This window comes from Arctopsyche grandis, chromosome 13, assembly GCF_051622035.1.
Source record: "Arctopsyche grandis isolate Sample6627 chromosome 13, ASM5162203v2, whole genome shotgun sequence".
In the NCBI taxonomy this organism is placed as follows: domain Eukaryota; kingdom Metazoa; phylum Arthropoda; class Insecta; order Trichoptera; family Hydropsychidae; genus Arctopsyche; species Arctopsyche grandis.
Genome location: NC_135367.1, coordinates 19,455,272 through 19,599,450, shown reverse-complemented (window position 1 = coordinate 19,599,450; position 144,179 = coordinate 19,455,272). Strand labels below are relative to the sequence as shown.

Here is a 144,179-nt window from a genome sequence, read left to right as displayed (position 1 = left end):
ATTTGTTCCGTTTTGTCCTCGTTTTTTACAAATCAATCTGTTTCCCAAAAAAGAATACATGATTCATTTTACATGTTTCTGAAAAAAAATCACCTTGTGCTATAATTTCCAACATAATTATTTTTAAATAACTATAAAATACAATATTATATTGTTGTTGTTTTTTTTTTAATTTTTTATCCTGTTTCGTTTTCTTCTTTTAAATAAACGTACGTTCTGATAAAAATTATATTACTTAACAAAATAAGAAATTAATCTTTTGAATTTGAGTCTTGGGAAATATGTTGACCCTACTAAAGGGATCAATCTATGTATTTGATTATTTTTTACTTTTTTGGCTTTGCGGTAAGCTTTTTTTGGCGTTTGCAGTTATATTTTCTAATTTTTAATAAATTATGTAGATAAAATACATACTTTCAATTTTTATTTATCTTAAAATATTACATCATATGAATTTAATTCAAATTTATTCCAAATGATTTTATTTTTCCTTAAGATATTTTTAATGATTCATTTTATAACTTTTTGTTGATACTGCGTAGATTAAGAGGAAAATCTAGACTTGAAATCTCCCTATATAAATTTGAACATTAACTTGACTTTTTTCCACTGGATATAAAGAAAAAATTTGACATCGGTTTGATTAATATGATTACATTTTTAATGTAGAAAATACAACCAGATATGTATATTAAATAATTCGACATTTTAATATTTTGAAGAGGAATGCTCAACATTCTTTTAATTTTTATCTCATTATCTGAATGTTTGGAATGGGTATAACTTTTTACTCGCTACATATATTACACTGCGTACATTTTGTTATTGGTATTATGTTGTTTAATGAATTAGAAACTGTCAACTGATTTTTTTTAGATTGACCATTGTATCAACACAACAGTGGGTATTAGTCGGTCAATAGATGCATGCTTTCCTGAGCAGATAAAAAGGCAATTTAAAAAAAAAATAACAACTCTTTTGAACAAGTCCATTGAACTTTTGTGAATCGCTCGCCTTGTAGGTACATATTATACTTACATACTCCAAACACGGAAAGAAACGAAAACGAAAACAGACAATTCGAAATACATAATTAGTTTTTAATGCGCTCGGGCAACTTCTTTCACATTGTATGTAGGTATGTGTCGCGCTCGGACTTTTTGTCCTACAATAGAAACGACCAAACAAAAATGGTCACTGATGGCTTCTGTCTGCGACATTCAAATATTTGACTTGACTCTTAGCGCTGTGCACTCTGTGTGGGAACGTTGGAGTTTTTTTCTCGATCGGACCAAAACTCGAATATCTCGAAAGCTCCATAAGAACGTGGGAAAGCACTCGAACGCGCTCTTAAAAAGCTCGTAATAAAATATCAAAAGCCGGACGTCGATTTTTCAAATTTAATAAACCAACACACCTACCTACCCAACTTCAATCTCGTGATATCATCTTTCGTATTACTATTCAAACTTCATTCTTCTTATTTGACGTCATTCATATATTATTTGGCTATGTGGTTCTTCCTGTAATTTCTCTTTTTATTTTGGCTAAAGCTCTCCGGTTTGATCTTCTTTTTATTTTATATCATCATTACATTCTATGTAGGTAGGTACATATAGTAGATGTGTATTACGGTCTCCATTCTGTGATTTTTTCCATGGCGTAGTCTCAAAGAAGCTCAGTTTTAAGAGCTTTTCTGGTTAAATAATGAATTTTTAAATTTTCTTTTAGCCATAATATACTATATAACCAGCAGCGTGGTCTAGTGGTGAGTGTTTTATTATTTCGTGCAAGATGTCACGGGTTCGATTCGCACTAGAGTCTCGTTGTTGGCCAGACCTTTGTTTGTCGAGGTCGATCATTTATTATCAGAATTTGCCAATTTTTCTGATTTTTATTGAAACGTTTTCTGTAAAGTTGGCTTTTCCTCTCCAATTTTTTATTGCAAACCTTGAGTTATTGTTATATCTCAGGTTTCGCCAGATTTCTCTCCAGATGTTTATTGAATGTAAAAGTTCGTATTGTTACATGAAAAATGTATTGTAGACAGGTATTGTTTCTATTTACATTCATGTGTATGTATGTAATAATTATGTATTTAATATATGTAATATATAATTTCTCGAGTCGCAATCTGTTTAGCACACTCGCCGCTTTGGAGCAATCTGTTAAGCGAGTGTGCATGATTAATTGAAAAAATAAAAAAATAAAAAATATATATATATAAATGATTATATATACAGGAATAGCCAAATTGTATTTATAAATTTTATTTCTTTTATATTTTTATTTTATTTCATAGAACATGAACACTCGCCTTTACAGATCGCTTCAAAGCGAAGGGTGCACTTAAATTAATACAATACAATCAATATACATAAGCATTTTATACAATTCGAATTCATACAAACATCCACAGTGACATCCATGGAGAAATGTTTGCAACATTTTACAAACAAATTGATGAACCTCAAAACGCTGCATAATTTTAGATTAGCAAGAGAAGTAGGAAAGGAGATGCCAATTGACCTGAAGCGATCGACCTGGAGTCACAAACCAAGGTCTGGCCAGCAGCGGGACTCGAACTCGTGACCACTCCGCTCGAAAGCATAGTCTTGTTGCGTACGGGTGGGTGCGTGGAGGATCCAAATAAAATGCCAAAGTCGCTTCACAGTATTGGGTGATTAAGGAGATCCACGCACTGCCAGTACTCCGTCCAGAATGCCTTGATATGGCCTAAGTACCTGCTTATAAAGGGCAGGTCGCTCAGTACATCTTCCTCGACGCGTTTGTTTATCTATTGTTATAGTCACGTACCAGATATGCAGTCCCACGCTTTCGCGCTATCAGTTCTGAGATCTCTAGCGGGAAGTAACTGGGTGCCGTTACCGACCACTAAGTCCATTCGGGGGTCTCCATTGTTAGCCGACAGCGCTTAAGCCTGGGAATAATCCTCGAAAACCAATTATAACGGCGGCTCCTTTTAGCATATGCTACAGTATGCTAACCACTAGTCCACGTCACTGGTTATACATGTATATATGTACATATAGCGAAAAATTATTTCGTGAATATCTCAAACTCATCCTGTCGCATTATTGCTACTAAGCACTGCTAGAAACATTTAAGTACACTATAGCTACGAAGATTGAATTACGAGATAAAACGCTCTAGTTTTAATCTTCAGTCCATTTCTTCGACTCTGTTTTCATTGTCTGCTGTTATTTCCTGGCTGAGGCGGACGTATTTCTTCGTTTTATATTTTTTGCAGTTTCCTTGCCTTGCCGACTTTTCCAACAGCCTTAGCTTCATATAAATATGGTCCATCATCCATAACCTCTCGGAGCGATCCTCTCATACATATTGTGGGTGGCTCCTCTCCAGATATCCCGAGATCGAACAACGCTTTTCAAGATGTGGGTCCCGGTGTGGACGGCAACTTCCCAAAAACGTTGCGATTTATGACCGATCGAGATATCGGACGTCTGTGCGTACGTTCTCGCAAACATGAAGCACCGGCCATTTCCTATATAAAAGCTTCTTGATATATGTTCTCATTTTGGGCTTCCGCCGTGTTTTGACATAACGTATCGCGCCTATTTATTTATCCGCGGCGATGGTCGAACGTGTGTTGCTATCGTTGAAACGCTATTGAAGAAAAATTCGATCGCAGCTTTTTTTTTTGGTCCGCTGGAGCTGTACTTAATTTAATTTGGCTGTTGATGACAGTTCGGTAACCGAGCTTGATGGATGGTGGAGGTGTTTCCTGCAGCAATTTTATTATCATAATGAAGGAGAAGTTTTCAATGTGGCCGAACGCATGCATATTATGTACGTATTTTGTGGAGTGCAAAAATTGCTCACTTTATGTTTTTTTTTTTTTTGCTTGAATCGATCCTTTAAATTGTAAAATAAATTCACTATTGTATGGCTGTTAGTTTTTTTTTAAATGCAAGACTTGCATAGCGTGCTATGAATATTATTACCATTTGTCATGTACGTATGACAGTTTGCGATATTATAACAACTGTCACATATACTGAAAAATCAAATTCGAATAACTCACAAAACATGATAGATATTTATTTGTTAAAAGATTTTTTTTTCATAAATGTACCTACTTAAATAAATATATGATTATTTTGTCGTAAGGAAATATTAATTAGATAAATTAACGTTCGGTCATTCAAAATATATTTGATCAATATCGTTTGTAGAATATTTCACTAAAATTTATTTAGCATTGTATAGCATTTGAAATGGGATATAATTTTACTTTACTGACAAGTTGGGATTTTTCTTGAAGCACGCAGAAGCCAGATATGTTCCAGAAGATTTTCTGAAATTCCAGAAAATTCTTTCATATTCCATCTTAACTTTTCCTTATTATTTATGACGTCTTTTAATTTATTTGCTAATATTAGATATTACTGCGAATATATACATACATACATACAAATATGCATATTTATTTTAGCCATCTCATTCTCCGTGGGAAAGATCTGTTGATGATTTTTAAGAGTCGAAACGGTTTGTCATTTTTAAGCATAAATCTTGTAAACAATAGATCTTTTTTAAAATTTGAGACTAATTTTTAACTCATCAACCGTGATGATTTCAATGACTTTTGTCGCATTACATACACATATTGTGTATGAAATTTAATAAGATTCTAAATATTTTCTGCCAAATCTGAGTTGGACTTAAATATTTCTATAAATATGTATGTACCATATATTTGATTGAGCTTTTGATTTAAATAATTAATAGTCCTTATTTATTCAGCAAGATCCCATTCCAACGTTCAATCAGATACCAATCAGGTACATAATCCTTCATCATTTCACATTAATATCTGTAATTTATTTTTATACAGATCTTGCTCTTCAATAAACTGTGTATATTCCCCCTCATTGATCCATCTTATTGTTTCTTGTCTTCCTTAAATTTTTATTTTTTGAGTCATATGTACATATTTGAAAGTGGTTCGTTGCGAAAAAAATTTTGAAATAAATTTTATCTAATATTTTGCGTTCAACAATTTTTAAAAAAATACTGGTGGTCTGTAATAAGTTTATTCTATTTTGCCGAGATTCTGGAAGTATTGAATAAAAAAAAGTGGTAACAATTTGTGAATTAAGTCAAACAGAAATATTGTTTTTGGAACTGAAAATTGGACCTCCGCTTTCAAATATAATCATTTAGTCAGTATTCTAAGCAGTGGCGGACTGGGACTGAAATCAGTGCATGCCAGGAGTCAAAGGGGGCCCCCCCAGGGTTTAAAAAATTTGTCCCCCCCCCCCCCCCATATAACAAAAATTTCTTCTTTCCACCACGTCAGGGACGTCATTTCAGCTTTTTTTTGGGGGGGGCAAGCAAAGATTGGTCAAATTGAATTTTTTTTCAAAAAATCTTTTTTATATCGGAATACAAATGGAAAATATTCTTTGCATACACCTTATTGAGTTATAAAATATGAAAAAAATAAGCTTATTTTTGAAAAAGTAATTATAAAAAAATATTATGTAAAGAGAAAAAAGCGCCGCAGGCGAAAATTTTTTTCCACAAATATTCACATGGTCAACATTAATCGACCATCAAACTGAGTCATCAAAAAACTATCAATTTAACTTAATTTCTACACACTGTCTTTTCACTTTATCTATGTACATGTATGTAATAACAATAGATAAAGTTTTGTTTTGTTTCTCTTCAAAGCACATAGCAGCGATTATTTTATTAGTTACCCAAAAGTAACATACATAAGAAATACACGTAGCATTCATAGATCCATAGTATCTCATTAATCATTAAATTCATAATATTTTCTAAATTCACACTATTCCTTAGTTTAGGGGGGCGAGTGCCCCCCTATGGCCCCCCCAAATTACGTCCCTGAAAAAAATGCATAATATTTTCAATTAATGTTAATCGAAAATCGGGATTTTGGGGAAAATGCCCCTATCCTATATTTCTATTTACATGGATGTGTCTAAATTAGGAATAGATTTTATATTCGGAAACTGTTTAAAATTGTGTATTTAAATCTTACTATATCATCGAAGTATAATCAAATGTTATTTTGAAGTATAATCAAATGTTATTTGAAAGTAAATTTAAATAGTTGGTTGATGATGAATCGTCCTATCAAAATTGTTTTAAGCAATTCTGTTTATATTATTCACGAAAATTTGTTTATTTCCATTTTTATTTCAGTAGTTAGTTGTTACATAGGTATTGGTATATACATAATATTAACGTTGGAAATGGGCCCGGCAAAAGGGCCCACGCAAATGTTGAAACTTACATTTCGAGCCTAATAAAAACAGTTAACCGATCCTTGGGCTGTTAAAGCAGGTATTAGTTGTTTGTGTATATCGTAAGAAATTTGTTTTGTTGAAATACCCAAACTTTAGGTCCCAAAGTTGCAATATCCTATAAATAGTTAAAAAGTTATTTAATTTTACTGAGGGCCCATATTTTCTAACAGATAGTGGGGCCCACATGCCATCGGGCATGTTCGCATGTATGGCCAGTCCGCCACTGATTCTAAGTATCCCGTATATGTAATATATCCCGTATCAAAAAAAAAGTATCTCTCCACTATTCCAAGCTAAATTTATTTTTAAAATCTTTGGATTAAATACATACGTTCTAAATACTGTTCGAATTAAATAATAATAATCGAATTTTCCTCGATGCGATGGTATAAAATTTATGGCGTCCGTTCGAATCATTATCAACGGTAGATAATCGAGTTGCCATTAAAGCCGCAGTATGAAAACATGTAATAATTTGTCAACTTTTCGACGGAATCAAAAGCGCAAACCGATCGACGTTTTCATAACACATTACGTATTTACGAACCGCAACCACCGCATTTACATTCGATGTTTTATTAATATTTGTCGTATGCAAAATATCAATCGCCGTATCATAATAGGTGTTTATAGCAACAACCCTCACATTGAGTACCGGGCGTTTAATACCGGTAATAGCGTTTCTGTGCTCTGTTTGAGACACTTGAAACTGTGTTAATAACACTTGAAGCCAGGCACATTACACATTGATAATATGTGTGCACATACATATATTGAGTAGAAACCAAATGTTTAATTTTTTTGTTTTATTTTTGGAAGGCGTGAATAATTGGGTCGTTAATTTGTAGCTTTAATCATGTGAAGTGCGTCTGTGGAATTCGACTAGAAACTGACAATAGTCGGTATTCGTAATTAACCTGGCTACTGAATCGGCATCGTTTCGGTATTGCTATCGTGCCGATGCTAATTTAATTGCGATGAAATGTGTAGCTTTGATGCAATCGATACGTATCCACTGTTGTGATCATTCATTACGAATTTTTCAACTTGAATATAGGTTCATAAATTATGTCGAGTTGCCGGATATACCGCGCGAATAATATATTATTTTATAATATGCATCGGAATGTATTGGAAAGATGTGGCGAGATAAAATGTTTAAAATAAATAAATTCCGAAATGAAACCCGTTCGGCGGTTGAAAGTCAATATTGTTGCAATGCGACACTTGCATCGAAAATGCATCGAGGCGTTTAAATTTACGTCTCGTGAGTTTGTTGTCGGTTAATTAGAGAGGCGCGCGCGTTAAAGTCGACACGTTGCAAGGAAGATTGTATATAAATATAATATGCGAGATGATGCAGTTTCCGTTATCAGTTTCCGCTATGAAGAAAATAAATTATTAAAAATTGAAAAAAAATTCTGTTTGTGTCATAAATTTTGTATGCACATACACATTAATGGTGAACTCAAATAAATCTGATGAATTAAATAAGGCATATTACACCATCAATATTGTCACACGATTCACGCTTATCGCGATCCGTATTGATAGTGTAATAGGTTAGTATCGTGGTCATTAATTGTGTATCCGGGCTGTTTTGAAATCTGCGATACTAGAATCACGATCCGTATTGACAGTGTAATACCCCCCAATGCCTGTTAAAAATCATCCAGTCAGCAGTATGGCTCCGTGGTTGCGTTTATGTTTGGCACCAAGAGATTATCGGGTTCGATCTCGGGCTAATATTTAATACTACTGGTTAGACTTGGATATTCGTGACTCCAAGTCGATCGTTTCTTATCAGAGTTTACCAATTTTATCTGATCATTGTTGAAACGATTCCTCAAAATTGGCAAAAAAAAATCATCTTACCTGCTGTCACAAATTTTCTGTATTTAATGTATGTACAATTGGTAAAAAAAATATGTACAAGTCTAAATCCATAGATGTCTCAATGGATTAATTAATTAATTGTTAATTTCGTGTTCTTCGGCCTCTCGAAATACAGTGATTTATGTCATAATTCCGCATTGTTTTTAATTAATTGTCTAGGAAGGTGCATTGGGGTCTTCCTGTCAAGCTTTCCTGGTATATATTTATGTAAAATAAAATAAATAAATTAGAAACTTTAAAAATAAATAATCCAATAAATTGACATACTAAAGTTTTGGGTTATTGTTCTTAGTCGTTCGGCTTGCCAGCTCCGAATGAAGCTTGGAGAAAATCGACCGAATATTTAAACCCATCGAGTACTGTCAGCACAGAGAGATCATTGGTCGATGAGTCGCGAGACCTTATTGGTTGTTGTATACGGCTCGTTTATACGCCGAGGCCTTTTTGGCGCGAACGCGAGATCAGGTGATCAGCGCTAGTAAGCCAATGGTCGGCGAGCACGAATCATGTAATATTACATTTATTTATTTATTTACAAATATACCAGGAAGGCTTAAAAGGTAAACCCCAAATGCGCCTTCCTGATCCACATAATTATTACATAGATATGTACATGTTAATCTAAACAATATCTGACATCTATGGTTCAGATATTACAAACATCGTATTAATACGATAAATAACAATGAATAACTGTCATGTAACAATACGAATTTTTATATTCGATAAACAACCACAGAGACATCTATGGTGAGCAATATGGCGTAACCTAAGATATAACAATAACTAAAAGTTCGCAACAGAAAATTGGGAAGGAAACGCCAATTTTTACAAGAATCGTTTCAATGAAAATCAGAAAAATTGATAAAATTCTGATAAGAAACGATCGACCTTGACAAACCAAAGTCTGGCCAACAGCGATATATACATATAACAATATATACAAATTCAATCAGCGATATATACAAATTCAAATGTATGTATATATGTATGTATTTCAAAACATCACATAAATGACATAAAAAAGTTATCATTTTTTATCATCACACAGAAATACATATGAACTTATATATTTCCGAGGTTCTATTCATTTAAAACATCAAATGATACATCAAAATTAGAATTCCAAGTATAACCAATGTACGTGGTTGATAAAATACACTGTTATTTTTTCCATCGATTTTATTATTACGTTTTATGTTCTGAAGATTAAAAGTCTTTCCGTACAAGTTATTAATACATACATACATACATAAACACATATAGGGCATTATACATACATATGAGCCTTTTAAGTCTAAAACTCTAGAGTGTTCCAAGGATTCTGATTTTTACCAAACAAAGCTTTAAAAGCTTTCAAACTTTAAAAAAACACGTACGTACATATGTATACATTCAAACGATTTTTTTTTTATTATTTAACCTTATATACCAATATATATGTATATACCATATTATCATATATACCGATGTTATATATGACGAAATAATTATTATAATTTAACTACTTTTGATTATAGAGTGTATTCGGATTCCGTAAAATTCCAACACTCAAACGGGATTCTTTCATATCAAGTGGGGGTCATTATACATTTATGTATGTATAATATAATCAATATAGATTTTTCACCGGTAATCAAAGAAACAGTCGAGGAAACTAGTCGGTAGTTGTCGATGTGCGAATTGGTTGAAATTAAAACCGATGGTCGTTAGTCGTGATTGATGTGGGGAGTCGGCTAGCTGGTGACCCGATCGACACATGACTGATGATATAATCTTGCCAGCTTATGATACATTTGTAGCAAGGTTCAATTTCGGAAAGGATCTTCGTTTTTGGTCCACCTACGCATTCGATATGTGTGTGTTCGATTTGATTTTATTATTTGGATGCCTGGATACATCTCGTTTGAGTGACGTTCAATTAATAGTATGTGACGTTTCCGATTTGGATTTTGACAACTCGAGTATGAAATTTGCGTTCGTATATATGTACATATGTATATAGAGTCGTTATGTCTGTACATATGTATCTTTCGGGTGCGATTTCAATTTACTTTGATACAAATGCATTTGAGGCATACATATATGTATGTACATATTTATTTATTTATATATATTTTAGCTATCAAGCTAATTTAAAAATACATCTTAATTATTATACTTAACTCTAAAATTTATAATTAACTTATATGTACTGTCCCTCACAGAGGTGTCTCTTTGCACCTCGCAGGAATGCATCCATGTTTTTAGCAGACCTGACGCACTCAGGGAGGGCATTATACATGAGCACACCCCTGTGAAAAACACCCCCAGCCGTCTTATTCTTTCTTACTCTACTTACAACTAGTTTGTCCTTATTTCTAGTATAAAAACTATGTTTATCTCTATTCCTTATTATATAATCATCAAAATACTTAGGTAATAACTTATGATCTAACTTATAAACAAAAGACAATGTACTAATATTTAGACTAATTCTAATACTCATCCATCCTAATTCATCTAACATACTTCCAATACTCTTAAATCTACTCACATTCAAAATAGCTCTCATAGCTTTATTCTGTATTTTTTGCATTTTTTCTAAATCTTGGCCACTAAACAAATTAAGCACAGTGGCACAATAAACCACATGTGGCAAGACAATTGAATTAAACACTAAAATTTTACTTTTTTTACTTAAAATATTTCTTAATCTACATAATACACCAACTTTTCTAGCCATTTTTTTTATTATATAGTCAGCGTGCATTTTAAAATTTAGTCCTGAATCTATGTATACACCTAAGTATTTTATATTTTCAACTTTTTCAATTAACTTATCATCAATTCTAATTTCATTCAATATATTTTTATTTTTACCATTCAACCACATCATTTTTGTTTTATTCACATTCAACTTTAATTTATTTTCACACAACCAGTCATTCACATAATTTAATTCTATATTTAAAATCTCAGACATTACATCAACATTCTTTCCAATTATATATATCAATGTATCATCTGCAAACAAATGTATTTTACACATCTTAATTACCTTAACAATATCGTTTATATATAATATAAATAATAAGGGTCCCAATTTGGACCCTTGCGGCACTCCATGAGGTGTTACAAATTCAGAGGATAACACCTTATCAATTTTTACTCTTTGCCTTCTATTATTTAAGTATGATTGAAGCCACTTTAATACTATACCATTTATTCCTAACTTATATAATTTTTGTAATAAAATATTCCTATCTACTGTCTCGAACGCTCGCTTAAAATCTAGAAAAACTGCTCCAACAACCATGCTAGATTCATCCATCGTCTCCATCCAATCAGAAACCACCAACTGGATAGCGGTTTCTGTTGAATGTTTCACTCTAAATCCAGACTGTTCCACAACCAAACAATCATTTATACTAATGAACTCTTTCAATTGAATCATAACGATTTCCTCCAGCATCTTCTCAACAATTGGTAACATATTGATGGGCCTCATTTCACTGGCTTTATGTGTGCCAGTAACCTTTGGTACCGGTACAATAGTAGACACCTTCCATGCATCCGGGACGGATCCCACTTCTAACGATTCATTTATTAATTTCAGTAACTGAGGTCCAACCATGTCCCAAGTGTTGATTAAAATATCTAGAGTCAATCCATCCATACTAGAAACTGATTTCATGCCCTTCAATACACCATTTAATCCCCCCATTTCCACTAATTTAAACCTTTCAAACTTATTTAAACCCAAATTAATATCATCATTCACACTATTATGCCTTATTTGTATTGAATTAACTATATCATTCACACTATTGATGTAAAACTCATTCAATCTTTCAACCATATCCTCTTTATCATTATATACTACTCCCTCGACTTCTAATTCATTCAAAGAAACATTTTTTCCCCCGGAAATCAAAGTTTTAATTATTCGCCACATTTTTGTGGGATCTTTTTTTGCACCATCAATATTTCTTTCATGCCAATCCCTCTTCGCATTACGTAAAACATTCACACATTTATTCCTCTTTCTTTTATACTCTAACCAAGCCTTTTCTAATTGGATTCCATCCATAGCCTTAATAATTTTATATCTTTTATAACTAACATTCTTATCAACTAAGCTTTCCTTTACTTCCTTGGTAAACCAAGGTTTCAGCTTATGCTTATGCATGATTCTTGTGGTTTTTACGCATTTACTTTTAGAATATGTTATATTACGATACATTATCTCCCACATTTCATTCACACTATCACCATCCTTTCCCCATACACACTCCTTTAACAATTCATTCATCAATTGATAATCAATGTTTTCTCTTTCAGTCACCTGCATATTTTTAAGTCCTCCGTTACTAAACCGCTGTCCCAAAAACATGTTGACAATAGAATGGTCTCCTATTTTCGGTACATCTTTCACCTCACACCGCAGATCCATTATATTTGTTATAACCAAATCAATGAGAGAGCTTGATAAATTATTCACTCTCGTTGCTTCCGTCACTTTTTGTTTAAAACCCAATTCATTTACCCAATTTCTCAACTTTTTTACATAAAATTCTTCTGTCTGTAACCAATTAAAATTCCAGTCCCCAAACATAATTATATTTTTACTCACATCTATACTTCTTTCACTCAATTCTTCTAAAAATTTAAGAAATCTTCCACTTCTACCATTCGGAGAGCGGTAAATTACTAGCAAAAACACAGTAACTCCATTCACAAGCAGATCCACACCAATTGTCCAAAACTCACCATCAACCTTATTAACTATTACATTACCGTAACTTAAATCATCCCTTAAATACAATAGTACCCCACCCGTATGTCTAGAATTAGAGTCACATCTCAAAACACAATATCCATCTATATTCAGCTCAAAATCTTCAAAATCACTAGTTACATGCGTTTCACTTAAACCTATAAATAATGGTTTTTGACTTACAGTTAAACTCCAAACCTCATCCTTGTGAGCAAAAAAACTTTGTACATTTATACCGATACCTTTTGGTGGTTGCTATATATTATTATACTTAATTCTATTTCTCATTAATTCTATATTTCTTTTATATACACTGCACTTAGTGTCCAACGGTCCGTGATTTGTGTTCAAATTTAATTTTAATTTATTATTACTTTTAAAGCAATTATTACATTTTATTATTTTATTGTTACATCCCTCGCTTTTGTGCCCTTCTTCTCCACATTTCGCACATGTCACCTTGTTTCTACAATCCACCGCTTTGTGATTAAATCCGTAACAATTTAGACATCTTAGAATATTAATTTCTTCAAAAACCCTACATCTATCCCAATTTATATTTACTTTTCCATCTTCAATAAATCTTTTAAATGTATTGCAATCTACTTCCACTATCGCATTATATTTATTATTTTTTCTACTTTTCCATATTTTTAACACCTTCAGTTCACCATCATTTATAACTTCTTGATTTTGATTCATCAAACACTCAGCCAACTGTTCACTTGTAAGTTCCTCCGACATATCTACAATTTTAATTTTGGGATTTTTTAATTCCCCTCTTTTAACATTATAATTCTCCCCTAATTTATTTTCTACTTCTTTTATTAATTTAATACTATCCTGTGCACTGTTACACGTTACAGCAATGCCCCCTTTACCGATTTTTTTAACCCCTTGTATTCCTATTTTTAGTTCCTTTGGTTTTATTAAATTTTTGCACTCATTTTTTGTTTTGTCCGTATCTTGAATTTTTTTCGGAACAATTATTGTTACGTCATTATTATTTTTTTTAAGTGCATTTGCATAACTTAAATTGTTATCATTTTTATTTACACTTTTTAAAATGTTTAATTCACTGTTAGTTTTTAGTATATTTATGTCTTTTTGTATATTGTTTTTCAAATTTTTAAATTCACTTCTTAATTCACATATTACATCCAAAAATTGTTCCTTATCATTATTTTCATTTTCACAAATATATTCAACTAATTTTTTTACTGATGTAATTAAAAATGACTTATTGTCGTTTGATATACTGTTAGTTTTTGTGGTCAAAATGTCCATAATTTTTTTTTCAATTGTTATTACTTCACTTATGCGTTCTGATGCCATTATTATACACTTAGAACGTACACATAATTATATATTACAAATTTATTTTTAATTTTTTAATTGTTACAATTTCGTTGCCCAAATCGCCACACACGTAATCAACGTCTGTACACGATCACGACAAGAACCCAACTGTATGTATATAACAAACTGATTATTTTTTGAACAAAATATGTATTGTAATAACTAATAAGATTATTTTGGTAATTATGAGCTTAGAAAATTTAATGAACATTCAACTTATCACTTTCATACATTTTATTTATGTACGTTTTTACTGTATGTACATATGTACGTAGTAACAATAGATGAAGTTTTGTGATCATGCGAAAATTCGAACTCGTTTTTATTATTTTTTAATCCTTTTTATGTTTATTTTAATGTACAAAAGTGTAGGTATATGTATTTCTCATTAGGAAAAGTGCGTTATTTTTTAAAAGTAGGTACATATGTACATTCAGTCAAACAAAAAGTCATTTTACGATTTGTAGTCATATACTGACAGAGGTGCTAATAAATTCGGCACACACAAACAGATCACCGTTTTGTTGTTTCGAAAACAAAGAGTCGCCAGATAAAAAGTGCGTCATCAAATATACGAAATCGCACTGTTCAAATTTGACTTTGAACGTAATAACGTATGTATATAGTTACACACAAAATTAAGCCATTGTTAATTTATTTCCTAGTATGGTGTTCTTTAGTAAGGGATTCAGGGATTCGAATGAAAGGCCGAAGTCGATAGGTCAAGATTCGTTTACTTCATTATTTAATGCGTTTGCTTTATAAACATCACTGACATTAGTGCTATTTTAGTTTGTTATAATCATTTACGGGAATTTTTGCGCAATTTTATAATCAAATAGGCGAGCCTCGAGACGTTGAATAATTGTAGATTAGCATGAGAGATAGGAAGGAAATGCCAATTTTTACAGGAACCATTTCAATGAATATTAGAAAAATCGGCAAACGGATAAGAAAAATCACAAACCAACAGCAGGTCTGGCCAACAGAGGAACTCTAGTGGAACTCAAATACGTAACTAGATGTTGTGATTTTGATTCTCGAGATTTCTCATTTTCTCGGAATATTTCAATTTCGAGAATTCGAGATTTTCTTTTTTGTGTCTCGAGGATTCTCGAGTATAATTTTTTTTTTTTTTTAATATAGTGAATCGATTTTTTTAGCATATAAAATCGATAACATCATAGAATATATCATATTAGGGGTTAATAAATTTATTAAAGACATGATGAAAGATAGATACAGAGAGATATAATAGAAGTTCTATTATAGAACATTGAATAGAAAAAAATATATACTATAAAAGAAGGCACGAAAATAAAATAAATATATAAAATAGTATTTTAAAATAATAAAAATAACAATATGTAACAAAGAATTTTATAAAATTCCTAGTGTTTTTGTGACAAAAGATAACATACTGATCAAAACATAAAAATACTGAACATACCGGACAAATAATAAAAATACTGAACATCTACGCTTATTAAAATAAAAACCAAACATTGAATACTATGTATGAAACAAATACACAAATATAAAAATACCATAAATAATAAACCAAACATCTTTTTGCCTGTTAGGAAAAACTTTATGCTTCATGCATATATGTACATATTCATACTAAACATTTCACATTATTTACAAGCATAAGTATAAAATCAATCATTTTATTGAACAAAAACATGCAGTGATAAATTTAAAATATTCTCGATATTATCGAGATTCTAAATCGAGATCTAAACTAAACGATTTCCCGAGAAACGAGAATCTCGAATTTTAATGGTAAAATATTCTCGGGAAACGAGAATCTCGAAATTTCACAGAATCAAAATTTCTCGAGTATTCTTGAGAATTCTCGAGACGAGATTTCTCGATCACAACCTCTATCCGTGACCACTCTCCTCGAAAGCATAATACCACTAGACTACGCCACATATACATATATTATTTTAAACTAAAGACTCTTTAACCCTTTGAATGCTGACCAACGCCGATCGAGGTTTTGCCAACAAGTCCATGGGCCTAAAAAACACCCATAGGCGTTGTATTTTGAGCATGTACAAAGTAAACAAGAATACTACCTGCTAACCCTTTGCAGGTAGCATTGAAAAAAAAATGCATTGAATATGGGTGGTGTAATCCGTGTCATTCATTTTTCAACGTTTAAAACGAGTGGTTTATACCGGAATTTCTAAATTTATAACTATAGCAGAATTTTACGATGGAAATCCCTAACTGTCGAGTAATTTAGATTGTGAACATTAGGTTTTAACAACAATGAAATAGATGGAACTAGTTTTGGAAAAATACATTCCTTAATAGACCACTTTCATTTATTTTATATTGTTGCAAGATATATCAGAGAGCCTAAACACACTTTTAAAAAACTCGAAATCCTCGGCGGTAATTATCTAGGGTTTGTTCGGATTAGCTACAATTTTTGTACCTGCTTTCTATTGGATTTCTAAAACATACTAGTTGGAAATGTTGGCGGGCTTTCAACAGAAAATACGTCAGCACTCAAAGGGTTAAAGTCAACGATCCAAAAAGCAACGAGTGTTGTGGAAATTCGCGTTGATAACTGAAGGGTATAGACATTTTGTTGTAATCACTAGAGGTAGGACCGGAAGCGCGCCGTCTATTGTTCCATTATTGTAAATGCTTTGTAAAAAAAGTTCGGCAAACCTTTAACAATGCATTTACAACATGTGAACAATGAACAGCGCGCTCTGGGTCCGCTCTTTACAGTAATCACCGAAACTCTTCACAAGTTTATTACATACATAGTATGGTTGTTAATGATTCTTTCACAGAATTTCCTGGTTAGCTAGTGAGTTACATACATACATATATCTATGTAAAATTAAATGGAATGTTATTTTGATACTGTATAGTCTTTAGTACAAGTGCGTGTGTGTTAAAAATAAATGATCTATATCGATGTAGTTTATGTATGTATGTATGTACGTAAGTATCCGCTTTTCGCCCGAAGTACATTTTTTTTATACACTCTTAAAGGAAAACATTTCCGACTGAGCGTCTGTCCGTCCGTCTCGCAGCCGAAACTTTTTGATTAATCGCCGGGACGCACGGCTGAAACGGGATAGAAATGGAGATGTCCCGGAGCATGAATACGAGAGTGTATTCCATTCCCTCCTCCCATCCGCCGAGACTCCTTCTTCGTCACATCTCGGCAATATCTCACCGAGTTTTCTTTCGTATGTTTTCGCGTGCCGACGGTGCTTCATCCCTGGCCATCGCACTAAGTCTCCCTCTCTCTCTCTCTCTCTCCCGAATTCGCCCACAAGTTCAATTTGAAGTTGGCTAATAGGCAAAATACACAGGCCGGTCGCGTGCCGGCCAAAGTCGTCTTGAGCAGCGACTCGATGGTAAACTCGTTCATTAACGACTCGGTAAATACGGTGTGTGTTTTTCCTATATATTTTTTTAGTTGTTGTTTTACGGAAACGGTCGTGGTCGGTTGAAAAATGTGTATGAATACCGATTTCAGTGAAGGAAAAGTCATCAACGATTATTATAAAAACAAACTTTGAAGTCTCGTTTAAGAAAATCTTGTTTTCATCATGATTATTGTAAATATTTGCTCTCCTCAAACTCTATGTAGGTATTCATTGAACTGAAGAAATACTGATTGATATTTATTTTGTAGGGTTTTATCAACAAATTTTGTATAGTGAGTTAATTACACACTATACATATTTATCGAATCTTACATATATATATATATATATATATATATATATATATATATATATATATATATATATATATATATATATATATATATATATATATATATATATATATATATATATATATATATATATATATATATATATATATATATATATATATATATATATATATATATATATATATATATATATATATATATATATATATATATATATATATATATATATATATATATATATATATATATATATATATATATATATGTAATATATATATATATATATATATATATATATATATATATATATATATATATATATATGTATATATATATATATATATATATATATATATATATATATATATATATATATATATATGTACGGATGCGGTGCATCCGCTCTAAAATCGCCAGACACATTGAACTACAGATTAACGGACGACTGCTTTAAATGCAATTCTAGTCTTCTCGAATGATAGATTGCACATCAGATGACGGGTAATTGCATCTGTGCACATCGAAAGGTTACTTGTTACTTGTGCAATCTATCATTCGAGAAAACGAGAATTACGTTTAAAGCTGCCGTTCTGTTAATCTGGCGATTTTAGAGCGGATGCACCAAACCCATATGTACCTATATAAAACCGAAACGACGTCTATAATTCGTTTCTGATTGGCTGTCGTAAAAGTCGTTTCTGATTGGCTGGATTGGTCTATGATGTTTGTGATTGGTCGGTCGTTAAATTTTTTTTTCTCGATTTAATATAAAAACAGATGATTACTTTTGCTCGTGAATATATTTTAACTTCGATTTTATCCCAATGAAGGAAAATTCTCAAAAAAGAATTTATCATTTTCATATTACAATTTAATCTTTAATAAGTCCAATGTAGTTATTACATTTTTCTTCTTTTAACTCTACCAGAAGGAAAGTGCGTGAAAATCTTTGCTATTAGCTTTTATTGATGCGCGTACATTTGGTCGAATGGACAATTGGCTACGGACATTAGGCCGACAGACTTTTGGCCGAACGGACATTAGACTGAATGAATTTTTTAATTGTTTAAATTAATTTCTAATATAAAATAACAAGAAAATATCGTTGCAGATTAAACAAATAAATTTAAATAATCAAAAACCGCCAGCAGTATATCTCGGTGGTTGCGTTAATGCCAACCGTCGATATAATCCTGGGTTCAAGCCCTAAGTTGACCTCGATTGAAGAAAAATTATTCAGAAGTATTTCTGTAGTTCCTACTGCTGATCAGAGTTTGCCGATTTATCTGATTTGTTGGAACGGTTCCTCAACAAAGTGGCAAAGCCATTCTACTGACTATATCACCAGTCACCATTATTTTAATATTATTTCAAAATTTATAATTTTTTTTATATAGGTATGTACATATGTACATACCTATTAAAAAAAATGTAGGTGTCGCTCATATATATACTGTAGGTGTCGCTCAGGATCAACCCGTAATGGCATCATATACATATGTATTAATGACTATATTTTTCTCGCTATCAACACTATTATTTTCAAAGATCATACCTTTTGTTAAGCTAAAGACATTCTTATCTAGCTTCGAAATGCGAAATTTCATTTTATTAACTTTTTATATACAATATTTTCATTTTCAATCAGGCTTCTTAGTTCCGTTTTTGTTTCTTTTATGTGTATGTAGTATGTATGTATATAGACAAACCTACGGTAAATTATATCAATCACCTTCGGGCGAAACGACTTGACATAAAAGGACGTAAGCCTATACCTATGCATGTATGTAACTACATAAGACACATCGCAAAATTCCAATCAGCAAATATTTTTTTAGAAATACACAATAGCAAAGCCTCACATAATATGCTGTTCAAAATGTCTGGGGGAAAAAATAGTCAACATTTTCATCGAGGTAACAACACAAGTCAATCAATTAACGTTCGTCGAAGCGAATTGCTCCATCACAAAAGGTCTAATCAAAGATCGGCCATTGAACCCGCCTTCTTTCGCTACCTTATCAAGTCAAAGCGAGACACCTCCGAGTAGTAGATGCGACCAGCCTCCCAATGACGATTCTAGAAAATCGGAAGCAAAAAATATAAATAAATAAATGAATACACACGTGGAAACCAGTCCGTTTGTGCGGTGGTGATGGTGTGCGCGGTCAACTCGGGTAATTACTATGCTCCGGGTGGTTCTCTTGTTTAGATAAGAATTCCTGAATAGCCTTATAAGGTGTTCGCATGCACGCCCCTCTCTATCGATTGCACAAGTCGCTACGGTAATTACTTAAGACCATGAGAAAGACAGCCTTCGTTCATTCGAAGCGTTGTCCGACGCGACAAGATCGCCCCAGAAGCGCCTATCTCTCACGAGGAGCACGAACTTTCATGCCCGCGGAAAAATTCCGGTTCCGGCGCATTTTTTGCCATACGAGTTTGCTGAGCAGGGGTGTCTGTGTTTCGCCGATCTTTTTGGTCTATACTATACGAGTATTCTTTGCAGATTTGCAGATATGTATGTAAAGCAGTACTTGTCGCATACTACACATGTAATATGTATATAGAACGGTGAATCTTTAAATAAACTTTGCATGTAGATACATTTATTAATTTAGAGATTTCATTTAGATAGCCTTAGAAGCGAATTCAAATCAAATCCGTCGTACTCTATTCTGAGATTAATCCTATTTCAAACGAGTAGTGATTGTTTTCTCATTTAAACAATGGAAGTATGTATTTATGTACTTAAAACAAAGCGTACAACGAAGCATGCTTATTTAGCAGATTTTTCTTTTTTAAAACAAGTCCTGATTAATTCAGATAAATATTATTTGATTTGTAATGTTTCCATGTTTCTTTCTAAGTCATTAATGTACATATGTATGTATGTGCTATATTTTGTCTCAAAATTGCTCTTATAAATATATTTCAGTACTTAAATTTTACAGGAATAATACGACTTATAGAAATAAACGTATTTAAAAGCTATTACATATTAAGAGCATAAACATAGGCAGTAATTATAACAAAGATATTATATATAGGTATAGATATAGATATTATCATCATCATTTAAAACGTTTGCCATATGTACTTACATACATAGTAGATAAATTTGTTCTAATCTAAATTTCATTCCAAGCTTCTTTCAATGTTTTTCGACGTAATTTATTCGTCTTCAAACATTCTAATATTTATTTTGCCTACACTTGAGATGCATCTCCTGGTCATCTTTTTTACTTTATCTATGTATGTAGTAACAATAGATGAAGTTTTGTGATCAAATATGGATAGATGGACAAATAAAATGCTCGAATGGTACCCGAGAGAGTGTAAAATGGTGTACGAAAGGCTACAGGGGATATGGGTGGATAAAGTAAAAAAAAATGCGTGCGATGAGTTAGATGCATAGATGTAGAATACCTTCTATATCATATTATTCTATATCAATGGTTAGATGAGAGTTGCCCAAAACATAGATAGAGAGGCTTTCATCCAGCTATTGATGGTGAATGACTGTGAATGATGATGATGACATATATGATACTATGGTTATGATTCTCAATCCCATCCACACAGATTACCTAAACACAATCTGCTTTAGGTAATCGACTTTAGAGAGTCTTTAATTAATATTATGTATTAGATGTATTATGAGCATTTAATACTAATGATTACAATAAAATAATACTATGATTAAACAAAATTAAATTAAAATTCTAAAATATAAAATTATCAGTAGATCAGTAGCTATTAAAATAAATATATTGTGAACACAATTTAGTAATAATAAAAAAGCATTTAAAAATCAAATCAATCCCATCCACTTTTAGATCTACTATCGATATTTAAAGCTCATACAATTTATACACGTAATAAATTTGATGCATTTAGCTTTGAAAGCTAAATGCATCGATAAAAATCTTAGCTAGATATTTATTTAAAGTTTGGACCGTTGTAGCATTACAGGAATTCCTAATGCGCCACAATGGTCAAAAATATAACAGAAAAGACAAGAAACAAAATAATAAATTAAACATAACAAAAACAAAACATATATATACACAAACAACTAAAAATAATAATTATTATTATTATATATCGTTTATCGTCTTGAATGTTTACAAGGTTTTTGTATTTCGTAATATTCTTTCTCGATTATGATTTTCAAGTTATGAATTCCATAAGTCCTCACCAGATAGAGTTTCAAAATTTGTCATCCGGACTGACCGAAACCAATCACGACAAGCAAATAATACACCACCACCACGTCGATCTACTCTATCGCGACGATGCAGCCTCCAGGAAGAATCAAAAAGTTCAGCATCAAAAAATGATGAAGTCAACCATGTTTCCGTTAGTGCTACCATATCATCACAAATATGTAGTAGAAACGGCTGAATTAAACGCAGCCAGCTTTGTCCTGAGACCTCGTGCATACTTATTATGCTAGATATGTAGATATAATATCTACATATATAGCAAAAGTTGCTTCCAGAGAAAACTCTCCAACTTATGGCAGTCTATTGTAGAACAAAATCAGCTGATAACTAAAAATAATTATATGTGATGTACATATGTATGTAAGCTTATTGTAAAAAACTAAATGTATGTAAGCTTATTGTAAATCATATTAACAATTAGATACAACATAACTTATTATTGAATACTGATCTCGCAGATAAAACCCAGTGAAGAGATATACTTTTAGCCGTGAAATGTCAAATCTGACATATTTGGCCAAAAATCAATATATATCGTGTATTACCCTACAAGAAGCTACACGCCAAATTTGAAATTTATATATACATATGAGAGCTAAAACTATAAATATTTATATATTAGAGATAACGATAACCATTAGAGCAAATTTCATAAAATATAGAGTGAATTATAGGCGTTTAAACAATTAAAATCTTATATCGCCATATCAAGGCGAACAGGTTGGAAGAAACGGGACGAACGCTTATTAAACGTCAAGAAGATTTACTTTCCGCGTGTTTAAAACGCGTTGTATACGATATTTTATCTCCAACGTAATGGCAGACGATACATTAACGTGTATTGATGACCAAAATGAGCAATATGGCAAAGTATGAAAACGATCGGATAAGAGATAAAAATGACCACTGACACGAAAGCCATGTGAAACGTAAAGGAGGTATGTAAAAATAAAAGTGCTGCTACTTATCAGTGTGCAGAATTTCCATGGACTTAATCAGAGTGAAAAATAGTGAAAAATAAAAATTAACTTGCATAAAATAGTAATATTATCCCCATCGGAAGTGACGGTCGTCGTTCTGGCGAGACGCGTCAAGCGAAAGCTCTCGAGCAGACGTGGAGCTTTTACGGCAGCTATCCGACGGAAAAAGAAGGCGATAGACATTAAGCGAGCGACGTTATTTTCAATCATCGTTTGTTCCCTGTGTGCTATATGTATGTACATACATATGTACGTACGTATGAATACTCGATGCTACGACGTTGCAAGAGCCACTCACTGTCCTGCACTATGTGCATCGTTTCGTTGCCTTTTTGCGGTGCTTTCAATGCGGCGTCCAGGGATTTTGAGAAAAACAAACAGTTTTTAATCTGAGCTGTAGTTTCCGAGTGAGAATGTAAAAATGTATGATGCACACATTGTTGCGATTATCTCCGGAGAAAATTCCTCCTTTGTATTGTGCGACCTAAAATGATATGGAAATTACATATCATAAAATAGTTTATATTATACTTGTATTGTTATTTTATTGTCAGCTGGGTGCTAAAATAAGTTATTTGAATTTTCATGTATCGTTTTGTTGAGCGTCTTCTAATATTAGGTTGTCCCATAATTGGTATCAGTGATTTACACTGCTTTGTTGTTTGCTTCGCAACTTTTATATTTCAAAAGGAAGAATTCTAAAATGCATTTAGTTGTTCAGCAGATGTCCTGCAGCCAACATCTCAGTGAGATCTCTTTCAAAAAAAAGTTCCGTTTAATTTTTTCGCATCCCTCAGCATGAGCAACGAACAAGAGCACATTCGCCACATTATGTTGTATTATTTTCGTAAAGGAAAGGACGCAAAAACAATTGGTGAAAAGATTTGTAAATTATACGGGGATGATGCAGTAAACATTGGCACGTGTTTCTAATAATATCTAGTATATATTATATTATGTACGTATGTAAATTCTCGTCCTATAAAATTAAGCTCTACGTATTCCAATGCCGCGCAAAATAAAAATACAAAATTAGATTAAAATTAATTATTTTTGGTTTTATTCGATTTTGCAGGACTGTCCATCGATAGAAATTTACTAAGGTTTGTTGGTTTTCGAAAACCATGTTTTCCGCTCTATTTCCAAAATTCAAAAACATGTTACTGTACTAGAATTAGTATGCAGTATTTTTTTTTTGTGTAAGGGTGATAAAACTTTATTTTTCATATTTATAAAACGAAAAATTGTAAAATTAATTCCTAGCTGGCAATACTCAGATTTGAAATATGTAGAGCGGAAAAGGTTAAATATTGTTTTAATTTTTTTATAGTATTTCGTTGACGGCTGTCACCAGGCCCGGCCCGAGGGTATATAAAAAAATAAAAAATTAGGGCACTCTAGGCACGTGCCTAGTCTATTAATCCTTTGAGCCGGCCCTGTACATAAGTCACTAAAAATCAATTTTAAATTAAAATCTATATCTAATTATGAGTTTTAATTTTTATTGGATGTGAAATAATACATAGGAATTTATGTACTTATTTATGTAATTTATATATCCTGCGGAACCATGTTATTATATTTAATTTCGAAATAGCTATATATGTTTTAAGAAAATTACAGCCCAATTGGCAATTACAACTTTCTTTATTTATAGGGCTAATATTCAATGTATGATTTCGATCAATATATCTGACTTAATTATAATACTACTTTGGCCTTTCTACAGCTTTATTTAAATATTTCATACTGTCGAGAATTCGTAACCCTATCTGTTCTAATCCTAGTTTAAATTATACACTTTTAAGCCGTTTAAATTCAATTTTAAATCCCTCGACGCTCATTCATACATTTTAATACGTAAGTATGTATATGTACATACATATGTATGTAAGAGTGTTAAATTAAATGGTTTCGAACATTATTTAGTGTTTTAATTTATATTATTTACTCTACGCTATCCTAAACGTAGTTTACTGCGTTATCCTACGGTCTAAAAAGACCGAATCTCCGGTTTAATGGAATTTAATTTGAGCTTAATATACGTACATATGTATGTACTATGTGTATTACTAGGTGCAGGTTTCTCAATTATTCTCATGGCCTCTAGGTAGATAAATACAGAGTAGATTCATCCTTTGATATTATACATATTTATTGCTTAGATATTAATCTATGGAATCGCATTATCCAGTCGATCAGTTCTCGCTTCGAGGATTAGGAAAAGCTGACTTCAGCACTCGATACTATATATAATATGTGTATACAACTGTATTTAAATATGTAAAATTGGATCAATATTGACGCAGAATTATATTTACTTACCTGCATTTTATGTATGAAAAGCAGAACAAACTGCTAACTTAATCGGATTAAATCTTTTTTACATCTAATAGAAATAATAATCTTTATAACCTTATATATTTTTTAAATATTTTTATCTGAACCGGAAGTTTTTTTACTTTTACTCTGGAGAATCGAGATTTTTTATGTTTTTCTCAGAAACCTTTTGGTTTATTAACTAAAATTTCATATCTAGAAGTTTAAGCGTAATACCAAGTTATGTATAAAATTTGGTAAGCATCCCTCCACCGGAAGTGGCAGTTTACTCTTGTTAGATTTTTCTTCCACTGTTTTTTATAATTCAATTTAGTGCAATGTTCAGTAACTTTTACATAAACTATTTTCTCGAAAATTTCTAAAATCATTATTGAGCCCTGAATTAATAACGATGATCTCTAAATATATCCTAAATATTTCTGCTGAAGTGCAATGTTAATCTTATTCTATTTATCAAGTATGAGATTCCACACAGATTAAAAAATTCGAGAAACTTATAATTGTACATTTAAAAGTTTCGCAAGTGAATTTGAATTAGCAAAATTATGATCGTATTTTATATATGTGTCCTCGTATCGTATGTATGTATGTGTGTCCTCATACTGACCGTGAACTGCTCCATTGGTTTCGATTTTGAACACCATCTCGTATCCGAATGTTATTTTTAAATTTATTATTATTTATTAAAAAATATAATAAAATAGGAGTGGGGAGCCTTCGGCGCCCCTCGCATCGAGCGCCCTTGGCACTCGCTCATTTGCCATAGCCTCGCTACGGCACTGAATTCCGTTTGGTATTCATTACACGATTTGTCATTTGTTATAAGTAGAGGTAGGACTGGAAGCGTGCTGTTTGTGTGCTGTGGAAACTGTGTAAGCGTGCTGTAAGCGTGCTGTGGAATTGTTCAATTGTTGTAAATCCTTTGTAAAAAAGGTTCGGCAAACCTTTGACAATGCATTTACAACATTTGAACAATATACAGCCCCCTCAGGGTCCGGGCTTTAGTTATAAGTTATAACAATATTGTTCTAGCAGGTGTATCGATATACATGCATATTTATGTATGTATCGTCATGAGTTTTGACTTGTATTCAAAGGAGTTAAGAAGCTCGCATAATTTGTGAGGGTGGTAGGTGGGTGGGTGGGTGGGTGGGTGGGTCGATAGCGAGCACGTAATTGACTCTTGTCGCTAGTAACCTCTTCTCGCCCAGAGTGTCGCCAACTCTTGTCACCTTATGTCGCCAGGGTCGAGGGTACTCCAGCCCTAATTAGCGTGACCCTGCGCCCCCGCGATCCACCCCCCCCGATGCCTCCCACTTTGTCACAGACGAATGAGCCTTTATTAATATGTACTGACAACGCGTGTCAATTAATTAAATAGGGTAGCTCGCATGTACGTGTAATTTACATATTGTACACATTTGTGTAGTTAGTAGTGGTTGCCCTTCGTCGGATGCTGTGAGTGAAATTCTGTCAAAATTGTTTCAAAAGTCTCGCTGAAGAGGGTGCTTTAGTGGGAAAGAACAGCCCAAGTGTTGTGAAATTGTGCGTTACTAGGTCAACTCTTTTTGGTTTGTTTTTGACGATTGTTCCACAATAGTTGATTTAGTCCATTTTCTGTTGAATTGATTCATCTCGTTCTGTATTGTTTTAAAAGTTGACACCGAAATCCAGCTCAAAGAAATTTGAAGTGCTTTCGTTTAGCAAATAGTTAAATCAGTGGAGTCAATTTTCCAATCTAACGTCAATTTATCAATCAGGCCTGTCCAACTGTCATCTAGACAGATTTGTGAATCTTCAAATTAACCAGTTTCTTTTCTAACTCCTCTAGAAAACTATGATAAAAAGAAAGAACATAACTTAAATCTATTCCTGAAATTTACAACTAAACACGGCCCATGTGCTGTTTCTAGACCATTCTATTGAACTATGAAAGCTCGTTAGCCTTTTTAGGTTAATATAAAAAATTGCTCACATTTCACATCATTTTTGCAACTTTTCCTTCTAACGAATTATGTACATATCATCAGCATCCAACTATATTATATATCATCAAAAGAATTTATAATCCATAAACATATACCTTATATGTATGTACATAATAATAATTAAAAAAAATAGATTTATTTGGAAACGACTTTTACTTAATTAAGTAAAATATTACATATATATATATATATATATATATATATATATATATATATATATATATATATATATATATATATATATATATGACTTTTGATATATTTATTTTCAAATTTCTTGAACTCAATAAGAAATGAAGAAAAGTGAACTTAAGCCACTTTCAAATATAACGGCTCATATCTACAATTTATACATTTTTCTTATAAACTGATTTATAAATAATCTAGAACTTAAATAAATTTCAGAACAGAAATTTGTTGTCCTCATCATGGAGATCTTATAGTATTTTATCACTATATATATTATCACCATCATTTAACATTCAAGATATTTTCATTTATTCAATTATTTACAATCCATTCAATACAATGGATCATACAGTTTATGAATTTTCATTGTATGCCGATATTTATTTATTTATTAAAGTTTAAGTTTGGACCACTGTGACATTACAGGAGTCCCTAATGCGTCACAATGGTCGAAAAAATTCAGAGAGATGAAAAAAATAAAAATATATACGGACAAATAAACATACATCAATCAATACAAAAAATCATAAAAAACTAAAGCGTTATATCGATATATATTTTTTTCAATTTATGTTCACAATAAATCTTATATATATTTTAATCGACTGATCATTTTCTATTTTAAAATTTTTATTTAATTTTGTCAGTAATCGTAGTATTATATTATTCTAATGTTAATGTTCAGCTTAATAGCTCAAAAACCAATATATCGAAGTAGCTAAATATGAACGTATAATAAATTTGATGCGAGTTTATGTATTTCCATATCAAGACAGACATCTGCGTTAAACCCAACGCCTATTGACAAGCATCATTCATGCTCAAATCATTCGAGCGATTACTCACGACACCGATTATCCAAAAATCATGCAACCAAAAGAGTTCGCGTGTGAGTATACAATATTTATTTACAACATATGTATGTATGTACGAACATACGTAGGATAGGAAAAGACGAGACACGTCTAGGAGTACGCCCACGTCCAAGGCGAACCACCTCGGATACAGATAGAGCATTGGGTCTGTGTGTTATCTGGAACCAATTATGTACCATCACCGACAACATCCCACCGATGGCAGCTTCTATTTTTCGCAAAACACAATTAGCCGTCGTCGGTGAATCTGCCTGACCCACGCCGTCTGTCGCCGAGTGCGTTGTACTGGAAACTGAATTAGAAGCAAGACACGCCAGGTGTTACCAACTCGAGAGTGCCGAAATAGAACACCCCCGTGACCGGTCCCTAGACGTTTTCATTCACGCCACACTGTGTGCGTAATATTAATCGTCGTGTCGTATCATATTATATTTGCCGGTCATTGCCGATCTATGTATAATATGTGTTCATCGTGTTTATGCATATTTATTTATTTTTTACAATTTCGCCATAGTGACATTACAGCTCCAGATCGTCACTATGGATAATATATTACAATCAGAGAAATGTAATAATAATAATAGAAGGGCCCTTACGCATAAATAATTGTTGTCAATATTACACGGTACGTCTCTATAAATACGCTACAACGCACGGAATACAATCGGATCAATTTACTTATAAAAATGTATTACGTGTTGTTTATTGTGTCTTTTTTAATGCATTGTGCAATTTTACCATCTTGCGAGTAATGTAAACAAACAGAGAAGTTTTTATCGGATATATACGTCGAGCAACAAGCATCAAATACGACTGATGCTAAAATTATTTAGGATTGTCTGTGGACAATTTTCACTTGACAACAATATGACGCCTAAAGCCACTCTTATTAATATAACATTTCTCTGATTACAAGACATTGAAAACTCATAATTAACGAGACATCTAAATACATAATTATTACATACATACACATGTAAATCGAAACAATACCTGACATCTATGGTCACATATTACAAACGTCGTATAAATACGATGCGAATAACATTTTTCATGTAACGATACGAATTTTTACATTCGATAAACAACCACAGAGACCTCTATGGTGAGAAATCTGGCGAAACCTGAGATATAACAATAAGTCAAGGTTTGCAACAGGAAATTGGGAAGGAAAGGCCAATATTACAGGAAACGTTTCAATGAAAATCAGAAAAATTGGCAAATTCTGTTAAGAAACGATTGACCTCGACAAACCAAGGTCTGGCCAGTAACGAGTCTCTTAGTGGGAATCGAACCCGTGGCATCAAGCACGAAAGAATTCAATACTCACCACTAGACCACGCTGCTGGTTCAATATATGTACATACATTGTTAAATTGCAGACTTCCTTTTGCGCAAAATTGCTTTAATTAATTTTTGATTGAGGCTGTCTCGGCGCATCGTGATTTAAATTCGGGCAAATTGCCGGTTGCATAACAGCATTTTAAGTGTGTGCTCATTATCACCCAGCTCGCGAAATTAATCGAACAATTTCCATAAACGTATTCAATTTGGCGTGACTGATTGAGGGCTTTATTGCCGATGAATTGCCGTGTGTCAATTCTTTGTAATTGTGTGTTGGTATATTTGTCAATTTCAGTTCATTCATCAAATTTGTCATCTCTCTCGTCCCTCATCGGCAATTTGTGCCAGTGGCGGATTAAATCAATGTTCAATAGATGGCGGTAGATTATAAAATAAAAAAATAAAAAATAAAATAAAATATGCCAAGAGGAAACATTGGTAAACATTAGTATATATAGCAGTTTTTTTCTTTTGTTATTGAATTCGTATATAACTTTTGGCAGTGGTTTAGCTCTGACGTACATACATATGTATGTCGAATCAAAACGACTATTATAGTACGGCGAGCGTTATCTCAGACAGACAGGCACACAAACGGAATAGCGATATTTTATGATGATACAAAGGAAATTTTATTTTATTTTAAACCACTAAACCACTGTTTTTAAAACTTTTGTTCTTAACAGAAAACGAACCATTACATATAATGATTTCAACAAACGACTCCAAGGAAATATCTATACAATTTTGTTCCTTGCTGAACTTCACAATCACTTTTTAGTTGATTTTGACCCGCAGCCAAAAAAAGGTTGCCGACGCCTGTTTTAGGGTATTTTTCAGTGAGATTTATCCTTTTATTCATAGGTGATCGATAACGGTGATTCCCATATTTGAAGAAATGTAGAAACTTGTTTAAATAATAAGACGGCAGTATATCTAGGTGGTTGCGTTAATGCTAACCACCGAAAGGTTCCCGGATTCACGCCCTGGGTTGAATTAAGGAGAATTTATTCGGAAGTATTTCTGTAGTACTGCTGGTCAGACATGGATATTTTTTACCCCAAATCAATCTTTTCCTATGAGAGTTTGTCAATTTATCCGATTTCATTGTTGAAACAGTTCCTCGTCAAACTGGCAAAATCATTCTACCCATTATTTGAATATAATTTAAAATTTATATATGTACAAGTTTAATATCATAGGCATTGCTCAGGGGCAACCCGTAATGGCATCGTGGGAAAATATAAGATAAAAGATATGTACATATTTTTGTGTACATCGATGAAAAGTCCATTTGTTTTCATGTTCTAGAATATTGCGCAAGTGATGCAATCTAATTAATACGTATTTATAAACGGAGTAAGTGCTTTTGACAGTTACATTCTGTTAATTTTGAAATCATGTGCATACAAATGTATGTATGTATGTCTATAGATTCGTTATGCAATCTAGTACATAACAGTAATATTACATTGAATAAGAAGAATTCCAATGTCCTTTCCATCACCTGAACATTATTCTCAACAGTATACATAACGGTATCCCATCCACTTGTTTCACGACACCTTTGCCATGAAAAATGAATAGTTCATATTTTTTGTAGTCTCTTTTCGCTATAAAATTTTATCGTACAACTGAGTGGCATTCTGAGAAATGCTGTTACTTTTTTTTCACGCCCTTTTGTTTCCTCTTTACCGTCTATTTATAATCCCAAGCCCCACACGGTGACGGTCCTTGTTTGCGGCATTATTTCTACCTGAAATTCATTGTCTACGTTCAGCCCTTAAAAATTACCTGAGAACTCACCTATCATTCTGCACGCATCACCCTTGATACCTTGCGCAACCTTTTTCTTATTACGACAGACAGATAAATCTTCCGGTATATGTATGTATGTATTTGCGGCTTTGGACAGTACCCAGTTTGAAAGCGCCACTAGTCGGAAGCTGGCATTGTATAATATATCTATATAATCTGCGGTTATTTAGAAAAATGTCAAGCGCATCGTTGGAAATGTCACAAAATCCATTAAAACACACAGCGTGACACTTTTTAATGTCGCCAAAGTTGAGCGAGTCTGCGGGGAAAATTGCAATGTGAAAACTCGCCCGATTTTCATCTCGATAGTGTGTGTCACGAGCACGCAAATTAATTATTATTTCTGATATGCGTCCGCGATCGAAATGCAATGTGTCAATCGTTGGTATAAGTACTTGCAGTTAAAATTTGCGTTAATTCACAAAGTGTAACGGGCGGCAAATATGCATTTGGGAGTGCGCAAATTTAGTAACTGCAATTAGCTCTCGACACAGTGGTTTTCAACAATTACACCGCAAAAACGTCATATTATGTATATGTATATGGGGTTATTACAGCCGCAATTGATCGCGTGTCGTTTTGAATGGACGGATTTTCGCATTTCCTGAACAACATGTATTTTATTTCAACATGTATAAGCCGAAAGGTTTGTGCCTCAGTGGGTTTATTCAATTTTAATTGGTTGAAATTTTAATTTGATTAAAATATTACTCAACCATTCTGGTGCATTAGGAATTACCTGATATGCCATAATGGTTTGAAACTTTAAATAAATAATGATAATTAAATGAATGGCTTTATGGTATGGGTTGGATCGAAGAGGAAATTTCTCATATGGTTGGTTGGTTGATAAATTTTATACTCCAGAAAATCAAGGTTTTTTTATGTTTTTCTCAGAAACATTTTGGTTTATTGAACTAAAAATTTCATATCTAAAAGTTTAAGTTTAATACCAACTTATGTATAAAATTGGGTAAGCATCTGTCAACCGAAAGTAGCAGTTTACTATTGTTCGATTTTTCTTCCTCTATTTTTTTTGACGCCTTGTGTGTGTGTGCTCTTCACGAAAAAATTCACATTCACATGTGAGCTCTTAAAATTTAAGTGTAATAATGTATAATACTGATTGAATTTTTTACTTTATCTATGTTTTAATAAAATCCGACAACCGAAAGTAGAACTTGTCTAGAAGTTTTCATACATTTGCGCTCAATTTGTATCGAAAATGCTGTCATAGCTATTAGTATTTCATAATGCTGCCGGTATGTGTGAATGTGTCTGTACGGTTCAATATCGAATTTTGTTTTGTGACCTTCTTATATTCCTCAAATACGTAATAATAGTCATGAGTTGGTCTCATCCGATTTTTTTTTTGTTTTCTTCTATAAAAATGTTGACTTTATATGTAGGTGGTGTGCTTTTTATTAGCTTTTCTCTATTAGTTCAGTGACATTCCTGCCCGTCAAAAATTTGCGATCTAAATTTGAACCACTTTACGCTTTAGATCGTGTCGATATTTTACCGACATACGGGGGTTAGCTAACATTGAAGTTACTTAATGTCTCCGACATGAAACTAGAGGAGTATCATCATTAACTACCTCATTAAAAATTACATCGGAATCTCATGTCAGATCCAAAGCGGCTTTCTACCGCCCTTTCACAACTCAATTAAATAGTGGTGAAAGTTACTTTTTTCCTCTCATTTTTACTAAGCAATTTCATGAGAAAATAATCGAGCCCAATAAGCTGTAGCTATTTATCTGTACTTGGGTATTTTCATTAGACACAAGAGATGAAATCAACACATATATTACAATATTTAATTTTTTCCTATAATTCGCGGTAATAATAAGTGATAAATATTAATGAAATGTACCTGAATGTGCGCGTCTATCGCATAAATAAATCAAAGTGTGGGGCGCGTCGGGCTACGGGCGCCGCTTGTCATCGCCGATGAATTATTTATTTTCATGATTTACACATGGTCGTGATCACGCGCCAAAGTGAAATATCGTCAAGAGAAATTCGCCACGCATTTTCAACCCCCGTGGAAATTTTCACGAGCACACCTTATAAGCACGGAAAATTCTAATCCAAACAAACTGAAAAAATCATATGTACAGAAATCGGAGGTGCCTATAAAGATAGGCAGAATCTAAAAATGAATGATTAGTGTATGTATTTGTGTAAAAAAAAATGCTCTCCACATCCAAAAGGAGTAAATTTATCACCAAACGTGACTCCATAGTTGTAATGACATAATTAGTAAGCATAATGGCAGATTGTAGTGCATAGAAACGGTTCGATAGTGAACCGTCAATAAAGACGTCAACTCGAACACTTATTCAATTACCTTTATTAGTCACGTTTCGCTCAAAGCAATAAACATTCAACGGTCCAACAAACACACAGAGAGCATTCATTCTGTCGGGCGAATCTCGATAAATAACCGAGTGGAGAGGGAGAAGGGCACGTACATAATATTGCATTGTCTTGTGATTTACCGCATACGTACAACTATGGACAATGTAAATTATTCGCTCAATCAAAATTACTACAGGTGGTTTCGCCCTATTGTTTCACAACTCACCCACACACCCCTCGCACGTCGATAGACTTGTTTGGTAAATCTCTTCAGGTGGGTATCCGTATGAATGTGTAGAGATTTGCCAGAACAGTCTCTTTTGTACGGTCTCTGGCACCAATAATAATTGTCGTAACTATGTATGTATGTATGTACACATGTAGAGACCTCTCAAATACGTTCTGATAGTCAAAGAAAAGTTATGTTTTCAATGCAGTTTTTAGATCATATTGATAAAAGGTTCGTGAAATATCGCACTTCGGAAGAGACGCTCTCAGTCCAAAATCAATCCTAAAAATCGAAATCAGAGAGTTTAAAACAAAGATACATAGATGATATATAAAAGAGAGCCGCCAAACAAGTGGCAAGAACGCCATGGCCAAAGAACGAACACCACATCGGTCATTTCAATTTTATAAAAACATTTCTATCATTCATGATATGTACATATATAAACTATTAGTGAACTACAAATATATATGAGAGATAATGAGAGCCTGCAATGCAAATTTTATAAGATATAGTGTGAAAATGATAAAGTTATAGGTGTTTATACAATTAAAATCTGAAAAAACGAAGGGGGGGGGGATAATAATACGACACGTATAAAAAATAATTCTTTATTTGTGGAAATGTATTTACATAATTATATTTAGAGTCCTTGAAAGACAGCAACGAACAAAGTTTGGATGATCTGATCAGTTGTACATATCTGATCAGTGATTTAGATGTGATGAAATGGTAGACAAGTTGCTGGTATTTGAGAAACAACTACACAATAAAAATTGCTGGAGACTTTTTGGACGATTTGCTTGCAACTAAATCTATAGATCAATTTCCACCCTCTGATATGCATCAAACTAACCTAATATTTCTTAAAACTTTTTGTTAAAAAAGTATTATACTGTCCATTAGTTAGTTAGAGTCCTCGAAGCTTAATTAGGATCATCAACCAGCATTGCGGTTCGGTGGTTGCGTTTATGTTTAGCACCGAGAGATTACGGGTTTGATCCCGTGCTAATCTTTAATACTGCTGGTTAGACTTGTATATTTGTCGATCGATTATTATCAGAGTTTGCCAATTTATCTGATTTTCATTTTTGAAACGGTTCCTCAAATTGGTAAAAACCATCCTACCCGTTTCACAAATATTTGAATTTGATTTATGTACATTATGTAAAAAATTATGTACAACTCTAAATCCATAGATTAATGGATTAATTAATTAATGAATTGTTAATTTCGTGTTGTTCAGCCTCTTGAAATACAGTGATTTATGTAATAAAATTGCTACAATGTTTGTAATTAAATGTCTAGGACAGGGTTTTCCAAATTTTTTCTGCAATGGAACACTTGGCAAACCCGGAAATTTCAACGGAACACTTATTTTTTAGGTTGGGTAATTCCCAGGATCGCCGAGAAGAATAATTTCGGGCCCTATGGAGTAGAAAATATTTAAATGTGTTTCAGTGTATAAAACCTTTCCAAATTGTCGCGGAACACCTATTCAGGGTCAGTGGAACACTGATGTTCCGCGGAACATAGTTTGGGAAACCCTGGTCTCGGAAGACGCATTGGGGTCTAACTGTCAGGCCTTCCTGGTATATATCTACATATGTAAAAGAATTAAATAAAATAAAAAAATCTCTGAAGAACCTCTACAACCGACAAATTGCTAAAGATTTGTCTGTTGATTTACCAGCGAACAAATCTCCACAGTAGAGCTTACGCGTAATAGGTGTATAATATTAATTTAAACAAGTTCTGCCGACCCCCTGAAGCATTTCTAGGTATCCCTAATGTAAGTACGTAGGTTTAGGCGTCGGAATGGCTAAGCACCACTTATTATATGGTGTCCCGAATCGACTATCGACGTTATCCAGTAATCCTGCGGGACTTATTCGGTCGTCGAAGCTCTCAGCGGGTAGTCCTGGGGTCCACAGTCTGTAATTTGCTCAAACCGACCGCTAATTTGCCACACCGTTTAGGGCTCATTTCCCGGACTACATACAACGAAAGCCTTTTACTGGACCGAAGAATGTCGGAACGTTTCTAGACCGGGGCGCCAAAGCCGCTCAACATGTGGTCCGCGAGCACCCTCTCCTCCCCCATCGTTCTCATAATTAAATCTTGCACGGCATGTCTGCACGAGAGAGCCTAATCAACTGTTAACGACGTGCATATGTATTTATGCCGTGTGAATGCATCTTCATTTTGTGCACTTATGCACTCGGGTGAGGTAACTACATACATATGTATACTGGGAGTAATTGCAGGTCTAATTCTCGCACGGATTATTGTATAAGAAAATTTGGTATTTTTACTTTTTATTAGCTCACTCTTAGTTCAGTGACATTTCTGCCCGTCAAAAATTTGTGGTCTGATTTTGAACCACTTCCACTCTTTAGGTCACTTTGATATCTTACCGACATACTCGGGTCAGCTAACACCGAAGTACATAAGTTGTTTTATGCCTTATAGATTATATTGCTAAATTCAATTTTTGTCTTGCGTATGGTTTCAAAACGTCGTGTCTGGAAAGAAGCACTTTAATTTGTCCTTTTATTGCATACATGTATTTGTTTTGTGAAATTATATTTACCATGGTGCTGTTACGGATTTTGCCGCAAGGCAACACTTATGGCCAAATACTTTATATACATTAATTATATTATTTTTATAAATTTGAAATTTTATTCAAATAATGATAACTAATTAGAATGGATTGGTAATTTGTTTGGAAATGTTAAAATAATGAAATCAGATAAAATGGCAAACTCCGATAGGAAACGATCAGCCTGGATTCACATACATATGTATGTATTATGTAATACATATACATATATCCAATACCTGAATGAATACCTAAAAAATTATCTAAATATTTTAAGGCTTTCTATTTGATTTTAGATATTTAAATAGTGTTAAGTATTTGAAGTCATTATTGAGACTCTTACGGAACAAAAATTGAAGATCAAATCACCTTTTTTATATACACAAATACATTGCTAAATATTGAACTTCAAAATGAATTATATTCTGAATTAATTCTAATTGTTTTGTATTATATGTGAATTTAATGATGTACATATTTATAAATTCCTAAAGCTGTGGTGGATCAATGCATATATTTCTACTATTATACATATGTATTAGTCATATAAAATTTGTAAGATTCATCTTTCGCGTATATATTTTGATCATTTTCATTTAATGAATACGTGTATACATATGTACATATATTTTGAATACATGTACGTATGCAAATGGAAAATACGTATGAATATTTATTTGTGTCTACGGAGTTTATTTGAAATTACACCCTTATTCTGGCCACGTCCATTAATTGTGTGCATTTGCATGCATAGTGCATTTCAGTGTATTTTAATTTCTATCTTGTAGTGATATATATGTATAATATCAAAAGACAATTTGCGACTTTGATTATGATGAGTGGTGTGCTTTGATGTGGACTAAGAACCCTTAACGGGCGTTCAAAAGTTAAATCAATTTTCATTTACTGAAACGTCATATTTCAAACTACTAATGACCCAATATAAATTCACGTCGGTTTTTTTCTTTATAAATGAATTGTGTCAAATGCATTTCTCGTGAGTGCGGCGCGTGACTCCCTTGATCTATTTCGAATGTGCTTTCATTTTTAAATAAAGAAAAAACTTGTATCCATTACAAAGTTAACGATTGAAAAATGAGAGCGCTTATGAAAGTGGAAGTGTAAAAGAACTGTGTGTGATATATTAAAGCGTTTAATACGGAGAAATGCATTCACATTTTTCACACCGTAGAAACTTTCTTTTTTTATGCTGAAACTTAAAATTTTCACGATGAAAAATCGTAGTATTAAATTTATTATTCGTTTCTACACACATCTCATGTGATATTTTTTATTGGTGCATATAAAATGATTGCAGGATTCTTACTTCTAAAAGGATTTTAATGTTTTCCACATTCAATCAAGCGCTTCTTGATTTACAATAAAAGCTTTTTATTATTCAGACTGAAAGTTTAGTGGTACTTAGTGTCATCCCTATTGTGATAAAATATCCCATTCCCTTCTTGCAATTAAACGGTTGTAAAATTCCCTTGCATTTATTTTCAATCCGTTTTATCACTCGCGTTCAATACTTACTTAAATTCGTACAAAATTGATACTAAAAATCTCAAGCTTGATTTATGTTTTCGGGTCTTTTATTTTCACTGTAAAAGAATCTTGTGCGAAAAATTTCTCGTATAAAATTTCCCAAGAATTTATCAGCATTGTTTCGCTCTTATTGTCCTTTCGCGATGAATTTATCTCCTTTATGATAAAAAAACGACTGTTGCGCCTCCTTCCATCTCACTCAGGTAACCTCCCCCTGCAAAAAAGTCATCATCATCCATCAACTGGTCTGTCATCGGCGGCTAAAATCCGGTGCTAAAATCGTACACTCCACAAACATACACATACATTCATATTCGATTGTATTTTTAACACTCGAAAATCTTCTTCTCGAGACGCTCTCGGGTCGTAAAGCAACCCCGTCTTTATTTATTTATTTGTATTGTTATTGAGAATATAGACCTTAGAAATGACTTGACAGTTCCATGCTCGGAGCTATTTGTCTTCCGTTAAAATAAAACGTGCATCCCGAAGCATGAAAGAGGTGTAAACAGGCCACGACTTTTTTAAAACACTGATGCTATCCAAAAGGTTACTCGTATGTGTGTATGGGACTTTCGACCCACAATGGGATATGATCTTAACCGATTTCTAAATGAATTATGTTACAGGTACAAATGTGCTCTTTACTCCATTGAATTAGCTAGGGATTGTATAATTTATCTCGCTTTTAATTTATTAAAAAATATTCATTGAAATACATTAAATAAATCATTTAGATGTACCTGCATCTGATGGTTCTGATTATTTTTTAATATTTTGTCTGTTTAAATGTGAATCTTGACACTTGCATATGCACTTTACATCTGTTGAAACCCCTTCTACATACATGTTGGCTCATTATCCAAAATGTATAATTGTCTTCAAAATTCTTTTTAAAATTCAAAACTGGTGCAATGTGGACAATTATTGATAAATTTTCATATGATTAGTCAACCAATTTGCCAATAATAGTCGAAAAGTTTTTGCTGTTGATGGAATTTATGGATGATTTGAAGAAATGATTACAATCTTCAGTGATAATGTAAAATTAAGACATTAAATCTTTTCCTCCGTCAAAATGGTAAGGATTCAAAAACAATCTATTGAAATCAATAAATTTATTACATTCTATGCTCTTATTGTCTTTTTTAGATACATGAAATTTTCATGTATTTCCTTTACCTTTCTCGAACGCACATATCATACGCTGTCATCCCTCTTCGTACCTGTCCATTAATTACGTTTAAGGACGAAGAGTGTCGGAACTATTGCCGTCAGCGTCACATAAAAAATTATATATCGAGCACACGTATCTATCTATTGTTGTCGGTAGTTCTAGGGGGGCGAAGGCCTAAGGGGGCCCCCCGCAGAGGTCCTTAAAAGCCCCATGTCCCGAACTACGGGGGACCAACACCGGGGGCGACGTACTAAAAAGATATTTCGAAAAAAAAACGCTATTTTCTTACTCACTAAGAAATTCAAGATGTTTTTTCATGTCATGTATATTAAGTATCATTTGGAAATGGAATATAATTGTTAATTATATGCTGATTAATTTAAGTGAAATAAAATTGACTGTTATTACGATCGATAATTACTATACATTTCGAATTAAATCCTACGCATTTCCCGATGCGTATCGTATAATTGATTTCGTTCGTATGAATGAACAAATTATCATATTGTTATTGCGTGTCATATAAATCAGCAAATAGTCATTGTTGTATCTAATCGTATGAGATATTTATTGATTTGTATATTGATAAAATTGTATAAAAGTATGTTCATTTTTTTTTCATTCCGTTGAAAATTAACATGCATTTATTCGTAACGATTTTTACATACCCTGAGTTAACCCTTTTGGAGGGCGAACGAGCATTCGATCTAATCTCATCTCCCAAACAGGTGACTCTGTTAACGATTCCGGACAATTTTAAAAGGTATCCGGGCCTATTTATTTCCATCCTTCGGAAAAGGATCCTACATAATCAACACGAAATAATAATAAAAGTAACAAAAAAAGGATCCGAACGTTACAAGATGCCGACAATGTTAACATCACGGGGGATTTTGAAGCCCGCGTTATCTGACGAAAAATTCATGAGATCCTCAAACTTTGTAGGTCCATTCTGAATACTGTGTTCATTTTATTCGATGAAACAATACGTATTTTAATCGTTAAACATATAATGGAAAAGGATCGAAAATATGCGGCCGAAATTAACGTATAGATAAATACCGTTGTAAACTTTATGCTATAATTAAAACAGGATGATATTAGTATTAAGCCGATTGAGAAACATCCCACGCGTTTTATAATCATATACTCTCATTAACGAATCGAAAACCGATTATGATACCCATAGGAGAGACATTCACTCTCGTTAGCGTACCTTCCTGTGTACGTGTGTGTATTTACATTTATATTTAAATTTTTTTTACTCTGACTTACGCTCTAGAATGCTATTTTGTCTAAAAAAAAAAGTGTGCACACCTGAAAAAAATCCGATTTAGGCAAATATTTTCCTCGTTCGCTGTCGCTCCAGTGTGCGATAGCAAAGAAACGCATTAGTTGTGATAATTCTTTGACGTTCTGATAAATGAAACTTCACCGGCAATTACCGTCAACGTCGACCCCATTAGTCCCCAAACAGGTGGAGATAAAGCCCGTTGAAGTTTTAGAAAGGAAAAAAAATACCCCGTCTCACAGTCTAATCGAATCTTCATAATTTTTTTCAGCACGTAGATTCCTCAGCGGTCACACGACAGGAGCCAAAAATGGTACGACCGGTCCTAGTGGTGCTTGGCCTAGTGTTTTCAACTTGGCTACTACGGCACGTATAGAAGCAAATGCCACTTGTGGACGAAACGGACGAGAGGAATACTGCAGAGAGCATAATTCACCAAGGTAACTGTTGCTTCAGATTTAAATTTATTTGTCTATATATGTATATAAAAATCAATGTTTGTCTGTCACCGATTCATCCGATTGCGATGAACCTTACAGGAGTTTTTGTATGTATGCCCGCGATGGTTTCTGTAAAAAAAATCGCCCAAAAACGAGAACGGAAACGGGAAAAACGGGAATGAGTGGCATTGTAACGCAATTTTTTCGCGTCTCCACCTGCGTTGCTATGGTAAAATAAACAATTTAAAATAAACAAATAATTTCAAGTGTGTTCGCTGCCTGTGTTTTTCCGCTGTTAAACGCTGGATAAGTCAAATTACCACGACTTTAACTCGGGAACGGGAATTGCATGCGTTATTGTGGAATTGCAACGCATACCGGGTACAGCTAGTCTTATATATGTACAAATTCCATACTACATACATACATACTTTATCGGTCTCCGTGACCAGACAGAATGTTAAATGACAGAAAACGCAAATATCGGAAGGCAAAGATCGAAAATCGAAAGATCTTAAGTCGAAAGATCAAAAAAAATGGTGCATGGTAAACGGTACATACTCACTTAATTTGCGCGAGCAGGATACAACAGGAACAAGAGGAACAGGCTTTTCCTCCCGTATTAATGTGCGCGCGCAGAATACAGGAGGAAAAGCATGTTCCTCTTGTTCCTGTTGTATCCTGCTCGCGCAAATTAAGTGAGTATGTACCGTTTACCATGCACCATTTTTTTTTTATCTTTCGACTTAAGATCTTTCGATTTTCGATCTTTGCCTTCCGATATTTGCGTTTTCTGTCATTTAACATTCTGTCTCGTCACGTAGACCCATACTTTATATATGTACATACATGTGTCACGGACAACTCCTATATACATAATGGCGTTATGATACGAATAATTATGATTATGATTTCATGATTAGAACAACTTAAAAATAATACCAATAAAAAAAAGTTTTTTGGTTTTTCTATAAAATAAAATATATTTTTGACTTTAAAAATTTGCTAAATAATTAATTATTCGTATTTTAAAGCAATAAAAAAATCACAATCGATAGAAAAAAATTAGTATTTATTCCAATATTCACTTTTGACGCAGCAATATATGTTAAAGATTGCAAAAGTCAAAAACCTGGAAAAATTGTGAATTTTTTTAAACACTCATATCTCATAAGCGATATGAAACCAACAAAAATCATTGTCATATTCGAATTTAATTTGTCAAACTTGGTAAAGATTGGTTAGTTTCCGCTGCGGTAAGTAAAAAACGTGATTTTTTGTTGCTCAGTGTAATTATTTTAATCGTATGTATATATATAGATTGTATATGAGCCATCCTATATATAGAATATATATGTATGTATATAAGTATGTCATAAGACGATTGTACGTTTTTCTTTCGGATTCCCTTTGTGACTTCATCTTCTTCCAAAACAAATAGTGGTGGTTTGTTTGGCCATTTGTCGAAGTAAACAATTACATATTTCTAAATCTCCATATGTAAATAATACATGGGTGGACGTTATGTTTTCAATTTTGCACCAGAATATTTTCAAATTTTATTTTATTTATCGTAGAGGAAGATCTGCACAGTGTGGAGTATGCGACGATCACAGTCCAGATCCCAACAAACGACATCCCATCCAATACGCCATAGACGGAAACAACGATCACTGGTGGCAGAGTCCATCTCTAACAGAAGGTGCCGAGTTCGAGTCCATCTCAGTCACCTTGGATTTGGGACAGGTGAGTGCTGAATTCGAATGATTTACGCTCGGTACGGTAGAACGGGAGTGATTGGTGAAGTTCTTCGACAACTTTAACCCCGATCGATGCTGCTTCGAATCGAATTAACAATAGGTGTCACGAGAGAAGGAGATGTCGACAAAGAAGCGGCGAAGTCGAACGTTCATTAATCAAGAACAAAGAAGGAAATGAAAAAGCATCCCATCCCCATGCCCCCCCCCCCCCCCAAGCATCGGATATACACACCCTAGAGTTTGAAAGTCGTTATTATCGAGTCGCTGAAAATATTCTTCGTCTATAATTTTGTATATGACGTATTCGAACTACATATATAAAGTCGGCGAAGATTATTTTCATCTTGACCACGTCGAGGTATTCCAACGAGGAAATTCATTGCACATGTTCGCCATGATTCACTTCCGTAGGAAACGATAATTCGGTCTGAAAACATTTACAATCTCGTAGGATGTATGTTCATATGTAGAGATTTCGATCTTTTGACCCTCGTCTTTTACAATTCGATTCGTTTGCGTGTTCCGTTCTGCATTTTCCGATATTTTTGTCGCATACATAAATTGACGAAAGTCGACAAACCCGTAAATGGTAATGTTGTTGATAAACATGCGCTGTGTTTACTTGTTTTCAAAAGAGCTTAAAATCACACTTGCTGCTTTATCCATTATGCTTCGTATTTGCTCTGGGTATTATCGTCCCGGGTTCGTTCTATACACCTTTGCGTTGTGTAATGGGTGCTGTTTAAATATTTTAATTTTTACTTTTCTTCTTTATAAGTGTGTTTATGACGTTTTTATTATCTACATATATACGTGGTGATTCATAGATCGGCGTACGTATTTTGAATGATTATAGGTTTTTTGTATTAAATAAACATGTATTAGAAAAATGCAAAGTTAATAATATGATACATATAGTGTCTAGTTGTCGCTTTAATTTACCACTATTACTTTTTTATATTTTAAACCTTTATGCAAAGTAATATATATATATATATACATGTTTTGTTTTTAATTTAATTTTACCGTGGTGTCATTGTAGAATCGATTCAAGGCGACAACTGTGGCCAACTTTTTACATATGTAATATATATAAATTTATAATATTGTTATGAATTTGAAATTAAATTCAAATAATGGTGATAAATGAGGGTAGGTGGCCAATTTGGTAGGAACTGTTTCGACAATGAACGATCGATTTAAGGTGACATAAATATATCTAAGGTCTTCCCAGCAATGTTGGATCAGGACTTGAACCCGTGACTCTTCAGTTGCTAACATTATTCGTTCACCACTGAGCTATGTTGCTGAATAATATGTATTTAGAAATAATGATTACATGTTTTGAAACGAAAAATGTTAATTTTCGATTTCCCACGATAGATGATGTGAAATTCTAGCATTGTATCAAGGTAATGATTTTAAACAATGTCCTCTGACCTCTCCCTCCAACCAATCGAATCATCTTGAAAAAAGTTCCTGTATATATACATACATATGTATGTACATGGAGTTCGGTCTTTCGTGTCATGCGGGGAAGACGTGCTTCTGCGTTCTTCCCGCTATTACTCGCTTAAACCCGGCTATTGCACGAAATTTAAACTAAAAACTTAACCATCTAATCACTTATTCTACTAATTGCATCCTAGTATAATTTAAGTGTAAAAATAAACAGCAAATCGGTCGTAAAAAGCGGTTTTATATCAGTTATTTCGAAAAATTTTGTGCTAATTTTTGTGTCAAATCTGAGCAAAAAAATATACGAACGAGATACATCTCCTTACCTGAATACAAAAAAAGGGTCCTTCAGTCGGTCCCACAGAAGCAATAAATCTTCCACATAATTGCTTCCAGCCAAAAATCTTTAACGAACTTTACTTAATAGAATAATAGCAAACAGAAACGGTGTTTCCCAACTGTCTATCAGTTCTTTTTTATATTTAAATTATATTAAAGTAATTCGTGTAATTTTATATTCTTTACTAAAGTTATTATTAAAATATTAAATTGCAAACCGCACTCACATATATAAATCCGTTGTCTCCAAAGAGGCGTCTCACGATAAAGATCTATAAAAAAGTAGTATAACAATTGCTAATCTATTATTATCATAACTAACTACTTTCACTTACAAAGTAACCCTGTTAAATGGCATGTAATAATTCATAAGTGATCCAAGTGATACCTAGGATGACTATCTGTCAAAGCTGACCACAGAGAAGAGTCTATGGCGGTAAGAACTCACTCCTTGAATGGAAATCTCTCTCAGGTACCGCCTTTTTCTCAACACATCTTGGATAAATGCGAGAAAAATAATATCCAAACCTCCAACAAGGTAAGAGTGACGATGGATGATAGCTTAGCTAATAGAAACCTGTATTTAGCCACGTACAATGTAAGAACGTTATCGAGTGAAGGAAGTGTGCTTGCATTAGAGAATGAATTAGAAAATATCAAATGGGATATAGTAGGACTTAGTGAAGTAAGACGAAAACAGCAAAACCAAATAATCCTAAAAAGTGGTAACTGTCTCTACTGGAGAGGGCTACCAAATGGTAGAATAGGAGGAGTAGGGTTTCTTATCAATAAGAGAATAGAAAGAAATATTATAGAAATAAGCGACATATCGGAACGTATATGCTATATAGTATTAAGAATCTCGAGCAGGTACACTTGTCAAATCTTCCAAGTGTACGCCCCCACATCTAGCCACCCAGACGAGGAAATAGAAGACTTCTACGAAAAAATACAGGACGCATACGATAATAGCCGTCACCACTTTAAAATAATCATGGGCGACTTTAACGCAAAAATAGGACAAAAGGCAAATACAGAAAGAGCAGTAGGCAATTTTGGTACCGGCCAAAGAAACGACAGAGGCGATCGCCTCATAGAATTCGCAGAACACAACAGGCTCTTTATCACTAATTCATTTTTCAGGAAAAACACCAACAATAAGTGGACTTGGGAGAGTCCTAAAGGAGACAGAAACGAGATCGATTTCATCCTAACAAATGCCCTGCACTCCGTTAAAGACGTTAGTGTTTTAAGTAAAGTAGATATAGGTAGCGATCACAGATTAGTCCGTGCCAAGATGGCCATTAATATAAATTGCGAACGTAGGAAATTAATAAAAGGATGCAGTAACTCTCCAGATTTCGCTCAACTAAGGTCTAGGAAAAAGGAATTCGAACTCGAACTTGGAAATCGATACGGGAAATTAAACCCAGAAGCAGACATCGAGGAATTGAACACTGTAATTAGTTCGGTTCTAACCTCAACAGGTAAGAAATTAGGTGGATTCAGGAAACAGATTAAATTAAGCAAAATTTCAGCGGAAACAAAAAACCTAATTAAGCATAAAAGGAATTTAGATAGGGATAATAATAAGCAAGAATACAATCTAGTAAATAAGGAAATTAAAAAGAGAATAGTCAGGGATGTCAGGGATTTTAACAGCAAGCTAATAGAAAATACCATTAAGAATAACCGTAGCCTGAAAAAGTGCAAACAGGATCTTTTCTTAGGCAAAAACCAAATGATCGCAATCAGATCAGAGAGCGGAGTAATAATTAGGAATAGAGAAGAAATCATAGACAGAGTTTACACGTTCTATGCAAAACTATACGAGAACGACAACGGCCAATTCCCCGTTCTGGAATCGACACACGGCCAAAGGGTTCCTGCAGTATTGCCTAGCGAAGTAGAGGCCGCGCTAAAAACTGCAAAGAACGGTAAAACCCCAGGGGAAGATAATATTCCCATTGAATTACTAAAATGTGGCGGCCCCCCCCTAATTAATATCTTAGCTAGGCTTTTCAGCAAATGCATCCAGAACCAAGCTATACCAGAAGGATGGAATAACGCAACTATCATTTTAATACACAAAAAAGGCGACAAAAGCGATATCAAGAACTACCGACCCATTAGTCTACTTTCAGCGGTCTACAAGCTCTTCACGAAGGTTATTACAGAAAGGCTGAAAAATATCCTCGACGAGAACCAACCTATAGAGCAGGCAGGGTTTAGGGCAAATTTCAGCACAATGGACCACCTCCAAGTAGTTGGCGAACTAATCGAGCGCGCCAACGAATATCAACGGCCATTGTGCCTAGGTTTCGTCGATTATGAGAAAGCCTTCGATACAGTTAGTCATAATGCAGTACTTAACGCTCTAAAAACACAGGGAGTGCCGGAACCCTATGTGGGACTGTTAGCTGCAATATATAAGAATGCCACAGCTTCGGTTAAAATTTTTTCAGGTACAGATAGATTTAGCATAGGAAAAGGAGTAAGACAAGGAGATACAATCTCGCCCAAGTTATTCAATGCGGTGCTTGAGGGAGTTTTCAGGAAATTGGATTGGGATACAGCCGGAGTAAACATCAATGGTCGCTTTTTGAGTCACCTTCGGTTCGCAGACGATATAGTTTTAGTAGCTCGTGATTCAGCTGACCTACTTATCAGACTAACACAGCTGGACAGGGAAAGTAGAAAAGTAGGATTAAAAATTAACGTAGATAAGACTAAACTAATGTTCAATAGTTATTGCATGCCTGATAGCATCCCCTTAGATGATAAACCAGTAGAAGTAGTAAATAATTATTTATATTTAGGTCAAATAATTGACATGTCTGGTAGTAAAAATGAAGAGATAAAGAGACGTATGAAATTAGGGTGGAGTGCATTTGGACGGATGAATGCTGTTTTTAAATCAAAAATGCCACTCTGCCTGAAGAAAAGGATCTTTGATCAATGCGTTTTGCCAGTGATGACGTATGGATGTGAAACTTGGACACTGAACGCCAAGATGCAAAATAAAATCCAATGCACTCAAAGAAGTATGGAACGCTGTATGCTTGGCATAACGAGGAAAGACAGGAAGCGGAACACGTGGGTGAGAAATATGACAAGGGTAGTGGACATAGTGGATAGAGTGAAGAGATTGAAATGGCAATGGGCGGGTCACGTAGCTAGGAGGATGGACGAAAGGTGGACAAAAGAAGTGCTTGAATGGTACCCGAGAGAAGGCAAAAGAGTAAAAGGAAGACCGCAAGGAAGATGGGTGAACGAAATTAGGAAAATGTGCGGAATGAGATGGATGAGTGTTGCGCAAAACAGAGACGAGTGGAAGCGTGTTGGAGAGGCCTTCATCCAGCAGTGGATGGCGAATGGCTGTAAATGATGATGATGATGATGATGATGATGATGTATGTACATATATCCTGTTTATAAGAATACTTTTTTTACTATTTAAAAATAAATACATGCTTAACACTCATCCATTGTAGTATAGTATCAATTTTGATATTTTTTGACTGATTAACATGAATCCAAAGTCACTGTTTTGCCAGATTCTTCCCGTGCGTGGGATTAAATAAAAAGAAAATATATTTTTCATATTAGGAATTAATTAAGATAATAAAAAATTTCATTCGGCCAAATGTTCATCAACCGAAACTCCCATACAAAACGCATCACACTCACAACAACCTTTTGTACCGTGGAAGTAGTTTTTTTTTTCTTCATAAAATCATTATTTTGAAAATAAAAGTTGTCGAGTGCTTCCTTGTCTGTATATCTTTATGTTAAACACAAACAAATTAAAGGTTTTTTCAATTTTCAAGCAATGAATATAACAATGAGTAGTTCCAAATCAATTTGAATACTTTTGAAAATCCATTTATATAAACATACATATATGCACATTATAATTAATCGATGCATCAAAAAAGTATTCATCATCATCAAGATACATATACTAATTTTAAAATTTAAAATAAATAATTGAAAACATCGAGTCGACCGCATTTGACATTTTGCATAGTTTGTAATGAGCGGCGAACGATGAGCACTTTTTGATGATGCAGAAAGGTTAATATCGCTCGACAAACTCAGTCGTATAATATAATAGTCGTTTCGTACAACATTCTCATTTAAAATTAAAGAAATCCAGCGAGCGGGTATACAAAACCCCACCCTCTAAATACCTACACACATTTGTGCATTTTGTATCTTGTCGCTCTAATATCCCGGTCAATATTTGCACACTGTCGAGTGACCAACGACAAGTGGAAAAGGAGCACGGCAAATAAGATACATACATATATGTTCATATGTACGTCCTTTGAGCCGGTTATTTGATTTCACGATTCTGTTTCCCCCCAACAACCCCCCGTAGATACTCTAGATTATTTCGTCGGAATTTTCTTTATACGGTATTTGATTAGCCGGGAATTCCGTTCGTTGGTCCAGAGTGTGCGTCTGGAGACCAACATGGCGATGTTTTCGATGCAATTTGGCATGGCCCGTATTTGGAACTGCGACAAAGTTAGCGGGATCATTTGCCCTGACCGCAGGTGAAATTCTCCATCCCACCACGGTCGAGTGAAACTTGGTAATGTAGTGTCCCGCAAAACATTACGACCGCGATACCATAAAGAGAAGTATGGTCCATTCTGCGGTCAAAGCGATACAAGGATCAGGCTCGGTGCCAAGGCGTCCGAGGACTTCGGTGTTTGTATATTAGTAAATTATGTGCCCGCGCTTTGGGGGTTACTCTCATCGAAAGCTCTTTTTCTCGCGTATCGACTCGGTATTTGACAGGTATGATAAATTCAAATATCGCTTCAGATATGATATATGTATATATTTTATTTTACATAGTATACCAGGAAGGCTAAACAGGAAGACCCCAATGCACCTTCCTGGACAATTAATTACAAACAATGCAGCATTTTATTATTACATAAATCACTGTATTTCGAGAAGCTGAAGAACACGAAAAAACAATTAATTAATTAAAGAATCAAACCATTGAGACATCTATGGATTTAGATTTGTACATAATTTTTACAAATTGTATATACAATAAATACAGAAGATTTGTGACAACAGGAAAGATTATTTTTTTCCAATTTGAGGAACCGTTTCAACAACGATCAGATAAAATTGGAAAACTCTGATAAAAAATGATCTCTTTGGAGTCACAAATACCCACAAATCTAACCAGCAGTATAGCGGATCGAACCCACCGATCAGTTGGTGCTAAACATACACGCTACCATTGAGCCATACTGGTGGCTAATATATGTATACTAGTGTAGGGCCCGTTGATTTCAACGGGTGGTTTCGAAAAGAAATTGAAACTCGAATAAAAATAAAGTTAAAGATATGGAATCGACTGGTTTCGGAAAGACAAAGGCACAAAAAAATGAAAATTATGAAAAATATGAAAATAATAGCCAGCAGTATGGCTCGGTGGTTGCTAATACTGAAATTCATACTGCTAATCTAACTGAAATGAGGTATGCCTTGTGTTAAAAAGCCTTTGATATATGTACATACATACATATGTACATATGTACCTAGATATATGAGATGGTAAATGACTTTCCATGTATGTGTATCAAATAAATAGTGTCTAATGTATTTTAATTGATATGCTTTTATGAAATGAAAGCTAAGAAGTAGTTTTTTTTTATGCTGGCAAAAATCATATTAAACCAAAAAATATGTAGCTTTTGTATGGTATGATAAATAAGGGCAATGAGATGTTTTCATTCTGATCTATAGTGCTCTTGCCCTATTTCGTGTTATAAGAATTATAAGATCAAAGTTGTTTTGAACACAGATTTTGCTTACAATCGATTACTTCCATCTATTTATAAGTCTATATTCCTTTCTGTAGGTGTGTTATTAGTTCAGTGTTTGTTTATCTCACTTTTTGTTATTGAACGTTTATAAGTTGATTCAATATCGTACCTTTGAGTTCAAATTTAATTAGAACTATTCTACTTCCTCCATATTTGTTGGATGCATCAATAATAGCAACTAATCTTTGTCATTTTGTAATGCCTAAACCATTTTCTAAATTAAAAGAGGCATAAACACAATTTGTGAGTGTCAACAAAATAAGTTTTATATCTGTATCCAAAATAAGTCTCTTTACCTACAAATCATTATAATAAAATTTTTAAAATACACTCAAAATAGTTTGTATCCGCAACTTTTTCGAGTGCAAAATGTGATAAAAACCTTACATACATATATGCGCATATGTAGTGTACATTAAAATTCATGGTAAGATGCTGATGTAATTTTATGTTAATAAATAAGAAAAATCAATAACGCTGTTGCGACCCAATTTTCACGGCGGATGCTAAAGATTTATTTCGCGTCGCCGAAAGGTTAATAAATTAAACCCTTCTTTAGTTTCCGTCACTTGCGCTTTATATATACATAGTACATATGTATGTACATATATGTATATATGTAGATTGTAATCGACCCAAAATTTATATACAAATTCTAGACGTTACTTCCTAAATCATGTCGTGCATTATAAATTTCTATCGTTATTATTATTATAATTAATCGGAAAACTTAGTGCATAGAATTCCCTTACTATTTGATGTATCGTGCATGTCGATACATGGGAAAATTTCAGCTCGTGAAAATAATTTACAAATACATATATACGTAAATAATTTTGATTGATTTTTTTTTTCTTAATCAAACCCTTCACAATATTTTCCGTGGGATATTATTCGATCTATATACATAATATAAAATATGAAATAAAACATTTTTTGATTTGAATACATCGCTTTCTATACCTGTCAGTTAAATAAACCTTTTCAAATCTCGGCCAATACCCGTGTACATACATATATACTGGGTAGGGTAGAAGCAATAAGACGATTGCTATCTTGAATGTTAACATTTAATTCAAAAGTGAATATTCATTATTATGTATATGTATAAATAAAATCAAAACCCAAAAGATGCCATTATTTTACAATAATTTTTTGAAGATAATTTTAGCATAAAGGTGCAGACTTACAGAATTGTATGCGGCAAGTGTTTTTCTTTTAGATAGTTCTGCACATGCAAAAAAAACGCTAGTTCACCTAATTTACGCCATCACAATACTTGGCAAAACTCACTCCTGGAATGTTCGTGATATTTTAAACTTGTATTGACATAAGTTATTCCTAAATTTGAAGATTTAAATGTAGGAAAAACTTAAGTCTAAATAAAAAAATCGTACAAATTAACTTTTTTTTTATTACATTCATTGCATCATATGTGCCATGACAGGAATTACCGCAAGGTAAGACAATTTTAGTACATATGTAAGGACTAAGAACTTTTAAAGCAAGACAGGCCATAGAATACAATAGAGACATCTATGGACAATTAACAAATTATTTGATACACAGCAAATTTGCCATAAATACATTTTGTAGGTAGCATTTTATAAGATTTAACAAATTCGAGATGCCAATAACTGTAATTTGCGAGCAACTGTGGGGATGATACCAATTCAACTGGAAACCAATTAGCGTAGTTGGGCCGGGATTTAATTCCCCGATCTCTCTACTGGTATGCAATGGCTCTACTAGTGCACTACACACATTACAACTGGAAACTACGAGCATTTTTTAGTGTGTTCTTACAATAATGCAATCCTATCTACTGAGTAGTGGGGAGTTTTATACACTTTTCAATTAAACAATTCATTTTCAAGTTACTAGTGGTCTAATCATACCTACCTCCCCCTTTATGTATATGTAGATGTACGTATATAATATATGGTATTGTTATATATTTCGTCGTTTCCTGAGTACTTACCTATATACATAAGTATGCACCTACATATGTATTATATAAGGATGACCATCGGGATCCGGCTGAATATCTGAAGGGGTCCCGAAAAGGGGGTGATCCTTCCTATACCACCTATACAATATACATACATACATATAAGGTATGCAAGTTGTGGAGAAGGTCCCACTCGTGGTCCTTTGTTCTTGGCCGGGATGTATCGGCAAGGACCTCCCCTCGGCCGCGTTTTCGGCATTCAGCGCCTCTGGTTCGAGTGGTCCTCGACGTCCTGCGTGGCCCAACAGAGATGAATGCATGGGGGATGATGGAGGTGCCCTCCCGTTCTCTCGAGCAGAGCAGACAATGCCAGTCCATTATTTGCCCGGTCGGCACCGTTCATTATATTATGACGATTTAAAACGGGTCGTTCACGCTGAAAATCGAGCTTCAATTATAACCGGATAATTGGGTAACCCGACCCAAAACTTGCCGGTGCACGTTCGAATGTGCATGCGGATGTTTTTACTTATATTTCAATGAGGTAGCTCAAATATGTCAATCTTCATGCCATTCAAGAATCCTTTCATATGTAACTTATCACTAATTGAGGCATAAATACATAGATAACATGAATCCAATAGAAAGTATCCATCCCTGTCATTTATCTGTCAACACGATTGCTAAATATCACGCAAATATGTATATGTAAGAAGAAACGCAGCGTATAGCCATAAATGTATTTGCCATATTTTTTTTCATTTGCAAAACTATCTTAGGGCGAAATCACACAGGGAAGAACGGCACGTCGTGTGCTTGGCTCCCCGCTGTGGGGGTTCTCATACATATCTTCAAATATGGAATACACCGTTATCGATCAATGTCAAGCAAGGATAAATATAAGGATACAATTCTATCGAAAACACTCCAGGGGGTGATTTTGGGACGGTGTGTGCTGAGCGTGTCATGAATATGTGCTGGGCATGCCAGATTTTTTTCGCATGTTTAAAAGTATCTAAAAAAACCATGTACCACGTTCCTCGCTGTGTGTTTTCGTCCTAAAACAATGCATGCTTCGATCCGTGTGTGTTTATCACCTTACCTACATCTTCTCCGAAAGGTGCAAAGTTAAGCTAAAACGACACACTGTAATGGTAAGAACTCACTCAAAAGTGCGGCACAGGACGCGTGCGTGGACTTTTGCGGTGAGAGGCGTATCCTAACACCGCAAAGGCGCAGACACACAAAATGGTAAGTGGCACGTGTTGTTTTTTTAGATAGTTTTGTACATTTATAAAAACGCTAGCACGTCCGATTTTTGCCAGGCCAAAATTCACCCCCTGTAGTATTCTTAGTGTTATACTTTCCTTGTATTGACATAGGTTTAACAGTGATCGATAGCGGTGATTCCTATATTTGAATAAATATTGGAGAAATTTGTCAAAATATTAAGATCATGCGAATTTGCAATGACATGAAGATTCACCCATCACAGCTGGAAACCACGAGCACGTCCTATACCGCACTTTTCATAAATAATTAGCATTAGGCACATACTTACATATACATATATATATATATATAGTTAAATTCAATTATTTGTTTGTGTTTTTTAAGAACGTAATTTAATTCTACTTATAATAAATGTTTATATTTATAATAGATATTTTTTCAGTCGATTTTTATTTCCTAAAAAAATTTACGCATTTTAATTCTTCCATTAAAAAAAATAAAATGAAACCGTTTAGTATGTACATATGTAAGTAGATCGTAATGATACACACGCGTATTTTATTACAATTGTCAATAATATGTAATTTATTTTCTACCTAGCTAAGTGAATTCAAATTTAAAACTGGAAATTATATCGTGACCGAAAACAAACTACATAATTAACTTTCATTGAAATAATAATATCGTGCGAATTAACAATGACATGAAGATAAGACGTTTAAGAAATAATAACAAGATTATTTTCGCTCGTAAGCAGAGAAATTATAATATTTCTCTGGTTGTAAATGCGTATCGTCGTAATTCAAAACATTGTTGTAATTCAAAACATCAACGATGATCTAATTTTAGCTCAATCTCGCTCTTTAGCTTAATTTTGATATTTTAATTTAATTTTTATTTCGATATTTTGTATCCTACTGGTTTAAAAAGTTGGCCTGTGGGCCGTTCGTTGGTTAGGTGCGTACGCAGCAATAGACACGTTTGGTAAAATACTCCATTATCTTTCTCGGTGACGTCTATTGTCCACATTGCCGGATTTATCCACACTATTCCTATTGTTTTTTTTCCCTTTTCGCCAACTTTTTCTTTTTTCACTCTATATTTTTCTAAATGCACCGTTAAATCGTACCCTATTTCAGTCGTCGAATGTTACATGATAAGATTTCAACAGTAAATATCAAGATCAATGGTGTTTCATAGTAGAGTAAACAAAATTAAATAAACCTTTTGATCTGATAGCTTGTTTGTTGATATGGAATCAAGCAATCAATAGTGTGCGCCAGATGATGGATATATGTATAATGCAAATAATTAAATTAAATTGGCGTTTCAGAATCGAACACGCCAATCAGTTAAATTGGACAGTTTAATCTGATCCGTTCGGTTGAGACGCGATGCAAACTTTCCCGGTGACAATCCCATTTATCTTTTCACCGGATCGTTTTATTTTATGTGTTCCATTCTTGAGACTCGATTCGAACATTGGTGTAGGTCAATCCACCCACGATAGTCGAAGCAAAATTAAATAGCCATATTTACGGCCTGTCAATGTATGTATGTATGTACAACGTCAATGATTCCCTCGATTCGATACGTGAGCTTATATTTTTAAACACTAGTAATCGTAGGGTTTGATATGTAATGTCCATATCGAGTTTTTGTGTTTATTTGTTTTGAAAATTGCTTTCACATTAGTGTATCGATTTTCTCATACGAGAACGTTCGCTTTTGAACACTTATGCACAGAATAATTGAGTCGTAAAATGTTTATTTTTGAATCAACGTGTTAATTCACCCATGATCTTGACAATCGGCCGGAGCACATTCGACAGGACGTTTACGACCTTTAAAACACGCCCATGCTTTATTTATAAACGCGAAATGTGTACGCTTTTAGTTAAAAAGCCGTAAACGCCCAACATAGAATTTGCTTAAAATCGCTTTGACGCCATTCGAACCGTTTCCTATTGAAAATACGATATGTGTATGTTTGGATCATTCTCCATACATGTCATCTCCATGCGCCAACTATTACTCGATGACTTCAAACGCTTCCATTATTCCTTATTTTGAGGTACGTTTATTCAGCTGGTACGTGTTTTCTATTTAATTACGCTGAACAACAACAAAATAACCAGAGCGGAGACTAATCAATCTGTACTAAGTTTGACTCACTGAATTCGAATATGATAATGATTTTTGTTGGTTCTCTCTCGTTTATGAGATATAAGCGATTTAAATTTAAATGTAAAAAATCTTCATTTTTTTGCCTTTTGCGGTCAGTAAATGCAAACCTAGTATTTCTGTGTTCAAAATGAGCTTTGGAATCAACAGTCAGATGTTTTTCCTATTGATTGTAATATTTCATTGCTTTAAAATACTTATAATTAATTATCTAGCGAATTTTTTTTTCATGCTACTATGCATTTATTTGGCCGGTTTTTTATTTCACCACCTTTATAAGGATTGGTTTTCTATCTCAATACATTTTTTTTATCTAAATGTACTAAACGTATTAAAAGATTGATTAGTCTCCGCTCTGGTAACTCAAAAACATGATTTATTATTGCTCATTTTTCATTTATTTTTCATATTTTATTTATTGATTTATTCAACTCATTTTCGACCCATGTAGCTTCTGAATTGTCTTGGGCATCGTTTGAATATATCTGTCCATCTACATATATATGTATATATTAGACTTTTGACTCATTAATTCAATCTTCTATCGGTATATTATGTGAATTATATATAGAATATTCATCCTAATCATTATTTACAGCCATTCACCATCCACTGCTGTATGAAAGTCCCTAAACCATATCACAATTTTTTTTAATTTCGTCCTTGCAGCCTTCCTTTCACTCTTTTACATACTCTCGGGTACGTTTCCAGCACTTATTTTGTCCTCCTTTCGTCCATTCTTATAGCTACGTGACCAGTCCAATACCATGAGCACAATATTAAACGAGTTTTCATATCTTTGAATTTTTAGTCAATATGTTATATGTATGCATATGTTTTTTTTTAAAATATTGTTCGTTTAAAATTGAGAAAAAATGCATTTTAAAAGATGGGGAGTTCTGGGCGGGATTGTTAAAGCGATTCGCAATTCATTCCAAAATGGACGCGGGCAAAGTAATATAATATATTATAACAATTACACATAAACACATAGGAAATAAATTTCACCACTTAAAACGTTGGAAATGTTAAAAATTAGAGCGACGATATATTACTGTACGACACCGCCTAGCATAAAATAAATCAAAGGCACTGAAAAATCGTATTAAATTTACGGCGCTATTAAACCTTTAATTTATCGTTTGATACGTGTTAAACATCGCTCGATTACGATTCGAAACTCGTCCAGAATCTTGTACCGCATCTCGCCGCCGAAAATATACATACATAGGAAAATTTGTACGTTTGACGAACGGCATAAATCCAAAGACGTGGTTTAATTAGAGACATAAATCTAACCGGTGAAAATATACATGTAATATGCGTGTGTGTATACATTTCGTCGATGCTAGGTTTTGATCTACGAGTTGCTCCGATTTTTAGGTACTTTTATCTCGCTTCGACAGTTTGTTTGGTGTGTGTCCGAGCTTTTGTTTACGATTTCAGCCACCATTTGGGAAGAGAGGATGTTAAACCCGACGATCAAGGTTAGTGCCACCGTGTTTTATTTATGGTGCACCTATTACGTGTGTCTGCTGTGCTGTGGTCCCTCTCTCGTTGTGTCTGTCCTCCCTTCAGCGGTGAAATCAATGTCTATTTATCGCTTCGACTCTCGTTTCGTATTGTACTGTGTCGTCTGCTCTGGTCTGTGTGCTGAAGTCGCTCTTCTGCGCCTTGGTTCTATTTCTGGGTGCCACACTTGGAAGTTCGTCGCATCAAAAGCTTCCGCTCCAGTGCACGAGTTACTTACCTAGTCTCGGAGTAGTACGTATCTGTGGTGACGCCAAGTTTGTTTTGAATGTGGTTTGTGTGTGTGTGTGTGTGGTGTGCTGTGCGAAATGGGTACGTTTGGTGGAGTTCCGGTCGCTATTGCTTGCTAGAATGTGTGGATGTGTGCCACTCGAAAGTTTAGCTAGTTGGGAAGATGATTCAAAGCTTTCTTGGTATGGAAAGTCTCATTTCGTACAAGTTCGATTGATGGAATGGGATTTCCTTCTTAGAAATTTTACACATGTGAATATATGTACTTCTATATATTCTCGACATGTGAATATATGTACTTCTACATATAAAATCCAACCCATATATTCTACGAATTTGCTTTCAAATTGAACAAACTGGTAGATGTGCTCCAACCAACAATGCTAGTTGATCGTAAAATCTTCATGAATCTACAGATTAATATATGCAGTAAACTATTTATTACATGTTTTTGAGTTGTTGAGTTAGTTTGATCAGTAAAGAATTTTTAAGAATTTTTATGTCATGTTTATTTATTTTTCTCCATTTCCTTTCTTCTATTTATGTATTTTTACTTGTATTTTCATGTACTTTTTTCCACTCTTAATCAGTTTAGTACACTCGTCACTTTGGAACAATCTCTTAGACGAGTGTGCTTGATTAATTGATGTACATATAATGAAATAAAATAAAATAAAAATAAAACATATATTGCATGCCTGATAGCATTTCATAACATGATATATGTACATATGTACATATATATATATATATATATATATATATATATATATATATATATATATATATATATATATATATATATATATATATATATATATATATATATATATATATATATATATACCATTTATCTGGTAGTCTGCGCTCATCATTGTTTTCATGATTGATTGTGATTTATGAGTGAAATTTTGATTAACTCTCTTCCATTTGGGCCTTACAGGGATGTTTTGTATTTGTAGTTGTTTCTTACATATTTATTGAAACTGGCTGTAGGTGCAAGGCATTCCTTATGCTATATTTTATTTGATATTTTTACTTTATCTGTTATTATAAATGCTATTTTTTATGTATGTAGATGTATTTATGTTTATGTTTAATTGTTATTTTGTTTTTTTTCTTTTTTGTGTTATATTTTTTGACCATTGTGGCGCTTTAGGAATTCCTGTTATGCCACAATGGTCTGTTTAAAATAAATAAATAAATAAATAAATATATATATATATATATATATATATATTTATGTGTATATATACTATTGGTTTTACCCGGCTTCGCTCGGTATCTGTAATATAAATAGCTTTAACATGTCTAATCTAATAGTAAACATTTTATTAAATTTATTTGAATAGTTTTATTAGTCAAGTCAAAATTTATTTAGTCAATGCTATTTTTTTCATATTATTTTGTAGTTTTGTCTTTGATAATTGTCTATTGTGGAATCGTCAATACAAGACTCGCTTCATAATAGTATCATCCATACGGGTCTACGTGACGAGACAGAATGTTAAATTACAGAAAACACAAATATCGGAAGGCAAAGATCGAAAATCGAAAGATCTTAAGTCGAAAGATCAAAAAAAATGGTGCATGGTAAACGGTACATACTCACGTATATACTCACTTAATTTGCGCGAGCAGGATACAACAGGACCAAGAGGAACATGCTTTTCCTCCCGTATTCTGCGCGCGCACATTAATACGGGAGGAAAAGCCTGTTCCTCTTGTTCCTGTTGTATCCTGCTCGCGCAAATTAAGTGAGTATGTACCGTTTACCATGCACCTTTTTTTTTTTTGATCTTTCGACTTAAGATCTTTCGATTTTCGATCTTTGCCTTCCGATATTTGCGTTTTCTGTAATTTAACACTCTGTCTCGTCACGGCGACCGCATCCATACATACATACATTCACCTTTATTAAACCACTAGTGGTTTAACCCGACTTCACTCGTTATTTAGAATATAAACAGCTTTAACATGACAAAACAATCATTCTTTCGTTTTTTTTATATTTTATTTATTTAAATCGAAAAAAAATTCAACGATATCTATATCGTCGTCATAGAAACTTTGATTTGTTTTCGATGTTTCCCAACAAACAAACATAGTTACTAAGTCTCTTTCGAAATTATATATTAGAGATATAAATCAGGTTTTGTTTACAATATTTTTCCCAGGATTCGAAATAAAAATTTTCGGGACACGGGACTTGAAAAATTCCGTGATTTCCCGAGAATTTCTGTCCCTGCCCATTACGCAACAATTACATGGTAGTTTTCATATATTTTCAATAATTGTTTTGATATAAGAAACTGATAAAAAAAGCTGCTCTCACATTTTTCGCCTACATTTTTCATACATATACATATATGCATACACTCATATAGCATTTTTTCTATACACTTAAAAAATTCGCCCAATTTTTCCTAAAAATGAATTCACGTCACTTTGGTACAGAACGGTTGTCCCTGCGTGTCGTGGCACACACTCGATTGTAAAGCACGCTTAAAAGCTCGCCCGAGCGTTGACTTTAAAAGCTCTCGAGTTTACATTGAAGCGAATAAAACTGCGGTACTTTGGCGGCGCCACGCTTAAGATTGAATGTTTCCCCATTTCTCCTCGTAAATAAGGAAGAGTGATCGTGCTCGTATACAATGTACATTGTACGTATTCATATGTGCATATGCACACTAATTCACAACCCTCGAAAGTCATCTCTAGACAACGGTGCAATCGGAGCCATTGCAGCTTTCAAGTACGAAATGGTCGGGTGGGGCAAACGTCACTCTCTGGTCTTAAATCTTTTATATATATTTTTTTTTGATACAATTTTAGTACTTGAATATCCGTGTATACGTACAAGCCTTTTGACGACTTTTAACCGTCGATTATATCGCCAATCCCACTATTGTTCCGTGCGTTTCGGTTCGGTTGACGCGATCCCGAATTTTTCGTGATCGCGACTTCCGGTTCCGCGCAACCTTTTAAAATGCAATTAAGATCATGCTGCGGTGTGACTTTTGAGTGACATCCTACTGACGTGAAAATATCACCACGCGTCGTGTCAATGTTTTCTTTTTTTCCACGTTGTGATATTAAAGTGAATGACAATGCGTGTTGTTCGTGAACCTTCGTAACCCTTTTCACCAGAGCGATTTTTTATCACGCTGATGTGAATCACTCGTGTTTGACTAATTTTAAATTCGACTATACATATGCACACGGCCTTGTAATCCTTGGAGGATGTATTATATTTAGGACTGTCTTTCCGAGGAATGTCTCCAAAAGTTGTCCAACCGTGGAATTCTTCATTTTTAACGAACGAACGTTTATTCTGCGAGCACGCCTGGCGTCATAATTCAGGAAACACATGTCTCTACTTTAGCGAGGATATAACTTGGCTCATTTTATTATTTGTCAAAGTGTCGTGTTTTCAGATTCCTTATGGCGTCCTTAAATATTTATATTTTCTTTAAATTATTACCCTTCCCCGTAATCACTTTGCATAGACATTTCAACCGGTTTGGGGTCATGAGTTAAACGGGAAAATTGCGTATTATATGAAGATTTTTTTTTCCATATATGTATTTATAGAATTATGAAGATATCGAATGACTGAAATCGAATGAAAATTTACCTCTTATCCTGTTCCTACATGCATTATAAATCTTTCACGGTCATGATGGGTCATAATATTCAATCGTTAAATCAATCTGTGTTGCTCATGCTTTGATTATCGACGCAGAAACTCAATTTGAGTTTAATTTTAAATGCTTTTTACTGTTCATAAATTATGTTCATAATATATCTTAGGAATCTCTTTTTTATACACCACAATATGTAAAAAACTCAAAATGACGTATCAATTTGTATGTTCCAAAATCACTCATTGAAATGCCAACGTACAAAATACTGCATGAAAATATCTAATTAAAAATTAGCATATTTACAATTCTTAAGTGTCTCAATTAAAATTCATCAATTTTACAAATATTTACAGATACATATGTATGTATGTGTGTACATACATATTATGTTTTTGAATCAGATAACGCGTCGTTTTATCGTGAGTTCTCATCGTTAAAAGGTTGTTAAGTTCAACGTACCGCGTGTTTAATTCGGTTTTGTTTGAAATTGGAGAATCCATCTCACGCTCCTCCTAGGTAAATACTAATAAGCAACCTGAGATATTTAGATAAACTTGCCTAGACACGAGAATGAAGTTATTACGAAAGTGTTTCCTCCACAAACTGACTAGCGTACAACGTAACTGAGAATTAATTATCTAAAAGGAAAATCGTTGTAACCTCGCTCACAGTTCAAACTCACCGATTTCTAAAGCAAATAATAATCTAATTAGAAAATTGATAGCTTAAACTTTAAGCTGTTTACCATTATATTTTTTATTTCACGAATCTTTATAAATTGTTTCAATAAAATTTTTAAAAGCTCATTTTTTTAATAAAAAGTTCTTGGCACGCCTGACATTTAGTAAATAAATATTTAAAAAATTTTGCATGCGACCGTAAAAAGATTCGCACCCCTTGGCTTAAAGTTTTAGTTCTGCTTAAGGTACATAAATGAAAGGTCATAGAGTTGTTAAAAATTCTATTGACTGTAACTCCGATTCCGGCGTTCAAATCGCATTTATTTTTACAAGCTTAGTTTTACTGATTGTGATAAATAGTCCACTATTGTCAATTACTATTGTTCTACAAAGCAAGTTAGCATAAAAAAAAAGGTTGACGATAGTGAACCATTTTTTGTAGGCAATAGAAACTTGTCCACCGATCTATGGTGATACTACTTACACTCTTCTGATTGCTTTGGTATTTTACTGATATACGGGGGTTGGGGGTTGCTCTCAAGTAAGCAAACGTCTTTAAAATGACGCTAGAGAAATTAAAATCATTAAATAAATGATCAGAATCGACTGTCAGATTGACGTGATGACACCTGTCTAATAGTGAATTCATACCACTCATTCGCTACTTCAAAATTTTTTACTTAACAATTCATATGAATATTAAATTATTAACTAAGAGTGACTCACCAATATTCAATGTATGCATATTTTACACCGAATCCGCGAAATTGTCTATTACACGCATTCGGCAAGAGAATTGCCGAATGCGTGAAAAATGCAAGCATGTTGCCCAGTTCACGGATTTGGCAAATTTTTTGGCGAATGAGTGTATTCGGCAAGAATTTGTCTGCTCAAAGCATGGAGTCGGCAAATAGACAGCAGCGCTCCGGTGCTGTTTTTTAGAACTGGACAGCGTGGACAAGTGTCAAAGTGACAGCTGAATGAGGATGTTTAATTTAGTTTAATTTACATATTATTATGTATAATATGACTACATACATATGTTTCGATCATCTCATATGACTTATACATAAATTAATGCCATTTTTATACATTTTGATCAATATTTAAACATTGAAACGTATGTATGTAGTCATATTATACATAATAATATGTAAATTAAACTAAATTAAACATCCTTATTCAGCTGTCACTTTGACACTTGGTTATAATATAACACGCTGTCCAGTTCACGCATTCGGCAAAGAATTTACGGAATCCGTGAACTGGACAACTTGCTTGCATTTTTCACGCATTCAGCAATTCTCTTGCCGAATGCTTGTAATAGACAATTTCATGGATTCGGTGTAACACATACATATCTTAGACACGGTGTTTGTACTTTATCTTTTTCTCGTGTTTAAGTCGAATTGAAGACAGACCTGATATTTGACACGTCCGTTATGCCAAATGAATATATTTTATTATGTAGTTTCATGTACATATGTATTCATAACTGAAAAATGTTTCATCGAAAATGTATAATTTACATTCGGTATTATTAAATGTATTACGAATTACATGTATTATTAATATTAAGGGTATTCGGAAATTTACCCAATGAGGAATATGTCAAAGTCAGAGTCGTATTTTATTAACGACTCCACAGCCCTGCATGTACATAATTTAAATAAAATCATAATGATAAGTCATCAATTCGATTATGCTCGGTCTCTCAGTATATTACGTATATTGCTTTGTAATGAGCTTACCGCCATCTTTGCCCTGACATAATAATTTTTATCGTAAACTTTTAAAAAGCGATAATTTTTTATTAGCTTTAAAAAATAAACGATCCGAGCTAACACGCGTGACAAATCTAATGCTAGATTATGGCAGTCGGTGGCTCTCAAATATCCGTTCGAATCGGTATAAATTAAGAATCTCCTTATATGGTAGGGATTGAAAATACCTATATACGTATGTATAATACATACATATGTGTATGTATGTATGTATGTATATTATACGTCGAAGTTGAGTTTCATGAATGCGTAGAAAAATCGTAAAGCGCTCGCTCTTCTTTCATGTTCTTAATGCTTTCTGAAAATTGATTAGGGTAGTCCCTATTATATATATTATATTATGTTATGGCTCAGCACACTGTGGCCCCCACTTACACGGACGTGTATTCGCTATTAAAATGGATAATATACTACCGAGGAGCATAATAGAATTTCAACAAAGGTAAAGCTATTTTATATAGATATAGATTGTGAGGAACCTTTTCGTATCTTTGTTCTCCTTCAAATTTTCTATGCAAATTGATAATTAATCTATATATGTATATATGACTTTTGTGCAATTCTACCTAGTGTTTTAATTACATACACTGAGAAAGAAATAAAATACCTGAGCGGAGACATCAATTTTTACTAAGTTCGATCCACTAAATTTAAATGTGATTTTTGTAGGCTTGCTCTCGTTTGTAAGATATGAGCGTTTAAAATAATGCGCAATTTTATGGCTATTTTGGTCTCTAACTTAAAATCTAGTATTGCTGTGCTAAAAGTGAGTATTGGAATTAGTGTCAGATGCTTTTTTATATTGATTGTGATTTTTAATTGCTTTAAATAACATATAATTAATTATGTAGCGAATTTTTAAAATCAAATATGTATATTTTTCACGCGTTTATTTTCCGTTGCAAAATATATTGTACTTTATTGACTTAAATATGAGCCGTTTATTTTTATTAATTTCGAGAAATATTTCGCAAAATATTAAATATAATGTTTTGCGTTTAAGAATATTAAAAATACTTGTAATAAGATTATTCTGCTTTTCCGAGATTCTGGACATGTCGAATTAAAATTCTGGACTGTCAATTGTTTTCATAATTGAATCTGGTGTATGAGTCTAATTTCGATCTTCTCTCTTCCATTTGGGCCTCGCAAGGATGTTTTGTGTTTGCTCCTGGTTCTTATAAATTGGTGCTGGCTGTAGATGCAAGATATTCCCTACTCTGTATGTTATTATTTGATATTTTTACTGTATCTGCTATTATTATAATGCTATTGTTCGTTATGATTATGTATAAATTTATGTTTTCTGTGTATATTTAAATACATTTTTATTTTTATCATCTCTCTGTATTTTTTCGACCACTGTGGCGCATTGGAGACTCCTGTATTGCTACAATAGTCCAATCCTAAATAAATAAATAAAAAAAGTGATAACAATATGTGAATTAAGTCAAATAGAAATAGTGTGTTTGAATTGAAAATTGGAATCCCGCCACTTTCAAATATAACGGCTCATATGTCATCTTAAATATCTAAATTTCCTTCTCCGTCAACTACTTTAGTCAAATATTTCACCCATTTGTTTTGTCTCTCTTTGTTAAAACGTTCCATTTTTTTTACTAATGATTCACAAAATAGCAGATGTTTTGTAATAAATTATTAATAAATAAATTAAATAGCAAATATTTTGTGAATCATTAGTAAAAAAAAATGGAACGTTTTAAGAAAGAGAGACAAAACAGATGGGTGAAATATTTGACTAAAGTAGTTGACGGAGAAGGAAATCTAGATATTTAAACGGCAATCGGCAGATGAAAAGTGAACAAGAGAACTGCTTAAATGGTATCCAAAAGACTAAAAAACGATACAAAGAAGATCTCAATTGAATTAGGTGGAAAAATTAAGAAGAATGTGTGGCTCAATATTGCTCATAAGAGATATGATTGGAAACATTCTTTCAGCAATATGTTAAATATTACATTTTATAATTTAAAAATTGTATAGTAATATTTTGTTTAAAAAAATGTATAGAAGTTTTAGCACAAAATTATTAAACGTCATATAAATTATGTTGTTTAAAAAATCAATTTAAAGTCTGGGTGGTTCTCTTTATTTTCTTATGAATGGTGAAGTGTGAAGGCAGATATTAGTTTATGGTTAAAAATACATGTCAAATAAAACTTTCATATTTTGCATTTTAATGTCATCCTTGTCAGTATTATTCATACTTATAATCGTTTTTTTTTTGAATTTTATTATAGTGTAAACCGTGAACCTTTTATCCATATGAAAAAAAAATTAAATGGTGTACCATTTCAGTGTCCTATTTTAGGATTATTACTAGCCCTTTCATCGTAGATAGACACGTTCCCTTACACGGCCTCCATACATTATAATAACATCTTATTATTGTCGTCTTGTACGCCTCCTTCGTGACCATGCTGATTGCACCATTATCCAAAAGAAGCCTCTAATCACGGTCATTATGGATGGCTATGACCGGATGTTTAGGATGAACTTTCACGGATCCGTACCGAGGAAATGAACTGATATAATAGTTGCACAACGAAGCTTTTGTACGTACAACTTTCCAAAGATGCGCACCGTCAGATTTATCCTTTATTATCCGAACAGCATTCACATATGTGTATGTATATTTGACGTATTAAATTTAAAAGCATGACGGTGAATTCGAGATCAAAGAAGGCAGTCGCCCCAGGGCGCACTTGTTAAAGGGCGGCTCGTCACGTATTCCAGAACAAATTATGTTAAGTAGCTGACCTTTATACATCCGTTGGTCCCTTGGCGCATCGGGATTACATGTCGAATAACAACAAACCTTCGATGATTTTCTTTTGACAGTGGTTTTGGAAACATTCGCTCTCTGTATGTGGGTCATCGGGACTTGCTTTAGTTGAATCATTGCCATGATTTAAATTGGGTCGGTTTTATGTACATACATACATACATACATGTAAGGAATAAACTATGTAATTTTATACGTTCTAGTATGATTTTATAGAATACCTTTTTTTATTTCTTGGGTTTTTATCAGTTGATTCTTGCACGTTGGTGTTGGTTTTCGCATCGTAGAAAAAATTCGACCTTTCTGATTTTTCTTCGAAATTATATTATATTTTCCTCGTTTCGTGGGAAAAATATGCCCTCTCTAGTTTGCTTTCGCTCGTTATTTTCCTTTTTTCAAATTTCTCCCGAGGCACCCATCCCTTTCCCGCGCTGACCGAAATGCCTCAAAAATACTCTCTCATAGATAGGCTCTCATAGTTTTTTCCCCTCTCCTCATAGCAGGCCATTAAGCCTCTGATGCATTCGGCAATTTGTTTTTAAGATCTCATACACATTCGCCGTCGATACTTTTATTTTTCGTTTTTGTTCCAAGTGTTGAAATCCCGGCCGAACCCGTCTTTGTATTCGCCGCTTCTTCTACCTTCAGTCTTTTCTTTTATTATTTTTTTTTACATACATACGTAGGTATTTTCTCATTCTTCTTATTGTACCATATTTCCCATAAAACTGAGCACTTTATTGGTTGCATTCAGAAAACGCAATAAAAGACCATCACTTCTTTACCATATTACACACACACTATTCATCTTTTACACAATACTAATTACCAATTTTCTACGCATACACTCTTTTGAAAACTATGATGTTTTAGATTGACACTTTATATTTTATGTTCTGTAAGATAAGTCGGTGCTATATTTTATTATCTATAAACAATTTTGAAAGTCTTATATTTTTTAACACCTCACAGCTGGAGAACAACACGAAAAGATACCCTTTCGCCACGCATGTCTGAACATAACTTTTGACGTTCTTCTCGGGTTATATTACATAATAATGATTACAAATTATTTATAACGGGTATTATATTATAGGATCATTGCTAATCAATTATTTGAAATTGTAAAAAAATAACACGGATTTAGCAAAATAAAAATCACTTATGTTTTCAGCATTATTTATATTTCTTTTACAAATGTTGATACCTTCGAATTCAACATGTTTGATTTGAATATTTAATCGGTGTAATACTGATATATACTACATGTACATAGTCGGAATTTGTAAAAAACGGTTGTAATATAATAATAATAAGTAATAATATACAATTCTTATAATTATTAAGTCTTATCGATAAAAACAAATTACATATACATATTTACATAGATATAAAATTATAAATAAATCTTTGACGTTCACAAATTTTCGCACTATATAACTATATCATAATTGTTCATTGAAGACTTTCGATTAAGTCAATTTCGATGTGATTTAAGCGTATTTTGCTCACAGACCCGCTTTCAAATTACTCTCGATAACTTCTTCATCTGAAATATTAAATATTAAGCTTAATGATATGATGGTTTCAATTTATCTTGAAAACCGTTCATCATTATCTAACAATTATTCTTTTAACCCAAAATAAATTATAATAATTTCACTAACGTGCATTTTTATATAGAATTTAATATAAAAATCCTTTTTTTGTCTACGATTGTTTACGAATCGTATCAAAATCTGGCTTTCTATCTGCTAAAATTCCAACAGTGATGACTAAAACGATGACCATAAATGCCAATATCGATACCATGGAGAGTAGAATCTTCTCAAGTCGTGACCATCTGGCACAATAACAATACTGCTCTCTTACGACTCTGTAACAAATTGAAAAAAATTGTCAACTTCACAAAAAAGAATGATAAAAGAAAATTATTTGATAGTATAGGTATAATAAGATTAGCGTAGTCTCTCTAACACTACATATAATATAATATCTTAAAGGCCTTGATTTTAAGTGTTTTTTTACATTTACGGTCTAATTTTATAAGGCGGTGTAAATTTAGTCAACAAATTCGAGAATGACGTAATTATAATACGAATGATAATTCCTCGCGGACACTAAAAGCGATCTACATACTTGTCGTATCTAATCTGAAAATGCAACCAAAATCTAACATAAATGCACATCTAAATATCAACACTTCAGATTAAAGTTTAAAAAAATTTCTTTGTACGTGAAAACAAACCTTTTGTCAACACGTATGTACGTACATATGTATGTACATGTAAAAATCAATATGAAATTCAATCGATCCATCCGTTGTTTTTTCACTTTATTTCTATATGAAACGGAAACCTGCATATTTAAAGATTAATAAATTCTAGAGTAGAATTTTTTTCGTATATTTATCGTGAAAATTTGAATATACATATTAATAATAACAAAAAAACCCTTTTTTAACCCAACATCGTAATAAAAACAAAAAGCCTCTCCAAATCTTAACGCTTGTTACATTTGGGCACGATAAGATAAAAATGCTATTACCATCATCAAAATATTACTGTGATCTGCAAAAATAAGATTAATGTTTTCGTTTGTTTCGGCATTATCAATTTAGATTGTGAATTTCAACACATTTTAACACATTATGTTGCTATGTATATCAATAACACATTTTTTGCAAACCGATTAATCTTTATCTTTTACAAAATCATTTTAGTGCGTACATACATAGATAATACGTTCGTATTATCAAAGAATGACAAACTAGTTAAGATTATCAGGATGTAACTGTATCTTAATTCGTTTAAAAGGAATGTGACCAATATATGTAGTTAAAAATTATAAACAAACTAACGGCACACTGCTTGAGATACTGGGCGTACTTCCAGTGTATCCATTGTTGATCATTCCACCACCATTTTGTCTGTTGTATTTCCCACCAGCATTTCTGTACTGACTTCCAGCGATGCTGCTGTTTATACTACTATTACTGTTATATCTGCTGCCTCCCCTTTTGGGTCCAACTCTTAAGTCCAACTCTTCGTCTTCGGGAATGACCGGCACTGTAGCCCTAACACTGGCATCGTTGGGCTTCCTTAATTTCCTGTCATTGGTAACTTGAAGAATGATCTCGCTGCTTTTCTGTGGACGTTGATCGGTTGACTTCGGTGCTGTATCACCCTGCTGGGCCGGCTGAGATGAGATGCTGATCTTCTTCGAGCGTGTCTTCGGAGGCACGTCCTGCAGGGTGATGCTGTTGGATCGGGATGCCATCTCTAAGGTCACACCACAAAGCGTCTGTGGGTTTTATGTACGTTTTTTCGGTGACATTTGTCGTTGTTGTGGTACTTTCAACGAACGCCATTCGACGACTGATGTCAGTGCACAGGTGGCAGGTACAACGTTAATCAGCAGGTGCTATCAGCGCCGATCCACTACTAAAACTGATAATATGACAACGGTATTCACACACACACACACACGTTTCCAGCTGTGGACAAAATATTGATTTCGTACAAGACTTTTGACTGTCGAAAAGTAATAAAAATAAAACAATACGTACTGTGGTGCCGTCTGCGACGCGGCTCAATACGCACGCGAACGTATAGTTTTGTTGCAATCGGGCAATGATATTATGACTGTGTTGTTAATTGATGACATTTTGCATTGATGTTTCGTCATTTTTTTACGGCGGAGTTTGTTTTTGATCTTAGAATCAAAAATCTTGTTTTTTTTTCATTAAAACATTGAATTGAAATCGAATCTGAAACACACATTGAGAAAAATGTTCGATGCTTCAGTTGGATTTGTATGAAAATAAATAAGTTTTGTTTTATTTTGTTCTGTAATCTTATTGCGAAAACAGATAGTTATGGGATTGATATTTATTCCGTTACAATAGAACTAATCAATATTTATTTAATTTGACCCACTGAATTTGACAGTGATTTTTGTTAGTTTGTTCTCGTTTGTGAGATATGAGCGTTTAAAAAAATGCATAATTTTTACAGATTTTTGGCTTTTGCAGTCTTTTACTCAAAATCTAGTATTTCTGTGCCAAAACTAAGTATTGTATTCAATAGTTAGGTACTTTTCCTTTTGATTGTGATTTTTTATTGCTTTAAAATACGTGTAATTAATTATATAGCGAATTTTAAAAGCCAAAAATACATATTATATTAAAGTCAAAAGGAGAATGACTCTAAGAATTGTAAATATGTATATAATGTATATTTTTACTTTTCCTCATTTCTGCTTTAAAACAGGGCTGTGGAGTCGGAGTCGGTCTCTTAAAAAATCAACCAACTCTGAATCTTTTATATTATTTTCTTTTTACGGTAAGTGTCCAAATTTATTGAAGTAAATCCATTAATAATTGATAATTTAATAATTTAGTATTTTTATTTTTACTCTCATTTTTTTTATTAAATTGATTTTCTTGTGTATGAAATTCATACGCATATACTATAAATGTACTAAATTTTTATTTATACCTACAAATGTCAATTTTTTTAAATTCTTTTTTACTTTTTTTATATTCCAAAAATCGCTATTATTTACTAACAGTTTTATATGTTGGCAAAAGTCGATCTTTCTAAAATCGTTCAAGTTAGAGTCGGAGTTTGGAGTTTGAACCGACTCCAGAGCCCTGCTTAAAATTACGTTATACATAAATACCAACATGAAAATATATATATATATATATATATATATATATATATATATATATATATATATATATATATACATATATATATATATATATATATATATATATATATATATATATATATATATATATATATATATATATGTATGTATATATATATATAATATATTTTCATGTTGGTGTAATGATCCCTGGACCAGTAATTGTTAAAATAAATAATTTAAAGCATATTATATTCTTAGATACAATATAAGAGACGGTTCATTTACTGTGAACTTTTTCACAAGAAAGTATATCAGTACGTCGGTATTTAGATTTCAATAAAACAAGTAAATTAAATCGAAAAGCGATTCCGTATGAAATTTGATCTCAGATATGGCTAAAATTCATTAACATAGGTATATACCTCAACTTCCTGTTTATGTATTGTTTTATATTATTGATGACATTGCAATTATAATCATTGATTGAATATTTGGTGTTATCTTCGAATTTTTACATAGCATAAATTACGGTCGTTTGAAAGCACATTTTTATCATTCGATCTTTATTTTTTTAATACGTGTTCATAAATATTCGCAAACATGATTACGTACATCAAGTTAGCGGATTTGGCTAAAGCCGTATCAATCGTAAAAATATGCATTATCGGCTTCACTCATACATACATACAGACATACATATGTAGTATATACATATCGATTTACGCGTACTGGTTGATTTCACAATGAATCATTTTTATCATTATCATATACACGAAAACAAAACAATTCTTCGATTCGTTTGTACTTTCAAAAATTTTATATATTTTTTTGGATAATATTTTTGCCACGGCTGTAAAATAAACTACACGACAAATGTCAAAACGACATTTAATATCTCTAAAATAGCTCGCACGACAGAATCGCCGTTCGCCCGACAAATCAAACGTCAAACGGGTTGCCAGTAACAAAATTAAAATTTGACGTTTCAGTGAAATCATAACCAGTTACTTTTTAACTGGGCTATCGTAATATCTCAGCAGCCAACACTTATTTATTTAAGGATTAGGTTAGGTTAGGTTAGGTTAAGTTAGGGTTGGCCCTACTCATGTAAGATTGGGTTGTTAGGGTCGGTATTTATTTTTGTTACTTGCAACCCATTTGACGTTTGATTTGCCGGGCTAAAACTGAATCTGTCATGCAAGCTATTTTAGAGAGGGGCATTCTTTTTATTTGCCGGGCCGATAAATGGAATCCATATATTTTTTAATATACATATTACATACATATGTATGTATACAATTCTGTTACATTTTGTTAGTACCGAATTATATTTAAACTTTAGTGCGATAAAACTTTTCTATCGTTCACGTGTTGAAGATATATATGTACATAAGTATATGAAACATTCTTGTTTATACATATATACCTCGGTAAATATTATAAAATTTTACAACTCTCGATAGACACACACCGGTTACAAATTTTACTATCGCACAATATCAACCGTAATATATACATATGTATGTAGGTATGTACATATGTAGATAATTTTTATTAACTATTTATCAACGATAAATAAAATTTTACTACCCTATATAAAGTATATCGATCCTCAGCTGCATCGATTAACGTTGACCAGCCGAATCAGAAATAAATAATATAATATTTATATATGTATATATGTACATAGATTGTGTAGAATACTATTGTTTTTTTACGTCACTGAATAAACATCGATAACGGTCGTATAATTCAAGAATAATCTCGATAAAACGAACACACAACAGCTGTGTCTCGACGAAAATTATCGCCTTGCTTTAATATTTAGCATTGGATGCTGCGACTATTGCGAAAATTCATTTTATCTGTGTATGTATGGAGTTATCGAATCGGAAAATGAAATGTGCTAATTTTTATCGACGCGATTTTCATAAATGTATGTAAGTGTTTATATACTTTATCGCGTTATTGTTATTACTATCTTATCAATGGATTCTTCGTTTTTGTCATTTATTAAATCGCAAGTAAACGGCATTTTACCACGATAGTAAAAAAAGCATACATACGTCAAAAGTGAGATTTTAAAATGCAAAACGCAAACACTTGACTTGAGATTAATCAGTTTCAACGAGCTTCGTTGAGTTTTATTTATCGCAAGTGTATCTTTGACAGATATGAGTCGATTTATTTTATATATATATTTTTCATTTAAATTTTTTACTATACCCACTATACCCAGGCAAACACAATACAAGATACATTAGAAATCATATCAGATTTGTTCACGAACATACTAGTTTGTTCGTACATGAACTGTTAATCTTAGTTAAAGTGCTAACAGTTAAAATCTTCAAATGGACTCACTAGGTGTCACATGAAACTTTTAACTGTCAAATCTCTTGAGCTCGCAAAGCCTTTGAGATATCAAAACGCCAAGTATTCCTATGGAAACTACATTACAACGTCGCTATAATTCCCGTTTCCGCTAATATTAAAAAATATTGCAACCCAAGCTAAGCATACATACACAGAGAATAGGACGAACGATTGAGAACTCTTATGCATAATATATGTAGGTAGTTTGTGCATAAATAAACTTTTTCATTAGTCAATTTGTTCTAACTGGCCGGATTGGTTCGTGTATGAATAAACTAGTGTATTAATGAAGGAATGAAATGAATAATTGGAACGAGTACACATTAACAAATTCCAATCATATCACAAATATATAATCTTTCCATTTATAAGATTACCCAGCACTGCACGTCAACAGCTCGGCACAACTCTGCACGGAATAGACTAATCCTATTTATACTATACAGCACCGCTCGTTTTCAGCACGTTTATGCTTGTTTTGGCTTAGTGCAAGGCAAAATCGGTTTACATATACATTACAGAACGCAACGATACGGCGCAAAATTGCTTGCATCGTATCGTCGAGGCAATTTTGTCACACTATGACGTTTCCGAAAAAAGTCATATGCGCATGCGCACTTTTGTTACTGTGCTGTTCTATTTGATACTGTTGCGTAGGGGTGGGTTCAGGATCCAAATGAAAGGCCAAAGTCACTTCAATTAAATTATTCAACGATTCAAAAGGTCCACACAGATCTACCGCTCACTCTAGAATAATCTGATCTACCGTGTGTACCTCCTTATAAAGGACAAGTTGCCCACCACAGCTTGCCCGATCCATTTATGTATATATTGCTTAGACACGTAATGGTATACCGTAGTGAGTCTATTATTATGTGAGAACCCCAGCGTATCCTTTGTTCAGGCACTTACTTAGTCCCGCTAACCTAATCCGGGGTCTGTATTGTTCACCCACGAATGCACTTAGACAATGAATACTCTCTCTAATTTTCCCAATACGTTTCGATGACATGTATTGCTCTATAATATGAATATATCGTATCGGTTATTGTTGTTACGTCGCGTATACATTACGGAACATATGAAGGTATCCATATAGAATCTACTAAAGAATATATTTCGTACTGCTGTTTACATGCTGGCAAGAGCTAGACTTGTATAATCGAACCTTTAGCTCTTAATCTAAATGTTCGCTAGGATTTTAACTTGTTAAAAGGCATTGACTAATTCCTAGATCAGATTAATTATTAAGTAAGTTTTTAATCCGACATTTATTTTGATCTATTGTGCGATTACACGTGACGTAAAAAGTTTCTAATTTACATACACATTTCCTCGGTTGACAATTGCTTTGTTTGGAGTTATTCGTGTATTTTACTGTCAAAATCATGATAACCATGGATTCGATTGATTTTCAGTGATTGATGTCATTTTGATTGTCCGTTCTGTTATAAAAGACGATACGATGATAAAATATCGCATTCGATTATGTTTATGAAACAATCATCAATCACATTTGTTCCGTCACATTTAAACACACCTGTAAATAAAATTAATAGGTACATACTCCTCGAACATAATGTAGTTCAGATACACCGAATAGATTATTTGCATGGCGATCTACATAGATATATCAACAACTTATTGTTTCGATTTTCAATTATTAAGTTAATACCTTTTTGTACGACCTTTCGATATTGATCAAATATTTTTTTAATCAAATATAACAATTATAGTTATGCGCATTTGTAATGTACATACGTAAGTTTGTTTGCGTGGCTTTAATTGAATCAATTTGAGCTGATCGAGTATTCCCTTCTTATGAATACGTCAATTTGATTTACGGTGTCATTTATTATTCACGATATCAATAATGGGTTTCTGCTTTTTAATTAATATCGTCGTCTTCTTGTAATCTATGCAAATTCTCGCTCGATGGGTTATAGTGGTGGTTTATATGAATGTCAAATAATTTATTATCGATCGCGAATGCACTTAAATGTAATATTGATCTATTGATCTCTTTACAGGTATTAAATATATACGTATATATACGTATATATATATATATATATATATATATATATATATACATATATTTTTTTAGACCTTATTTTTTTTTATCAATGTAAGTTTTAATCGCCGTGTGTAAAATATAACAGTAATTTTAATTCCTCATTTTCATTATTCAAACAATGATTATTATAATGCAACATCTTATCAACGGAAGCTTAATGTTTTATTACAATATGGATTGATAAGAAAAGCATAACATGAATCTAACTAACAAACATATTCACGGCGTTAAATTTGCACATTTTACATACTAAATTTGTCATACGGAAAATCGTTAACGGAGCTTTTCATCTTAAATTTCGACATGGAATAGCATACATTAAACGTATAATGGGATCGTTACGTATTCAACCAGTTAAACTCATTATGACACAGCAACGTATACCGGAGCCGGCTTCGGCAAATAATTTCACCCTACAATAGTAATAATAATGATATAAAATATACGAATGCACCATTCGGAATGCAATTCGTCGGAATTTATGCACGCGAAACGTGGCACGTATGAATTGCACCGGTTAAAATGGTTCTCCTCCCCTTTCACCCGAATCGCCCGTATCGATTTTGCACAATTCGATAATAAACCGTGCAAAAAGATCAATGGGAGATTATATAATGTATTTCACGTGAGAGCTATATGCATTTTATTTTTTTATCGATCGGAGCTTTAAGCTCTTTTGTAATAACTGTTGTTCTTCCTCTCGTTACTCCTTCGCAGAGGCTGATTTTACTCTTGAGTCTTGGAACACACCTTAAACAGTGCTCGTCGGAACCAGTAGTGCCCTTTAAAGGAAACTCCCTGCCGATTGTGTTCGTATTCCGTAATGACCTCTGATTAAAAATAAAACTTTACGAGATGCCGTCGAACCTTTACAACCCGATAGTCACCGCAATTTTTCTTTATTATGTTTATATTTACGTATGTGGTCGATGATAATCTATGATAATTGAAAACATTGACAAGTATTGGATTCATATCATCGTTATATCTTGTTTATTCAATGTCGAGTGTGTATGCTTTTAATTTAATTTAACTTGTATAGATAGTGAACTTGAAATGTTGGTTTTGAATTTTGTTTGATCGGTCGCATAATATTACAGCACGCCTTATTTACATATGTTGTTTATAATACAGTTTCAATCTTCTATTTTATGATGTTACATATTAAGGTCTGTTCATACTGCCACAGCACAGACCAATCAACAGCAATACGAAAAGCATTATTTCGTACATTATATATGGACACATTCATGTTTTCCGTAATGTGTACGTGGCGTAGATGTTACAGCAGTAGCCGACAAAATACATTCATATTATACATCAGTACATGTCAACGTAAATAACTTACAAAGAAAACCCAATTTTATTTGACCACTGTGGAAATATTTACGCTTACCAACAAAAGTACACATGCGCATATGAATATTTTCGGAAGTGTCATATTGTGACAATATTGACTCGACGAAACGAAGTAAGCAATATTACGCCGTATCGTTGCGTTCTGTAATGTATATGTATGTATATTAGTTGATTTTGAACGTGCGCTGCTGTATAGTATGGATATAAGTAGTCTTTTCCGTGCACTGCTGTGCAGGGAATATGAATACGAATAGTGTGGATAGACATTTATATGTAGTATTTTTATTTTGATTTTATATCGGAAGTGATTCTGAAAAAAATATTCAATGCATTTGAATGATGTTTTTTTGTTCCAATTTTTTTCGTGATTTTATTAAATTGTACATGTTATCAACTTACGTACGTTTTGAGTGGATTGGATCTTTTTTGCGGGACTGTTCATTTGTGAAAGATTAAGTACAATATGCGAAGGTTTTATAGATTAATTTCAGTCATATTTCAATGTAGTAGTGAAATATTACTGCACTTTCAATGAACTCATTCCTAGTTTTCAGTAGTTGAGTAAATCGTATGTTATTACAGTGCAAAAGTTTGACATTTCGTATACGTCAACAAAGTTTCATTAATTATGTCTGAATTTGAAATATGATACCAGAATTTTTCCGATAAATTCTTTTACATCCAATTAATTAATAATTAATTAATTCATATATTAAAATTATTGGAATGTGCTTTTTATATATGTAGTATTTATCAAACGAAATTCAAATGTGTAATATTTTTTCCAAATTTTACATCCAATTAATTAATTTCATATATTAAAATTATAGGAATGTGCTTTTTATATAGTATTTATCAAACGAAATTCAAATGTGTAATATTTTTTTAACGGAAATGACAATACCAGTTAATTACAACACTTTAGCTAATTTGTTAACACTCGCCCCACTGTGATAGATAGCCAGTGATCAGGACTTATATTTTATTTCTCCAAATACACTGAATGCAAGGTCTTCATATTTTATGTATTCCTCATCGAAACCACTATGATTCGAATTATCCCATTTCGAAATAAAAACATTGATCAATATCAACAGAAAAAAATGTTTTCTCGAGAAGCCTTTGTACACGTGGCTCACAGATGCGGGAGCGAGGGGAAATTCAGTACGCGCCGCGCTCAACCGTCAGTGCGAGAATGATGTCCGCTTTAAAATTACAGTTCTGCTTCAGCTGTCATTTTTTTCATTTCTTGCACTTTTATATTATTTGTCTATATGCATTTATAGCTAAGAACTTTCCGAAACAACCGATAGGTGTCGCTACTATGACTCACTGGACTAAAGCGTTTCGTTTCTCACCCGGTCTAAACTTACTCACCTTGTTAAAAAAAAGGTTTAATCCTTAATCAAATATTTTCATATGAATAAAAATAAATATTTAGTGCTTCAATCTGCATTAAAAGTGCCAGTCGAGGCAATGAAGCAATACTATCGCAAACATCATCGTCGTAATTGAGCGCAAGCATTACACCATTGTGCGGGATAGATCCACGTCATCATCCTCATCATCAACGCAACGAGATGATGCATTCGAGATACGATTAAGGAATTAATAGCATCGCTTTAGGGTAATCGAATAAAGCGTGTAAGACGGTATATGCATGCGTACATACGATCGTATACACGTCCTACACACACATACGAACTACAATATAAGTACTGGCGTATGTAATACAGTTGATGATTGTTATCGCGCCGGTCCGAGCACGGCCAACTAACTATCTCGCAATAAAGCATATTTATCTTTCTTTTTTTTATCCTCGACGGTGCTGGACTAATTGAGTGGCCCATAAAGCTGGTAAACTTTCGAGACTCCCACTCGGTGGTCCGGCATTTTGTTCTGGGTAATTTTTCCGGTCACGTTGTCGGGCTTCGCAGGCCAGACGCTTCCGAACTGTGGTTCGTGACCCCCTCCCCTCCTCTTCTTTTCTCTGCTATTTTCCGGAGGACCCCCCCCTGGAAACAAATCCGGAAAAGCCAGTCGTCAGCGCCGCTTAAGCCCAGTGAGGTTTCGCCCCGGTCGTTTTAGCATCGCATGAATCACAATTTGTTTCAAATCTGCATGCGAACAATATTTTCCATCTAGGAATGAAAATAAACGGTACAAATGTTGAATTTATTCAACGCATTCCGCTCGTCATTTTAGTTTTTTTTTTGTTTATACACATACAATATATGTATGGTTAGCTTATGGGATAAAACAGCATACTATACGAATCAACGACTTTGAATATATATTTACATATGTATATCTAATCTAATATATTATTTTGAAAGAGACTTTGTATATATGCATATATGTATGTAACATTGGTTGGTTGGTTGGTTGGGAATTCGTAAACGACACATTCGATTTATTTTCGATTCAAAGGATTCGAAAGCCCCGGGGGCGAAGACCCAGGGGGCGAAGACCCAGGGGCGAAGACCCAGGGGCGAAGACCCAGGGGGCGAAGTCCCCGGAGGCGAAGTCCCCGGAGGCAAAGTCCCAGGAGGCGAAGTCCCGAGGAGCGCCGGGGGCGAAGGCCGCCGGATTCTGGTATAAATATAATTTCGAAAGAGACTTAGTATATGTATGTTTGTTTGTTCGTGACAGTCAATTTAATAAAAAAAACAAATGCGTATTCAAATAAATTTATATAAAATCAAACTATTCAAATAAATTTCATAAAATGTTTACTATTAGATCAATTTAATTAATCAATTATCATGTTTAAGCGGTTTATATTACAAATACCGAGCGAAGCCGGGTAAAACCACTAGTATTTTATAAAGATGACCATAATATGATACCTATTCTAACTTAGACCGTAGATTATTTTCGCGAAGGGTCAGAATCCGACACAATAGCCATACATATGTACATACATATATGCATACATATCCATTATATGAATTCTTTTTGTTTGTTTTTCAGCTATTCAAAAATCGTTTTCAATTACGAAACATCAACTTTGCTCTATTATCTTATGGTAGTCAAACTTAGACCGTAGAATGTTAAAAATATATCAACTTTCAGTCACATAGCAACGCCGGGCAATTATGCTAGTACAATGTAAATTGTAAGGAAACACTGGAACGTCTATAATAACGGTATGTAATATATAAATATAATATTGTAACGTGGAGATTAGATGATTGGCGCTCGAGGTTCACTAGTAAACCGTCATCTGCTTCGACGTATGAAAAACCTGAATACAGCAGCCAATAAGATCTCGCGAACCACCGACCAATGACCTCCCAGTGTGTAAATATTATATTTGGCGGTTGTGTTCCGTGATTCATTTGGAGCTGGCTGGTCGACTGTTCTATCACGTTTTCATTCCGTTCTCGGAAACCCCTCTACATGTTTACGCTACAATATATTTACATAATTTGGAACTTCTTTTGAATCCAGCAAAAAAATATGTATACGACAATACTATCTGAGTACCGCCTCAATCTGAGTTTTTTGTCTTCGATTATACAGATTCTGAAAAACTTACGAACTTTTATGTAAGTAAACAATGGATGATAAAATCTATTTATGAAAATCATACATCCATAAGAAATAAAAGTATGTGTGTATATTATATAGATTTCACTACATCCAAGATTTTTACTCACCTGGGGGTAATTTACTCCAGTTCCGAAACTCTTGCATTACACATTATAATTACGGTGCGTAATATACATTACAAGCTGTAATAACCTGCTACCATATTTATAAAGCAATCGTTAATCCTTACATTGTGTAATGCAGTGATTTCATTGACTCTCGAAGTGCATATATTAAACTTTGTTATACCTTAGTTATTGTTACTTTTAATATGTTTTTAATAAATCACTCATATTCTTGTGTAATAATTTAAAATTATAATTACCAAACATCGGATTTTGATCAGGGAAGTTACCGATTGTATTGCCAATTGTTGCCAAAGTATTGTTATAGTAATACATTATATTAATTAAATAATGTCTAAAAGTAATCGGAAATTTAACAAAAAACATTATTTTCTTCCACTATCAAGCTCAACGTGTTCCTGGTACGTGCACTATTTTTATTTTTTTTAGAAATGAAAGGGAGGATTTTGGTTCTTTCAACACATGTTAGATGTCCATTGATTTAGTTCTAATAATTACAATCCTAATCTCTTCCCCATCTTGTTTTAAAAATAATTTTAATTTAACAAATTATTCCTTGAAAAATATAAAGCAAATGCCGAGTTTGGCGTCTGAAGTGACCATTTTTTCATTCATACCCTAATTGATATTCGATCCTTAGACTTATTACATTAAAGGTATACAATTTGGTAATATATGTACATATACAAAGTGTACTGTTTATATAACAGGCTAAACAACATTGTGTAATTATGACAAATTTAAGTATGTTACTATAATGTAGTGCTTTTTATGATATACTCGTACAAATGTATTAGTCTACATTACAGGCTATGTGTGTGCTTACGTTTTTGGAATATATGAGTCGGAGGGAAAAATTTTATATAGATTGAAAAATTCTATCGAAAGCTGAGCTCTTTACAAAAGAGTGAGTAATACTTTTCGCGTTCATTTTATCCGTTTCCACTTACCGTTCGCGCTGTATTCCAAGCACAGTGCCAACGAAGTGCATTTAAACGAAATCTGAGAAATCCCAAGACGGTGTAGCTTTATTATCATATCAAAAGCTCATCCAAACGCTTATCAAAGACCATGAATAAATTAGAGTGAACTCTCGCTACATAATCCACGGCGCAACTTCCTCAATCTGGTCATGTTTACGCCGTTTATTTTTTATTGTTATTTGCTGAAAATGTGCGTATTTTTACCGACATCGATTGTGTAATTTTTCATGATTGCTGGCAATTTCGCATTAAAGTATTAAAGACCGTGAAACACGTTTACGGTACATGCGATCAAAGCAATGTCAAGTCGCGTGACTCGAATTAAACTACGGGGCCTGTGTGTGTGGGTATTCTCGCTGTACATAATACAACTTGGAATCGTGTATAGTGGAAAAAATTGCTTTTCGAACACAATGCTCGTAGATTTCGGTTTGACATGTGTCGAATTTCAAATTGACGGGATATTATTTTTGTGATATTAGTGCGATTATTTCGAGCGAAAATAAAATTGAACCACTTTTGGTAACATTTCGCTTTTTTGACCCAAAACGTGCTGCATCAATAATGCATCATGTGCGCTCGCTGCTACAGATTGATCAAAAATGTATTACGGCTCTGGTTTATTTTGACATTTATTCGGTAGTTTCGTATATTTATAAATAACTAGCCGGATCCCCCGGCATTTCATGGGCGAGTGAAAGCTCAGGAAAAAATAGTGATAATACGTACATAAGTTTTTAGAAAATTTTTCAATCCACAATCTATCATATGTATATATAAATGTTAGCCATTTTTTTTTTAATTTTAAATTAAAAATAGCATTTAAAGGGTCAGTTACTAATTCATCTTTTCTGTCAGTAAATTAAATAAGCTGTCAGTAAATATCAAAATAGTCAGTTCATTTTATAAATTATCTGTATCCATTGTTCTGTTTGCTTATGTTTAGTTAATAAATTGAATGGTCTGTAATGAATTTAAATGATCATAAATTTATATAAAAGGGTTCATTTTTAAATTAAATAGTCAGTAATTCAAAATAATGACACTCACATGACAGTACGATGATGTCAGAAAAAAAGTGATAATCAGAAAATAAAAAAATATAAAACAATATAAAGTATAATTTGAATATTCATGCCAAAAAAAGCGCATACAATATTTTTTGAAAAAAGCTCCATGCTAAAAAATAAGATGCAAATATCTAATTAATTGACAGAATTGAAAAAAAAATGTATAGAAACGCCAAAATAAGTCTTGGTCAAGTCCAATAGTGGTATTTGGATCATAGTAAAATATCAGAATTAGATAATTAATTCAGCATGTAAGGTGTCTCGCAATGTAAAATATTGTTTTTGCTGACCTTATATTGATATTGACTCACCGTTTAATGTTTATTACTGACCGCTTAATGTTTTTACAGACCTTTTTCAATGGTTTTTACTGACCATTTAATGCTTTTTTCTGATCGTGTAATGGTTTTTATGCTTTCGAATGGTTTTTACTGATCTTTTAACGTTTTTTACTAATCGTTAAATGACCATTTAATATTTTCTAATGAATATTAGTGATCATTTTCAGTTTGGTTACTGACTATTTTTGTATGTAGTAACTTACCAAAATAATTTTTGTCTTCACATGTATAATTTATATGCAATACATTCATATACCTATTGCATGTCATATACCTATTGGAACTTGAATGCGTATTGGAACTTGAATGCGTAGTAACATCTGTATCAAATTTTTCTTACCAGCATCTGAAATTGAGGACACCTAATCTAAATTACCACTAGATTTTCTAATTAATTTATTAAAACGTTGATAGACAATCTTGGCGTTTATCTATTATTATAAGATTACTTGATTTTATTCAATTGCATTTTCGTCGAATCATTGTTATCATGTTCACAATTCGCTTTTGCCTCAACACCTGTCGATAATACTCACAGTCAAATCAGATCACAGTAAATAAAACCGAGCAAGGAATTACTATTTGTGAATCACACTGTATATCGGAATTCTAGAGGCGTGTCGCCGAATATTCCACTAATAATGCAAACCTTCGATGCAATTTCTTGCCGAAATTAGAAAACAACAAAGACTACAAAAGCGTCCAAATTGAAGCATAAATCAACGTCCATGCTTTGATTTAACATAAACACAAAAAAGCAGTTTAATTGCAGCCAAAATGACTCAATAAAGTCAACGGCGAAAACTGCACGCGAAATACTACATCGCTCAAAAAATTATGCTAATAATCAACGAGACGTAACCGTAAATAGTCCTGGATAAATCATACATCCATATATGTATATATTTGTATAAACATACATACAATATACATGTCATAAACCGTCAACACCCGTAATAAGCGAATGCCGAAACCGTAATGTATGCGAGGAATAAATTAACCAGTGAATAATTTACTACACACCCGCGCCGGATAAGCACCGGATATTTATTCAATAAGTATATTTAAGTCAGATCCGCAATTTAACTTTGATAGGATAATAGTCGATAATTAAATACGTATGTAAATGATTGCTAGATGTCGATGCTGTGTGCACATATGTACGTACATATGTGAGCACTTGTGAAAGTACGTATGGATGTCGAAACGCAATGATACATGCGACGTGGGATCGTCGAATTGGAAAACGCCAATTATTTTGAGCTAATGGTATGTGCGTATAGAATTATGATGGTTTTATGAATGATACTTCGTAAATTGTCTTTAATCTAATATTATTTTATGTCTATTGAGTGATATACGTGTGTACAATTCATATGTACGTTTTGATTTACGATTGTGCTATATTTGACGAACTTCATCTATCGGTATTATATTTTATATGGAGTAATAAAGATTAAATGTTGTTAGAAGACTTTTGTATATGATATATACACAGGTAGAATGAAAAGCATTTTTATTTTGTTTTCCTGGTCAACCTAACAATTTTGGAGTGTAAATTCAACTTATTATTATGTGTGCGATTAAAATCTTAATACAATATTCATTGTATTTCAATATTGGTGGATAATGACTTCACTGGAGATTATAATAAAAATAATTCTCGTATATATGTATGTATGTATGTACATATAACAACACGGGTTGTATAATTTCATCAGTTTTATCTGAATGGTCTCATTATGATAAGTAGTCACCGGACCCAGAAGGTGCCGCGTATTGTTCTAAGGTTGTAAATGCATTGTTAAAGGTTTGCCGAACCTTTTTTACAAAGGACTTACAACAATGGAACAATGGATAACACTGTGACTATCCTACCTCTAATGATAAGCTATCGTTAGTTAAACCTCGTTCTTTTTATTTATTTAAATAGATTTAACCATGACAACTTGTCATCATGACTTAAAAATTTTAGTACTGGAATAGTATCAGAAAACTTCAGTGTCTTAATTTAATGATTTTAACAGTAACATATAATTCCAATGGCAACCTATATATGTATGTATGTATGTATGTACATACAGATTATGTCCTGATTTTATGGTTTTATCCTAACGTAAAACTTTAATGTTATTTTCAATATAATTTGGTCTTTAAAATTCATTGTTTTTATATAAAATATACTTAATCTCCAGAGTTATGTATACAATAAAGTTTTATAATATCATTTTTAGGAGACAACAAACGAGGCAATTTATAGTGCGATAAATCCTTTGTTCAATTGCATGCTACAATAATTGTCGTAGCAAGCAACAAATATTCCAGTGGTGTAGCGACCGCGCCCGCAGACCCCACATTGCAGGAGTGTCTAAGCTTGGGGGACGCCACAAAGCGGCGCGCCTTTTTCACAAATTTTTAAGCTTGTGTTATTTTTTGTGACTAATTTTTTAAATACCTCTCTTATTTTTCAACCTATTTGCATCTCATTTTATTCTATGTACATAAAGCTGATAATTATCTTATTCTTGTATATATTTTTTCACAATTTCAACAAATATTGCAACTAAATGAGGGTTAAAGCCAAAATTGACATAGAATCATTAATCTCTTGTCTAAAAGCACTTTGATGAACGTAGTCATGATACACGATTCAACTATTTTTAATGCGGCACTATGTAAAAATAACCTTAGTGCAATTGCAGGTTTGTTTCACGTCATTTAATGACATTGTTTCAAAGTTCACTTTCCTGCAAAGCTAATCGTTGAATGACCAGATGACGATTTACATATGTACATGTTTGTATGTACATATATCGTGAAGCCAAATCGCTAGCCCACCAATATGTCAATGATTTTGACAAATCATTGTCTTATCAGGTGCTTGATTTCCGTTCATGCTTAAAAGAAAATAAACCTTGTAAAAATAAAGAAGGTCGACAGTGTTCACAATTTGGCGAAGCTCTTCGTTTATAATTCTTATTCTATAAATTAGTAATTTCAATCATCTTCTTCCTCATACTTCCGGTAACTGTAGTCACTGCGGAGCGCTCGTTCTCGAAGTTGAAACTTATTAAAAATGATTTCGTTTAAAATTGAAACTAATTAAAATTACGTCAACTATGTCACAACATCGATTAAAAGGATAAGCTGATAAGTATTGAGCATGAGAGGACAAATAATATGAATTTTAACAAAATATTTTGTTAAAAAAAGATTTTTCTACTTAACAAAAACATGAATTATTATTTTGGAAATTTATTTGACTGTAAGAAAATAATATGAATATATGTGGGGGCGTCTTAAAATATTATGCAGGGGGGGTGCTTGGAATTCATGCTACGCCACTGAAAGATTCTTGTCATATCCAGTTAACAAAATAGCACAGACACTTTGTCTCTACGGATTAGGATTTTGCTCGGATCATCTGATCGATTGTATTGTTTTGTCAACAAAAGCCTTATCAATAGAGAGACCACATATTGCTCGTTGTAAAAAAGGGTCAAAAAGTAATGAAACTAGTCGTTAAAAAACACTAGACGTACTCCAGTACGCGAAATCTGTACCTCAGCATCCCTTGGCAAGCCTATCCCCCTAGAGTGTTTTCGGTGATATTATATCTAAATGGAATATTTTAATTTTAATACATATCTTCTGGATTATCTCATCTTATCTCAGAGTCAATAACATGTAATAGTGACATAATATGTACTAGCAATACAAAGGACTAGCGTCGCTACACTACAGTAGCCATTACGCACATTGTCAAGTAGCACATGGTAGAGGTCAAGCAACCGCGAACAGGCTCTCTCACCCACGTACCATTACAGAAATTAAATTGAAATTTTTCCACGTGCATTTTTTACCCGTTTTATTTATTGGACGCAAGTGCACGTCGCGTACCTGGGTATAAGCCGCTTTGCAAAGTGCGCTTTTCCCACGGCTGGCGCTCCTTATACACTACGGTGATCCTGTATTGTTGTTGCACTTTTAAAACCAGTAAGTTGCTCTCCAACCCTGTCGTGCAAAAAAAGACCTAATGTCCGATGCGACGTTACCAAATTTGGCCATAAGAAAGGAGGCGAACCCGGTCGAACGATAAATCGTACGTGCGCCAATCGAACCGTGCACAAATTTGGATGCACAATTAATGTCAACGAAAGAAAGTGCAACAATAATCGCAATTTTTTTTCGTACGTATGTACGAGTATTTTTCAACCGATCTAGCGAGAGACTAACTTGAAATGACTCGCGATGGCCAATTACATTTCGTTTCAGTTTTGCATTGTATCTTGGTCAAGAAATACAACATTGTGTGTGTGTGTGTGTGTGTGTGTGTGTGTGTGTGTGTGTGTGTGTATAATTTGACTTTTATCTTTTGCCGATTAGGTTAATAGATTATGTAAAAAATTAAATAAAGTTGAAATTCAAGGCGTGTGTATCGACGTCTTATGTCCAAACGCCGTGTGTGCCGATTCATAAATAAATCAACCGTTTTTTTCTAAATATTTTTATATTAGGCTTATTTTAAATGTAAACGTCACTTAAATGTACGACTTAAAACCTGTCCAAATTAATACACAACGCGCTCGAAAAGATGCAAAACGTTCACAGATGAACAAAAAAGCTAAGGCGTTGTATCTTTTCTGCAGGTGATGCTCTTTGCGTGTCTGTGTTCTTGGATGAGCGCCTTGCGTGTCCGTGTTTCTCCGTGAGCATCGAGTTCAAATTTATATAGATCTCGTAAAGCTTAGTAGATCTGTTTTTAATCGATTATAAATAAATAATACGATCTTAGACGTATTTTTGAATGAGTTTTCAAATGATGAAATTCCACCTGCATAGAATTGTATGAGAAAATCCATACGAGCGTCGAGAGGATTTAAATGGAATTTAAAATGGAAGTGCTCTTGCATAAAATTTCAAATGAAAAGTCGTTAAATTTATTCACAGTGGACCGCAAAGTCCTGCTGTACTTTGCGGTCTACCTTCAGTGGTTTCGAAACTCACCTATAACTCTTCAACCGCGAACCACTTTTCGCCGAAAAAATGAACCCTTGAAATTTTAAATTCGATTTTAATTAAACGCAACTCATTTTCCGATTCAATTCATAGCGCAGAGTGTGTATCGAGTAAGCAACGCGACGAACTTTCGCATTTATGCAAATCGAGTTGGAAAAGCTTTCTTCCACTTTGGTAAAACAACGGTATATTAATTCGTTGCGACCTTTTGTGCAACCCACGCTCGTCTATAACAATAAATATATACATATATATACGTATATATATTTTCCAGACGAGGATTGCTTTCAGTTAATTCGTCTTTTTGTTTGCGGATGATGGGGGTGAAGAATGGGGGGTGGATGGGTCGGATTTTAGCCGTCTGCTGAAATTAGACGTTTCAGGCGTGGCGTTATTATTATAGTAGAAAAGCGCGGTGTCAGTGTTCCAATGAACCCTTTTCATCCAGTCGCTGCTATTTTTTTTTTTTTGCAACGTCCGAGAATAATAAAGTAAGAGAGAATAGTGTAGTTGTTTTTTTTTCATACTACTACGGTCGCTGAATACGAAACACATCGATTTTCTGGTACGCACTGTGTGTAGTAAGGTGTAGAGTTATTCAACCGGTGGTGTGTGTACAAGTATTCAATTTATATATGCAACTAAATTGTATTATTTTCAGAAAAGGCATTGCATATTGTATGTACATAGGTAACGATTACGAGTTATAAGATATAATAAAGTGTATCTTATAACTATTTGTAGAATGGCCATTTATCAAAGATTATCTTCATATATCTCCATTCGTTTATCAAAAATTACATTCGCTATCCGTAAATTTTGAGCAGTTCATTGCGAGGGAATCCCCTGAAACTATTAATCTTCAGAGTGTGACTTTTATTATGTGTGTGGTTTCTTTCACAAAATCCACTTATCTTATCTTCAATAGTAATATAATAATATCGCATTATTTTATTATTTACAATGGATTAGATACTATTTTTTATATTTTACATTCTGAAGTATCTTTATATAAATTTACATAATTAACATTTTTTTTGGTCAAAATCTTTCATTTTATTTTACCAGAATGGTTTTTGATTTCATGTAATGCATGTACATACATACATACATATGTATATTATAAACTGATTTGGTAATCGAAATTTAAATAGGTAGAACGGAAAAACAGTTGAAATATTTTTAATTAATTAATGTTATGAATCAAATATATTTTCTCAATACATTTCAAATTCAAAATTATAAAATATTTCTTCAGTTCCTGACAAAATTAATTAATTCCAGTTTCCTATTACATTTAAACGAATTTTCAGTATAACGAAATAATTAAAAATATGTTTAAAAGGGGTCTACCTCACGGGCCCGAATGTAAGACGCCCGAAAACGTAAATATTGGAAGGCAAAGATCGAAAATCGAAAGATCTTAAGTCGAAAGATCAAAAAAAAAGGGTGCATGGTAAACGGTACATACTCACTTAATTTGCGCGAGCAGGATACAACAGGAACAAGAGGAACAGGCTTTTCCTCCCGTATTTTGCGCGCGCACATTAATACGGGAGGAAAAGCCTGTTCCTCTTGTTCCTGTTGTATCCTGCTCGCGCAAATTAAGTGAGTATGTACCGTTTACCATGCACCCTTTTTTTTTGATCTTTCGATTTTCGATATTTGCCTTCCGATATTTGTGTTTTCGGGCGTTTCACATTCGGGCCCGTCACGGAGACCGGTTTAAAAGTCAGCTATAACGAGATTTGACTTTATAATTATTAAAAAATAATGAAATCTAACTAAGGCAAAATTTGCATGTATATACATGTGGCGTACCGAGACTTTTAAAACAGGGGACTAAATACTGACAAAAAAAAAATATTTTGAATGCACCCTTACGCTGATTATCTCGGTTAACTCAACACAAGCATTTTATTCATTACTCCACAGTCATAGACTCGGATCATTTGTTAAGTACCATAATTTGTGTGTTGAAACACAGCATTAGACGGCCAATCCCATAAAATCAACTTAAATGAAAATGTTTCCTCTCCTCCTATTGAAAGAATTGAATATAAAATGGAAACGCCCAAAAAACATTGAGAATCTCTGGCAAAGCATGACTCACACGGACAGAAGGTTTCCACCGCATTTTTTTCCCAATCGCTTCGCTGCGATGTCCTCTCGTTACATCCCGAAGAGAGGATCCTTATAAATAAACATAGAGGCGGCCTAGTATGAATTTATCGATCAATCATCCCGTCGCGTTGTTGCAATCAACGTGTCGTTTAGGTATTCAATCACCGACCAAAAAAAAAGCACATACACACCATCCGACTTTCCCAAAGTTTTCCTTGAGCCCCCAGCTAATTATCGTGGTGCAGCCATTTCGGTTTTCGAGCGAATAACAGCTCTGGCGACCATAAGGCTTACGGCCAGTGACATTTCAATAATTTACCGGTGAAGCGAAGCGGCGTCTGTCTGCGAAATCCCGGAGACCAGTACCCGAACCCGGACTGACCAAATATAGACACGGAATACGTACGCTAGAATGCGTCTCCTGCTACTGCTTCTGATGCTGCATCTGCCTCCGGTGTATGGGTAATTGTCTCGTGCATGTGCAATTTTAGTATGTGTGTGTTGTGTTCCTTTCGCCTCGTTTGTCTCGGGCGTGTGCCGCTTACAAACAATCGGGCAACGCGTGCCATTTCGGATAATTGGAATTCGAGCTCCCTCCACTCCTGGAATCTCCCGAAAAGGACGAAAAAATATTTGCACTGCCGTGACTAGGCATATGCAACAGGTATACATGCACATGTTCCAAATTAAAAGGGGACTCAAATTGTAATTGCCAAAAATGTAACTAGTTTTTGATAAGAAACTACATACATGTATACAGACATTTGTGAAATTACATATATTTGTCGCCGTTTGTCACTGACATTACTAACAAAGCAACCAGTATATTCTATGACAGAATCACTAATAACCATATGTAACACACTTGTGAAGAGTCTCGGTGATTACAACAAAATGTCTATACCCTTCAGGTATAAACACAGATTACCTAAACACAATCTGCTTTAGGTCATCGACTTTAGAAAGGCTTTAGTTAATTTTACATATGTATTAGATGTATTATGAATATTTATAAGAATTGTAAATAGGTTTTTTAGCTCTTTTTCCTATTATGCTGTACATTAGCATTAGAATAATATAATACTATGTTTACTAACAAAATTAAATTAAAATTGGAAAATATAAAATGATCAGTAGATTAGTAGCTATTAAAATAAGATGTATTGTGAAAATAATTTCGTAATAATAAATAAAGCATTTCAACAAGCAACAAAAAGAACTCAAAAACCTATTTACAATTCTTATAAATGCTCATAATACATCTAATACATAATATTAATTAAAGACTCTCTAAAGCAGATTGTGTTTAGGTAATCTGTGTATATGTAGTTTGACGATATACGATAACGTAGGGAGGCCACTTTCATCCTGAGAATAACATACAATAAATATCGAACACTTGGAGATTTGTTTATTTATTTATAGAAGATTTCCCGTTTCCCGTTGCTGTCTTTAAAATTGAGACGCTTTCGACTGCATTTTTCATAACATTAGTTCATTTTTGAGCTTTTATATATCAGTACATTTTTTTTTGAGCAGCTCAATAAGAATATACATACATACATATACCTACTCATATGTCATGTGTGTACAAACACACCTGCTCTACCAGATATCCTGACGAGAGCGAATCGGAAGCTGAGAGGTCGAGCAAACGTGGAGACCAATCAGGGAATTTCTTAAAATTATCAGCTCGCCAAAATTACGTTCCCATTAGTCACTTTTAGTCACTCCTCTTGACTTGATGATGCTCGTGTTCACTACGAACTCAATTAATCGATTGACCGTCAATTGACGCTGTTTTATTTTTTAACCCAAGCGGCTCTACCATTGAAAAGTATTAAACATATCTATTGCAAAAATAGTATTTCGAAAAGTGTGAGAACAAAATTGAAACTCGGAGTCTGTCAAAAGCTAGTTACGGCTCTGTATATATGTACATGTATATATGTATGTATGTATATCGATGTCTGTCACATCTTCCATCCCATACGATAATAATAATCGACGAGACGGGAGAGCTACTGCTGTTCGAATTCATGCATTCTGATCGAGTGTAAATTTATTCCGACCGTCGCGCATCCAATAAGTCGTATGTGTGGAAAAAGTATCGGTTTGTGGATGAGTCACATTTTGCGGGGAGATTGTGTTTTGCTGAAAATGTGCCCGAATCGATTGTGGATTTGGTGTTTGTGTATTTGCAATGTGTGCTGAATTTAAATACGCGCAAAATTCGAAAAGGTGTCCTGGTAAAACCGAATGCTTTTTATTATTTGTGTAATTGGAATAAAAAAACTGTTATCCTTTGTTGAGGCTGGTTTATTTCCGATTTTGTTATTTGATACATTTTAATACACACTGATCGTGATTAGAATCATACGTTTTGATTACTTTTTTATATTATTCACAAGCTTTTTTACCCGGCCCGTGCATAATAAATGCTAGCAGCATAGATCAGGGGTTAGCGTGTAATTCTTTCAACTGAGTGGTAACCGGTTCATTCCCTGGCTCGATGCTGCTGGCCAAACCTTGGATATATGACTCCAGGTCGATAGTTTCGTATCAGAGTTCGCCAATTTATCTGATTTCATTGAAACGGTTCCAACAAATTGGCAACCTGCCCTAACTGTCGTAAAATTCAAGTTTATTGCATCTCGAATTTGCTGATATATAAAATACTGTAAAATCGTTTGTCTAATTTATCCATAGATGTCTCTATGATGCTATGTAAAATTGCTCTATAAATTGTTTATAGATTTTTATAATTAGCCAGGAAGACGCATTTGGGCTTATATGATAGGCTTTGAAAAAAAATATATAATATTCAACCAATTGAATTGTCGTCATAGAAGCTTTGTTTTGTTTAAGTTCCCAAGCAAAGATACTTATGTACATACTTACATACATACAAAGTCTCTTTCGAAATTATATATTAGATTGCATCAGTGGTGTGCCGTATAATTCTACCTGCTTTTGACGCACAGCCTTACTTACGTGTGCGCAACCAGGATACAAGGGGATTAGGTGACGTCATACCGAATCCCCTTCTCTCCTGCTAAAAATAAGGAGATTTTCAAAGCACGCCACTAATTTATATCATCATATAGCCATTCACCATCCATTGCTGGATGAAGGCGTCTATATTTGTCTCTGTTTCGCACAATTTTTTTTTTATTTCACAAACCAATGTCCTTTGAGGCCTTCCTTACACCGTTTTTTGCATTCTCTCGGCTACCATTCGAGCACTTTTTACGTCCATGTCCGTTCTTCTAGCCACAATCATCATTTACAGCCATTCGCCATCCACTGCTGGATGAAGGTCTCTCCAACACGCTTCTATTCGTCTCTGTTTTGGGAAACTATCATCCATCTCATCCCACACATTTTTCTAATTTCATCCACCCATCCTCTTTGTGGCCTGCCTTGCAGCGTTTTACATTCTCTCGAGTACCATTCGAGCACTTCTCTCGTCCATCTATCGTTTGTTCGTTTCAATCTCTTAATAATTACAGATTTTATATAAAACATTTTTCAATATATTATATACATTACATACATATGTGTATAGTGCAATATATTTATTAGCCGTATTAGAGATTTTAGTCACATCTATGTATATATATAAAAATGAATGTCTGTGTGTGTGTCTCGTATAGGCTGCTAAACCACTGAACCGATTACGATGAAACTTTCAGGATTTGTTGTGTGCATGTCCGGGAAGATTACTGTGAAAAAAACCGGGAAAAAACGAGAACGGAAACGGGAAAAACGGGAATGAGTGTTATTGCAACTCAATAATTTCAAATGTGTTCGCTACCTGCGTTTTTCCGACAAATGGGAACGGGAACGAGAACGGGAACGGGAATTGCATGTGTTATTATGCCGGTGTTTAGCTAGTTATTTATAAAAAGTACTATAATTTGGGGAATCTTAAATACTTACCTAACCTAACTGAATACATATCATTGTCCTAACTTGTAACCCCATAAATCTATTTAGGACTATTTCAAAACTACCTTTATGTAAAACCAAAAAACTTAAAATGATACAATATAATAGTCGATAAAACAGTTTTATATCTCCCTAATGAATGTAATTTTTGATTTACGAGGTTTACATGTTAAGTCAATGGATATATAAAAGTTCTAAACGAATACGAAATGTCAAAAATAAATTCTTTCAAAACTCCGTGTTCGTGTTCGTGTTCGTCATGTTCGATTAAACTGGTCAGGTCTACAGTTGCTGTATGAAACATCATATGTACCTATACATATCGTAATTTTGCATAATTTTTCTTGGAATTTTAGATTAAAGTATTTGCCCTTTTTTACAATCCTTATCTATTTTTTTAACTAATAACTAATAAATCTGCTTTGATTATTGTCCTATCTCTTACTGCGATTTCCGAAACGATGACTTACCCTTTAAATGCGCGACTCAGATCTGGTCCTGTCCATCAGCTTGTCGTCCAGATTTGCCGGAGGTTGACAGACGTTGACCGCAGATTTATATTCGCATTGTTCGAGACAGTGACTCGCAACCTTTCCGACTATACATATGTATTGTACCTATACTATACCGATTCGATATGACGATCCGAATTAATGGCAAATTTACAGCATCGTCAATTAAAGATTAATGTATCGACTAGTTTTCAATATAATAATGGATTTATTTTGAATTGTTTTCTTTATTTCTCTTTTTGACATTGTCATACAAAGGTTTCGATCGACTGAGTGCGTACGCACGTTCTGATCCGGTTCTGAAGATGTGTACGCACGGAACCGCTCCTGGCCACAACCGCATTTTACCATGTAGCGAACGACCATGATACAGCGATCGTGATGATGATGATGATAATGATGATGGAGGCGAGGACTATGGTGTCCTGACCCTGGAAGAATTCCGTCACAAAACTGTCACAACTTAATTTTAAAAATTTATTATACTTGTCTGCATTCAAGTGTCATAATGAATGTTTCTTAAGAATACGTATACATACACACACCTGGTATAAAAAAAATACCAAAACATCTTAATTCAACCTAACTTATGATTTTTGAACTTAATGTAATATTTTTCATGCGAGTCACCAAAGTTAACTTAAAATATCTCATTATCTATAATCGGCCTATTTTTAAATGACTCAATATCTTAATAAAAAAATTAAATATTACTTTATTACGTAGTATTAATAGATGAAGTTTTTTGATCTTAAGAAAATTCAACTGATTTGTATCTAGTTTTTATTTATTACTAGTGTTTTTACCCGGCTTCGCTCGGTATTTGTAATATAAACAGCTTAAACATGGCAAAACAATCTGATAGTAAAACATTCACTTGTTTTTTTATTAAATTTATTTGAATCGAAAAAAATAATTCAACGATGTCAATAACATCGCTATAGAAACTTTGATTTGTTTTCGATGTTACCAACAAACCTTACATACATACATACTTACATACATACTTAAGTCTCTTTCGAAATTATATATTGGACGATGATATTTACTAAGAATCTGAAACTTTTCAATAGTCATCTAATCATACAATAAACTGTTTTCTTAAAAGAGCAAAGCACCTAAGAAATGATTGAATAAATCAGAAATAGATTTTTTCATAAACTTTAGATCTACATATGTATGTATAATACATACACACTTATACTCCGCGCAAAGCGAAGCGCATCACTGGCAATTAATGGAACATTTAAAATAAGTTTTCGTCATTAATTTCTACAACTCTTCTTCAGTAAGATGCAACAAAAAATAGATTTTTATGTACAAATGTATGTACATATTTAGCCAGAAGCGTGGCTGGGTGGTTGCGTTGATACTAAGCACCAAGAGGCGCTGGGTTGGATCCCGTGAGCTAACCTTGATTACAAATAATTTATTCTCACTACAATCTTAATGCTGCTAATCAGACTTAGATATTTGTGTATTTATCTGATAGTTTGCCAATTTATCTGATTTCATTGTTGAATCTTTCATTGTTCATCCTACCCACTATGTCACCACCATTTGAATATGATTTAAAAATTTTATATTATGCTTATTTGTCTGGTCACAGAGGCGCATTAGAGGAGTATTCTGTCACTGTGCCGAAATTTGTAAAATAAATAAAATAAAATTTTATTTAAAATATACTAAATATCTGCTTATATGTACATATGCATACAAAAAAAAAGTCTTCTTAGAAGTGAAACTTTCGAGCTGTTTCTTAACGTTGAATTTGACACGATACGAGTAACCCAGACCGAGTAACTTGGACGTTTACTCGTAACGTGACGTTTTTGAACGCTGAAATCTGACCCGAGTAAATCAGACCGCGTTTAACTTCACTCGTATTCGGTCTGGGTTACTCGTATCGTGTCACCCCGGTATAAAATACCGTACTTAATAAAATATTGATTTTTAACATTAAGTATTCAGAAGATTTTTAATGGCAGCTTAAATATACCTTATCCATATATTAATTCACTATTTATGTGGTTCAGTTTAAACAAACATCTGTTGATACAATCAACAATAATTCGATGCGATAATACTTGTATTGTATTATATTATACAAATATTTTTAGCCGAGAGCCCTTTAATCTTTACCCTGCCTATACATACGTACATACGTTTAAGGCGAAAATTCGTGCTCGTAATCTCCTTATCGTTTGTTTCTTTTTATTTATAATCGTTCAATGTAATCTGGCCGATATCATCTTCAGCTGTAAACTAAGCTAAATATTTCACAGAAAATTCGCACAACGATCTAGATAAGCGCATTAGGTACGCCGACATACTACATACATACATATACAATAGGTCCGTTAGGATAAAATCGATAATGTGCAGATATTCATTATACATAAGTACGTGGAAGATGTCCACAGCTGCATAATGCACTATACACTATATAATAGTATTTCACAAAGTACGGGTAATATTCCGTGTTGGAAATATTTATAATGTTTTTCCTTCGTATCGCGTCCCTCTTTCGAGGGCAACGTAATCAATATGAAGTGACCCATTTTTAAGCGACGATAAAATAAAGGCGAATTCGATTAAAGGAAACGCGATTCGATAATATGGAAAAATATAATAAACACAAGAAAGAACGTTGCGCTTAAAGAAAAAGCAAGGCGTAGGAAACGGGTCACGTACTAGTCGAAATGAACGAAGCGACCCAAAAGAATATACTCAGCTTAATAACCCAATTAACTACACAACTTTTATCGAAATCGTCTTGTTTTTATATCCCCGACCACTGTTAAAGAAAATGTTGTCTTTAAAGATTTGAACATTTTATTTTATACCAATTATTGTATACTAGAACTGTGCCCGTTATTTTTTCTACGGGCAGTTTTGGAAAGGAAAGAATACATGAACCACACCCGAGACTATTGTCCCAACATTTTATTTTATTTTTACATAGATATTTATATGTATATGTTAAAGTGAAAGCATATTTCAAGTGAAAATATATTTTCACCAATTCAGGCAGTATCAAGCAATGAATTTACAAAGTTTAACTCTATAAATTTAACCCTAACAACCCAATCTTAAACGAATAGGGCCAATCCTTACTGACCTATCCTAACCCTTAAATAATACTGTAGCATATGCTAAAAGGAGCCGCCGTTATAATTGGTTTTCGAGGATTATCTCCAGGCTTAGGTGCTGTCGGCTAACAATGTAGACCCCTGAATGAACTTAGTGGTCGATAATGGAATTCGGGACTGCATGCCGAGACCGTGGAACTGCGTATCTAGTACGAGACTATAACAATAGGTAAACAAACGCGCCGAGAAAGATGCAGTGAGCGACCTGCCCTTTATAAGCAGGTACTTAGGCCATATGAAGGGAGCACTGGCAGTACGTGGATCTAATCACCCAATAAATGCTGTGAATGCTTTTCTTTGGATACTCCACCCACCCTTGCGCAACAATACCAACCCTTACAATCTAATCTTAAATGAATAAAGCCAACTCTGAAAATGTAACTGGTTATTATTTCGCTGAAACGCCAGCGAAAATATATGTTCACTTAAAATATAATTTCACTGTGACATATGTATATACCAGGAAGTCCGGAACAGGTAAACCCCTAATGCCCCTTCCTAGAAAATTACAAACATTTCAGAAGTTTTATTACATAAATCTATGAATTTCGAAATGCTGAAGAACACGAAATTAACTATTAATTCATTAATTCATAGAGACATCTATGGATTTAGACTTGTACATAAATTTTTACATATTGTACATTAATCAAGAGATACGTTTATCACAGCTGAAGTCTACCTAGGCGTGCCGTGCTGTACTATTGAGTGTGTCAATTTCTGAAAAAAATCATTTTTTTGCACTCTTCCTTTGAACACTGGTGGAATGGTCTACTGTTATTGACAGTTGCCTTGATCCGTAGTATAAGTCTAGTTTTAACAATTGCTTTCTAATAATATACGTACGAATATATGTATATTACTTTTTTTGTACTTCATCTCTATCAATATCTCAAAAATCGAATAAAAAACGTTCTACAATGTGATACCTGAGCTTAAACTACATAGATCTTGATCAGATATGTATTGTCACAGAAAGTGATAAGTCGATTCACCTGCCGGAAGCGACAATTTTAATCTTGGATAAGGATTGATTTTTACACAAAGCCCTTCTAAGTATTCCATTTTATTTCATTGCGTCATTCAAAATTATCCAATTTAATGTTTCAGGTGCTTTTCAAAAGCAAAGGAAGCATAAATAACGATGTACGATTTTCTTACGTAATTAAATGTTGATAAATGTACAAGAGAATTTTTACTCATATGTATTAAATACAATATAAATCATATTGAATAATAATCACGCATTTATTATTACGACTCTACCGATGCATGGACGTATTCTAAGTATATTTTTAGGCATGTTTCCGTGCCTCTTATCACGCACTATTGCCAAACTTGTACGCATTAACGCTTTAACGCCTTTTAACGACCGGTTCCACATTTCCTTGCTCGATCCTTCTACGACGACGTAAATCACAGATTTAACTAGCATTAATTTAAAATAGAATGCTCAAAATAGCCCTTCAACATTGAAGTCTGTGCGAGCAAATTGTATTGTGGAAATAACACTTGGAAAATTACTTGGGAAACCGTACAATGCACAAATAAAAGCATCACGGTGCATTTTACATAAGAAAGGTCTATAACTTAAAGAATACCGTACAATATGATTATAATCCAGATTATAATTTATTTAGCACATATTATTTATTTATATTGAATTTTAATTATTTACATTATATATTACTAGTGGTTTTCCCAGTTTCGCACGGTATTTGTAATATAAACAGCTTAAACATGGCTAATCTAATAGTAACCATTCATTTGTTTTTTTATTAAATTTATTTGAATGGAAAAAAAATAATGTTAAACAATGTTAAATGATGCTCCCACCCAAACCTTATTTAATTACATACAAATTATCTTTCGAAATTCTATATTAGATTATACATATAAACCTCTCCACTTCAGTTTTAATTAAGAACTTTTTATTTGCTTCATTCTGCAAGTTCCATGAAATTCCTGCCCGTCAAATATTTGTGATCTGATTTTGAACCACTTCCGAAAATATATCTCTTTTTATTATCTTCATTTCGCCAATTGGGCTTAAGCCATTTTGCGATGTTTGACCGCCAATAGGGGTTTCAATTGCTTCCGCTAGTTCAATGGTGAAATATAATCGTAATAAACACGTTTAAGAATCCAAAATTTTTGGAGTCGGTGACAGATATGTATGTAACTCTTTGTCCTAGTCTTTAGCCTTATATGTTTGATTTTCCGCCCCCACTCATTTTTTTCAAATTTTAATTGCTTAAACGCCTATAATTCTATCGTTTTCACACTATGTCTTATAAAATTTGCATTATAGGCTCTCATTTTCTCTCGTATACATTTTTAATTCAATAATAAGTTGTATAATGAATGTATATATTATAAATATGTACCTCGTTTATTAATGTAGTTCCCACAATAATCAAATTCACTTTCTCACATTCTAATACGTGATTAACAAGTCCATTCAAATCCCCGTAAAGGGATAGTCAGATAAAATAGGAGTGCCGGACTTTGCCCAGCCCAAAAGATAAAAATTATTTATATAGATCACGATTCGATCACATAAGTAGTCATCACCATCGAGACTCCGAAAGTGATAGTCATTAATATCAACCCCGCAAGTGACGTTCAGCACAGCAGCAGAACAAAGTAAACCAAAGATAATTAGCGAAACAAAGTTCTACGTATCTCATTTTAAATTCATCCACGTTCCATAATTGAATCTGCAGTTTTCGAATATTATTTTATTATTTATTATTTTATTATTTTTATTTTACATATATACCAGGAAGGCCTTACAGGTAAATCCCAATGCGCCTTCCTGGCCAATTACAAATACAAATGCAGCATTTTTATTATAAGTCGTTGAATTGCGAGACACTGAAAAAACTCGCAAATTAACGAGACATCTATGAATTGTACATAAATTTTTATTGTACATCAATCAAATTTCAAATAATGGTGACATAGTAGGTAGGAAGGATTTTTAGCCAATTTTTTTTTCCGGGAACCGTTTCAACAATGAAATCAGAGAAAATTGGCAAACTCTGATAGGAAACGATCAACCTGGAGTCACAAATCCAGGTCTGACCAACAGCATACTCTGAAAAATTCATTTTCATTCAGGGATTGAACCCGGCACCTTCTTGACGGTAAGCAGAAGCTTAACGTCCGAGCTATGCTGCTGGCTATATCTACAAATAACATAAATGTATCGTTTTTATGATAATAAAGAAATCTTCGTTTATTAACCAAGTAATTAAAAAATATATAAACTGCGTTTTGGAACATGACAGTACATATGTGCGTGTTACGGCCGAATTTCCCACACCACATTCTAGCAACTCTCTGCTCGGACTGATATTTATCTATTTATTATTTATTTATTTATTTATCTATTTATTTATTTATTGATTTATTTATTTATCTATTTATTTATTTATTTTTAATACACAAGTTTATACCATAGTGCCTTCACAGGTTACCCCAATATGACACTGTGGCCAGAATACAAAATCTTTCAATACAAAATCATTCAATACAAAATCTTTCAATGCAAAATCTTTCAATACAAAATCAATAATAAAATTTCAATACAAAAAAAGAAATACAAAATCTTTGTATTGAAAGATTTTGTATTTCTGATGGTGACACGACAACTCGTTCACAGATTTTCCGTAAACCGAGGATGCGCTCCAGGCATTACGTATACGGCCATCTCTTTCTCACCCCGTCTGTTCACCAACATCTCGTTTACTATGCCATTACGTATGCAGCCATCTCTTTCACAGACCGTCTGTTATCGGTGAACAGACGGACTGAGAGAATCTATTCGGAACTGCGATATTTTACGAACCTTTTATCATACTAGATTTTATAAGCCATTTTAAGGTCGTCCCACTTTATTTTTGTCATCTCACATGTCGATGATTTTTATTACTTACCTCCTTTACGTTTCACATGGCTTTCGTGTTAGTGGTCATTTTTATCTCTTATCCGATCGTTTTCATACTTTGCCATATTGCTCATTTTGGTCATCAATATACGTTAATGTATCGTCTGCCATTACGTTGGAGATAAAATATCGTATAGAATGCGTATCAAATATCCAGAATCTCGGGTACGGTGACATCTATGATGGTATGGCAAGCTACCATAGTCAACCTTTTCGCCTTGATATGGCCATTTTAGATTTTAATTGTTTAAACGCCTATAATTCACTATATATTTTATAAAATTTGCTCTATAGGTTCTCGTTATCTCTAATATTTAAATATTTATAGTTTTAACTCTCATATTTATATATAAATTTCAAATTTGGCGTCTAGCTTCATGTAATGTAATACACGATATATATTGATTTATGGCCAAATATGTCAAATCTGACATTTCACGGCTAAAAGTATATCTCTTCACGGAGTTTCATCTGCGAGATAAGTATTCAATAAGAAGTTATGTTGTATCTAATTTAGTTTTTTACAATAACCTTATGTATTTTGATGTATCTATCACAATGTATGTAGGTACATACATTGTGCTACATTTTTGTTAGGAGATGGTTTTGTTATTATTTAACCACTTATTCCTTCACCACACAGTGTCTCACCAAATCGTCTAAGGCCTAAGAACTTACATACACCAAGTCTTCGCCGGCACTGAAAAGCTGACTGAGAAGGGTGGCAAAAGCTCACCGCGGAAGCCACTCGAAACCTTTTCGAACAAAGCCTTAGTAGTTCCACGTGGTACAAACAGCCATGGGTGTTTCCATTGTGGACGACCACTTGTAAAATTGCCGCGCACGTCTTTGCGTTAATAGTAAAGCGAGCTCGCTGTAAATCATGCGACATTACGCGTAATTGGAGACGGCCTCTCCTCGAGCTCCCACGGTGGGCGGTGAACTTTCAGCGAATCTCTGAAAAGGTTACGTGGCGTAGGAGGACTCAAGGACGTGCTCAATCCTACACATCTCAAAAAAGGCTAGTCGTCGGCACTTCAATGCAAAGGTAACCATATTTGAAGGTACATATTGCCTCACATTGATGGTGTATTGCATAAGTTAAGTAAGTTAAGGTGCTACATACTTACATAAGAGGGCTGGACAGCAGCGCCTTGTCCATATAATCGTACTATACTTCTCCCTTCCTCAATTATGGCACTAGAGAAATTATTTTTTAATATGCTATGGATATCCACCATTGGGGTGCATCTATCGTTTTATTTTTTTTGATTAATTATTTTTTATATGAGGTAGGAGCCGCCAAACATCTATAAAATCGCCTCTTTTTTACACCCACAAAACGAGTCCAGCGTGCTTATTTAACGGTCGATTTTAAAAAAAATACGCCGATAGATGCACAGAAAGTATCTTTCTCATACCGATGATGAAATTTTTTTTAAAATTGGTCCAGTTTTGGAGGAGAAAATAGTAGAATACGAAACCTCGATTTTGTCAATTTAAAATACGTTTTATCTGGTCGAAGCGCAACTGTCGCATTCACTAAATATATATATTGATATATATTGTCGCATTCACTTAATATATACATAACCTCAATATATATATCGAAGAAAGGAACGGTAACAAAATTAAGGTTTCAGGTGTACAGCCCTCTTAATAGCAGTCGATTCTACATAAATAAATATGTGGATTATTTGAAATTCTAGGAGCATTTTGCAAATTGTCCAGAAACTTGATAATAAATCGTCATATATTGAAGCTTACACTTTCTTAACGGGTGCAATTTAACTGTACATTGAGAAAAATAATTTGTATCTTAAAATAAATGATTGTGCATTAAAAAAATGATTGTGCATTGATCGACTTGGATTTGTGATACAGGTCGATCGTTTCCTATAAAAATTTGCCAATTTTCTCTGAATCTAAAAACATCCATTTAAATAATGCTTCAATTGCATAGATCAGCATATCTTACATATAAATAAATTAAACAAATCCATGTCCAACCCGATTGAGCAACCCTCAGTCATTGATGAAGAGACCATCATGTTGGTACGTGCAACAGGAAGAAAGAACAAACTGCAGAATCTAATATCTAAATTAACCGGAGATTTGATGATTTTGATTGAACCAGTTTATATACATACATATACATATATTAGCCAGCAGCATAGCTCGGTCGTTAAGCTTCTCCTTACCATCGAGAGGCACCAGGCTCGATCCTATGAGCAGACCTCGATTGAAAAGAATTTTTCTGTGTATATTTGTAGTGCTGCTGGTCAGACCTGGATATTTGTAACTCCAGGTCGATCGTTTCCTATCAGAGTTTTCCAATTTTCTCTGATTTCATTGTTGAAACGGTTCCCGCTTAAATTAGCTACATACCCTTCGTATCTACATTACTATGTCACCACTATTTGAGATCGATTAATGTACAATAAAATTTATGTACAATTCATAGATGTCTCGTTAATTTGCGAGTTTTTCAGTGTCTCGTAATTCAGCATAATAAAAAAATGCTGAATAAAATATTTCGGCATTATAAAGTGACCATTAAAAAAATATGAAACGATCATTCGTAAAATAGATTTTAGCATTAGAATAGATACAAAAAGTTTGTTTACGTATTACGTATGAATATGAATGACGATGTCAGGTCTTAGAGGTCGTAGGTGTCGAAGGTCGCAAGCCGAATAGTAAAAAGAAGGAATTCAGTAGAGAGAAGCGTTGGTCGTTGTCGGTTCGAATTTTTGGCATTCGCGGCGTTGCCGATACAGTTCATCTGTCATTTTAATACACATCTCATCCGGTTTTTAAGTAGCAAATATTTTTTTCAATGATGAAAGCAAGTTTCAAGCACACTATTATTTTTAAATGTACAATTTTAATACCATAGGTGGCGCTCAGGGGCAACCCGTTATGACAACGCAAGCCACCGAGAGGTTCTTGGTTCAAGCCCTCGGTTGACCTCGATTGAAAAGAATCTATTCCGAGTGTTTCTACAGTGCTTCTGGTCAGATTTGGATATTTGTGACTCCAAGTCGATCGTTTCCTATTAGAGTTATCCAATTTATCTAATGTCATTATTGAAACGGTTCCTCATTAAATTGACAAAAACTTTCTATATATTATTTGAATATGATTTTAAATCTACAATGTACAAATTTAATACCATAGGTGTCGCTCAGGTGCAACCCGTTATGACATAATGGGAAAATATAGTTTAAAAAAAATAGAAAATAGCCTACTCAAATTATCCTATCATAAGTGTAGAAAATTACATCGGTCCTCATTTTTCAGTTTTCCTTTTTTTAGTTTTCCATAGTTGTGCAGACACTTAATAATTTGAATGGTATACATACATACGTATCAAGCATCGTATATGCATCGTTTCAATCGTAGATTTCAGAGGTGCACGAAACAATAGTACCGCATAATAGAAGATATATTACGCGGGGTGTTGGTGAAAAATCGATAGTCTGCAAACACCTAGAGTTGCATTCACCGTCGACGTTATATCCCTCCCCCGCCCTGTACCATTGTACGTACAAAGGGGTGAAAGCTTCCTTGCAACCCCCCCAGTCGAAGACAAATTTTAACAATTCTTCATCGGCCTTTATTTTGTCTCATTCGAAGAGAAAAAGTTTCATGGAACTCGATTCGTCAAGTAAGCAGGTATTCGTTGTTCCGGGGAAAAACTCAATAGTTCATATAATACTAAGCGATTGCATCACATTTATCTTACCGCAATACAAAAGTATCGTCTGTTGATCTACATACAGTTATTTAGTTGAATGTATTTGTAATTATGTAGCAAGAACATCAAAAAAGTCACGTGGTGTCTTTAATTTGAAGTCAAAACCAGCGTTTACTTCTTACAAACTTCAATTCCAACGCCTCTTTTAAATTTGATATAGCAAACGAGTTTGATTATATGTAGGTTTGTATGTAGTTGAATGAGAGGATTTTAGTCTTCATTTCCGCGTTATGGTGCATTTATAATTTTATTTTATTTATTTATTTAATATACTTGGGGGAGGCGACAAAGTCGATAAAAACAAGCAGTTTGACTCAATGACATAAAATACAAAGAGATAAATAATAGAACAGTAAAATGATAAAAAAAATAGAGCGAAATATATAAAAGGTTTTCAGAAATTACTACGTTGTTGGGAATACTATTCCAAACTTTAACCACTCTGTTTGAAAATAAAGAATCTCTATTCAATTTTTTCTATTTTTCTTTTAGAAGACTGAGAGAGTGACCTCTAAGATGAGTGTTGTCATTGAATATAAAGAGTTTGGACATAGGATAATTGTGATGATTATTCAATATTTTAAAGACTTTGATTAACTCACCTCTCATTATTCTCGTCTCCAGCGGGTAGACTATTCAACCTCTCACTATAAGAAAGTGATAAATTCAGAAGGTATTTTAGTAATTCTCCTTTGTACCCTTTCAATACATATAACATTTTTTTTACTTTATCTATGTACGTAGTAACAATAGATGAAGTTTTGTGATCATGCGAAAATTCTAACTCGAAATTTTGACTGATTCGAACTCAGAATCGATTACTGATCACGTTTTCATGATCTAGAAAAAATGTGTGTGTGTGTCTGTATGTCTGTGTATTTTGGGGAACACCGTAGGTCCTATCGAACTGAAACTTAGTATCAGTTACTGAAATTCTTATCGACACGACGTTAATTTTTTTCAAAATTTTTAAATGAGAATTCCATATACTAAAAGCGTATTCTATTATTAAATTAGGCCTGATAATTTTTTTTATAAATTTTTTGTCAAGATGTTAAGATAACACGATTGATAATATACAAAAACGTCACCGTCTTGAAAAATTATGCCTATTTAGACGTGTTTATTACGATCATTTTTCACCATCAAACTATCGGAATCGATTTAAATTTACATCGTTGACCAAACCGCGACTGTAGGAATAGATAATGAATCGTAAGCGAAGTGAAACATAGAAAAGCCTTGTAAAAAAGCGTAACATTTATTCACAATGAAATATGGGAAGTCCATTTGAGGTCACAAGTAGTGATTATATACCTAGGTCTAGTTGATTTTGAACACTGTTGATTGTATTATTACATATTATGTAGAGAAGAGTAGGATTTTGTTACCTAGGTGCAATGGGGAACATTTTTTGACGCTTATGGTTTGATTTTTGATTTTTAAATGCTTTCTATTATTACTAAATTATGTTCACAATACATATTATATATATTTTAATAGCTACTGATCTACTGATCATTTTCTATTTTAAAATTTTAATTTGATTTTGTTAGTAATCATAGTATTATATTATTCTAATGTTAATGTGCAGCATAATAGGAAAAAGAGCTCAAAAACCCATTTACAATACGTTTAGGGTTAAAAGTCAAGTTTTTGTCCAGAAGTCAATAGAATCCAAATAATTTTTCTGACAAAATAACTCAATTTACATGTTTCCAGTTCTTGTAATTAAATTAGAAAAAAAATAACATGATATCTGCTTCTTTTGACGAAATAATTATGAGTTTATTTTCAAATGTTATCATCGTTTTAATCAAAACAGCAAAACAAATAGAATCGGACTTATCCATCGCCCGAGGATGTATCACGTCCCATTTTTGCACCTGTAGAAACATTTATTAGTCATTCTAAGACCTTTGAAGTCAAGTCGGGTCAAATGGAGCCGGGGGTGATGGAGCAGCTCGGCCTTCGCGTTGTAGGTATATAATGAAAAATTCATACGCCGAAACGAGAGCGATGGTAATTGGCGATCGTTCCCTTTTCAGAGACCGGGTCCCTTTTTGCTCGCACAGAAATCCTGTGACCATCCGACTCCGAGCATAAATTGGGAATCGCATCGTAGTGTTACTCTTCGTACTCCCATTCCGAGTCACGGCGTCCCAGGAATGCCATTGTTCTTGCCAGTCCGTGTTTCAAACACACCATGTATGGCAGACCGAGACACCTATTATATCTGACAGACTCCTCACACATTGACAACCGCTGGACCCAACGCTGAGGATATTTAGTGGCTCGCTTAATTAAAATCGAGCCCACAAAACTGGCCGGTTAAGTGGTCGGCCGTCCATCATCCACGGTGCCCATCGTATCCCCCTTGTTTATCCCATAAACGAGTTGGCAATATTGTACGGGCAACTTCTGAGGGAGCACACCGGGATGCTTATCCGATAAAGAGGATCTAATTTATTGTGTCCTTATTTGTTACGTGCCTCGTTTGCCGATACCGTGAGCGGCTCCCCCTCGACTCTTCTCTTCGTTTCTCCTCCCGTCTTCCTGCTCCTTTATAAGGTCCTCGAGATCATGGCGATAGCGTCCATTTCGTATGGTGGCGTTTCGCGATAGCCGACCGTCGATATCTCCAATCAATAAATTGCGATATGTTGCCGGACAATGGCTGATCGCTATCTGGACTTGATACAGAAATTATGTCAGATTTAAAATAAAATACATATTAAAATGATAATGCTAAAAGACGATACGATTCATATTTATACAGGTAAAAAGAACTGCGCTGGTTTGATATCATTCACGTCAAAGTTGTCTACCATTTTACTTTATTATATCCTTTACTACTAAACCAGCTTGAATATGTACATATATTTTATTTATTTTTTACAATTTCGCCATAGTGACATTACAGATTAGCTTCAGGTCGTCACTATGGCTAATTTAATACATGACATTGAACACTCATAATTAATGAGACATCTAAATACATAATTAGTAAATCGAAAGAGTACCTGACATCTATGGTCAGATATTCAATTCAGGTCTAACATCAAGAGAATCTTGACCGATTGATTCATTTTTTCTCCTATTCTATTTTTCCAATATTTCCATTATTTTTATACTTTAGTTTAGTTATGTAATGTGCTATTTAATCATATTATAGCTTTCATTCTTTTCCTTTTCATTTGTTTATTTTGTATTTACCTTTTTCATTTGTTTTATATTTGTAAATTTCAATTTCTTCTTATATTCTATCTTATAACCTTTTCCAAATATTTTAATACTATAGTTTAATTATGCAATGTACTACATATTTTGTCATGCCTTTATTCTTTACTTTTTAATTTGTTTTCCTTATATTTATCTTTTTCATTTTTGTAAAAATCTATTATTGGACTCGGATGTTACATATATTATTTATTTACTTTTTGTTTTTTTTATACCTATCTCTGTACATCCTGTCTGTTGATTTTTCAATTTATAAAATTATATAAAATAAAATAAAATATTACAAACATCGTATAAATACGATTAGTAACATTTTTCATGTAACGATACGAATTTTTACATTCGATAAACAACCATAGAGACATACATACATATATGGTGAGAAATCTGGCGAAAACTGAGATATAACAATAACTCAAGGTTTGCAACAGAAAATTGGGAAGGAAAAGCCAATTTTACAGGAACCGTTTCGATCGAATATGTATTATTATGTACTTATAAACTTACCAAGGACATTTCTAGGAGTTTGCTCAAAACCCAGAGTGAATCATTTAAAGCCTAGTACTAACCTATAATTAAAAAAAAACTAATAACAGAGCAATTATTAAAAAAAACTATAATTACGCAATTTTTTTTTAATTAATCGTAACTGCACATAAGCTGCAACATAGGATAGAGTAGTAAGCGTATAATTGTATCAACTGAGGAGTCGTGGGTTCAATCAGTGGCCTGGTGCTGCTGGCCAGAGCTTGGATGTATGTGCTCCAGGTCAATCGTTTTCTATCATATCTTGCCAATATATCTGATTTCATTGAAACGGTTCCAATAATTGTAAATAGGTTTTTGAGCTCTTTTTCCTATTATGCTGTACATAATTAACATTAGAATAATATAATATTTCAATTACAGACAAAAATAAAATAAAATTGTAAAATAGAAAATGATCAGTAGATCGGTAGCTATTAAAATGGATATAAAATGCATTGTGAACATAATTTAGTAATAATAAAAAGCAATTAACAATAAAAATAAAAAAACAAGCGGTTCCAACAAATTGGCAACATGTCCTATCTTTTGCAAAATTCGAGCTTACAGCAGCTCGAATTTGCCGATATATAAAATGCTGTAAAAATGTTTGTCATATATATCCATAGATGTCTCTATGGTGCTCTATACAATTAAAATACTTTTTTTGTTTTCGATATTTAAAGTGAAGAAAAGTGGACTTATTCCACTTTCAAATATAACGGCTCATATGAATAATATATACATACATGGACATTTTACATTTACTTAGAGTAAATGTAAAAAAAAAATCAGTTTTTCTGTGAATTGAGTAGGTTAAAAAAACCGTACGTAGCTGTCTCTTATACTATATATAAATAAATCAATATGAAGTCATGGAATTATAAATCGATTTGGTAGCCACTTGATCGAATCGAAATTCCGTGTTTAGACTGCAAGTAATAGTTTTTCATTATTCAGACGGTTGGAAAATTCAATATTTTATTTATATACATAGAACGGATACTTAAACTAAATTTATTTGTACACATCAATCATACCATAGATAAATAACGATACTATTTTCATACTCATAGGAAATTTATACCATTTTATATGCGAAATTTTGGTTTTCGAATCGGGCTGAATGTGCAAAAACATCAGTTTTTCCGTTTATGAACTTCACATGCACATTTCACTCGATACGACAAGAATGAATCATATGAAAAACTGACACGTCATTGAAAATTAAATACTAGTTAAACGTGAAAAAAATTATTAATCCCATCAAAACTCTTTCATAGTTATTAAATGGAAATGATGCTCATAAAAATTCAAGTAACGAACCATACTATAATAATAAACTATGTATATGGGTATGATTAAATTCACGCAGTATTGATTTTAATAGATTTTTACCAATGGAAAGTATGATCAATTTATATACTCTTCCGTGCGTTGTCTAGTCATTATCGTAATAGGATCTCATAATGCGAAATAAACGGAATTTATTCGAAAATTCTCACCGAACAGCTTTGACGTCCAAAGCTTTATTAGCTTTGGACGTCAAAGGAAAATTCTACCCCGTAGCATACAACGGACCCGATTGGCTCTTGTCGATTCTCTTTGTTCGCGATTACTTATTATTATGACGTAGGAATACAAAAGAATTTGAACGTCGAAGATTTGCATAGATCCAGAAGGAGACAGAGAGAGAGAGAGAGACTTACAAAATGTGAAGTACTTAAAAGAGGTCCCATCTTTCAAACACAGACATTTTCCGAGTCCACACAAACTGTGGCGAAAATAGTACGTGGTGTGTGGAAATAGCCAACATTGTTCCATATTTTTCCAATAAAACTAAAGGATACATATATAAATACAGCCTACCATACGTTGTTTTTGTTTGCCATCATCATTATGCTAGATGAAGGCCTCTCCAAGATGGCTCTACTCATATGAGTCATATCTGTTCTGTCCACCCACTTAATTGTAGCCTTGCAAACTTCTAAATCTCTTGGGTACCATTCACGTGCTTCTCTTGTCTACCTTTCATACCTTCATCTAAGTACATCCATTTCAATATCCACTAGATGTCTTTTCACATAATGTTCTGTTTACACTAAATTTGATCCAACACTTTGACAAGTTTGAAAGTTAATTTGATCCAACATTACCCAAGTGTCCCATCCATACGACTTTTTTTTATTTTATTATTATTTTGCATAGATATACGTATACCAGGAAGGCGCCTTTCTGACCAATTACAAACATTGAGGCATTTCTTATTACATAAATTGCTGAATTTCGAGATGCTTAAAAACTCAAATTCACTATTAATTAATTTATCCATAGAGACATTTATGGATTTAAACTTGTACATAAATCAAATTCAGATAATGGTGACATAGGTCATAGTGGGTACGATGGTTTTTGCCAATTTGATTGAGGAACCGTTTCGACAATGAAATCAGATAAATTGGCAAACTGTGATAGGAAATGATCGACTCGGAGTCACAAATATCCAAGTCTGATCAGCAGCATTAAAGATTATCACATGATCGAGCACGGTGACCTCTCGGTGCTTAACATAAAACGCAACCACCCAGCCATGGTACCGGCTGACAAAAACACTGATCAAAATTTTTCTTCTCTTGGCAAAGCAGCATAAAACCGTCCAAATTCACTCTTGATTTCATTCATACTGTTGAATGGACCTGCGGAATTTTTTCCAGATCATAGTGAAGAGCGAAGTGAGTAGTAATAATACTACATAGTTTATTGTGCACATATCGGACAATCAGCTTTTAACATAACTCTTCTTACTTCGCCTTACGATTAAAATTCAGTAAAAATTTTGGCTCTTATCCGATTGTTTTCATACTTTGCCATTTTGCTCAGTTTGGTCATCAATATAAGTAGAAGTGTCATCCGCCATTGCGATGGTGAAAAAAATCGTATTATACAACGAAGCAAACCAACGACCTTTTATACTCAACACAGTGAGATCTATTGGTCGATGAATCGCGGGACCTGATTGGTTATTGAGCACGGCTCGTTCATTGGCTGTTAAGTCCCGATCGTTGATTGGACGATGAGTGCTGGTCGCACACTGATCTCAGAATTTTTCACGTTAAAATATATCACCTTCCCTAGCTTTCACACATACATATGTACATATGTAATTAATTGATAATAATACGAAAACTTTAATATTGTAGCGTATGCTAAAAGGAGCCGCCTTTACAATTGGTTTCGAGGATTATCTCCAGGCTTAAGTGCAAGTCGGCTAACAATGAGATACCCCCGAATGCACTTAGCAGTGGTAACGGCACTCGGTCGCATTCCTGTGTAGTTCTTAGAACTGACAATGCGGAAAGCGTGGGACTGCATATCCAAGTACGTGACTAAACAATGGGGAAGTAACCGGACGTCGAAGATGCCCTGAGCGACCTGTCCTTTATAAGAAGGTACTTAGACCAAATCGATACATTCTGGACGGAGCACTGGCGGTGTGTGTATCTCTTTAATCACCAATAAATGCTGTGAAACGACTTTGGCCTCTTACTTGGATCCACGCAACAATATTTTGCGATTCTTTGGGTTTGGTGCATCCGCTCTAAAATCGCCAGATTAAAAGAACGGCAGCTTTAAACGTAATTCTCGTTTTCTAGAATGATAGATTGCACATCAGATGACGAGTAACCTTTCGATGTACACAGATGCAATTATTAAAATTGAGTTGGATCTTTCTGGCGAGTTTAATAAGGCAAGATTCGGAACTTATCGAATCTTGCCTTATTAAACTCGCCTGAAAGGTCCAACTCAATTTTAATAATTACCATTTTAATAATTGCATCTGTGCACATCGAATGGTTACCCGTCATCTGATGTGCAATCTATCATTCGAGAAGATGAGAATTGCATTTAAAGCAGCTGTCCGTTAATCTGTCGTTCAATTCGTCTGGCGATTTTAGAGCGGATGCACCGCATCCGATTCTTTGATTATATTTTTTTGCAGAACTTCTTATGATGCCCTTTTCTTTTGGCACGTTCTAAATACACGAAACGAAACGTACGCTTAAAATAAATCAAGAAAGTGTGTGTAATATGAATTAACACTCTCTAGGTGCCGGACAACGTAATGATTCGCGCCATAAATCTCACAGAAGAAATGATACACTTCGACCGGCTTTTCGTGCCATCATTTCGACGTTGGGTTCGCACCGGAACCGGAAGTAATCGAACGCACGTTTTGATCGAGGAAAAAAGTGCAAACGGACCACCCGTACGTTACCGATGGGCGCTCCCCGGCACGGCTATGATTTATCGCAGGGTGAATTCGGAACTTTGCCGTGAGGGGGACGATACGGCTGTTGTTGTTGTTGTTGTTGTTGGTCATAGTTAAGCTGCGAACCACAGTTTTATTGTCCAAAAACAAACGGTCGTTATTGCAATCGCCGCGGATGGGACAGGGAGAGGTGCACCTTTGAACCGTTTCCTGACCGTCAGACCGCAGCATCATCGTTGCAGAATGCTTTTGTTCTCGGCCAATATAATAACAAAATCGATACAAAGTATGCACTCTTGGGCTATAGATGCTTATCGACATTCTCTCGAATGCACTTTGTATTTTTAATACATCATCACTACTTGTAAGCTCAAATGGACTTCCCATATTAATTTTATTGTGAGGCAAATGTCATGCTTTAGTCATGTTTTGGTTTTTATTATTTTCTTTTTCATTTGTTTGTCTCTACATATGTATCTACCTACCATTTTATCTAATTTGTAAAAATCTGTAATTGGGCTCATGTGTTATTTTATTTTGTTTATTCTTTATTTTATTACATTTTATAACAGGAAGGCCTTACAGGTAAACCCCAATGCCCCTTCTTCCTGGTCAATCACAAACAATACAGCATTTTTATTATAAAAGTCGCTGAATTACGAGACACTGAAAACTTGCAAATTAACGAGACATCTATGAATTGTACATACATTTTACTGTACATTAATCGTACTCAAATAGTGGTGACATTGTAGGTAGGAAGGTTTTTAGCCAATTTTTAATCGGGAACCGTTTCAACAATGAAATCAGAAAAAATTGGCAAACTTTGATAGGAAACGATCGACCTGGAGCACAAATATCCAGGTCTGACCAGCAGCAAATTCTTTTCAATTGAGGTCAGCTCATGGGATCGAACCCGGCGCCTCTCGGTGTTAGGCAGAAGCTTAACGACCGAGCTATGCTGCTGGCTAAATACTGGTTAAATGCTTTATGCATTTCTACATTTTTGTGTGTTGATTTTTCAATAAATAAATAAATAAAATTTTACTCTTTTTTGTATATTATCAAGCGTGTTTTCAAGTTTCTCAACTTAAACATCTTAAACAAAAATTTATAAAAGTTTTATCGAGCTCTAAATTAGAATAAGCTTTTAGTATATGGAATCCTCATTTTAAAAAATATGTTATATGTATTTATTTATTTATTTATTTATTCACAAATTTGCCATAGTGACTTTACAGATCAACTCCAAGTCGTCACTATGGCTATATAAAAAGGAAATTAATTATTATTATATAATAATATTATTACATATTAATTAAAAGACAAATATGGATAAAACAAATATAAAAATACAAAATTGTAAAAACATAATATGTACTGAATATAAAATATGTACTGAAAGGGTACAAAGAAGAAATACTAATATACCTTCTGAACTTATCACTTTCTTATAATGAGAGGTTGAAAAGAATAAATCTCACACACGCTGGAGACGAGAAGAATAAGAGGCGACCCAATCCAAATTTTTGAAATATAAAATAATCATTACAATTGTCTTTTGTCCAACCTCTTTATCTTCAGCTCATCTTAGAGGTCACTCTCTCAGGCTCCTAAAAGAAAAATCGAACAAATTGATTAGAGATTCCTTCTTTTCAATCAGAGTGGTTAATGTTTGGAATAGTCTTCCCAACAATGTAGTAACTTCTGAAAACCTTAATATTTTTAAAAACAAGCTAGATTCTTAAACTTTTTTATAATTATTCTTTTCCTATATCTACATTTATTTCTATTTTCGTTTTTTTATTTATCATTTTACTTTTCTGTTTTTTATCAGTTTTTATCTCTTTGCATTTTCTTTTATTTATAAACTCATTAAACTACATATAATCAAACTCCTTTTACAGTTTCCTGTAAAAGTTCAATATTATGTACTTTTTAATTAATCACTTTGATGGTCGTATATACATACATATATGTATATGAACATTACTCATAAAACTAACAATCGTAATCCTGAAAATATTGCACTTTGATAAAGCATGACAACATTTATACATACAAATTTATTGTATTATCTGATTAGATATAATATAATACATATACAAACATTATATAATATGAATATTGAATCGTATCAGTTCATTAAATCATTGAAAAGTTCAAAATAAATTAATACAAAAATCCTATTTTTCTACTCGGATTGATGCCATATTATTTCACATACTCGAGACACAATCACTTAGTAACATCTATACAGTTTACTCAATTGAACACGTTAAAAGTTACATATAATCATTATTAAAGGTGAATACAATCGTCTCCGGATAAACTGTAGCAATAGTATTTACCTATAGATGTGCGAATTTAAGCATCCGGACGATTGACGAGGGTCGGAAATGTCGGTCAGTAAACGCGAGTACATTTGATACGGTCAAATTTGGCTGTTTTGTCCTTTCCAATTACACGCTTGCTTGTAATGTCGGCTTGTACCGTTATTAATCCTTCCACGCATACTCGGAATTATATTATAATGTGATTATATAAATATATTTGAAGGCCTACATATATTCATACATATACATAAACTAATTTTATGTACATAAAATAATGTTACAACGAGCTATCTTTTCCTCTTCTATTACACATAGTAACTTTTCCAGCGTCTTTCGGAAAATGACGCACATTAAATTGAATTATTGTTCGTTTTTATTTATAATCTACATATACATATGTATATGTATATATGTATATGTACATACATACATATGTATGCTCTGTTCAACTTAGAACCATCAAATTTGGTATAGTATATGAAGATTGGTTTTGGAAGGGTTCGGAGTCTGGGACCGTAGGACTCTTATTCAAAAACGCCAAAACAAATGTATGTACATAATAAATGTTAGCAGCATAGCTCAGTTTTTAGCGTGTAATTCTGTCAACTGAGTGGTCACCGGTTCATTCCCTGGCTCAGTGCTGCTGGCCAGGCCTTGGATATATGACTCCAGGTCGATCGCTTCCTTTTAGACTTTGCCAATGTATCTGATTTCATTGAAACGGTTCCACAAAATTGGCAACCTGCCCTATCTCTCGCAAAATTTGAGTTTATTACATCTCAAATTCGCTGATATATAACATGCTGTAAAATCTTTGTCAATTTTTTTCAAATTTATCTATCGATCCTATGTAAAATTGCTCTATAAATTGTTAATCGATGTTTATAATTGGACAGAAAGACGCAATGGGCTTATATGTTAGGTTTTCTTGATATATACATACATACAAACATACATATGTACATATGTATAAAAATAAGAATATAGTTTATAATACGTAGCCGACAAGTTTAGATTTGAAGGCTTCAAATCGTTTATATTATACATATGTACAAGCCAAAACCGAGGAGAGGGGGAGGGGGGATATGGTGCACTTTTTTGGGGCTTGGTTACTTTTAAGGACCCAGTCTGAAATGGTAAACGAGGTGAGTGAAGTCTGCAAATTCCTGTCTGCCCAGCGGTAACGAATTCGTCGGTAATTTTTTTTTCCGAAAAAACCGTCATTGTTTCACGTTCCCATCATTATTTTGAAAACTTAAGCTTTGAAATCTTTTTTGATATTTTTTTTTTATTTAGACACAAAATAACGAAAAAAGTATAGAAAATAAGCAGGTCAAATTGTCATCAAAATATGTCAATTTGACCTAATTTCTGATGCTTTTTTTCTATCAATATATGTATGTATACATACCAGTATCATGCCATGGAAATCTCACGGTTGTTATCGCACAGCCTCACTTATGTACGTGTGCGCGAGCAGGACTCGGTATGACGTCACCTAGTCCCCTTGTATCCTGCTCGCGTACACATAAATAAGGCTGTACAGTGAGATTTCCAGTGAACAGTGATCACCCAGGACTATCTCTTATCCATGATATGTACATACATACATACCAGTGGCGTGCCGTGAAAATCCCCCTGTTTTGTCGCACAGCCTTACTTGCGTGTGCGCAAGCAGGATAGAAGGGGGCTAGGTGACGTCACACCGAGTCACATTGTATCCTGCTCGCACACACGTAAGTAGGACTGTACGACAAAAACAGGGAGATTTTCACAACACGACACTGGTACAGATTAACAAGAAACGAAACACTTTCATCAGATATCCTTGATTCGAATTTATCGTGTTGCGTCCTGTAGCGCCGACCCCTAGGCCAACATGAGTCAACATTTACACTTCAAAGATTTTTCTTGCATACATAATACATGACACTTCTTGCATTATTCGATATACATAACTAAGCATAAAAGTTGACTATACATACACGCATTTTAAGCACCCCTACCGTATCGACTCAGACACATAATTTTATTCAAAAGGTTGCCACCCCCTTTCTCTCGCTGACGCTAAAAATCTTCGATGACCCATCGGGTCAACAATGCGTATTTATAGCAGGTTGTACGTGCAAGTTGTGTCCACAGATTCCACGCGCGTTGTTGCACCACTCTCCCCCTTTCCCCCTGGTCCATTATCCGAGCATGCTCCGTACGCTGCGCAAATAAATACACAAGCACACTCACTAGTAGTACTACACTGTATAGTACTTACCATACACACTGATCCGAGGCAGCACGAAAATGTGCCGGTATTCCAAACAAATTTATGTGTGCCGGCCGGTGGTATTGAGAGGCCTTAAACGGACCTGTGTCAACACGAACCCAGAGAAAGGACAAAGACCACTCGACCAGCCCTGATGATGGTGAAAGCATAGCCATATATGAGGGTTATAATGACCGCCACCAGATACGCTCCCATACAAAATCTCGTATACGGGAATTGAACACTATGTATGCATGTAGTACATAAGTAGGTCGAGTCATAAATAACTCCTGTTGTTTTTAATCGGCTAAAACAACGTCGTGAAATTTCGAAATCGGGCTATATTTGAGCTAATTAATATTCCTTATGATAAAACATCAATAAGTCACAACCTTCTGCAGCAAGTATTGTAAACACTATGCTCTACAGAAATAAAACTTTTTTAATATACTGCACTAGTGTAGTTTTATAAAGGAATTGAAGCAAAAACCACACCCGAGGTGATTGTAGCTAACAGTGTCAGCATTCACAGCAATTTTGGATATCCTAATACATAGTTTAATTCGTCTTTTCACTGACATTAATTTGTTAAATAACTCAGTTATTGCTCTTCTGACAAAAATCCAACCTCCACTGGTGTTCCTCAAGGTGCTCATCTTACTTTTCAACTTGTTTATTAATGATACTCACGAAGCTTTTGTGGTCAATTCACATCGTTCTCGCGCAACGCCCTTTTATTTCACCCCCCTCCCCCCCCCAACATTTATTTCACTCATTTCATCCCCGCACGTTCGCTTACAATTGAGCATGTGTCTTCGACGGTGGTTACGGCGCAATCTCCTGCATTTTGATATGCTTCCGTGACTTGCCCGGCCGCCCACATACAAATGAGCATGTGTGTTCCCGTCAGTGTTTTGTGAACTACTGATAATTTTAATGTTTACTTTTGAAATACATATTTCCTTAACATCCATAACATACCTACATATATATTTTCCACTTTTAATATACATATGTATATACAATACAAGCGCACAAGTTAATTAGTTTTGATGAATAAGATGACGTGTCATTATTATTGTCCCACTTGAATTTCGTGCAATGTTTCAGCGTTGCAAATTTTTGGAACACGTGATGTCACAATTAAAGCGATTCACTATACCGTCCATAAAGAACTTTGACTTCAATAAAAGCCTGTCTGAATTAATTGACGTTTTTAATCGTAAAATAGTGCTTGAAACATTGTTCTAGCCGATCATCAATGATCAATTTCTTCGATGATTTTCATTTGTAATATATTTGGAAATTCATTCAATTTGCTTTTGTCGTAGTATTTATTGTACTAGATAAATTTGTCAAATCAATTAATTAAAAAAAATGTGTTAAGATTAGTATTCGGAACTAAAAGTATCAAGAACTAAAAAACGCTATCTACTTACTACTGGGTCGTGTCTGGGTATATTATGGTAATTCCACCTCAGGCACAAATAGCATGCAGATGAGGGCTAACTCGGTATTCATCACTGAATTCCAGTACTGCAAAATCTTACATGCATACATACATACGTATGTAAATATTCGTATACAAAATACCCAACGTCTGCTTGTCTACTTAAGTAGATGATAATACGTAATAGTATGCAATTTGATTAATAGTTCATTAATATCAGCCTCACCCAATCAATTATCTGGCATATTATTTTACAATTTCCTTGCATTATACATATGTAGATGGCAATCATTATAATAGTCAATGGTAATGTAATTTATTTAATTGAACCTTATATTCGTATTATGTAGTACATATGTGATGTCGTCGTATATGGTGAGCTAAATTCATGACAATGCTTTCCCGCATACGGCCGTATCCCATTATCTCAGTTCCGATGTCTTAAAATGGAAAACAGTAAATGGTCCCCTATGCTACGTCAATTCCGTGCCTTCTAATCACTGTCTCGTTGATAACAACTTTGTGCGATAATTTAATAGCTGAGATTGAAAGCTCATCTCTTAATCAGCGACTATACATATTTAACGAGTGGTATACATTCGCGTGAAAGGTAAAATTTATATTATATAAGCGAAAGTTTGGCGAAAATCGACCCAGTAGATTCGAAGACTAGGCGTTGTAAAGTTTAAAGCTCATTAATCATCGTGTCTTTTGTATTATCTGCATATATATGTATGGCCTTAAATGGTTATGAAACTAAAGCACCGAAGGTCAAAGTCGACAATAATCAATAATCTCGAGCAAATCTCTCATTGAATTGAACATAAACTACATCACGCACTCTACATAGTAAACGCCAAAGGATCAATTACTAAATCACTGACTGTCACTAATTTGTTTGGTTAACCCGATCGAGACCATTATCGCTCCCGATCGCCAAGAGCGATCTCATTCCTCAGATGATGATTTTCTACTCCAGTCTAAATTGTAATTTATTTGTTTTGTTCTCAGATTTACGAGGTGGCCTACGTTATAATTCGAGCTGGAGCTTCACCCAGGCCGGCAGCCTGGGCTCTGGAGTACTCAGTCGATGGAGACAACTTCCAACCATGGCAATTCTTCGGACGGACCAGCTCTGAATGTCAAGACCTGTTCGGACTTCCAGCCACTCAAGGAAAGCCGAAACCTAGTGTGGAAACTACTTGCACCATGTTCCACTCTAAGACGCAACCACTTGAAAACGGCGAAGTGAGTGTGCATACTAATTATACGACGGATGGTGATCCCAATCAGGGGCGGATTGTATTCAAAGGCAACCGAACAACTACCTCACACACATTTCCCCTAATTTTTGTGTATTGTTGGTGATTTGTCATGCATCAACAGTGTTTCTTTATCCTGCTCACCACGCGGCGAATAAAACTGAGTCTTAATTCAGTTCAGGGCAGTCGCTTATCTTCCATGATCCTGTGGTCACCAGCTTCAGTTTACCTACTATCTGGCACTTACGAGTGGTACTGTATGTATGTAGTGTTGACAGTCAATCGAAGCAGAGAAAATATCGTATTTCCATATACAGGTCGCTTTTATAAAGATCTCTTTAGGGCAGAATACGCCAGTCCGATCCCCTATGTTCTCTATACGATTCGAAAAATACACTAAATTACAGTAAAAATGTGACTTTTACCACTGTTAAATTGAGTTTCGAAGGGGTGGTAGAAAGCCGTGTATGGATAGCTATGTAGATTTCATCATTTCGATCTGACACCAGATTCCGATGTAAATTTTTATGAGTTCGTTAATGATTAAACTCACCTAGCTGTATGTTGGAAACAATAGCTTGTTGAATGTTATCTAACCGTCGTATATCAAAGCGACCTAAAAAGTGGAAGTAGTTCAAAATCAGATCACAAATTTCAGAACTAAAATATGCAGGAAGGCCTAACAAGTAAACCAATGCGCCTTCCTGGCCAATTATAAACATCGATATATGTAAAACTTGAGAATAATTTTCCCAAAGCATTCAAAGAGACATCTTTAGATGAATTTTGTCAAATTTGATAAATTTATAGCTTCGCAGCATTTTTTATATACATATATAAATCGCCAAATTTCGAGATCCTGAAAAAACCCAAATTTGCGACAAATTTGTAGCATTTTATAAGAATCAACAAAATTCGAGATGCTAAAAACTCAAAAATTGCGAGAAATGTGTAAAGGTTGCCAATTTGCTGGAACCGTTTCAATAAAAATCAGATAAATTGGCAAACTCTGACAGACCTGGAGACACAAACCAAGATCTGGCCAGCAGCAACAACCAGTGGGACTCAAACTCGTGACCACTGTGTTCGAAAGCATTATGTGCTGGTTTTGAATCCAATTTAATTCCATTATTTTCAAAAGTACATTACAAATTTCAATGAATTTTGACGACGCGTACGCAAAAAAATAAATTTGAGTTCTCCAATTCAAAAAAATTAATCATTGGAACCGGGACAATAAATTAAATAGCTCGCGTACCACATGGCCAAAGTTCGCATCCCGTACTTTACGGTACACCACCTTATGGGGAAAACGATGAGTAACGACGCACAAAACTCACATAATAGCGTGAAAATCGTAGCTCGCACACAATAAAGGAAAAGCGCGTTCTTGAGAATAAAACAACAAAAAAAAACAGAGCGCTACAATAAATTCGCCATAAACGTTGAGATGATTCAAATTTACGAGCGTCAGAGAGCGCAACGCCATTTCCATTTGCTTTATTGTTTTTTTAGCCCCATAAAAATGTAGCCCAGGGTGTAGTCGACATTAGCGCCTAATTTGGATAAGGAGCTATCAATTACTTACACAACATAACTACACATTGTATGAGAGACTCGCTTTAGAAATTATACCGCTTCGAAAACGACCTTAATTCCGTAACGATTCGAATTGACCGTTCAAATCGCCCGTAATTGGTCAAAAGTGCGTGTCTATATTGTTATTGTTCGCTTTTCATGAAATTGAGATAAGAACTTAATCGTTTATCGAATTCGTATCTTCTAGCCTTTATTATTGAATTACCCATTCAATTTTTACCTGCCTGAATCAAATCAGTAGGTGTGTATGTACATACATATACATATTTTGATTTTTAAATGCTTTTTATTATTATTAAATTATATCTATTAAAATATATATAAGATGTATTTAATAGCTACTGATCTACTGATCATTTCACAATTTAAATTTAATTTTGTTAGTAATCATAGTATTACATTATTCTAATATTAATGTACAGCATAATAGGAAAAAGAGTTCAAAAACCCATTTACAATTACATATACATATAATTAATCACCGGACCCAGAAGGTGCCGCGTATTGTTCAAAGGTTGTAAATGCATTGTTAAAGATTTGCCGAACCTTTTTTACAAAGGATTTACAACAATGGAACAATGGATAGCACTGTGACTATCCTACCTCTACATATAATAAGACTGTTTGTAAGCACTTATGTAAGTGTAAAATTTAACGGTGCATTTAGAATAATTATATTATAAAAAAAAGTTTTTTAAAAACATACCTCTACTATAATTTGTATATAAAATTATTATTTTGAATAAAAATACCAATAATTTTATTTTACTACCGCCATCTATGTTTAAAACTAAAAACTGGATAAACATCAGGCACTTTTCAGAAATTCAAATTTCAAACGCGTCTTACACGATTTTTTGCACCATCGTAGCGTAGGATCCATTTACTTATATTGATGACCAAAATGAGCAATATGGCAAAGTATGAAAACGATCGGATAAGAGGCAAATTTTTTCCTGAATTGTAATCGTAAGTGAAACGTAAAGGAGGTGTGTAAAAAATAGCTTTTCTCCTTAGAACGAATCATTTGCGCATTAGAATAAAATAAATTGCTCATTAAATGAAAATATTTCTATTACATAAAAAATGTTACATTGACAATATTTTATCTGTAGTATGAAATAAAAAAAAAGTTTCGATCATTTAACAATTAAAACGTGCGCAGTTTAAAACATGAAAAATGTGGTGTTTAGTCAGTATAACGCTCCAGAGACGTGATGCACATATAGAAAGTGTTAATGCGCATTTCATTCGTTTAAAGTTGCTTTATATTTTCTGTTTTAAAAGTAACTAATTAAATGTCCGCATTTAATATTAAAATGCTGACCCAATTAAAGCAATGAATTTGTAGTTTCGCAAATGATGAAGTATTTTTTACAAGGTTTTTTTTTTATTTATCTATTAAAGGGCTTTAGTCTTATTTCTTATTTTATTTGGCTTAAGAGTACAAATATATTATAAGTATTCCTTTTTTTTTAACCCTTTGGCTGCTACGAGGTTTTTCAATGTCCAAGCGAAAAATGCTAACATTTGTAATTATTTTGAAAAAAAATAAATATAATATTTTTTTTTACATACTTACTTCGCCGAACACTCGTAATTTTTATAATACTTTATATACATTTTTAAGAAGCAGTCGTGGACTCGTGCTCTCTCTTTCTGTCTTGAGAGGTTTTCATCCACCAGTGGATGGTGATTGACTGTAAATGATGATGTTATAGCAGATACGTTAATATATTTCATCTATGAACTAAACCAGCTATTTTACCACAATGTATAATACGAATTAATATAAGTAGGCACTTAGTTACTCGTATGAATGCACAATGCACGTGCAGCAAGTCCATAATGCAATTATCGTTTAAATAACAAGAATAAACCATACCTTCCAGTGAGAAGAAGTTTACGAACGAGTTTTCATAATGTGGTATTGTTCAAACCAAGATACATATGTACACACACGTAATGGCGTTCAATATTCATATATCTATTTATGTATATAGTGGTTGTTATATTTTATAACATTGCATAATAGAATATATACTGAATAATAAGTGTTTTTTTTTATGTCTACTTGATACACATATGGAGTTGCTCATAATAAACTTTTAATGGTTAAAGTTACATTGGCTTCATTGAGTTCAAGAGTTAGAGATGTCATTGTACACAACAGCACTTGAAACTTTCTTTGCAGTGCACAACAATATAAGCGGATGCAAAAATATTCATTTCGAACTGTTACCGCATCTGCAAACAGCCCGTGGAATAAATAACGAGTGAGTTTGTTGAATTTTCAACGCTCGTACGCCTAAAGAACTCAACTTCTTGCCATAGTTGGGCTGCCCTTTAATGGCCAACGTGAGCTCTGAGCATGTACTAGATGGAAACTTCAATCGTTTCATGTGATTCATTCCAATTAAGCAACAAACACAACAGAATCTCATATAACATAGTGAAATTATGTACGCATACACGTTTTTCAGGTTCATGTGTCATTGCTGAGTGGAACTGGAGAATGGAGCAAAGCAAGATGGGTCCGATTAAGATTGCTAGGCTTACACGAAACTGGACCAGGGAGACCTGAACGGAGATACTACACACTCCGGGACATAACCATAGGGGGAAGATGTGAATGTTCCGGGCATGCCAATCATTGCGCTCACAATGTAGATAAAGCTGTAAGTTGCTCATTTTGCATACAAATACACTTTCAATTTTATAGATATAGATTGTATTGAGCTTTTGATGTATTTCCAGCATCCTGTGTGCGAATGTATACACCACACGTGCGGCCCCAAATGTGACCACTGCTGTCCGATGTTCAACCAGCTCCCGTTCTCTTCAGGAAGTGCGTCTGAGCCACATATATGCCAAGCTTGCCAATGTAATGGCCATGCTATCGAATGTGTGTATGATGCAGAAGTTGATGTACAGAAGAAAAGTGTAGATGTTCACGGTCGATACCGAGGAGGAGGTGTTTGTCTTAATTGTAGAGTATGTTCAAAATTATTTAGACAAAGTATTTGTTTGGTTATTTCTTATTGTATTAATTGGTGGGTTTATTTTCAGAGACATACTGCTGGTATTAATTGTGAACTGTGTGAGGTTGGATATTACCGTCCCATTGGAGTATTGACTGACGATGAAGAGCCGTGTGCTTTGTGCCGATGTGATCCAGATGGCTCAACAGGTAATAAATTACACCTTATAACATTCATTTTTATTACCTTGAATATTGAAAAAACACCGCATATATCATAATAAATAATTGATATGTACGTATTAGCTTATATTTTCATAACTTAAGAGGGCTGGACACCAGCGCCTTGTCCATACAAACGAATTACACTTCTCCCTTCCTCAATTATGGCACTAGATAAATTATTTTTTAATATACTATGGATATCCACCATTGGGATGCATCTATCGTTTTATTTTTTTGATTAGTTATTTTTTAAAGGAACTAGGAGCCGCCAAACATCTATAAAATCGCCTCTTTTTTACACCCACGAAAAGAGTCCAGCGTGCTTATTTAACGGTCGATTTAAAAAAAAAAATACGCACATAGTTGCACAGAAAATATCTTTCTCATACCGATGATGAAATTTTTTTAAAAATTGGTCCAATTTCGGAGGAGTAAATAGGAGAATACGAAACCTCGATTTTGTCGACTTAAAATACGTTTTATCTGGTCGAAGCGCAACTGTCGCATTCACTCAATTTATATATTGGTATATATTGTCGCATTCACTCAATATATATATCGAAGAAAGGAACAGCAACAAAATTAAGGTTTCGGGTGTACAGCCCTCTTAATGTTGATTAATTGATATGGTAACCAAGTAAACAGATACCATTTATACATCATTTCCATTAATTCTCGCCAAAACTTTGTTGAGGGATATCAACTCAAATTTTGATTAAAAATTGTATTGTGATCAGAAGGAAGGCCAATAATTTTCAAAGAAAATCTGCTCAGTATAAATTGGTCAAAAATTGGTTATAAGATTTGATCTATGTAGACAATTAGACATGTATATTTAAATGTAACCGTGTAAAACAAAATGTTATTATTATTTTCACAGGACAATGTAAATTTAGTGAATTTGAAGATGATATAATGTGCGAGTGTAAGGAAGGGTTTGCAGGATTGAAATGTGATAAATGTGACATCGGCTATAAAGGATTTCCTAGTTGTTTGAGATGTCCTTGTAATAAGGCAGGAACTTTAAATATGGAAGACTGTCTTACTGAATGTGTATGCAAAGTAAGTATTGCATTTAAATAAGGACTATTTTTAGTAGAAATTTATAATATATGCTAATTTTATATTGTATTTTAGTCAAATGTAGAAGGAATTAATTGTGATAAGTGTAAAGAAGGGTTTTTCTCATTGGATGAAAACAATCCTGATGGATGCATTCCATGTTATTGCTCTGGTGTTAGTGATAGCTGTCATTCTGCGGTTATTGAAAATCGAGTGGTAATTTTTTGTATTAAAATTCATCTATGAATATAAAATTTGTGATACTCAAATAATAAAAACTTTGCTTTTGATTTCAGTTTCAAACTTTAAGCAATTGGACAGTGACTGACATTGGTATATCAAATGTAGTAGTACCGACATTAGATCCCGATACAGGTTGGTTGACTGTCGGCAATTTCGAATTGCCGGGAATCGAATCATACTATTGGAATGCTCCAGATTTGTATCTTGGTAATAAACTTGAAGCGTATGGCTCAATTCTTATATTTAGAGTGGGCTGGGTTGTCATGAGAGGAGACACTAGTGGAAAGCCTACAACCGGACCGAACATGATAATGGTCGGACATAATGGAATGAAAATCGCTTACGATGATATGTCATATTCGCAAGCAAGCGATGAATTGGAAATACCAATACCTTTGTATGAAAAAATGTGGTATCACGTCCCAAATTCTGTTAGAGATATAGTAACGAGACCAAAACGGACGGAATACAAAGGAGATATGGTGACCCGAAATCAGTTTTTGAGTGTGTTAACTAATGTGAAATATATTCTTATAAGAGCAAAATATCACACTGATCAAGTCGAAGGAAGTTTAGAGGGTGTTTTGATCATAATAGGGAATGAAGTATCTGAAAAGTATTCATTGAAAGTTGAGCGTTGCTTATGTCCACCCGGTTATACGGGACTTTCTTGTGAACTGTGCTCCTTCAGCCACGTGCAATCATTCACTAATACAACTGACCATTTTGAAAAGTTGGAGTGCATTAAATGCGACTGTAATGGACATGCGAAAACGTGTGATCTTGACTCCGGAAAGTGCTCTACGTGCGAGCACAACACAGTGGGAGAAAAATGTGAAAGGTGCTTGAACGGCTTTTATGGAAATCCCTTAATAGGCACTGAAAACGACTGCAAAACATGTGCTTGTCCTTTGTTAATTGACAGTAACAACTTCAGTCCGAGCTGCACTCTAGACGGAGTTGACAATGTGTCATATTTTTGCACACAATGCCCAGAAGGTCATACAGGAGACCACTGTGAAATGTAAGTTCATTAATGTGCTATGAAATAGCTTTAATTATGTATAATAATAATTTAATTTTAATTTAACAGTTGCGACTATGGTTTCTATGGAGAACCACTCGTAGTTGGTTCGTCGTGTCAACTCTGCTCATGTGACGGGGCACCATGTGATAATATCACCGGAGAATGCATCTCCTGTCCTGGAAACACTGAAGGATTCAGATGTGAAAGGTAACACAATTTCTTTCTGCTCGCATCCATGAATTAATTTAAAATCTTTAACTAAATTTATATTACAGCTGTAAAGAAGGTCATTACGGTATTCCTTCTGAAAAAGACTGCAAACCATGCGGCTGTGATTTAATTGGATCTGAAGATTCCTCTTGTGATCCCATCACCGGCAAATGTAAATGTAAACAACGCTATGCTGGACGAGCTTGTGATATGTGTGATGTGAGTATAGAGATTCTTATAAACGGTGTGAAAATAGATTAGTGATACTCAAAGGTGCTGTCTTTTATAACAGGAAGGATACGGCAATGTGACCGAAGGGTGCATTCCGTGCGTATGCAATTCCATTGGATCTTCCAGCTCAATGTGTGATCCCATTTTGGGTCACTGTCCATGCAGAGCGGGAGTGGAAGGCTTCCGGTGTGACTCGTGCCAACATCATCATTACGGATTCTCAAGCAGCGGCTGTGAAAGTAAGTTTATTGTATTGATATTGTCTTTTTCTGATTTTTCATGATGTAAATCAAAATGTTCGTTATATTCGCTAGGAAAATGTTATAGAAAGTTAATTTATTTTTATATTCAACATTTTTGATCACAGCAGTTAAGTCGGTAAAATAGAAATCTGTAAATTATGCAAAGAAATTTTTTATTTGAACGCTAGATGGCAACATCACATATACTATTTTTGTTTAAAAAATTTGATTTTATATTTTATATTGAGATATTCGTATTGAATTAAAAAATAAAAACAAATGAATTTATTTAAAAATAAATTTATATTCAATATCTATATTTATCATAAATTTTTTTCTGTATTATTCTATGAAAGTCGAGTGTTTTTTTCCTTTTGCGAAATTTTTGCTGTATATTTTATTAAATTGAAGATGAGATTATGTGCATTTAAAATACAGTGTTGCACTGTTTACACTGACGGCATTTCATTGTAAACACATCGCGTTGCTTTGACTTACGAGACGCGCCGATTCGAATCTATGAATTTTCCGCACGAGGCACAGTAAATTACGCGAGCGAACGTTCGTTAGTTTCTGCTAACGAGTTTCCGTGTTTTCGTTTCAAAACGTAATGTTATCGTTTTATAGGATTCAACACGGGTCGGTCTCCACGGGTAGTGTCACCATCAGTATTCATAGTTTAACTTCTAGCGCGTTACACGGCACGTTCTACCATCATCACCATAAAAGGAGCGACTTCTATCCGCATTTCTACAAAAAAACTAAAAAAGAAAGACATCCAAGCATTGTAACGTCGATCAAAACGCTCAGCGATTCCCGTTAAATCTGTTGTTTATGTACGCGAAGAGATTTACTTTTATTTTTTTTGTATATCCACACGTATTGCATTTCGAAAATATAGATGGAAGAAGATGCGACTGGGAAATACGGTCCAATAATAATCATCTTTCGTTTCGCCAGCTCATTACCGCCTCCGATTCGTTTTGGTCCACACGGTTAATCCTTCACCTTTGGATAAATGTCGACTTCCTAAACTCATCTGCATAATAAATAAATCTATATACGTCTGTTAAGCATTGGAAACGTTGAGTATGAAAGTGTGTGTGTGAAAATTATTTCCGTATATTCGATACGCTTTGAAACAGTTACTGATTCGGAATGCATTTATTTGACTTTTTAATTTTCAATGAGTAATACATATTTTAATTTGAAAATAAACATCGATTCTTGAAATATCATATGGGAAAAGTTCGTTCTAAAGCTAATCTTCTTATCAAACTTTCCAAAAAGTTTTCATAGCCCGTTCTGTATTTGCTTTTGCAGATAAAACATCACATACAAAATTTTTACTATGGATTTGAAATTCAGATTTAGTTTTTTTGGCTTGATAAATGTCCGACTTGTTTAGTATTAATTTCCTTTATTTTGACTTTGATTAACCCTTTGAATGCTGACCGATGCCGATCGGCGTTTTGCTGACAAGTCCATGGGCTTGCAAAACCCTGATAGGCGTTGTATATTAAGCATGTACAAAGTAAACAAGAATACTACCTGCTAAGCCTTTAAAGGTAGCATCGAAAAAAATGCATTGAACATGGGTCATGTAATCCATGTCATTCATTTGTCAACGTTTATAAAGACTCATTTACACCGGAATTTCTGAATTTATAACCATAGCAGAATTACAGGATGGAATTACAGTATTTTACATTGTAGCATGGAATTCAGATTGTGAGCATTACATTTTAACAACAATGAAGAAAATGGAACTAGTTTTGGAAAAATACATTAATTAATAGACTTCTTTTGTTTATTTTATATCGTTGCAAGATATATTAGAGAGTCTAAACACACCTTTACAAAACTCGAAATCCTCGGCGGTGATTATCTAGGGTTTGTTTTGATTAGCTACAATTTTTATACCTGCTTTCTATATTGGATTTCTAAATAATTCTGGTTGGAAATGTTGGCGAAATTTTCAGCGTGGGGGACTTTCAACAGAAAAGACGTGAGCACTCAAAGGGCTAAGTGCAGCTTAATCTGAAGTACAGAACGACCAACTGAAATATTTTTTTACAAGGCTTTTCTATGTACGTATGTTTGATTTAGTCGAAGTTCCTACATTCTTCCGATCGGTTTGAAACTTTGCCATTTTTCGTCAATAAAGATATTGAATTAACGTTTAAGTTAAAATTTAGAGACGGTTTACGTCGGTTCAGTATTTTATGACCTTTTAAACGTGTTGGATATTGACAGAGGTGTCGATTGATACCCTTAGTGTATCAATGTGCCATCACTTTATGCAATCTTCTCGTCTTAATTACGAGTCGATGCATGAATAAGGTGTATCTTTATCGCATTGTGTTCATCTGTAAGCACGCTTTCGATTCGGTCTTCAATGCCTCCATTAATCGTTTGCAAATTGAAGTTGATTTATAATTGAAAACTTCTGAATTATTCGACCGCTACTAAGTTCAAAGAACCAATACGTAAACCGCTTATTAACGACCCAATCAAAACACCTATGTGCGAGCCATTTATTCCATCGGTTTATTTTCCGCGAAAGTTTGTTTATTTTTACGATTTTTTAAGTGCTTCGACGTCGAACTACACTTGCAAGCTTCGTCTTTGATATATCGGTTGATGATGACCAGTCGCTGATTGACAGCGATGGATGGTGAGTGTAAAAACCGTGGATGTTATTAAAAGAACACAGATATGGACCACGTCTCGGTATATGGTTGCGGTATAAAAAAAATCTATTTCTAATAGACCACGACGTTATCGGATTATAATTAATCAGATTATAAGCAACCAGTTCGACCAGACGGACACATGCGTTTACGATTTCGCAATTTTTCCGACGCGAGGCGGGTTTTTTTTTCATTCTATCCGTTGAAGTAAATATTGAAAATGTCCGATTTGTTTATTTTGAATCCATACTGTTTCATTCTGCTTGTTGATTCTGCTTCCCACAATCACAAAGTGCAACAAAGTGAAAGAGCTAATATAAACGACTACTGCACATATGTATATATGTACATATTGTAGTATAGGGTTGCCATATATAGCAATCTTCAAAATAATATCAAATAAAACTTATCTTAGTTCAGTATTTCTCAATCTAGGACGATAATGGTAATAGCAAACTGAATCGTACGGCCCGGACGTGCTGTGATGACCATATCCTCAGCTGTTATGGGCGTATCTTCATAGTATTGTTAACGTGTGAGAAAATTTGGCCGAATTAAAACTTGACCGAACGAACATGTGACTGGATGGGTATTTATTCAAATGGGCATTTGTCCGAACGGACATTTGGCCAAATTCATTTTTTAATTGTTTAAATATGTATATAGCCAGCAGTGTGGCTCGGTGTTTGATCCCGTGCCAATCTTTAATGCTGCTGGTCAGACTTGGATATTTGTGACTCCAAGTCGATCGTTTTCTATCATAGACTTCGCAAAATTTATTTGATTTCATTGTTGAAACGTTTCCTCCATCAAATTGACACAAACTATCCTACCCACCAAATTTGACAAATATTTGAATTTGATTTATGTACATGCAATATGTAAAAATGTATGTTTAAATCTAAATCCACAGATGTCTCTATGGATTAATTCATTAATTAATTAATTGTTAATTTGGTGCTCTTCAGCCTCTCGAAATACAGCGATTTATGTAATAAAAATTGCTGCAATGTTTGTAATTAATTGTCATGTGCATAACTATCTATAGGTATAAAAAAAAACACGTACGACCGCATACCACTCTGTGTGTCTGCACCTTAACCGTAACGTACATTTAATCAAACGGGATTATTGTATTGGGAAATTTAAAAACTATTCACATACATTGGACGCCAAAATGCTGCATAAGGTCCAGTGCACTCAAATAAGTATGGAACGCAGTATTTAAGACATAACGAGGAAGGATATAAAACATAATACGTTGGTGAGAAATATGACAAAAGTAGTTGATATAATGGGGAGAGTAAAGAGATTGAAATGACAATGAGCGGGTCAGTTAACTAGAAGATGGACGATAGATGGACGAAAGATACGTACCCGAGAGAATGCAGAAGGATACGATGAAGGCACATGGGAGATTGGTGACATAGGATGAGGTGAATGAAAGTTGCCCGAAACAGAGACGAATGGAAGCGTATTGGAGAGACCTTCATCCAGCAGTGGATGGCGAATGGCTGTAAATGATGTTGATGATGATTGAGCATTAATATTATCTGCGGACGATAGCCCTAACTTTACACAAATAAGATGCACAAGTCATCACAAATATTAAAAAAAAATAATCACACCGCGTTATAAATTCTTTCTCGTTGAGACGCGTTATTTAAATTCGACTCTCCATGCAGTTTCGAAGTCATGCTAAGCACGCAGATGACCCTTCTATCGTTTCACACACCACCGAGGTGTCGTATTACAGTCTGGCTGGGATGTCATAGATTTAGTTTGAATGTACACACTTTTAAGTGGACGCTTGGGTACACACGCGTTAAGAACGACCCCTCAGTACAAGGCGATGCATGTTAGTCTATTCAAATTCGCTCGTTTTGCATATCGCCTGCACTTGGGGGCCACCTGTCTCCTCATCTCTCTCTCTCTCCTCTCTATAGTCGAGTGCGTTTTCTCGTCGCATTAATCCGCAAAACGGCAGTCTCAATCTCAATCGATTGACTTCCAGCTCAGATACTAAGCCGTAACGGAGTTTGGCGTAATTTACGTTCGAGTGTCGTTTGTGCATTCTTGCACCAGTGTTATATGTATTATATCATGTCCCAGACTGAACATGAGAATGAAAATTCTACTACCTTTCAAATTCTATGTATGCATATTGAAGTGCCTGAAATCTTCTACGGAATACTACATCAGTACACTATTCTTGTAGTCAATTATTTTTTTTACTCAGAACTGTAAATTTTCCAGTAAATTTTCCTTTGCATCGGAATTTTGTCCACTTTTTATTAGTCAATTTGGTATATTGCTTCATCAGAATAAGAATGTGCTATCCAGTATATACCTAACGTCCTCTGAAGGATATATGTATATATAAATTTTTGTCCTTTTTCGAATGCTATTTCCTATTTTTCCTATTCCAAGAGCTATTCGACTTCTTAATGAAATCGTTGCTGCCGAGACTGAATGTGATATTTTCCACCTTAGTGAGCGTAAATTGTCGGAAATTACTCTAACCCATTTATCTGGTAGTCTGCGCTCATCATTGTTTTCATGATTGATTGTGATTTATGAGTGAAATTTTGATTAACTCTCTTCCATTTGGGCCTTACAGGGATGTTTTGTATTCGTAGTTGTTTCTTACATATTTATTGAAACTGGCTGTAGGTGCAAGGCATTCCTTATGCTATATTTTATTTGGTATTTTTACTTTATCTGTTATTATTAAATGCTATTTTTTATGTTTATGTATGGATGTATTTATGTTTATGTTTAATTGTTATTTTTTGTGTTATATTTTTTGACCATTGTGGCGCTTTAGGCATAATCCCTGTGACCAGACCATTGTGGCATAATCCCTGTTATGCCACAATGGTCTGTTTAGAATAAATAAATAAATAAATATGTAAGAATTAAATAAAATATGATAGTTCGGTGAATATGAAGCGCAATGTATTTGCAGTAGATATATATGTAAAGGTTGTTTTTTTAGGAGGTATAGAACTTTAAAATGAAATACAACACATACAAATCGTGGTAACGGTCACGATATTGATTCTTTTGGAAGATAATGGTGTTTAAATATGATATCTATGTATGTATAAAGCACAATCTGGAAGTCCAATTTTTGACTATTTTTTTCGAGCAGCATGGGCCGTATATCGGCAATAACGCGGCGAAAGCTTCCAATTCGTCCATCGTCTCTGGTTTATCGGCGTAGACTAGCGACTTCACATATCCCCACAGAAAATAATCCAAAGGTGTCGAAATCTTCAAAAAAAAAAAGATTCTCACAGACGACGTCGAGAGATCTACATATTTCTCAATATGTCGATCTTTAGTAGCCAGAAACCCTACAAGAGTATCGTTAGCAAACAAATCTCTACCATCAAAGTTTGTTCATTCTAACGGTAGATAATCGATCTAAATAAAATGTCATCTAAAGCTTGACAGCGTATATTGGATTACGTACCGTTTCTATGGACCGTTCAGTACTAAAGCAAAGACTATACTGAACTATAGCTGTAACTATACAAATTTACTTACTTTAATCTATGGTATATATATTACAGTTGAAGTGTATCCTCCAGTTGTAATAAATTTTGACTAGTTGGAAAATATTTTGTCTAATCCACGCAAGTTGATTCATATGGCGAATTAAACTTCGACTGGTCAAAATATATTACAACTGAAAATACAGTTTAACTATAAGTTGGTACCAAGTAAGATGAAGAGGCTAGGTTTTCGTAAAAAATGTCACTCGACTAGTAAATTGAGTTTTAAAGTCACATTTTTGTTTTGAGAACATTCTTAGAGTTATCGTTATACGGTACTCGTTGCATTTATTCGTAATACCCAGCTAATATTAACGCATTATTTAAATCTAAAGCATTCGTAAAAACACCAGAGCTGTCAAAAATCAAAACTGTTATATTACAACTGGCGCACATTGTTGAAAATGTATTCGAATATGAATGACCTCAAACGCCAGTTTGAATATATTACCACTGAAAGTACACTTCGATTGTAACATATGTATAGACGAAGTTCTTCGATTTGTTCACTTCTATTATATATACTCACGCTCAGTGTGTAGAGTCACTGATCTAAGACTGCATTTTCCATCTGCATATTACATATAATTGGGTCGACGTTTAAATGTCCGTGCCTTTAGCGCCCGGAGAGTATGTAAATTGTGGATTTGCGGAATCGGTAGGTTTGGTCGTCGGACTGGCATAAGCTACCTCAAATATAATGTGATTAAAGTCATTACAGTGCAACGCGGTGTACAATCGTAGTGCGTAAATAACGCAGTGCAACGTGTGCACGCAACCCCCGCGGTGGCTCACAGGTGGGCCATCTTTCCCTCACTCGAACGGTGCATTCGCCAGTGGCGTTCGTGCTGATTGAAAATTCTGGGAAATTTTCAATTTTAACATCGCATAAAAATCAATGACACCGACGGTGAATTCTCGATATCGATTCATTGAATATATGTATATAGTAGATATTCATTTTGTGAAAGTATTCAAAGGATTTTATAGTGGGGCAAGATAGTTGAATTATGATTAATGCCACAATAACGCATACAATTCCTGTTCCCGTTCCCGTTTCCGTTCCTGTTCCCGTTCCCGTTCCCGTTCTCTTTCCCGTCCCCGTTCCCAAACGCAGACAGCGAACACATTTGAAATTATTGCGTTGCAATGACACTCATTCCCGTTTTACACGTTTTCGTTCCCGTTTTTTGGGCGTTTTTTTTTCACAATAATCTTTCCGGACATGCATACAACAAATCCTGAAAGTTCCATCGTATTCGGTTCAGTAGTTTAGGAGCCTATACGAGACACATACAGACAGACATTCAATTTTATATAATTTTATTTTATAATTTTATTTTACATATATACCAGGAAGGCCTTACAGGTAAATCCCAATGCGCCTTCCTGGCCAATTACAAATACAAATGCAGCATTTTTATTATAAGTCGTTGAATTGCGAGACACTGAAAAAACTCGCAAATTAACGAGACATCTATGAATTGTACATAAATTTTTATTGTACATCAATCAAATTTCAAATAGTGGTGACATAGTAGGTAGGAAGGATTTTTAGCCAATTTTTTTTTCCGGGAACCGTTTCAACAATGAAATCAGAGAAAATTGGCAAACTCTGATAGGAAACGATCAACCTGGAGTCACAAGTCCAGGTCTGACCAACAGCATACTCTGAAAAATTCATTTTCATTCAGGGATTGAACCCGGCACCTTCTTGACGGTAAGCAGAAGCTTAACGTCCGAGCTATGCTGCTGGCTAATATATAATACATGCATATAGATTACTGGAATTATTATCATCAATAGATTACCCAGTAGTATCCATACATAACTTGATGGTTGCGTTAATGCTAACAATCGAGAGGTCCCTGGTTCGATTCCTGGTTTGACCTCGATTGAAAAGAGTTTCTTCTGAGTAGTGCTTTTGGTCAGACTTGGATATTTGTGACCCCAAGTCGATCGTTCAATTTTTCTAATTTCATTGTCGAAACGGTTCCTCACCAACCTACCCACTATTTGAATATATGTGATTTCAAATTATTGTCTTTCACCATGTGCTTTATACAAAATGCACCTGGGCTAAGATCACTAGCCAAATGTAGTCGCAGTCGACTACATTTGTCTAGTGTAGTCATTTGTGTGATACGCTTGTTTTTGCTCGCGGCAACAACTTTCCTTGTGATTATTTTTATGCTAAAAGTGTTTTGGTGGAAAAACTTAGTATAGACGTTAAAGAACAAGACATGCACACTAGATTAAATTAAGTTTCATTCCTTTTAAAATTGTATTTGACATTTTTCGACCTGCCAACAAACCCTACTATTTTCACTTAGGTTTTCTTTACTTTTTTGTACAAATGGATGTTTTTAAACGTATTGTGTCTATTTTAGCTGAATCAAATTTATGTGCTATGAAACTTTAGGATCTCTACTTTTGTTCTAGTGAAACAAAGTTTGCCCGAATTTGCCTCTTAAAAAAAATAATCAATAATAATTAAGCAATTTTTAATTTATTTTCATTCTTTTTTATACTCCAGTTTCTGAGGATTCTGTCATGTCTATGACTCGAAAGCATCTACGTGATATACTAAGGGGAAGCACCGAAAGGTTTTTTTAGCCAGGTTTTCAGGCCAAATACCACTCTGTGCAGCGGTTCATATTTCATTATGATGAAATAAAACCAATGAAATATATCAATCTTAAATAAGAAAAAAAATATCTGAAGAGCGTCATACATCTTTATGAACTTTAATCAAACCGAAAAGTCGACAGTGACACTGACGTGCCGTCCATGCGCAATTTAGCCCTGCAGCTACCACCACCGTTCAGAAACGTTTCATCACATGCAAATATGACGCTTCATCATTGCATGCATTCCGGCATTTTTGCATGCAACCGGCGAGACCATAACTTACCGAAAGCCTCAGACACAATAATTAGGTGGGTCGAGGTTATTTTTCTTTTTTTTTTTTTTTTTGTATTATTTTTCTTGAAATCGATCTCAGATCGTAGTGAGATAGCTGGGGCCGATTAAGTGAACGGTACCATCCTCGGTGTCATTACGGACAGGAGGAGGAGGAGGGAGGGGGGGGGGGGGGGGCACCCGTGTGGTCCAGCCTCCTCAATTAGAGGTCCCGACGTTATCGCGTCCGGCGCCTCCGGTTGTTTGATCAAAAAAATTTTTTTTTGAACCGTCAGTTTTGCGCAATCAATTACAATCGCCTCGGTTCTCTCTTTTGAAGTGAGCTCGAGTCTCACTCTCGGCTCAAACGGCTCCATTTGTTTAATGACACGTTCGGTGGCTCACGAGATGGCCTATGCCGGAAATTGATCGGATTAGCCATCGAATGTGTAACGGACGACGTTCGATAGGCCCAAATTCGCCTTCCGGTTTATTCATTACTCGCTCTTAAGTGGGGGATAATAATCTATTAGAAAATTTGAGTTTCTTACTTCCGAAGGGTACGAATTTTGGTGACCCACACTCTTAAATCATCATATATGTATATAATATCGCTATTCTGTATAAATGTGTGTCTGTCTGTCTGTCTGAGATAACGCTCGCCGTAAACCAATGCCAAAACGTTGTTTTCTCTAGGCAAATTGATTTTTTGATTTTTAAATGCTTTTTATTATTACGAAATTATGTTCACAATACATCTTATGTCTATTTTAATAGCTACTGATCTACTGATCATTTTCTATTTTACAATTTAATTTAATTTGGTTATTAATCACAGTATTATATTATTCTAATGTTAATCTAAAGCATAATAGGAAAAAGAGCTCAAAAACCTATTTACAATCCTTATAAATGTTCATAATACATCTAATACATAATATTAATTAAAGACTCTCTAAAGTCGATGACCTAAAGCAGATTGTGCTTAGGTAATCTGCGTTTATACCTGAAGGGTATAGACATTTTGTTGTAATCATCGAGACTCTTCACAAGTGTGTTAGTATGGTTATTAGTGATTCTGTCATAGAATCTACTGGTTAGTTTGTTAGTAATGTCTGTAACAAACGGAATATTATATATGGCATGCAGTTTTTTCAGGTTAGTATATATGGGTGTATTATAAATTATTTTTAGGGATTTATTTTGTATTCTAGGCAAATAATGTACCGCCATCTATTGAAAATTGGCAGGAGCCGGAGAGAAAAGCATTGGCAGGAGCCAAAGAAGGGATTAAAGTAAACTGAGTCTTGTTAAATAACCTGCGTTGTACATATGACACTGTACTTATGGCGGACAGTTGAGATGGATTGCACTCATGTACTCATTAACAGAGTGACCGAATTATTTAATAAATACGGTTTAAAATGAAATATCAAAAAAAAAACAAAATACATCTGCATACACCCATCTGATGGATTGACATGCGAAGCCGAGGGAGTGCCTCTGGAGAGAGGCAACAAGACCGTTTACTTTGGATGATTTAGATTGTAATTTAGATACGACTGAAATACAATGCCGAATAGATAAAGCTAGACCGACTTTTATTCGGCTAAAAAAAGTCGTATCTAGACATGATTTATCCCTGAAAATCCGTATGGGGATAGTGAGATGCTATGTACATACATGTGTTCTCAGTTCTCTTATACGGAGTGGAAGCGTGGACACTCACTGAAACTATTATGAAAAAAATAGAAGCATTTGAAATGTGGTTCTACGGAAGAATGCTAAGTATAAGTTGGACAGACAAGATTACAAATGAGTGTGTTTTGCCTCGAATGAAGAAAAAATTCACTCGAGAAATCACCAAGCCTATCAAGAGTCAAAAACTCGAATACTTTGATCACGTAATGCGACACCCCGAGACATATCAACTCCTGCATTTCATTATCCGAGGAAATATCTGCGGAAGGAGAGGTCCCAGAAGAAGAATGACGTTCTGGCTGAAAACCTGAGGCAGTGGTTCAACCAAAACACCACTGCACTCTTACGGGTGGAATCCAACAAAATCATCATTGGAAACATGACTGCTAACGTCCGGTAACGGATAAGGCACTAGAAGCAGAAGATGGGAAACGATCGACATGGATCGCAAATATCCAAGTCTGACCAACACCACTACAGATTTTACTCGGGAATTAATTCTTTTCAATCGAGGTCAACCCAGGGCTTGAATCCAGCAACATCTCAGTGGTAAGCATAAATGCAACGACCAAGCTATGCTGCTGGCACTTGTTTGTTTCTTCGAAGAAGATGATTCAGTTCAGCATATGTATGTATTTACATATATATGTAAGATTATAACTCCATTTGATTAAAAAATAGAATAGTAACCGATTGTGCATCACCCGCGACCTTAGCCCTTAAAATTGCAGATAATTTGATAAACAGTATAGCATCCTGTGCTCACATACGCTCGCGCTTGTAAGCTTAATCTCTTGACAGCTGCTTGTCAGTTGTCGGCTTCTTCTGAATGTCGAGATAATTGCAAAATCGCATCTCGCATCATCTGCGAATGCATAAGTGTTTTGCGCTTATGATATTTTAATGACTTATCGGTGAACTATTCCCTGATCTTCTTATTGCCATTACTATGAACAGATCAGAAACCAACCAAAGTTGTCAGATGATGCAAAAAGTGCGACTGGAATGTTTTAGTTAGCATCCGCGTAGGTGGACCACATAAAGGAAATCCTGCGTTATCCTCTCAAATATTTGCATAATGTACCGGAAGATCGCTCGAATCACGCCTCTCAAACTACACACACACACTATAATGACCGTTTACTAAACATAATTTGACACTGTAATGATGTTAACATTATCGTCTCATTTTTATTTTTTGTAGGCACAGTGTAAGATTCGCGCGTGGGTTATAATTTATCGGTCGAATACAATGAAAAAATATTAAAATAATAATTTTTTTTCCCACATAAATACATAGGTACAATTTGTTCGCGAACGATGCAAATTAATGTCTCAATTATGCAGGACGTACATACATACATAAGTTCCAATCGCATGTCTCGCTACATTTGGTTAATTTACGGTCGAATTTAATTTTGGTTTTAAATTCATAAGTATAGTAATCGCACGCTCGGTCCAACTGTATACCCCATTGAAAAAGTGTACTAAATTATTCTCATTTTTTTTTCGGGATTTTATAATTTATTAGTAGTGTTCATCGTGTGAGGAGAACTATTGAGCGATCGTTTCCTTAACGCTTTTGTGAGATTTATATCAAAGATTTGATCAAAACTACCATCAAATGATGTAATTGATATAGAAATTACCTTAAAAAGTGAGTGTGTTACTAAAACATGTGTGCCTCGTTGGGAAAATTTTACTACATCAGATGATTAAGATGCAAACAGACGGCGGTTTGCAAATATTTAAGATCGTATTGTAGCGCGGACGTGTAGAACGGTTTCTGAAATCGGAGTGAAAGACGTGGCAGTAGTGTTAGAGGTGGTTTATTGTTCATGATGGGTCGGCCTGCCAGCTCCGAATGAAGCACGAACCAAAATCGCCGAATATTTATAGCCATCAGGTACTCTCCGTACAGAGAGATCATTGGTCGATGGGTCGAGAGACTATAGGCGAAAACACATTGTTCCCTAAACCGAATTCGGGTGTAGTTGCACGTGCAGAATGAATATGTTTGGAAGGTCACACGTGTGTGCATATTCATGTGCAACCGACAAGTTTCGCCTACATTTCTTCAAATATTGGATTCATCGTTATCGATCAAACAAGGATACATACAAGAATAAAATATCACCGAAAACACTCTGGGGGTTGATTTTTGGGACTGTGTACCATGTACATGGTACATGAGCTAGGGGTGCTGCGTTTCTTTCGCATGTTTAATAGTATCTAAAAAAAACCACGTACCACTCAGTGCGTTTTCGCCCTATTGGTTGTTGTATGCGGCTCGTTTATACTCGCGAGTTCAGATGATCAGCGCTAGTAAATCAGTGGTCGACGAGCACCAATCACCTAATCTCTACGTTGCATTATTATGCAGGGACAATGATAGATACTGATTTGCATGACACGTGCACTATAATCGAATCAGCTAGCGCCCTCTGCACATTCAGTTGACCGCCTATGGCGTAAGGATCCGCCTCTCACAGTTAGAGCCAGGTAACTCGTGATGACTCTTGATTAACCAACTCGGGTAAACAGAAGTGTTACAGAAGACCGCTACAGTTAAACATATTCACTATAAAGTCGCCGGCAACTAATCGCCGATAGTAGCATCCTCAATCGGATTGCGCTGGTTGCTCAAGTAATAACATCACCGTGAACAAAACTGAACTCGCTGGTCGGGTGACTTTATGACTTGGTTAAGAGGGCTGGACACCAGCGCCTTGTCCATACAAACGTATTACACTTCTCCCTTCTTCAATTATGGCACTAGAGAAATTATTTTTTAATATGCTATGGATATCCACTATTGGGTTGAATCTATCGGTTTATTTTTTTGATTAGTTATTTTTATAGGAGCTAGGAGCCGCCAAACATCAATAAAATCGCCTCTTTTTTACACCCACGAAAAGAGTCCAGCGTGCTTATTTAACAGTCGATTTTAAAAAAAATACGCGGATAGTTGCAAATAAAATATCTTTCTCTTACCGATGATGATTTTTTTTTTAATTTGGTCCAGTTTCGGAGGACAAAATAGGAGAATACCAAACCTCGATTTTGTCAATTTAAAATACGTTTTATCTATCTGGTCGAAGCGCAACTGTCGCATTCACTCAATATTTATATATTGATATATATTGTCGCATTCACTCAATATATATATCGAAGAAAGGAACGGCAACAAAATTAAGGTTTCGGGTGTACAGCCCTCTTAACCGGTGAGTTGCCGGGTGTGGCATGCTCCTTACAGCTGCATGCAATTGATTTGATCGTGCAACAAAGTCACCCACCGAGTTGCCCGCAAGTCGCCTGGTGAAGCCATGCTCTCATGGTAAAACTCAAAAGCTTCCAACTGCTATGGACGTATCATCATGTTATGTTAATTCGTAAGATCTTGTTATTTCGACAAGTTTCATCTACATTTCTTAAAATATGGGAATCACCGTTATTGATCACTGTCAAAACTATGTCAATACATATAATAAATATTACCTTTATATTGATTTTTCCCTCCCATTTTGAAATCAGATAGATCAGCAATCTAGAAAAGTCTAAAAATTCATAATGTTGAGCTCACATTTTGTGTATGTACATACAAAATAGTGCCCAATTCTTTGACATTTCAAATACTCAAATAAATTGTACATCTCAAAGCACACTACTTACAAGATCTTCAGAGGCCCGTGTCATGTTTATTGACTAAAAAATGAAATAAATCTCTCACCCACGTGTTCCTTTTTACGATATGTCGAGTTGTACTCATTCTGTCCAAAGTACATGCATACATTTACCTATGTACATATGTATGTGTTATAATTTGCCTCGTAAACTAAACGATAATGTCTTTATTCCGATCCTTTCGTAGGACCCATTCAAACAATAAACAACTGATTTCAATTAAGATTACGTCTACATGTCGACTATATTGTTTTATGATAAATTTTCACGGTTTAATTTAATGCACGCCAGTTAAATGATATCCATGGTATAATGTATGAGTGCGAGAGCGATGTTATTGGCCTTATTATAGTCCGCGGTTAACCGATAAACGTACGAATAAATAATTTCCGATAGTGATTAATGTTTTGAAACACGACTCTAGCATTAATTAAATACATCCGAAGCGATGTATCTATTCGAGTGTTAGCATATGTATCTCGAGCGAGTACAATATCTTAGGTTAAATTCAAGTATCGATAGATCTCTCTC

At 34.0% G+C, this 144,179-nt stretch overlaps 3 protein-coding genes across 3 annotated transcripts; 2 read left to right on the top strand and 1 right to left on the bottom strand.

Annotated features, from left to right (window-relative positions):
• Positions 1 to 40,603: 40,603 nt before the first annotated feature.
• LOC143921626 (laminin subunit alpha-1-like) lies at positions 40,604 to 122,685 on the top strand. Its single transcript, XM_077444980.1, has 4 exons — positions 40,604 to 40,685; positions 41,303 to 41,471; positions 43,049 to 43,217; positions 121,040 to 122,685. The coding sequence occupies exons 1-4, from the start codon at positions 40,604 to 40,606 to the stop codon at positions 121,394 to 121,396; spliced, it is 777 nt and encodes a 258-aa protein (XP_077301106.1). The 3' UTR covers positions 121,397 to 122,685.
• Positions 68,104 to 70,345, bottom strand: LOC143921390 (uncharacterized). The gene is made up of 3 exons (XM_077444662.1): positions 69,793 to 70,345; positions 68,600 to 68,808; positions 68,104 to 68,481 (listed from the first exon to the last, which is right to left on the bottom strand). The coding sequence occupies exons 1-2, from the start codon at positions 70,209 to 70,211 to the stop codon at positions 68,643 to 68,645; spliced, it is 585 nt and encodes a 194-aa protein (XP_077300788.1). The 5' UTR covers positions 70,212 to 70,345; the 3' UTR covers positions 68,104 to 68,481; positions 68,600 to 68,642.
• A 2,553-nt stretch (positions 122,686 to 125,238) lies between the features above and the next one.
• LOC143921625 (laminin subunit alpha-1-like) lies at positions 125,239 to 129,932 on the top strand. The gene is made up of 12 exons (XM_077444979.1): positions 125,239 to 125,262; positions 125,373 to 125,567; positions 125,647 to 125,883; positions 125,959 to 126,079; positions 126,975 to 127,156; positions 127,232 to 127,372; positions 127,453 to 128,423; positions 128,493 to 128,633; positions 128,702 to 128,855; positions 128,929 to 129,106; positions 129,182 to 129,197; positions 129,737 to 129,932. Exons 1-12 carry the CDS (start codon positions 125,239 to 125,241, stop codon positions 129,930 to 129,932), a joined length of 2,556 nt encoding a protein of 851 aa, XP_077301105.1.
• The last annotated feature ends 14,247 nt before the right edge of the window (positions 129,933 to 144,179 follow it).

Excerpts from the sequence above, each read along its gene's own strand:
- LOC143921625 (XM_077444979.1), top strand. The coding sequence starts at position 125,239 with ATGGCCAACGTGAGCTCTGAGCAT. Across the intron at positions 125,884-125,958 it reads GTGTTTGTCTTAATTGTAGA|AGACATACTGCTGGTATTAA; the intron begins GTATGTTCAAAA and ends GTTTATTTTCAG. Across the intron at positions 128,634-128,701 it reads GAAGGATTCAGATGTGAAAG|CTGTAAAGAAGGTCATTACG; the intron begins GTAACACAATTT and ends TTTATATTACAG.
- LOC143921390 (XM_077444662.1), bottom strand. The coding sequence starts at position 70,211 with ATGGCATCCCGATCCAACAGCATCACCCTGCAGGACGTGCCTCCGAAG. Across the intron at positions 68,809-69,792 it reads AGTATCTCAAGCAGTGTGCC|AGTCGTAAGAGAGCAGTATT; the intron begins GTTAGTTTGTTT and ends AATTTGTTACAG.
- LOC143921626 (XM_077444980.1), top strand. The coding sequence starts at position 40,604 with ATGCCGACAATGTTAACATCACGGGGGATTTTGAAGCCCGCGTTATCT. Across the intron at positions 40,686-41,302 it reads GAGATCCTCAAACTTTGTAG|CACGTAGATTCCTCAGCGGT; the intron begins GTCCATTCTGAA and ends AATTTTTTTCAG. Across the intron at positions 41,472-43,048 it reads AGAGAGCATAATTCACCAAG|AGGAAGATCTGCACAGTGTG; the intron begins GTAACTGTTGCT and ends TATTTATCGTAG.